Source organism: Onychostoma macrolepis, chromosome 03 (assembly GCF_012432095.1).
Source record: "Onychostoma macrolepis isolate SWU-2019 chromosome 03, ASM1243209v1, whole genome shotgun sequence".
NCBI lineage: Eukaryota > Metazoa > Chordata > Actinopteri > Cypriniformes > Cyprinidae > Onychostoma > Onychostoma macrolepis.
The window spans coordinates 50,647,583-50,791,761 of record NC_081157.1 but is presented as its reverse complement, the minus strand read 5'-3'; the positions used below and the strand labels follow the sequence as shown (position 1 = coordinate 50,791,761).

The following is a 144,179-nucleotide window of genomic DNA, read 5'->3' as shown; positions in this document are numbered from 1 at the left end:
TATGTAAGCATTAATAATCACTAACAGCCACCAATTCACTTCCGACTTCATCCACCATCTGGCGCGAGCAGACACAGACTGCAAACTTCCTACAACGCCTGTTTATGGGTTATTGTTTATTATTAATGACATTTATTAATACAATAAGTGTATTTCGACGCCCACCTCCACGTCGATGTCCAGATTTCCTCCCTCGGTGACCTCAAACATCAGGCCCATTTTGGTGCCCGAGTTCACGCGCTCATAGAAACACTCCTCCGCGTGAGCGTCGATGGTCACAAAATATCCGCTCGCGGTGTAAGACAGCGCACCGAGGAGCACCACGAGCTCCGAGAACCTGAACATGTTTGGTGCGCTGTATTAATGGAGGACAAAACCCATAAAAGAGACTTATTCTTCTGATGTTGTTTTATGGCGGATGGCAAACCAACTTTTAGGTGCATACCGCCACCTACGGTACAAGAGTGTGTAACATCATATCATTTTAAATGTACTCATATTCTGCTCATTAACCCTGTGTCATTAAGGAATTTAAATAACGCTTTCCTAGCTATCATTATCCCCCTCCCTCTCCTTCTGTTCCTAGTATTCCCATCATATTCCACTCTCGCCCTGCCTCCTGAACCCTATCCTGAAACACCCGTCTTTCCACCTCATACAATATACAGTTTAGTATGACATGATCAGCATTTTCTTTAATCCCAGTTATCACAATTCTCATTATTCCTTTTCCCCATTAAAAACAATGTGCTATTCAGTCCTGTGTGACCCACTCTCATTCTTGTCATTATAATTGCTTCTCGCCTGTTCCTTTCTTTATGGTTTTTAATACTAACAGACTTTTGTATTTTATAATATCCCCTTCCTTTCTTGTCTTCCTCAAACCAATTTTGCCAAATTACAATACCTTTCTTCTTAACTACAGCTTTTCCTTCACCTTTTCCAAGTGGTATTGGAACTGATATTTCTTTTCCCAAAGCCTCTTTTGCTAATTTGTCTGCACTTTCGTTCCCTCTCACTCCCTTTTTTATATTTTATCTAATAAAGTTTTTGTTGCTGCACCATAAACTATACAACCATAATCTATTACTGATCTCATGCAGGCTCTATATATGTCAATTAGTGAATGTTTTTCTGCACCCCAATCACATCCAGCCACAGCTTTTATTAGATGAATAACTTTTTTGCATTTAGTTTCTAAATGTTTTATGTGTGTTTTTCATGTATACTTACTATCAAACCATAAACCCAGTTACTTAAATTCGTTTACTTTCTCCATTGGCTGCTGATATAATGTTAACTTTTCTACACAACACTTACGCTTGTTTGTGAACATCATGTAACAGGATTTGCTTGTTGATATCTTGAACCCCACTCATATGACCATTTTTCTACTTTCCCTATTGCCTTCCTTATATTCTCTGACACGTATGCCACATTCCTTCCTCTCATCCATATGGCCCCATCATCCGCATATAATGCTGATTTAATGTGTTCACCTAAATCTGAAAACATGTCATTTATCATAATGTTGAATAAAACCGGGCTGATTTCACTCCCCTGAGGAATACCATTATTTACATGAAACTCCATGGAAATCTCTGATCCAACTTTCACTCTTATTCTCCTGTTTGTTAAAAAGTCCATAATCCAATTATATACATCCTTCCTCCAAAACCCATTCTGCTTAGTTTAATTAGCAATCCATCCCTCAACATACTATCATATGCTTTTTCTATATCAAAATATACTATTATCATCAGCTCTTTCATCTTCAATGCCTTCTCCACCTCATTACTTACTCGTACTAAAGCATCTGTTGTGGAATGTCCTTTTCGAAATCCACTTTGTATGTTAGTTAGTAGTCCTCTCTGTTCTAATACATGTGATATCCTACAAACTATTATCCTCTCCATCCATTTGCATAAGTGGGATGTCAGTGATATTGGCCTATAATTGCCTGGATTAGTTGGGTCTTTACCAGGTTTGTTGAATGGTAGAATGACTGCACTTTTCCAACAACTCGGTATCATTCCATCCTTCCAAATTTTATTAAAGAGTCTTAACACTAACTTAAATGAATCTTTTGGCAACTGTCGAAACATGACATATCATAATTGATCTTGTCCTGGACTTGTATATCCAGTGCCTAGCAAAGCTATGTTGAGTTCAGCCATTGTAAAATCCACATCTAATGTTGATATACCATCCTCCCTCTTCAGCTTCACATCCTTATTCTGTAAGATCTTTAAGCTGCTTGTGTATATCTGTAAGGTGGTCACATCAATTATTGTACACTGTCCATTATTAATGCATACCAATGATCTTTCTTCCATCATTTCTTCTATTATGTTCCCATTATTATCAGTGTGATTGCTACCCTATAAGCTGTTATGTGCATTGAAATCTCCACACCATATTTCTTTCCTGTATACAGTCCCCGCTACTTTATTTAATTGATTAATATCAAATTTTTTGCAAGGGTTATAAAAATTAATCAAGTTAATATTTCCCTCTTTTCTTGGACTATAGATCTCAACTATTACACACTCTATATCTTCTGGGCAAGGAACCTCCCTATATGCCAAACCCTCCTTGAGAAAGGTAATACACCCTCCACCATTATGATTGTTAGGTCTATCTTCCCTTATAAAATTAAACCCTGGGATCACAAAATCTAGTTGGGCTCGTAACCAGGTTTCTTGCACACATACTACATCAGGAACAACATCTAATTCATGAATGTACTTTTTAAATTCTTGACCATTAGCTATAAGGCTTCTGGCATTCCACTGTAGTATATGTAATACCATTATTATCACCCTAATCCTCAATTTGTGTATTTCCTCCATTTCCAGTTTCTGTCAACAATGCATGTATCTGATCTGCCTTAATGTTTCTCAAATCAAGGAATCTTTCTGCTGCCTCTACAATAGCCTTAATTCTGTCACTTTTCTTTTTGAGCTGTGTTGCAACATTGATAGTGTGACAAATGAAGCCCACAAAGTTCACTTTCTTCCCTACTAAAGTATCATCATCAACTTTACATTTATGCTCACAACCATTCTGCATATGACCTGGATTCTAGATTTGCATCTGATTAACTGATGTTATGTGTCTTTGGACCATTCCACTAGAGTTTTTGTCAGTTGATCCTATTTCTCTTACTTTCTTTAATGCTTATGCATGTGCTACTTTATTCAGAAACCTAACCTTCTGGACTTCTCTGGCTTCTCTCTGCACTTCACATCCTCCAAACGCTGCACTGTGTTCTCCTCCACATTTACAACATTTAACCTTTGCATCCTTTTCACAATTACCATACTCATGCTGACCCCCACATCTAGCACATCTTAGCTTTCCTTTGCACTGCTGTGCCGTATGCCCCATTCTTTGGCATTTGTAGCATCTGAGAGGTTTAGGGATGTACTCTCTCACGCTGTAATTCATATATCCCATTTGCACTGATTCGGGGAGGATTCTCTCAAATTGCACTACCACAGATAACGTTTCTTTTAATAATCCATCTCGTTTAGCTTTTAACCGTATAGCCTCAACTACTTTGCATCCCTGGATGTCTTGTTTGACATCTTCCATTGTCATACTCAATGGGACTCCTGAGATAACTCCTCTCACTTTTGTCATTGCTCCCGGGATGTGAGCCTTCATCCTTTCTCCTTGAAGTGAGGACATACTAAGAATTTTTCCTTGTTGTTGTTTACTGATTGCATGAATCAGTATTCTTTTATTGTTCATAAATCTTGCGAATTTAATTTGACCAATCTCTTTCTCAATTGCCCTGGTAAGTTTGATTGGGTGGTAATGTCCACCATCCTTGTTAAACTCAATTATAACTTTCCATTCATTTTCTTGTTCTTTTTCTATATTCTTAGATTTCTGTTTCTCGTACTGATTAGCTCTCTGTTTCTTGCTAGCATTTCTCTCACCAGACTCACTATGCTCCGACCAACTTACTCCTCTATTTCTTTCACTCAAAGCTCTTTTCATTCTTGTAGATTTGGCCATCATCCAATCCATTTCATCCCCATCTGAACTATTTGACATGATGTTACATTCACAGTACAGTTTATGCAGATCCGCCAAATACAAATAAAATAAAATGCTGTTACTTCCAATCAACCCGGAAATCGTCCCTCACTGTTCCGGCGGAGACTGTTAAGCGCTAGCTGCCTGCGCTACTGATGATGCCACGTCAAGATTTAGACGAGTCGCCTGAAGGGACAAAAAGGCCACAACGCCGGACGTAGTTCGCGTTTGCAAAAAAAACCGAGCGGAACAGTTGACATGTCAGACCGCTGACTATGGAAGCAGAATAATGACAATAGTTTTTGAAATATAAAGCATGCTGAATTCCACAAATAAAAAAACTAAGCAACCGAAAGCAATATATGTCTTCCTCAGATGTAATGTTAGTTCTGTACATCAGCGTTGGGTAAAAGAGAATTATAATCTCCTTTGTGGTAGAGAAAGCTGCTTATATGTAGGCTACGGGAAACAGCAAAAATGTTGAATTAAACATACACACAATCAGCGTTTCCACATGTTTATACTGGCCCTGATAATCAAAACTTCTAGCACTAGCTCCATTTCTGCAAATCAGTTTTTGTAAATGAGTGACTTGATCCACATATGGCCTTCATCAACAGCCGCTTGCGCCACCTGCTGGTGAGCGGCTGACAGCAGCTGGAGATCATGCATCGGTGCTCTACTGCTATCCCTGCGGTTCCCGGATGTGCAACGCTGAATTTTAACCACTAAATTTGTGGCAGCGAATTTGGAAAGTGAAATAAAATGACTGAAATTTGCCTGTCGAATATTATACATCGTATTTTTAAACGGATTGAATATTTTGGAAGTAAATTCTGGAAGGTGAATATGAATTATTGAATTTTTAATTACGAAAATGTGTGTGAAATATTTTGAATTGAAATATTCACAGCTTAAATAAACAACTGTGTTAAATTTCAGGACCTAAAAATGCAAGCCCTGGAAATACAAGGCATTAAAATGCAAGCACTGTTAATTGCAATGCATCTTTTTTTCGATTTGTGGAATTCAGCATGCTTTATATTTCAAAAACTATTGTCATTATTTTGCTTCCATAGCTGACTGATTGCTCACCGAATTCATCCTGCAAAACAGACAGATAAAGACAGATTGTGTATTTGTAAGCACATAAACTATTTATACAAATGATTTCGGAGCGATTTGGCTTTTTTGTTAAAAAGGACACAAAAAAAATGCAACTCAGAGGAAAAGTTTATTTCTCTTTGATAACGGTGGTTAAAATGTATTTATTCATATGAATTAAATATAATATATTAATTTAATATGATTACAAATGTAGCCTACGTATTATATAGAGAGAACTGTTTAAAAAAAGGAAATATATGACTACCTTCATTATTTAAGATAAGAAATAGCAAAACAAAAAGACTGTAAAATATTGCATATATTCTTTAATTGATTCATATACCCTATTTGTATATTTTTTGTTCACTTCTGTTAATATTATTGCAGTATGTTTATCTTAGTATTTGATTTGTTGTTTTTATGGTTGCATTTGATTATGTGTTCAAAATGTTGCAATAACAAATGTCAGGGGCAGCGATATGCTTTAGTGATATCCTTTTAGTTGATATGTTTAAAACTATTTTACAAAACATTTGTTATATTTATTCTGTTATATTCACTATACAGACCGTTTTATGGTCGGCACTTGTACTTTTATGTTTTTATGTCTTTTTAGGCTTTTTTATGGTTTGCCAGTAACAGCATTATCAGCCTAAAATAGCCTTCACATCTTACGCATTCATTACATTTACATTTAATCATTTAGCAGACGCTTTTATCCAAAGCGACTTCCAAAAGTCTTCAGAATATTTACAGTTACAAAATAAGTCTATAAGTGTTTCATTTTCTGAATTTACAAAATGAACATTTTGGTGAGACATCTTTCCTAAACTTGTTACTAAATGTGTTACAGGGATAGTACCTATGCAATATCTTAAAATATATTTCCTTTACCTAATTTGGCAGGAAAAATGTATTAGTTGCCGACCATATTTTTCTCAGTGGATCTCACAAAGCAAGGTCAGAGACAACAGGTAAGTGACAAACAGGGTGGTTTTTGACAGTCTACACAGTCTACTTATTTCTTGAATTTTCTGTAACTCCGACTACATGTGCTGAAAAATAATAGAGAAATAAATAATAAAAAAACGTTTAATATTGCTAAAGAAGGTAACACCAATGACAAAAAATAATACATGTGGTCTTGAAATAATTGCACAAATTTTTTTTTTTTTTTTTAAATGAAGCTGTCATTGTATTCATAAAGTCAAAAGATAATCTAATAATGTGGTCTAAGTTTAAATGTTAAAAAAGAAATACATTTTAAGACATCTTGCCATACCAAAAGTGGACGTTTCTGTGGAATGACCCATTTATCATTGTAGGGTGGTTTTGTTCTCACACACAGTCAACACACATGTATGTCCAAACACCATGTAAAAGTGGATGTTGCATACTAGGTGCCCTTAAAAAAAGAAAGAAAAAAAGATTCAAAGCGAAGAGTTTTGGAAGCAACAGCAACTATTCGGTGGAATGGCCCTTAACCATATTTTCACTGAAACATTTGATTTCTCTCTCCCATCCTCTCTCACGAAGACTGTAGGTGTTGATGAAATACCATGCGAGTCTATAATTTATTTATCATTTATTTGTGCAGATCGGCTTTTTCAAAGGAAAACAAATCAGCGCACCTTATAGAAGCATGTCATTTCGCCGTATTATTTCCCTCCTCTCGCCGCTTCACTCCAGTCCAGCAGGTGGCGCTAAAACACTTAGGTTTGTTTGCCAAACAACATTAAACCTCAGAGGAAGAAGCTCAGATTCACCACGCTCTCTGTTGTTTTGTTTGGTGATGCTGGCTCAATACAAACGGTTAGAAATTTTTCTGTAAACAGAGAAATATAGGGTTAGGATCAGGTCGGTAAATACAGGTCAAAAAAGGTTTTGAAGCAAGCGGGAATATCTGGAGGAGTATCATCTGAACTGAGATCTGCTGCTGTGAAGATGGTGTTTGTTAAAGAGGAGGACACGAGTGAACCAGAAACCTGGAGAATAAAACACGAGGAACCAGAAACATGGAGAATAAAACACGAGGAACCAGAAACCTGGAGAATAAAACACGAGGAACCAGAACCCTGGAGAATAAAACAAGAGGAACCAGAACCCTGGAGAATAAAACAAGAGGAACCAGAAACCTGGAGAATAAAACACGAGGAACCAGAACCCTGGAGAATAAAACACGAGGAACCAGAAACCTGGAGAATAAAACACGAGGAACCAGAACCCTGGAGAATAAAACAAGAGGAACCAGAACCCTGGAGAATAAAACAAGAGGAACCAGAACCCTGGAGAATAAAACAAGAGGAACCAGAACCCTGGAGAATAAAACAAGAGGAACCAGAACCCTGGAGAATAAAACAAGAGGAACAAGGAGGTTGGTGTTTATTCTTCATTCATCTTTAATGACTGTTTGTGGTACATCCACAGATCCTTTATGTAAAAATAAGACCTTAACTATCATTAAAATGTCTTAAATCCATGTTTCAAAGTTTTTTTATGGAAAGTGACTGAACTGACACCGAGGAGATTTAATTATTGCTTTATTTAGACTTTTTTTCGATTTTTATTTTTTGGAATCATAAAACTGTGTTGAACTCAGAGCGTGTGAGACTGAGTTTGTTTTTACGCTAGTACAATCCTCATTTTTAGTAAAGTCGCTATAGGACTGTGGCTATTTTAAATCATGTGAATGTCTGAGTAGAGTATTATTTGCTTGTTCATTACATTTCACTGTAAGTCAGTAACAGTTTTGCAGCAGGCTTTGCAAAAATGCAAATGGACTTTTACTGTAAGATATTTGTGACCCTGGAGCACAAAACCAGTCATAAGTAGCACAGGTATATTTGTAGCAATAGCCAAAAATACATTGTATGGGTCAAAATTATACATTTTTATACTACGGGGCCATTGAATGCTTGAATCTGATTGGCTGATGAACGTTCTGAGGTGTGCAATTATTTTCAGGGAAACGCACGGCGAACGTAGATCCAGGCAGCTCTTGACTGCATTACATGACCATATCACTTCACCAAATGATTTCTGTTATTTCAAAGGTCTTACAACAGCAAAATAACCAAAACGCACAACGACACTGGCCAAACAAATAAATATAGTAAGCAATATAATAAAAACGACAGATCTTTTCCTTGTTTTTGCCACAAAATTACATTTTATTATGTACAGAAAGCACATATCCTATCTCTCCCGCTCTCTCTCCCTCACAGACACACATACAGGCCCGGCGCTGGCTGGGGGGGCTTTGCCCCCCTCCACGGACATTCCTGTGCCCCCCCTCCGGACCGAGGGGGACGACCGGACTTTAGTTTAGCATGTATAATAGTCTAACTCCTAGTGTAAAATAGTCTTAACTGATTGCTTTGAGATGGAAAAACTGCCCATAACTCCTGGTCTAGGATCTGTTTTTTCGTAATAATAGCATAATGAAATAGATTTGGCAAACAGTGTATCTTCTGCTTTGGAAAGCGTTAAATGATTTTACAATGCATTTTCAGAGAGGGGAGCAAAGTAGCCAATCACAGACCTGTTTGTTGATTTCTACAACGCAATGGCCAATCAGAGGTGTTTCACTTTTCACTTAAACTACAATTTCACTTCACTTTCACTTCACTTATTTTTTTTATTATTTACTTAAAAATTTTAAAGCATCGGGTTTCCTCAATTTTTTTTAAGTTAAGTCAACTTATCGCTTTTTACGATGTGAGGTTCTGATTTCTAATCCACCCTCATGTAGATTTATTTTATTTTATTTTTCATTAAAACCAAAAGTGTTCATCAGTGATTGTATATCAAGAGCAGGGACACGTTTGTGTGCATTTTGTTTTGGTTTTGTGCTTTTACCAGAACGAAGCGCTCGATCGTCTGTGTGAAGATTGCGCGTTGTGCACGAGCGCCAAGAGAGAACTGATAACAGCAGCAACAAGCACTCGCCATGATTTCAAAAACAACACATTCCAGAGATAGATCGCCTGTTACTTAACACACACCAACAAATTTCTTATTCAATGGAGATGTTTCTTTCTTTAGGTACATCCGTGCATCACCGCCAAATGACGGAGTGGGCTATTTTAAGTTGTTTCCATTGTCATGAGCAAAAAAATCCATCAGAACGCACCGCATTCGTCGGCCAGAGGGTTAAAGAAAGCGTAGCCTATTTAGTTTCACAGGCCTATTTATGTTTAAATATTAGGTAATAATTATATATATATATTATTATTATTATTATTTTTTTTTTTTTTCCATCTATGTTGATTATGAAAAGTGAACAGCATGACCAAGATAGGCTCATAAGATGCACAATATGTCGGGAGACATGGAGTGGGTCACATGATTTTGACCACTTCGTTGAGTTTTTTGTAGAAAGCCTTTCTTTTGAAGTGCATTTAGTTTTGTATAAATCTTAATTTTAATCAATGTTTCATCAACCAATTGTCTGGATTTAATAGATAAAGAATTTAATAAAGAAGAAAACCAAGAACGTTGACTTTGAAACAGGATGAAACATTAATTTGAGTTGAAATTGTTATAGATTACATCTAGATGTCGCAGTGATACATGACATGGTGAAAATTGACTGAATGATTAATTACACTGTAAAAACTAAAGGTGCCTCAAATATCCTTTTGAGTACTCAAGGAACTTCAAAATGTATTTTAAGTGTCTCAAAGCTCTTTTTCTCATAATAGGGTTCCTGGAGGAACCATTTCAGTCTTTGCAGTTCTTGCAGGAACTTATGGGTTCCTTGAAGCACTTTGTTTCCAGTTCTGAGGTTCTGGAGTCACCCTTTCATTGCACTGAGACCTCAAAGTGCTCTGAAGGTTCCTGGAGGAACTCACATTTTAAAAATTAGTTGTTATAAGATCTGTTAGTCTTTTCAGCTGCACAAACCCACCAAGGCCTGGAAGATACCGTCCTATTTATTTATTTATTTCTATTTATCACGCTGTTAACAGTTCCTACTCGCATAAAATACTCGCACTGCATGTTGACTTTTAAACCTTAATTTAACTTTCAACAACATATGCACATTTTTGCGCTGAATAGCCTATTGTCTCCCTCTCTTTGTTCCGTCTGTCTGACGCGCGTGCATGCGCCCACCTGTCATGAGAAATCGAGTCCGCTTAGGACCCCGAGTGATCCCATTGCCTAAATAAATACATAAAGATATTAATGTAAAAACGTATGGCTTACTATATAGTGCATAATAGAACAAAATAGTGCATAATGAAACAAATTAAATGTAATTTCTTACACTTGATTAACTGCTAATTAATAAATAAAAGTAATAGTATCCTATTAAGTGAAAAAAAATGAAAATCATTGGTAACACTTTATTTTGATGGTCCCTTTTGAACATTCTGTTGACACTAAGTAATGTTGCAACTACATGTCAACAAACTCTCATAAGAGTATTAGTAGACTGTCTGCTTCATATCTACTAACTCCTTATTGTGTTGGTCTCCCAACAGATATTCTACTGACTATAAGTAAATTTGCAAGAACGTGTCAACTTAATCTAACCCTAACCCTACCAGTCAACTAATACACTACTAACACTCTAATGAGAGTCAGTAGAAATGTAGGTGCAACATTACTTATAGTCAATAGAATGTGTTTAAGGGACCATCAAAATAAAGTGAAACCAAATCATTAATTAGTTTTATTTATAAAATAAAACATTTGGCATTTAACACTTAATTTAACACATAATTAAAAAAATAATTGTGAATACATGTAGGATAAGAGCAAATTCCTGTATAAAATAAGCTATGCAGCTAATCAGGTATCTGTATGCTATGCTTGTACATAAGCTAATGAATACAGACGTTAATTATCATTGTAATGTAGTTTAAACAGCATTTATCATGACATGATTTTGTAGGAATTGTAATCAGGCACTAAAGAGAGTACCTATTAAAAGTCATTTGAGCCAATGGGATCGCTTGGGGTCCTAATGGGACCTTATTTCGAGGGGGGACTCGATTTGTCACCACACTCTCATTCGGTATTTTAAACTTAACACAGACTGTCAGGACGGACCTTTATACAAAAATGGAAATGCTCGCATGAATTTGTGACATTTATAAATAAGGATATGACCGTAAACTGAACGTTTTTGTGCTCAGGACAGCATCTGTCAAAGCGCCTGACAGGGCAATCCATTACGCTAATGCATTAACTTAAAGCTTAAAATAAAGAATTCTCATGTTTTGGTAGCTTGGATCACATAACTCTCCCGCAGCATCTCATTCTGTTTCCTCCACTATTTTTAGATGCATTTTGTCCATAGAAATTTCAATTTCAGACCCCTCCATGATTTCTAAGTGGGAGAACTTGCAAAATAGCAGGGTGTTCAAATACTTATTTTCCTCACTATATATATATATATATATATATATATATATTAGTGCTGTCAATTGATTAAAAAATGTAATCGCGTTAGTCATGGACTGTGATTAATCATGATTAATCAAAAATTTAAAATACTAGGATTTACCTGTAAATGTTTTGAAATAAAGAAATGCATGACAAACTAGTTTAAGGAAACAGAACCTTTCACACTTCCACCAGGTATGAGTCATAATCCTTATTCTTTTATCATTATTCTTTTGTTTTTATTCAGCCTTTATACTGGCAATAAATCGTTTACCAAGCCACATACCCAGTATACATTTAACGTTACCCAACTATTATCAAAAGTATTTCTAAATAAACACAACAAAACATTTTCTTGCGACCTTACATGAAGTATTATGACAAAATGCATTATGAAGAAGAATTGGACCTGTTCTGCATTAGAGCTAATATTAGCATCATGCCTCATAAGACATTTTTTGAGATTAATAGTACACTTTCACTCAGAACTCACTTCAAACCACCATCGAGTGTTTGTAATAACTTCCTTTTGCGATCACATGTGGAATTTGGTTGTTTACTGTTGTTAAAATATGCTATTTATAGCCTTTTATATAGCTGCACAAATTAGCATTTCAGATGTACACATTCAATCTCAAGAAAATCACATACAAATATCCTATCGTAATCGTGTGTTTATTATCTTATATAATCTATAGTGGCTGTTGTCATGTTTATTTGTAAAAGCCTTAACATGTGCTCTGCTGAAACTCATGTTGTTTGTGATGCCTTAAGTTGCCAGGTATATATTCCAAGTATAATACACATTAGTAAAAGGATCTATTTTAATTTTTATTTGACTATATACACCTTGGGCAGCCGCGGTACATTATAAAAGGAGCCCAAAAAAACTGCAACCCACGGCTCTGTAATTTTTCCCACGACTGTATTTTCAAAATAGCCCACTTGTGCCGTTACCTTGGCAACACTGGTGCTGTCCCCTCATCACACAACGATAGATAACCTTCCGCGCTTCGATGACGGGAAGAAGTTGGGGTCAAACCTTATCAAACGATTAATTTGCGTAAAAAAAATATTAACGCGTGAACATTTTTAGATTAATCGCATGCGTTACCGTTGACACCCCTAAAATATATGAATATATATATATATATGGTAAGTGGGTCGCAGCTTGATGACTATGGGTGGGTCCCAAGGTCAAACCAGTTGAGAAACACTGTTCTAGGTTATTACATGTGGGGCTTTTAGGTCCGATAATTAACACCTCTGTTTTTTCAGAATTTAGCAGTGAGAAATTACTCATCCAGTTTTTTTAAAACGACTATGCATTCCGTTTGTTTCTCAGTTTGGTGTGTTTCTCCGGGCTGCAAAGAAATATAGAACCGAGTATCATCAGCATAACAGTGAAAGCTAACACTGTGTTTCCTGATGATATCTCCCAAGGGTATTATGAAAAGTAATGGCCCTCGTACTGAGCCTTGACTTGTTCGTGAAGAAAATGAACTTAACTTTTCACTATTAGTAACGTTAGAGACATTAGCTGAACACTTTTGAGAGATGCACAGACTCACAGAGGTAATTCACACGCTCTTTCTCTCTCTAATAACTTGGTTATTAACTGCATTGATCTTTACTTTACTTTACTGATCTTGATTATTCCTTACTACTTTCATGCCAAAAATCATTAGGATATTAAGTAAAGATTATGTTCCATGAAGATATTTTGTAAATTTTCTATATCAAAACTTAATTTTTGATTAGTAATATGCAGTGCTAAGAACTTCCTTTGGACAACTTTAAAGTTGATTTTCTCAATATTTAGATGTTTTTGCACCCTCAGATTCCAGATACATTCCAAATAGATGTATTTCGGCCAAATATTGTCCTATCCTATCAAACCATACATCAATGGAAAGATTATTTATTCAGCTTTCAGAATATGCATGCATCTCAATAAAAAAATAAAAAAGACCCTTATGACTGGTTTTGTGCCCCAGGGTTATATATACCTGACAGCATTGTCACAACATCGAAGTAAACTTGTTTATTCTAATATCTGATCTGTAATCAGTGATTTCTGATGTGTAATTAATCAAGTTCAGCCAGATTTTATTTGTCTCAACAAGTTAAATTACAGAAAGCAATCAAAGAAGAAACCTTGTTTTCTGGAGCTGCCAATGTGTAGTGTTTCTTTACTAAATGAAATCGCCATCTACTGGCCTGGCAGCATAATGCAGTGTTTTTAGACATTTTCATGGATCTGTGTTAAAAAGGGACAGTTTGTAGTGTTCGTCTGTACACAAATATTTGATCCTTTTATTTTTCAAACGTACTATCGGTTTTCATCTTTATAATTATTTCATTTTAGGCCTGATGAAAATGAAAGAAGACAGACAAGATCTGAATGAGGTGGAGGAGAAGCATCAAGGTCAGAAAGATTGTGATGTCAATGGAGAAAAATCAGTGAGCTGCAGCATTCAAAAAACAGACGTCAAGAAGCCTTTCAGCTGCTCTCAGTGTGGAAACACTTTCAGACATAAAGTAAGCCTTACGAGGCACATGTTAATTCATGCTGGAATAAAGCCTTTCAGCTGCTCTCAGTGTGGAAAAACTTTTGTACAGAAAGGACAACTTAAGATTCATTTGGCAACTCACTCTTCAGAAAAGCCTTTCAGCTGCTCTCAGTGTGGAAACACTTTTACACAGAAAGGAAGCCTCAAGAAGCACATGCTAATTCATGCTGGAATAATACGTTTCAGCTGCGCTCAGTGTGGAAAGACTTTTACACAGAATGGAAGCCTTAAGAAGCACATGCTAATTCATGCTGGAATAAAGCCTTTCAGCTGCTCTCAGTGTGGAAAAAGTTTTACAGTGAAAGAACAACTTAAGATTCATTTGGTAATTCACTCTTCAGAAAAGCCTTTCAGCTGCGCTCAGTGTGGAAAGAGTTTCTCAACTAAAGGATACCTTAAGACTCACATGTTAATCCATACTGGAATGAAGTCTTTCAGCTGCTCTCAGTGTGGAAGGAGTTTTACACATAAATCTAGCTTTCAGAGGCACATGTTAATTCATACTGGGAAAAAGCCTTTCACCTGCTCTTAGTGTGGAAAGACGTTTACAAAGAGAGGAGACCTTAAGAATCATTTGGTAACTCACACTTCACAAATAATTTGAGTGAAGTTGATGTTGAATAGCTTAAAATTAGATTCACTCTACTTTTCTAAATTCACTATATATAATCTGTGCTTTTGTTGTAATGTTGGTGAGCTTGGTGAAAAAACCTTGCTGCGCTAGTTTAACCGAGACTTGTTACAGCACTTGCATATTGATTTTGTTTGCTTTTGTTGTCCTCATTTGTAAGTCACTTTGGATACAAGCAGCTGCTAAATGCTACATGTAAATGTAATGTAAATGTAATGTAACTTTATCTGACCATTGATCATGACTTTCTATTTGATTTAAATTGTGAAAGTTGCACGAGTGTAAACATAAACATGATTTTAAGTGGTCTCTCAAATTAATTTATCTTAATTTTATACCAATTTTTTGTTGTACTTAGTCAAGACTATAAACTATATTCAAATCTATGTTTTGAGTTTTGAGTATTCATTATAGCTGTGTAAGTAAAACACAATTTACAGAACTGTACAAGTCAGGGCCGCTGCTGGCCAAATGGGTGTCCTAAGCAGGATTGTACTGTTGTGCCCCCTCCCTCAAATATTATGGAAGTAAAAAAATGAAATAAAAATACTATAGGGGTCAAAACAGAACTTAAATAAATAATTATATTGTAATTAAATTGCATTATTTACAAATTGCAATTGTAGCTCTAGACAGTTATGACTATTATTTTATTAATACAATTGTCTGATTTATTTTATTGTCTCAAGCATTCAGAAATCACGCAAAAGAAAATTAAGCAGTTTTACTACGATAAAACCATGGTTAATTTTTGTAAGGGTTGTGAGGTCCACATGTTTGTGTTGAAGAAATTATAGAGGCTGTGTCATCTATAGCAAAAGGTGGGCAAAAATAAAAGATTAAGTGGATATTTGAATGAAATATTTGGTCAATAGCCTATTAAACAAGGATATGATCGTGTAACATTTATCAGCCCTTGGGGTCCAGCTGAACCAGTGGTGTCGGGCCATATGCCGTATGCTTACTTTTTTCCTCGGGCTGTTTGCGTATTACGACTTCTAAGGATCAATTTTTGCGTATACCCACTTGTTTTGTAGCTTCGCAAGTCCGTAATCTACTGTAGCTTCCCGTATAATGGTGTCCCATGCGGTTGTGTGAAACTCGTGATTCTTTGTTGTAATTGGTGCATTATCTTTGTTTTTCACCTACGAACAGGAGAGCCTACTGGACATCGGGAGCACCAGGACATTCCCGGTGGATCGGTCGAGTAGTGAGCCGATCGCCGAAGCGTGGAAGACCTCCGCCACATTAGGCACTGTTGTTAAACTGTTTTACAGCAAACTGAAAAAAACAAATACTCCAAAAGTGTGAATCGGTGCTATGCAATGCATCCGCAGCCGCGCACAATGTAAAGTGATAAACAGCGCAAGTCGCTTCATCCATTCAGATTCACACAGAATTGTTATAATCGTGTGATATGAGAACATTAAAGGTTCTGTAGTGATGCTGGCTGAAAACAGCCATGACAATGTAAACTGCATGAAGAGGTAAACTGGAAAACACCAATACGCTTGTCAATTCAGCATCCTAGTAATTTACCATGGTTTTACTTCTTGTGACCACCATCTTACTAATACTAATTATAAGCAAGAACTTCTCTCTTTAGATGTTTAGTTCTAATTAATTTTAATAGAAGTAAAATGTTGGTTCCGTAAGAGCACGATTAAAGATAAATATCAGTGTCTTATATAGGTGTGTATTATTTACAAATATTAAAGTTCTTAAAGAGATAGTTCACCCAAAAATAAAAATGATCCTTTACTCAACACCATGTCATTCCAAACGTGTATGAATTTCTTTCCACTGTGGAACATAAAAAAAGAAGATAATTTGAGAAATTCAAGACATTTTGTCAACCTGGTCTCAGGGGCGGATCTACCGGGGTGGCACGGGGTGGCAAATGCCACCCTAAGAAAAAGCTGTGCCACCCCAGAATTATCACAGAATAAAATATAAATGTAAGCAGTGTTTCATGTGCTACTTTTCAGCCGCGCGATGGTTGCACGTGCACGCAGCGCCCAGTGTAGTCGGCTTCATTAACAAATGACTCTTATGAACCGGTTCTTTTTGGGTCAAAAATATAAAGCGCAGCCCATTCACTAACAAATTGTATTTACATTTGTTCGTGAATCAGATACTGCTTCTCGGTTTATTCAGAAGTCCTCTGAGAAATCTAATCCCGTCCGGATGTGTTCTGAGATTCATCCCGTAATTGTTTGGTGATCGATTCTCCGACCGCTCGATCGCTCCACTTAACAATAACATGGGCCGATCACGAAAACTAATAGCAGAATACTAATAGGTAAGAATCTTGTATTGCAGTTTTCTCTATTGTTAATTTAATATAAGTGATTTTATTTGGCCCATTTTTCCAAACCATTAATTCAGTTCTCAAAACAAAGACACATTTCTCAAAAAGTTTAACAATGAGATTAGGTAGCAAAACTGATGACACCAATCAGAATCTCTGCATCCTAACAACGGAGAGAGGAGAGAGCTAAATGAATAATATACATGGGTTTTATACTTACACATTCAATATAATTACAGTACAGTACCAGTACATGATGGAAATTTCACTCTTCTATATGTACAGTAAACTGTAGCACGTGTTGTACACCTTCAAACATGTGACTGTCAAATTTGATCTGTAACCATCTTTTATGTGTAGCTACTGCATGTTTGCAGAGCTGAGAAATGACTGCCTAGAGATGTAGTCTTGTGTCAGGAGACCAGGAAACTGTTATAGTATTGTACACTGTAATGACATTTGACCAAATGTGCAGAGGATGCTGAATTTACTTTTTTTAATTTTATTTTGTACTGTACTGTATTGTGGTGCATACCAAGTTCATATACAATTCTTTGATATTTGAACTTTTCTAGTGTTTTTCATCTACTGCAAGATTACTTTCCAGTAGTAAAATGAAAATGATCTGTTCCCAAAAGTTAATTGCTGAATTATTATCTGTAATTTATGTTGTATACTGTAATAGACATGATTACAGTATACATGATTACAGATGAGTTTTTTGTTAAGTGTTATTGATCTCATGAGTGTTCACTGGGCAGGAAAGTCATCTGTGTATTTGAATTGTAAGTATTTAAGAATACCTGTAATAACTAGATTGAAAAGTTTGAGAGACAAAGTTATGCTGGCTTGTCTTAAAGTCTTATTTAAGAAACATAAATAGTTTGGTCAGTTAGATGTTCTAGATGTTTGCTAAAGTGTTGCTAGTTGGTTGCTAGGATATGCTGGATGGTTGCTAGGCTTTTGCTATGCAGTTGCTGGGGTGTTGCTAGACTATTGATAGTGTTCTGGGTTATTACAGACATCCCCACCTCTGGTAATAACAGAATGTCTTCCTGATACAAGCTCAGAAACATTTATAACCTCTTGAAGTTTTTCATATTGTGTATTGACTTGGTGCCATGATGGATATTGAAATGTTGTTATTTATTTTTCATTTTAAACAGTATAGATGATTACTTAATGGTAATGAAATATTTGTGAACATAACTGTGCACGTCAGACAATAAATCCCCAAAATCTATGCATGCTTGCTTTGGTGTTGCTACCCCTCATAGACCCCATGCCACCCCTTTGCCACCCTAAATATTATTTTCTAGATCCGCCCCTGCCTGGTCTCATAAAAATACGTACCTCTGCGCACTTTTTGTGCGACACCGTTTTTACGTACCTTGCTGCACGTTTCGCCGCAGTTTCAAATAGAAATGTCCACTGAGTGGCGCTAAAACACAGGTTCAATTTGTGAACCCTGGTACATATTGATGTTTTTTTTTATTACGTTGCTTCAGATACGTATTGCGGTGGTTCAGAATTCAAATATCCGGGGACTGTCGCTAAAGGTTAATACTATGCCCTACACCTAATCCCACCCTAAACCTACCAGATAGTGTTAACAAATGCAAAACTGATATAAAAACGTGTTAGTTGAAGCAACTGTGCCATCCCAGATAGCAAAATTTGTCTGGCCCACCTCTGGGCCACTACCTTGCTTAACTTCTGGCAAAATTCTGGCACAGATGCGGCCCAAGCCCTGTAAAATGACTCTTATTTATTGACGTGGCCCAGATCTGGCCCGCATTCTGTAGAGTGACTTCTATTATTTTATGTGGCCCAGAAACTGCTAAATGTAATTCAGCAGTGAAACACAAATACAACCATTTAAAAATATTAAAAATTATAAAATTACCAAATACTTTAATATAAATATATATTAACATTGTACAAATGCACTACAGTATAAACATTAACACACCTTTTAAACCACAAAATAACAAGTAAATTATATTTACTAATATATATATATATATATATATATATATATATATATATATAAAAACTAGTGCTGGGCATAGATTAATCTAGATTAATCTCATCCAAAATAAAAGTTTTAGTTTATATAATATATCTGTGTGTACTGTGAATATTTATTATGTGTATATAAAGACACACACATACAGTATGTATTTTGAAAATATTTACATGTATATATTTATATTAATATAATTTATATGATATATAAATATATTTAATATATAAACATAACACATTTTTCTTAAGTATATACATACATGGGTGTGTATTCATATATACATAATAAATATACACAATAAACACACATATATTATGTACATAAAAACTTTTATTTTGGATGAGATTAATCTAGATTAATCTATGCCCAGCACTAATATAAACATTATGTGTCATAATTCAGTTCAGTTCTTATCAAATGTTGTCAGTGCAGTCAAGTCAATAATACAAGCACAATAAAAGGCAACAGTGACAAGGAGCCCAAACCCAAACAAGACCCGGCTCAGTCAGGAAACAGTCTCGTCTGGCCAAACGAATGGACGTGGTATGATTATTTCAGGCTGAATCACAAGTCAGATTGTGGATTGATATCATTCAGAATATTTCATCCAACTTCCTCTGCATGAAGTAATATCACGCCAGCAGGTGAAGCTGGTAAAAAGGGTCTGTGCAGAGGGCTTGTCTGGTTCTCGTAGTCTTTGCTGAGGATCTGTGCTGGGGCCATCAGTGAGGTCTTCACAGGGATCTGTCATCTAGCTGACATGGTCTCCGCTGACAGTCAGGGATGTGTTGTGGTTGTTCCTGTTCCTCGTCTGGTCTGGATACTGACTGGATCAGCTGATTACTGTAACCTAGGCATAAGGGTGAGACAGTATATACAGTAAGTGACTAATATAAGCATTGATGTCATTCTTCTTACAAATTAACAAGTACATTAGATATTATGGGAAGTGTTGCTGCTTACCCTAATTAATGCAGCATAAATATCCTTTAAGACAAGGGTGCCCAATAGGTCGATCGCGATCTACCAGTTGATTGCGAAGGCAATACTGGTAGAGGGAGGGCACGAGATAAAACTAAAATATAATATATTGTCACGGGGTGAAGAATCACACAACAAGGACCGTTCCAATAAATGCCCCGGAGGGTGGATTTATTGTCTCAAACAGAGAAAAATAGCAAACAGGTGTAGAGGTGCGCTGGTGCAGTCGATCTCTTCCTCGGTCTTTGTGCAGGGTGCCCGTGCTTGTGCTCGTGCTCTATGGTGGCTGCTTGGTCACACGCTGCTATCTGGAGGTGTAAAGAGAGAGTGGTTAGCTGCAGTCTTTCTGGAGGTTGAACTCCCAGTGGCGAGGTCTGCTGGGCTTATAAGGCCAGCAGCTGACGAGCTGCAGCTGGGACTGATCAGCCGGTGATGAGGAAGTGCAGGTGTTCTGCCTCCGTTTCCAGGGCGACGCTGATGAGATATCGGGACGCTCGTCACAATATTCACTTATGTTATGACTAATTTGTTAAGTAATGTAAAAATATATAGTCTATAAATAAATAACAGTACCACCTTTCTACGTATTCTGTGATATCCTGTGTTTCGGACGGTTTCAAAGCAGCAAACCATTTCTCATCGCGCTGTGTGAAATACAGACTGAACGGCGGCTCAAAACCGCTGTATGAGCATATGATACACAAACTACACTAGTAGCCAAAAGTTTTGATTAGACCATGATTGTAATCAAGGTAAAGATGATTACAGTGACATACAGGATCGTGCATTAGGCACGCGTTGTGGAATTTCCGCCTGCTTTATTGTCAATGGACAGACGCCAGTTTTGTGAAGAAAATTAAACTAATTTAGTTTAGTTGAACATTGACGAAATAAACATCAATGTTAAAACTGCATATTCATACCGATTCCATACCATGTATCATGTTCACCTTCATTTTAATGTGTAACATGAGCCTATCTGAGCGACGCAACTTCAGATTAATGAAGAGCACGCAGCTCAAGTTACTGCCAGAGGAATACTTGGACGGATTTAATTTAATTTTTAATTGTTTATACAATATATTGTTTATTTTTGCATTATATTTATTGTGATTAACCTCCCGTTCTTGTTCACAGTCTAATGATATTCAATCCTTGCACGCAATCATGGAGAATAATTCGATTGAGATGATCAAACTTATTTTTAATTATCGTCTATGGGCTGGAAATCTTTCTTTATTTGAACAACTTCAATTTGATGCAATTATAGAGGATTGCATCAAAGTCAGCGCGTGAAAAAATGTGAGCATTATGTTTAATACAAGTTTGCTCTAAACCTTTAATTTAATCCTTCTATACAGCCTTAGTCATAATTAATGTTTTAAGCTTTGGCTAATTCTAATGCTTATTAATGTGATATGTTGTTTATATAGTTTTCTCGCTGTTGTGTGTTGAAATAAGGTGATCAGACTGTGAAGAATTGCCTGTACACATACAGTATGACTCGCGCGCTCCTGTTTTAAGTCACGAAATACGCATCTGGATATCGTGACAATATATTCTTTTCTTTCATAATACTCAATTAATTGTTGTAAACTGAGATTGGTGTCTTTAGAAGACGTATATGTGCTGAATTCTACATAAATAATCCACAACAAAGCCGTGCTATGGGCACAGCCATTGATAGAGCCTGCAGCGGAAGTTCTTTTACGCTACTATTTGAATCTTCCGCTTTTCGAACGCGGAAGTGTGATAAAGGCCTATTGATGTGAAAATTAACCATGTATGTGCGCTCTCGGTGCACTGATCACAATAACATCATATTTCTGCTTGAATACAGCTCATTGTATTCACGTAGTTGAATACAGCGAGTGTTTTATAACAGATGCTCACGTGTGTTGGAGAAGTTTGTGAGGATCAGTGGTGTTCATGTACATATGGACATCAGCCGCTCCAAACAGCTTGTTCTTACAGAGGAACTATTCACTGATGGCGTCGTAAATAGTGAATAATAATAAAACATTATTATTATTATTTTTTTTTTTATTAAATTAATGCAATATAAAGATACATCCCAACAAGCCATTTTAATTATTTAATATGCATTTTATCATTTATTTATTTTTCACTTGGTTGATCTCGGTGAGTTTCTCACTTGAATAGTAGCCAAAAAAAGTGTGGGAACCCCTGCTTTAAGAGATTTGAATTATAGAAATGTGATAGTGTGTCATGTGTATGGAAGGTTAAAGAGATGGGTCTTTTAAACTCACAGAGTGTGTCTACCTCCCGAAGTCCACCCTTTTGATCAACTGGAGCCACCTCTTAAGTCCCCTTGACCTGCATTTCAGCAGCATTAGCTTGAAAGTTTTTCAAAATTGCAGCCTTGAAATATATGTATAAATATATATTGTAAGGTAATTATTAAATCTTAAGCATTACAGTTTTTTACAATCATTAGTACCAGACCCAGATTTCGCACCTCATATGTTTGATGAATGTTCATGCAGCAGCTCAGAATTTCTGTAAAAAAATAAAAAAAATAAAGTCAGATTACATATAGTGTTCAGATTAAATTTTTAAGTTTGTTTGCTCATAATAATCTCCACCACAGTAAAATAAGTATGATTTTAATCACATCATACGGCATATATACGCTTCAAAAGTTTTCATTCACTCTAAAAACTGAACCTGCTCTACTGCAGCAGACAGATTAGACCTCCATTCAAGAACAAAAGATGATGCACTTACATTTTACAGCTTTCTCTTACGTATCTATAGTGTTTTTCTCTGTCAGAGCTTCCCACACGGCAGTGTTACCACAAAATAAATATTATTATTAAATTCAGATTGCACATATTGAATTATCTTAGCAGGTGTAATGCTACAACAGCGTGCTCAGTTTGATTCACAAACATTTTTTTTAACAAACATGGCAATACATAATTTCTTCAACTAACTATATGCAAACAACTAAGTCCAGCCTGCCAGGTGGTTTACGAACACACTCAGGATAACGTTTCACTTGAGGCCCTGCATTTTGAGGAAGAGACTGTGAGTGATTCAACAGTTTCTGGTCCTGTCACATCAGTGGCTGTCAAAGAAGTCTCAGGTGTCATGAGTGCATACTCGTCCGAGCATTGTGAAGTTTCTGCACTCTCTGCGATGTTTTGAGAAGAATTAACCTGTGTCGCTGTTGCATCCAAAAGCTGATCAATGTGTCTGCGCCAAACCATGCTGGTACCAACTTGTCTCTGTTGCACTTTACTCACGGCACGTTAGGCCTGAACTCCTCCATCCAGCAACTTTGCAGAACTTTTGAGGAAAGATAGACGTAAATCTTTGTGGGTTGCTGCACAACAGGTTCCTTTCAATTCTCGTCGCCAGTTCTGTTATGTTTTTCCACTTACACAACAGTAAGGAAGACAATCAGATCGGAGCTTATCTGGATCACGTCTTTACTGCACCCTTGTAATTATCACACTTAACACTAGAGTGAGCAAATGCAGAATACTCTTTTAGGTATTGACTCAATATGCAACAATTTATTTTGGAAACTGCAGTGATATGTACTTATTGGTACATATTTCATGTCATGCTAAAAAGTGCACCCAGGTAAGTAAATGCCATACAGCAGGGTAAGCAAAATGGTTTGGTAACATTCTACAAAATGTGTTCTTTTGTATTCCACAGAAGAAAGTAAGTCATACAGGTTTGGAAACACCTGTAAAACTGGTGAGGAAAGGATGACAGAATTTATTAGAAGTAGGCCTAAATTTTCTGCATTCTAGATCAAAATCATTGTTTTATCTATCTGACAAAAATGATAAACAGGTAAATCCTAGTATTTTAAATTTCATGACTGTGATTAACGCTATAAAATTTTTTGAATCGATTGACAGCACTAGTTTTATTTCACCTACTAACACTTGTGGTGTTCCTGGTCAAAAATGACCGGACTCCAATCAACTGCTTATAAATCTGTCATTATGCTATATTATCACTAAATATTGGATTCATTCTTTTTGTCAACTTGTTTTCTTTCATTTAGGACTGGTCTTGTGTTTCTATTTGCATCTGATTAATAAATTAGGCCTCATTTATCTGAGAGTAGGCTCCTCGTTTTTTTGAGTGAAAAAGTTTTTTTTATGAATAATTTTCACAATATTAAACAAAAAATTATAAAAAATTTGCACTGTTTCTCACACTAGTGTGCTTTAATGCTTAATCAGGAAGTTTGCTTTTAAATGTTTTTATTTTGTGCAAAATTGTACAAAGTCACACTTGTCAAAAATGGCCGGCCATTGAAAGTGAATGGGGAAGAATGAACATAAGAGAAACAACTAGTATTGGACCTATATATTGGATAAAGGCCTTGGACCTGTGCGTGTGTGTGGATGCACACACACACTCACACACACACACACACATCTATGCATACAAACAATTGTGAGTATTAGACCTATTTAATTTTACCCTGAACTGCATGCAATATGCTTTTATGAATCTGATATTATAACTCTCTCTCTCTCTCTCACACACACACACACACACACACACACACACACATATTCTAGACAAAACATAATGACAATAGGTTTTGAGGCTTTCGTGTTCTCACAGAGTAGACGAAAGTTTACAAATAAACGTCAGAGCATACAAATGCCTCACAGTGCCTTGCTTGACATTCACACGAGGAAGAGACAACTGAAGATGAACTGCAAGCTGAAAATCTTGCAACAACTGAAGAGGAGCAATCTTCTGATTTTGAGGGCCCAGCTGAAGTTGATGTAATGTTCTGGTCGAAGGATGGAAAAAAAATATTATTTTGAAGTCAATGCAGGCCAAAGACAAGGCAGTTTGAGCATGTGTGTGTGTGTGTGTGTGTGTGTGTGAGTGTGAGAGGAAGAGAGAGTTATAATATCAGATTCATAAAAGCATATTGCATGCAGTTCAGGGTAGGATGAAATAGGTGTAATACTCACAATAGTTTGTATGCATAGATGTGTGTGTGTGTGTGATAGCGTGAGTATACATGCATCCAAACACGCACTGGTCCAAGGCCTTTATGTTTGCAAGCACAAAATGCTCCTGAACACTAACAGAGGTGTAAAAAGTACTCAAAGATTTTACTCAAGTGAAAGTAAAGATACTCAGTGAAAATTTTACTCAATTAAAAGTATCTGGCCAAAAACATACTTGAGTAAAAGTAAAAAAGTACAACTTTAAATTGTACTCAAGTATTAAAAAAGTAGAAGTACTTTTTTTAAAAATATTTTAAACTTGACCGTCATGTTCACTTTGTGTGGTTTCTGAAGTGGTCCTGTCCCCTTGCATTATACGGACTAATAATCTTTGGTTGTGTTCATCTGAAGAAAGAAAGTCATCTGGGGTGACATGAGAATCTTAATTTTTGGGTGAAATATCACTTTTAATAACAATGTGATGCAGAGGTTAGAAACATATTCCAGACAGAATGCAAGAATGGGCTGAATTAATGAAGAGAGTCATAAAATTAAAACATACAATATTAACGTTTTGAAAGGCCACTTTTTTTTGTGTTGTCTACGTCACTGTCTAACAGGATAATTCATCTTTTAATTGTTTATTTGGGGAATCTTTCTCAGGAAATATTGCTACATAATTATTTGCGACTAATTATATGAATTAATGAGCAAATCGTGTAATTATTAAGATTAAGAAAATATACATTGAGAGTCCAAATTCCTACTAATGCATCATATAATACATCATATAAACTTATCCACCACCTGGTAAGAACATCACTAAACATGAATTACAATTAAGTAAACGTAAAATGTTCATTTAAACACTTTTTTGGAGATTTGTAACATTTAATTAAAAAAAAGAATTCCCACAAAAATATTAATTATGTTTTTAAAAAATGTATCACTGATTTTATTTGCACTCAGTATTGTGCATTCACCCAATGTATTACACAGCTAATGGCTCTATCAAAACAAAGAATAAAGAATAATCTTTTTGGGGGGAAAACGCAACTTTGCTACCTCAGATAAAAATCCCCCAAAATAATACTTAAGTACAGTAATCAAGTAAAATTACTCAAGTATTTTACACCTTAACTTGTTGTTTCTCTTAAGTTCATTCTTCCCCATTCACTTTCAATGGCCGGCCATTTTTGACAAATGTGACTTTGTGCAATTTTGTACAAAATAAAACCATTTAAAAGCAAATTTCCTGATTAAACATTAAAGCACACTAGTGTGAGAAACAAATTTTCATTTTTAAAAAATATCATATTGTGAAAATTATTCATAAAAAATGATTTTTTTTTTCACTCAAAAAATTAGGTGCCTACTCTCAGATAAATTTAAAAAAGTTTCCAGAAATTTTCCAGCCCTTTGCAACCCTAGTTTGTAATGCATCATCTTTATATGTCCTTGAATAAGAGAGTGGTTACATTGTCTCCTGATATTATCACTGTTAGCTTTCACTGTTATGCTGATGATACTCAGCTCTATATTTCTTCGCGGCCCGGTGAAACACACCAAATTGAGAAACTAACGGAATGCATAGTCAATATAAAAAACTGGTTGAGTAATTTCTCACTGCTAAATTCTGAAAAAACAGAGGTGTTAATTATCGGACCTAAAAACCCCACATGTAATAACCTAGAACATTATCTAACACTTGACGGCTGCTCTGTCAATTCTTCTTCATCAGTCAGATAAGCCTTTTACACAATCTGACATGGCTGCGTTTGAAATTGAACTGCGGGTTTCGTCTGGTCAGAGGAGAACTGGCCCCCCGACTGAGCCTGGTTTCTCCCAAGGTTTTTTCTCCATTCTGTCTCAGAGGGAGTTTTGGTTCCTTGCCGCTGTCACCTCTGGCTTGCTCAGTTGGGGACACTTAATTTCTAGCGATTATCGCTGATTTGATTGCACAGATACTATTTAAACTAAACTGAGCTAGACAATGACATCTCTGAATTCAATAATGAAATGCCTTTAACTGAAAATTGAGTGTTTAATCTTATCGTTATTCATTACTGACACTCTATCCTCCAATTTGATACTGTTAAGTGCTTTGACACAATCTGTATTGTAAAAGCGCTATATAAATAAAGATGACTTGACTTGTCCGTTAATGTACAGCAGATGCTATATGACAGCTGTTTGTGATATAGCTGCTGGACCTCTGGTTTGTAACGCGACATCTGTTTAAATTGGACTGATGGGGCAGCATGTGCTCTTATCTGGTGCCACGCCATCTCATAGGTTTCGGTCAGCCTGCATGAATATGAGAAAGAGATTTTGGTTTAAGGACAATTCGAAAATAAGGAACCAGGGGTCCTCGCTCTCTCACTCTCTCTCTCTCTCTCTCTCCCACACGCACACACACACACACACATTCTACTGGTTGTATTCTCAGCATTATAATGAAATAAAGAATTAAAAACTTAGCATAAGGAATGAAAACTTCCCCATCGCTCAGTGAAATGAGAGGCAGGGGAGGGGGAGGTGGACTAGCCATCACACACACACACACACACACACAGGCAGACTATGCCTGACTATAGGAACCAATGGTCAAATATGGAAAATATCGAGTAATGTCTGGGATGTCGCATAAGGATAAAAAATATTTGAAAAACATCACCAGTCATCTGGCAGCTGCTTGGCTTACTCATTAATTACTTATTAATTATAGAGGTTCAAACACGTACACTAGTTTTAGGCGTTGCTAAAAATATAAAAATGTCAATTTTTCCAGGAGCGGGAAAAGAGATTGTCGTATTAGGTTTAGGGTTAGGATCAATTATAAATGTATAGATTATAAATGCCAAATGTCAAAATAAAAATAAATATATTAACAGGCCAAACGATAAGGGCTATTGTCCCGGACATGTCTGGACTTGCCATAGACGTAGTGATTTTAATACTCTATCAACAGTAAACGTTCTACATTTATTTTTAGTATAATTTATCATTTAAAAAGTTGTTATGCTCATGGAGACAAATTTTGCACAAGTCAATCATTTGGACTATTACTACGCATATGGTTTGTGGGACACGCCATATAGACGTAATTATTATTTTTTTACTTTACAAACTCTAGACCTACCCATCACACAAATATTTCTGCATATGATTCCATTTTTTATTAAATTTTGTTTGTAATTATGAGGACTCAAGAAATGTCATCATAAACCACATTTACATTGTTATATCAGTGTAATACCCATGTTATTATACAAATTTGTGTTCTGAGAAATCATATAAACAAGTACACACATACATAAACATTTCAAGCTAAAAAGAGACTTATCTCTATTTTAAAGAATTTGGAAATATAATAAAAATATAGATTTATATATGGCATCATTGCAACAAACATGTTACTCAAGCAAATCAAGCCATTTATCATACATTTTAAACCAGCATTTTAAACAAAAATGTCAGTTTTTCACTAACCACGCATAAACGTGGCTTTCTCAAAAAAACAACAACAACAACAAAAACATGTACATTCATGCTGCTCACATATTAATGTAGCCCAGTTTGTGCCGAATACAGTAAAATCAGGCTTTTGCCATTAATATATTTTTAAGATACTGAAAAACACAAATGTCAGGGCATGTCAAAACTTCTCCAGTTGCCCAAAGACCCCCATTTTAAATAAAACATTGTTTAGTATGTTTGTAAATATTTAAATTATAATGACTCAAGAAATATCCTCATAAACTCCATTTATGTAATTATAGCAGTGTAAAACACATGTAATCATACAAATGTGTGTCATGATAAATCATATAAACAAGCACACACACACACGCACGCACACGTTTGTTTTTGTGAAAAGTGGGGACTCTCCATAGGCGTAATGGTTTTTATACTTTACAACCTGTATGTGCTATTGTCCTACACCAACCCTACACCTAAACCTACCCCTTACAGGAAACTTGGTGCTATTTCAGATTTTCAATACACTCCATTCTGTGTGATTTATAAGCGTTTTGAAAAGTGGGGACATGGGGTAATGTCCTGAAAAGTCACCTTCTCCTTGTAATACCTGTCATTATACAAATCTATGTCCTGATTTGTCACAAAAACGCGCACACACTGACACCATTCAGAAAGGTCAACAGTCTAGGTCTGCTCTGATGGCCATGGGTGAAAACGCTAAAAGCTAGTTTTCCAACTTTATCTCCCCAAAATCATACATTGTCCATTTTATACTTTTTAATGTAGCTTGAACATTTGAATAAAAGATTAACAAATGTATCTTCATACCCGTTGTGTTAAATTTAAAATGTTGTTTTAAATTACTTTTTCCTTACAGCGCTAGATTTAGACATCTTGTTCAGATAGCTGACGACAATGTTCACATTGTATTTGTCGTACTCGTTTTCTTTCAACATTTCTGCTTGACATTAAAGCGTGGGCCTATGTATACACCTAGGGCTGGGCAATAGCTAAAAAATGCATCAACGATATAACGTTTTACATCGTTTGGTATCGATAATTATTGACATTTTTATAACCTTTTTTAAAACAAAGAGCAATAAAAAAAAAAAAAATTTATTCAACCCCTGTATTTTTAATTTACCAAATTTAAGACAAACAACAAATATTTTTTTTGTTTGTTTTAACAGTCAAACACAAAATAAAATGTAAACAAATATCTAATTTCTTATGTTTCATATGCAGATTAAATAGACACAGGAGGGTGCAATGAGAAAAATAATGCAGCGCATTAAATTGTTTATATAATGCAAAATGTAAATGTAAAAATTAAAATGTAAAATAACAGTCCATAAAAAATGTGCACAACGTCTAAATTAACATATATAAATCAAATATAATTTCGTAAATTGCATAATCAAATATGAACAAAACAGCATCATGTATTTATACATAGCTTAATTAAAATAGCCGAAGAGCCGATCACACAGATTGCATTTAAAAACATGAGACGCAATGAAATGGAATAAACCTCCACAAATTAGCAAAGTGTTTTCTAAAAGTTTAAACTCTTTTAACTTTGCATGGTGAATAACGCAGCACCGGCGCGTCTTGTGAGTTCAACTAAACAGACTAACAAAAAACAATAAAGTACGACAAAGACACTTACATCATCATCACCGCATCTCATGTGCTCACGCACACCTAACATTCGACTGCACCGTGTTTGCATTTACTTTTAATTTGACTAATATTCATTTTTTTTATTCATAATCTCCTCATCACAGGCAGACACAGCACTCAGCATGTGTTCATGAGCTGTCTGCGTCACTCGTAGCACGCGCCTATGGTGCGCTATATCGAACATTTTTTATATCGTTATCGATGTAGGAGTACCGTGTCTATACCGATACCGTTTTATCGCCCAGGTACATCCCATCGGTCATAACCATAAGCATCTACTGAGTGCTAAAAATTCTTCTGTTTGTACACTTTTGGCGGATTTGCTAGCGGGACTATGTCATCTAGTTTTAATGCGATCTCAATTAAGAACCATAACATTACACTACATGCCCTTGAAAAGGATATAGACATAGTCTTTTATACAGGAAATATTTTTGTACAAGTTACAACAGAAATATGTTACAGCGTAAGAAAGGAGACACTCTTCTAAACTATTTTTATTTTTTTAATGTTGATTTTGATGGTCTGCCTCCACTAGCTGATGACGTTGTATCCCTTTTTCATTGTTTTTGTACAGTTTTTAGGTGAAGACTACGAGTGTTCGCAGGAAAACATGAACAAATAAAATATAAGAGAATTAAATGAAAGTACTTCTACATGAGAGTGTTTAAACTAAAACTGTGATGTACTTTTAGAGCATCTTCCTGGTCTGTCTACGAAGCGACCGCAAGACACAAGGCCGCAACATGAAAAGCAAGTCGTATATATACGTAACTATTACGTATAAAATGACGCATTACAGTGCGCTATTTTCTTTGTACTCATCTCTAAACAACACTTCAATAAATAAACCACTGCTGATAAGTAGTTAATTTAAGCGAGAGGTGGGATGATTTTGACCATTTTAGTTGGTCATTGTGTTTTAGGTCTGATCCAGGAAACTGCAGTACAACTGCAACTGCGCGTTGTCATGCTTGTATTAAGAACCTGTTCTTCTTTAAGAAAACATGCGGAGCAATTTCTAAAATCTCTTAATTTTTCTCAATAGCTTGCCTATGCCTAGAAACAGTACTGCCTATCGTAACCAACCGTACATCAAAGGAAAGCTTATTTATTCCACTTTCAGATGATGTAGAAATCTCAGTTTCGAAAAATTTACACTTAAGACTGGTTTTGTGGCCCAGGGTCACATATGGTTTTTTTTTTCATCAGCTGTTAAGATTGAATTCATTTCTCAATACAGTGATGATTATATTTAAAAATAACTGTATTTCAGTGAATGGTGTTTGTGTGATGGTAGATCTTAGATTCACTGTCTTTCCTTCTGAATGTTTATTTGCTATATTGGTGCTGATTTCTGTATTCTTTCAATCCCGTAAGTAATTGTTTCTATTATAACCCATTAGATCACATTTACATCAAATGAGCTGGTCTTCATGTGTTTTCTTGTCTCTCACATTTTTTCACATTACTCAGTTATTTGTCTGAAGGTTGATATAAATGATTATTCCTTCAGTGTTGTGTGTCTCTGTTTGTGTTGATTTGCTGTGAAGCTGGTGTTTGAGTGTTTAATAACTGAGAGATTCAGAAACACACTACAGTAGCTGGACCTTATTTATCTCACACTCTAATAATCGAATAATAATAACCTGCTATTTACTGTGTCATAACACTTAAAAATGCCCCAGAGACCCTTAAGACTGAAATCGTAGAAGTCTCGCATCTGCTGAGATTCACTCACTGTCACCGTTAAAATCATTCAGAGAGATTCAAGTGTGAGCATGTAACCATGTCCAGTATGGTACTATGGCCCGACAAGGTTTACAAAAAGTAAGTAATTCCAGAACTTTTTTTTGAGTCTTTACATCTACACAAAAATAACTGCTTGAAGTTCTGTCCTTTTATGATACAGGTCAACTTTGAGAAGTACGATAGGGTGATTGACTTTGTAAATATAAACAATTGTCACAATTGACGTTTGTGGTAAGTTAAGTCAAATAAGACATCTAGTTACATTATAGTGTGTATTGATGCATCCAGATACTAATGGAAGGACATTTTATAATTATTATTACAAGTATTTTGTATTCTTCTTCTTCTTCTTCTTCTTCTTCTTATTATTAATTAAGATTTATTGTTTATCCTAATTCCTAAACGCCAAATCTGAAACAATCTTTTTGCTTGACCCTCAACGAGGGCATGTCACAGATTCAGGTACATTATACTCTAATATATAGATTATATATATATATCACAAAAGTGAATACACCCCTCACATGTCAGCAAAACATTTTTTTATAATTTCTTAGCGAAAGGCATACAAATTACCCATCATTCTTCTCCTTAACGACATATCAGGGCTTTTTCACCATTACATTCTTATTTCTTTACCATCAATGATGGTTCTGGCACCAACGAAAAAAGCTTTTTTTCCCTTGCTTTCATGCTTCAATCAATTTGTGGCCACAGTTTAATAGGTGTCTCTTTGTTTTTTGTGGTCAGGTCTTTGCCGAACTTTAACTTCTTTGATTTGAGGAATTCCGAGTTCTTTGCGCATTTCCAAACTTTTTCTTTGGTCGACCTGGACGCAAATCTTGTTATCACCGGTCGAGTTTTACCGTCCTCTCTCCGTCCAATCCTGTGGCTTACATAAATTTGGGAGCGCAGATCCTCTCCGGAGTCTTGAATGACTGTCTTGCAGATGTCAATCACACGCTGTTGAATTATGAAATGTGGCTCTTACAGTGGTTTAATGATTTCATTAAATATCATGCTGTGTGCTTACACAAATAGTATGTCGTAAACATACTTTGTTGAAATCTTCCTGAAGATGCAGCCATGACGAAAGTCATTTGAAAGGAAACCTCTGATGACCAACTAAATTGAAATTCCCCAAACATTAAATAAGCCCGGATCAATCTGAGTTCACTGTGAACAGTTTAGAGAACCATGCTGATAGCTGAAAGCAAACAATGCTCAGACCACCTCCCAAGATGGACTTGATTTACAAAGGTCTGCAATAGCTCAGATTCCTTAAAAATGACCACATGTGAAAATACCCAGACAGGTGGAGGTTTCACAGCGGCGTTGTGGGTTGGGTTTGTTATGTAGGTGGCTGTAGAGAGGGTGCAAGGTGATGTAGCTGATATAGGTGGTGGATAGCTAGCAAAGGGAGAGAAAAGGCAGGCACTTTGCGGAGGCAGCCTCACGCTAGGGCACTTCTGGAAGAGAGGTCATAGGAAGAAAGAGAGATATGCAAAGGAGCAGCCAGAGCAGTTCCTTGTTGCTGAGCTAGCCTCACACTAGGGGCCGCTTCGGAGAAAACTAAGGAGGGGGAAAATGGGTGTGTTTTGGCCGAGGCCCAAAGGGCGGGCCCAAAATGCCGAACAAACTAACAACTGAAGTGGTAAGAGGCTGTTTATGTACTCTGATATTAATTGGAAGATTAGATGGGCATACTCCTCCTGAAATTACATTAATAACTTCACTTGCTGAAACAATTCAGATTTCTGTTCAAATTACAAACCAAACTTCTAAACCACTGTCATTTTACTACATCAAAATGTATGAAGTTTAATGCTCACTTTACTCTGCTTGCTCAATTTGTAATATTATGACTCAGTCACTTTTGTGTACTTTTATATACAAACAGTATACAGTCTATAGTTTCATGTTTTGTCTGTGGTCTGTGGTTCATGTTTGTTTTCTAACAGCAGTTAGGAACAGTGCTCCTAATTTCACTGTATGCAAAAAAATACAATGACGATAAAGGAAAGAAATCACAATTATATATTGTATCATGAGGCAAACTGATATACAAGTGTGACAAGGTTCAGGGTAAGGAAGGAAGAGGACGAGGCTGGTGTAAGGAGACTCGTGAGGCTTTATTCAATAACTCAAAATCACAAAACAAAGGTTGCCGTGTGGCGTGGTTCACAAAAGCTCAGCTTTTCAAAATATGCAGGTTGCTGGACTTCTCCAGTTTACAAGCAGTCAGTGTCCACGAGTCTCCATCCCGTCCCTCTCTCTCTCTCTGACCTCCATGACTGTCAGAGGCTCTTTATCTGGTCTCTCCACGCCAATTACTGCAATCAGACACAGGTGTTCATCATTTTGACCTACTTACTCCCCGCTCATCTCCCGATGCTCTCTCCTGCTGCAGACTTCGCTGAACCACGCCCCCCTCGCCAGTGGATCACCTTGAATTTAAAGGGCTGTAAAGCCAGATACCAATAGGTGATCCGCGTGTTGTTATCCTTCATGCGGTGGAGCCACTGCAAGGGCGCATGGTCCGAGCAGGACAGGCGTCAAACTTTGACACCGCATTCACCTTCCGATAATCCACACAGAACCGAACGGAGCCGTCTGTTTTAGGTACCAAAACTATCGGGCTCGCCCAATCACTGCGGGATTCTTCTACTACTCCCATCTCTAGCATCGCTTCTAATTCAGACTGAACCACTTTTTTTTTGTGTTCAGGTAACCTGTATGGCCGGCTACGCACTACCACGCCCGGCTCCGTCTCAATATGGTGCTGAATGAGATTGGTTTGACCAGGCAGTGCGAGAACACATCTGTAAACTTGGCTTGCAATCTTGCCACATCAGTGAGCTGGTAGGGCGAGAGGTGATCGCCCCCTGGGGCCAGAGTGAGCAAATGCATTTTAGTGTTCACTTCTGGCCCGAGATCGTCCTCTCCGCTCACTGCCGTCGCCAGCATCACGGTTCCACCTCGCTCCACTTTTTTAGGAGGTTGAGGTGAGAGATTTGACGTGCCCCGTTCCTGTCTGTTCGAATTACCTCATAATTGAGATCTCCCACTCGCCGTGTGACCTCAAAGGGTCCTTGCCACTTGGCGAGTAATTTAGAGAAAGAAGTTGGGAGTAATACAAGCACTTTATCTCCTGGTGCAAAGTTGCGTAATCTGGTTCCCCGATTGTACAGCTGGCTCTGCCTGCCCTGGGCCTGTAACAAATTCTCCGTAGAGAGCTGCCCCAAATTGTGGAGTTTTGTTCTTAGGTCCAGCACATGCTGAATTTCGTTTTTGCTATCTGAAGGTCCCTCCTCCCAAGTCTCCCTCAGGACGTCCAAAACCCCACGGGGCTGTCGTCCGTACAGGAGCTCGAAGGGGGAAAACCCTGTGGAGGCTTGCGGGACCTCACACACAGCGAACAAGAGGGGTTCCAGCCATTTGTCCCAATTTTTGGCATCGTCGTGAACGAATTTACGAATCATGGTTTTCAAAGTGCGATTAAATCTTTCTACCAGGCCATCAGTTTGTGGGTGATAGAAGCTGGTGCGAACGGATTTAATGCCCAATAATTCGTAAAGCTCGCGTATCATACTTGATCCGTGAGAATCTCTTTCGGGATTCCCACTCGGGAGATTATACAAAACAGGGCATCCGCTACACTTTTCGCAGAAATGCTGCAGAGCGCCACCGCCTCCGGGTATCGTGTTGCATAATCCACTAGGACCAATGCAAAGCGATACCCCCATGCTGACCATCCTAATGGCCCGATGAAGTCCATACCGATTCTATCGAAGGGGACCTGCAAAAGAGGAAGAGGGTGCAACGGTGCTTTTGGGGAGGCCGGGGATTCGGGGTCAAAAGAATCGGGTCATTAGACGGTTTAATGTTGCTGCCTGTCCCAAATGTCCTGCCATGGGATTACAATGAGCCACCTGGAAAAGCATTTCCCGGCGGCTTTTAGGTACCAACAGCTGAGTTGTATCTTGCTTTGTTTGAGTGTCTTGGGTCACTCGATACAACCGATCTTTTAAAAGAGCAAAATAGGGATAAGAAAGGGGTCGTGCTGATTGGAGAGGCTGTCCGTCGATGGAATAGACCTGTTCAAAAGCATTTTTCAGCGTTTCATCCCGAGACTGCTTCAGGGGAAAATCATCACGCTCCATGAGTATTAGCCTCTCGACAGCGTTCAGTTCCCCTGGCACAGGCTCGGTTGGTCTCGGTTCATCCTCCCCCGCCTGCACGGCCACCTCCCCTCCCGGTTTTCCTTTTTTCCAAGAGACGCCCGCACACAAACTGGATTAGCTGAGGAGGTTGGGCTGGCCGATCCCGCCCCCCTAACGAGTGGTCTTAGCCCAGCTGATTCCGGCGCCTGACTACCCCTCCATCGGGGCTGCTCTCTAGCAGGGAGATTCACTCGGGACCTAGTAAGAGGGACAGGCTTGGAGATAGCAGAAGGGGGGGGAAGAGAGACAGTGAGAGAGACAGCAGGCAAGGTTTCGCCAACCCCGTGGCATGCCACCATCTGGTCCTCCGCCAGCTGAATGGCCAGGTCCAACGAAGTCGGGCGGTAGCACTGGACCCACTGTGTGGTTTTCTTCGGTAATCGCGCGATGAACTGTTCTAGCACCACGTGGTCTATGATCTGGTCGACGTCATCTCCCCCGGCCAACAGCCATCTGCGGCACACGTCCCGGAGCTGCTGAGCAATCACGAAGGGTCGGCCATTTTCTCCCAGCTCCAGCGATCTGAAGCACTGACGATGTTGTTCGGGGTTCAGGCCAACCCGCTGGAGGATGGCTCTTTTGAGGTCGACGTAGACCAGGAGGTTCTGAACTGGCAGCTGCTTGGCTGTCATCTGCGCTTCCCCCGAAAGCAGCGGAATGAGGCGCACTGGCCAGTTCGTCTGGGGCCAGCCACATGCCTCCGCGGTCCTCTCAAGAGGTCGATGAAGGCCTCCGGATCATCCTGCAGGCCCATCTTGTTCAACGGCATGTGGGTGGGCAGGGCTGGGGCCAGTGGTATTCCCCCAGACCGAACCTCCCGGTCCATCCAGCTTCGGAACAGTTCGCGGTCCTCCTGCTGAGTCTGGACGATGGCCCGGAAGCGATGCTCCTGATCCTCCCTCATGTCCAGCAGTGCTTGATGGTGCTCCTGATGGAGTCCCGCGAGCGATTGGATGACCTCTGCAAACGGCGAACTTGACGGAGATGACATGATGGCAGTGGCATTCCTTCTTCCTTCCTGGGTTTCGGCACCAGTGTGACAAGGTTCAGGGTAAGGAAGGAAGAGGACGAGGCTGGCGTAAGGAGACTCGCGAGGCTTTATTCAATAAATTAAAAATCACAAAACAAAGGTCGCCGTCTAGCGTGGTTCATAAAAGCTCAGCTTTTCAAAATATGCAGGTTCCTAGACTTTTCCAGTTTACAAGCAGTCAGTGTCCACGAGTCTCCATCCCGTCCCTCTCTCTCTCTGACCTCCATGACCGTCAGAGGCTCTTTATCTGGTCTCTCCACGCCAATTACTGCAATCAGACACAGGTGTTCATCATTTTGCACTTGACCTACTTACTGAAGCACGCCCCCCCCTCGCCACAACAAGACGTTTTGACATTGTTCTCTGAGGAGGAACTCCATCTTTGAGTTGATCTGAATCTCACAGTTGAATCTGCTGGTTTTGAAGATGAAGATGAACTTTATTTGCTGTGAAAACTTTAGATAATGTTTCTTTGTCATGTCACTTGTAATGACAGATTTATCCAGATGATATTTTGTTGTTTGATGCATTATTGTGTCACATTTGGCAAGGACACAGCATTAGACCTGAAAGTGCTGGATCTGAAGATGATCTACTAGCTGTGATAGTTTTTTGTATGTCTGTGTAGAGCAGATGAATGAGTGAAACACTTATCACATGCAGTGCAGTAATACGGTTTCTCTCCAGTGTGGATCCTCTCATGTATTTTCAGAGCTCCTGACTGAATGAAGCTCTTGTCACAGTGTGAACACTTGTACGGTTTTTCTCCAGTGTGGATGTACATGTGTACCTTAAGCTGTCCTTTTTGTGCAAAACTCTTCCCGCACTGATCACACTTGTAAGGTTTCTCTCCAGTGTGAATCCTCTGGTGCTGTTTTAAACAGCTCGCTGAAGTAAAAGTCTTTTCACACTCAAAGCACATGTAATCTCTCACACCAGTATGTATTTTCTGATGTTCTTTCAAATTATGAAGATGTGAAAAACTCTTTCCACACAAATGACATGAATATGGCTTCTCCTTTGTATGAACTCTCAGGTGATTCTTCAGGTTTGAAGCCCACAAAAATGTTTTGGAGCATTGATCACATGTGTACAGTTTCTCTCTAGTGTGGATGTTCATGTGTCTCTTACGTTTTGCTGATTGTGTGAAACTCTTCCCGCACTGATCACAAGTGAACGGTTTCTCTCCAGTATGAACTCTCATGTGAAGCTTAAGATCACATTTGTATGTGAAACTCTTTCCACACTGAGTGCAGGTGAAAGATTTCATGGCCCTTCTTTTCTTTAAAACTTTCTGTTTACTCAAAGGTTTTTCTCCAGTTTTCACATGATTTTTCTCCTCAACTTCACTCAATTCATTCTCATTTTCCTCAATCAACTCTGAAATTAAAGTAAAAACAGTTCATTTGTCAGTAACAGAAGTGTGAAAAACATAAAAGTGTATGTAACAGTAACAGTGTAAAGCAGATCATTTATATACAGAATTTTGTTCATTGTATGTTTTTAAGCAATTTTATGTCCCTGAAACTTTCCATGAATGAGGTACATTGATCTTGATTGATTTTTAAAGCATTATAGGCACAAATCCCAAGTTTCTATAGGGAGAACTATTAAATATGCATTTTCAACTGTTTGGAAAACTTTTATTGTGTGTGCCTTTCCAAATCATACCTATTCAATAGAATTTGCCACAGGTTAACTCAGCTCGAAGTGTAGTAACATCTACAAGCAGTATGATTGCTTCAGGGCTAAATTTCAGCTGTCCCAGATAAGGGCTTGAATACAATGGAATCATTTAAGTTAGATTATGTGATTATGTCATCCTGTTGAGCTCTAAAGATTTTACCTATTACAACAAATCTAAAATTAAAACCACTTGAAACTTTATAATCTGCAGCATTATTGATGAAGAATCAAGAATAAATACAAACCTGTGTGTTCTTCAGTATCTTCAGTGTGTTTCATTCTGCAGGGTTTGTGGGAGGAGCTTCAATGAACATGAATTTAAGTCTGGAAGAAGCAGATTTGCTAAAATCAACAAATCTTTCCGTTTTTTTTTTTTTTTATTTTTTACTTTTTTACACATGCAAGCATTTGTTTAATTGAAGCAGAAGAGACCAGAGCCTTGTAAATACAAAGTGTTGTCTCTTTGTAAATCGTTATATTACTATATTAATAGTAATAGCGTTGAGACAATGAGCACATCAATTTAAAATACTCATTCAGTAACACTGCACTCACATATGTGCTAATTCACTCATTCAATGCATTTCTGTTTTGTCTTTCTATTGTGAAAATTTCTACCCATATTTTTTTCATTCTGCCCATCTTTATAATCCTGTACAGGCAAATAACTACAACACAATAATATGTCCACATAAATATAGTTTGATTTTCTAACAACTACATTCACTGCAGTAAAGTAATTGGATTATTAACGTTACAGGTTTGTATGTACAGAAACTGATTATATTCCTAAAATGTTTAATAATAAAGACCACCACAAAACAATATTTAATGTGTCATGTCAAGTATTTTTTATCAGTCTCTGTTCCAACATAACTAACAAATTTGATTCAAAGATGTCAAAAGAATAGAAATAAAATCACACTCCCCTCACAGATCTCCAACTTTGTCTTGACATTCAGTAACAGCTCTCACTCCAAACATCGAAACAATCTCACTAACGAATGCACAAAAGCATTTTACTCACATGCTCATGCTTGTGTAGTAGATTTCTTCTGGCTCTGTGAAAAACCACTCTTAAAGTCTTGAGGTGCTGAGTCGGTCTGCAGAACAACTGTTGAGTCTGGCCTCATGTTCCTATATTTATACATACCATCCACTGCAACAGCATTCCTTACATATGTCACGGTTTACGTTTTTTTTATTTTAAGAAGTGGACAGGTGATGAGGGGCTTCCCACATCCATTCCCTTACAGTCCTCTGCATTCAGACTGATACATTAATTAAAATAGCAAAGTAACTTGTTCACATGAAAGGCTATAATCCTCTTGATTATACTTGTATTATATACTTGTAATAATTATAATTTATATTCTGATTAATAAAAATATTCCATACCTGCTCCACTAAATGTTTATTTCAGTAGGAAGAAGCCAGAAAAGACGCACAAGTAGCTGAACCCAATGAAAACAATACAGAAATGAGCCTGTAAAATGTTGCTTAAACAAACTGTATAAAGTGTGTTTGATGGTTGTGTAAATATGAGAAATACTATGAACTTTGCCTCTCCTCAGAAGACTCGACGCTGACTGAATGAAGGAAAGGGATGTGCAATATAATTTATTAGGCATTTAAGCTCTATTAAGAAACACATAGAAAGCACCAAAAGTAAACATTATATTTCATGGCTTTAAGAACTAAAACTAAGAAATTATTCCTGATGCAAGCAGAATCTGCAGAAAATAGAAATGGACAATAACTATAAGAAGTTGATAAAATGAGTAACTGTAGCATAATTAAATTGCCATAAACTAATCTGTTCGTCCATCGAACATTCAGTTTAATTTAATATCAACTCTAAGAAAGGACATTTTCATGGCCACATAAATTAACTTTCTTACAGTACTAATGCATTAGAGCATGTAGCTACATCGGATCATAAAAGGGACATTATTCACAAGCAGTGACAGAATCAGAAACTCATGTAATTTGTGCACAAGAGTTTTATTACCTAAACACTAACACAAACTAGTCAAACAAACACAAAATCACTCATACATGAGGGAAGGGCAAGTGAGACTGGATGAATGAAACCATTAGAGAAATCAGAAAATGCTGCTATGGAAAAGGAGTCAGTTAACCATGCCTGAGAAGAAACCATCAGCGCCGTTTTACAACGGGGTCTACAGCTTATACTGAACCTCTGTTTTGTTTTGTTAAATGCACGATACTTGCATCGCCTTCCTCGTTGACCGAGTGTCTGGATGCAGTCTTGGATGAATGTCTTGATGGTTTGAAGGTTTGGTGGCGTTGGAATTGCAATCTCGTTCTTCCAGGTTTGAAGGCTGATGGACTCCAACGATGTTATTTTGACGCTGTGTTGACTGGGAGTTTCTTCCCAGGTGAAAAGAGAAGAAAAGCGAAGAGCTGAGTGAAAGAGACCCAACTGAAATCTGGGGATCTTGGATGGAAAGACAAGGCCGCAGCCTGGCACAAACTTAGAAGAGTTCTAGCTCATCGTCCTCATCGTCTTCGGATCTAAAAGAAGCTGGACTAAAGGTGGTTCACTGATGTGAGGCCTTTTAATTCCTGTGGGGTCACACCTCTGGGAGGGGTCGAAGAACCAATGGAGATCTACACTTTCAGAGGGAAAGTTTACGGCTCTTTGTCTTTACAGCATGGCATTTTGCAGATGTAATGGGATTGGGTGTTGATGCAAAACTACTAAAGATTCTTAGAACATTAACATGTTGCGTAGGCGTCAACATATAATGTACATTCCCCGTAAAGGTTTCCTGGTTGCCATGGTAACCAGGGGCCTGGGGGTGTATTACGAGGATGCGGCATCAGATCTGAAAGTGCTGGATCTGAAGATGATCTACTTACTGTGATATTTTTGTATATCTGTGTAGAGAAGATAATTGAATGAAACACTTCCCACATGCAGTGCAGTGATACGGTTTCTCTCCAGTGCGGATCCTCTCATGTGTTTTCAGATGTGATAACTTACTGAATCTCTTGTCACAGTGTGAACACATATAAGGTTTTTCTCCAGTGCAGTTTTAAACAGTTTGCAGAATTAAAAGTCTACACTCAAAAGCACATGTACTCTCACACCAGTATGTATTTTCTGATGTATTTTTAAATATTGTAAACATGAAAAACTCTTTCCACACAAATAACATGAATGTGGCTTCACCTTTGTATGAACTCTCAGGTGTTTCTTCAGGACTGAAGCCCTTTGTCACATTGATCACATGCATACAGTTTCTCTCTAGTGTGGATGTTCATGTGTTCATTAAGTTTTGCTGATTGTGTGAAACTCTTCCGCACTGATCACAAATAAATGGCTTCTCTCCAGTATGAACTCTCATGTGTAACATAAGGGTTCCGTTTTGTGAGAAACTCTTCCCGCACTGACCACATGCGTATGGTTTCTCTCCAGTGTGAATCCTCTCATGCTGTTTTAAACAGGTTGCAGATGTAAAAGTCTTTTCACACTCAAAGCACATGTACTCTCTCACACCAGTATGTATTTTCTGATGTACTTTCAAACTTTGTAGTAATGAAAAGCTCTTTCCACACAAATGACATGAATGTGGCTTCTCCTTTGCATGACGTTTCAGGTGTGTTGTCAGGTTTGATAACCACAAAAACGTTTTGCCGCACTGATCACATGAGTACAGTTTCTCTTCAGTGTGGATGTTCATGTGCTCCTTAAGGGTTGATGATCGTGTAAAACTCTTTCCACACTGATCACAAGTGAACGGTTTCTCTCCAGTGTGAACTGTCATGTGTCGCCCAAGAAGACATCCGCGTGTGAAACTCTTTCCACACTGAGTGCAGGTGAAAGATTTCTTGGCTCTTCTTTTCTTTGAAACTTTCTGTTTTGTTTGAGAAAATCTCAAATGTTTTTCTCCAGTTTTGAAATGATTTTTCTCCTCAGCTTCACTCAATTCTTCATTCTCATTTTCCTCAATCAACTCTGAAATAGCAGTAAAAACATTACATTTTCAGTAACTTCATAAAAAACAGAAAAGTGAAAAGACATAAAATGAAAGGATATAAAAAATGAACAGCACAAAGTAGACAACTGAATTACAAAATTTAGATAATTTTTATGCAATTTCATAAATTATCCATCCCTGAATATTTTCATGAATGAGGTAAAAATTGTGAGGTTCCATTAACTGTTTAGTCGATATGAAGAAGAGATAAGAGGGAATGTTTATGTAAATTCAAGGTTTATGGAATGTTGTGAATCAGTTTGGTAAAACACAACTTGTTGGACTTGTGCTGGTCAGACAAAGTCATAGGACGTGTCCCTTATTATTTGATACTTCAGCAAAATTATTCAACAGCTCTAAAGATTGTTCATGTCACAACAAACACAATATAAAACTGCCTGAAACTTTATAGCCGTCAGCAGTATTAATGAAGAATGAAGAATGAAGAATAAACACCAACCTGTTTGTTGTTCAGTATCTTCAGTGTGTTCTGGATCTTTCATCTTCTCTCTGTCCTCTTTAATAAACTCAGTCTTTGCAGATTTCAGCTCTTCCTGATGCTCTGATGCTGGTCTTCACTTGTAAACTGATGGGAATATTCCAGCATTTATTGGTGAATTGCTGAATTTGTGATTGCTGTGGGAGGAGCTTCACCGATGATGTAATTGTTGTGGGAGGAGCTTCACTGAACATGAATTTCTGTGTGGAAAAGCAGATTTGCCAAAATAAACAATGAATTAAAGAGGCATTGAGTGTTATCTCTTTGTGAATCATTAGATTACTATATTTGACGTAAAGTTACACTAAGCAATTTTTGAAAAACACTTTTGACTTCAGTGTTGGACCCAGTCCTAAAACATACATGTAGCCAATCAGAAGTAAGGGGCATGTCTTGTGATGATAGGAAGAAGAGAGCGCTTAATTTGAATGCACAGACGGATATTAGCAGATCGACTAATAGATAGAGAGAACTGGAAGATAAAAAGGGAAAATATTGGAGAAACAAAACATTAAAAAGAAAGGTTACGATCAGGCAAGAGGTAGGACCCGTGTAAATATCGGAGCAGTTTTCCAGCGGTGGAGAGAAACTCAAGGAGCAGGAAGGGCTCGAATCGATTGATAGGTGAGTAACGTTGATTTTGCATTGTTTCACACAACTTATCTGTGTTGGCATTTGTTTGAATATGCTTGTGTGTCATCTTCACTTGTTCCCGGTCTATATGCCAGGGTTGTGTCCGTGCATGTGGGGCGGAGATTTCAAAATAAGGGCAAGGTCCTGTTGGGGTATGGGTATGCTTGTTTTGGTCCTTTCAAAAATCGACATTGTTTGGCAAAAATCACTTAGTGCACCTTTAAAGGTCACATATTGTACACCTTTCTGGAGTTTTATTTTAGGTTTTGATGTCCTTAAGAATAATAAGTACCAAAAACCTCAATATATTTTTACAGCTCTTCTCTCAGGAGCTCTGCTAAGAACAGGTCAATTTTGGCCTGTCTAATTAATATTCATGAGCCTTTCTTCTGACTGGCCTGTTGTTTTCTGAGTGACGCACGACTATGCCAACCACAGGTAACTAGGGTCATGTAGGGTCGACGTCACAATTACGTCACAGCGGTAGCTGGAGGCGAAACAATCTGGGGGTGGCCCATTCAAACCAGCGCAGAATCGGCTACATAATGAGCTTAAAATATCATCTTGTTGCGATGCTGGGTGCCAGAATCGACGTAATACAGCCTCGAATTAGAAATTTAATCGCATACCTGCTACCATTGCCAGACAAAAAACCGACGGCAGCTGTGGTTAAACACGATAAAACAAGCAGACTGGACAGAAATGATTGTCAAAAATGCTCGCGTTTGCAGTGCACACTTCTTATCAGAAAAGGTTCAATAAAGTATTGTCTTTTGTTGTTATGGGCGCGTCTAAATATTTCTTGCATCTCACGACCATGTCGTGTATGAAATAATATCTGTGTTCATGTGTGCAAAACAAACTGACGATTTATATGCTTAATCATTTGTAAATGTATATACATTGTTGTGATTAATTGTGGCTGGAATAATAATGTAGCTGTAAAAATAGTTGCCTGATGAAATTGAAATGTATTTACATCTTCATCAATGGAGATAGACACGGTGAGTTTGTCTTTACTATACACGCTAGATGTGATCCACCTCATAGTAACAATCCTGTCAGATCGTCCATCCTTTGAGTGAGAGTGTAACGTTACAGGTCGACCGAACTGGTTTCGTCCTTTAAAGTTAACCTTTTCGACATGTTTCCGTGTTGTTGTTGTTCAGTAACAAAACAGTGCTCCACTTTAACAAGGATCGGGAAGTAAGGAGCCAAACGTAACTATCAATAAACACAACTCAGTTTTCACTTAATTCAAGGAATAACAACAAATGTCTTGCTTAGCGATCCTTTCGCAAACACTCGTTACACAGTAACAACAGAGGAAGCCAGGAGAGCGGGGAACCACAGATTCTATCATCCTGTGGCTTAAATACTGTGGCAATCCCTCCTGTCACCAACCCGATCTGTCCTTGTGAGTGACTGAACGCAATTAAAGTCAAAGAGGAGGAAAACAGAAAAAAAAAAAAACACAGGAAAGAAAACTACTAAAGAACTAGGAAAGACTAGCTCTAACTTCTCATAGTCTTCCCCTGTTAGAGGAATGCTGACAGAAGATTTAGCCACACACAGTGAAAACACTGAGGGCCAACACCTGTGCAAATACAACACATGGAAAATAGAGAAAATACAACATGGAAAATAAGATATAGAACTGTCCATCACACTACAACAGGCTACTAATTTATCACTGGAAATTATAAAAAATGGAAAGTGGAAAAAGTTGGTCAAAAACCTACATTGTGATTGCATCTGCAACGTTTTTTCGGTTGCAAAATGAGAGATTTGCACCCTTAAAGGTGCCATAGAATGAAAAACTGTCTTTACCTTGGCATAGTTAAATAATAACAGTTCTGTACATGGAAATGACATACAGTGAGCCTCAAACACCATAGTTTCCTCCTTCTTATGTAAATCTCGTGAATAAAAAAGACCACTGAAAAATAGGCGAATCAGAACATAACACCGACTGTTACGCAACAGTTGGATCACTAATAGTTACGCCCCCAACATTTGCATAAACCCGCCCATGTTCTAGGCCAGCCACCAGCCGAACCATCAGAAGTTCTGCAGGTATTGTAAAGAAACAAGTGAGGACAACAGTGAAAATGGCAGATCATGGAAATGAATGTTATGTTCCAGGCTGTGCAGCGGATGTGAAGTGCAGGGATGGGTTGGTGTCTGTATTCAGAAAGGCACGGAAAGCAAATAATGCGTTCTGCTAAAATAACGCGAGCCACTAAAGGGACATAGTTAGCTCCTTGCTAGCGGTAGCCTGTTCACTTACCACATAAACAGAGTAAGGAGAGATGCCTGAGGATGATGGAGAATGATTAACAGATCCTGAGCACCACTGACAAGCATCTGATCTTGTAAAATGTGCGGTAAGTACTGCCGCTCCATAGTATAAACAGAGTACGTGCGATCGCGAATCTTGAAAGTGAAACTATAACGCGATCGACCGATTGTTCAAAAGCAGTTTCAATGCCTCGCATATTAATAACGGCTCCCTGATGCCCGCATTTTATATACAGTATAATTACCCAACAATATGACTGCGAGAGAAAGTATTTAAATATATTTTCCTCCCTGTGTTTCCTTCTTGCTGTGAGTTATTGAAATGAGCCGCACTGTGAAACAGCCAATCAGAGCAGAGCTCATTATTATTCATGACCCTGCCAAATAAGCCAATAACAGACCATTTCATTCTAGGGAGAAATCCTAGGGTTGTAAATGGACATTTAAAACCGTTTCTGGAGATTTGTTGCCCTCACCTAAGCCACATCTATGTAGATATCAGAGAACAATTTAAAATACTGTATCAATGCATTCTATGGCACCTTTAGCACACTGCATTGCAAAGCAAAACATACAAGCAACTTCTCTAACGTTCTGCTTATCGCAGCTGAAACACCTGTTTCCTTTTCGGCTCACAGGATGAGAAGGCTGCTTAAGCCTTTCTAAGTTTAAAGAAAGCCTGTTCTAGCCTGTTACTGTTTCTGATACACTAAATACAAACATTTCTTTTACCAATCTGATTAATCTCTACTTTATATAATTAATCGTATCATCTATTTATTGTAATCCTGAATTTATTTATTACTACTTTTTTCATTCATGTATTTACTTTTATTCTTTTTTTTTTTTTTTAAGTTTTATTTACTTATTCTTTCATTTATTTTTAATATCTATATAATTTATTCATTTATTTACAGTGCCCTCCACTAATATTGGCACCCCTGGTAAAAATGAGCATTTCATTTAAACAATTATATGCCCCGCCCCTATACTTCTATTTCTGTATAAAGTGCATTATTTAATTTTCTGGTTTTCTTATATTAGTGTTATATTCCATCACTACAGTGTAATTCTAGGTAATTCCTTGTGAGTGTAAACATATTTGGTAATAAAGCTCTTTCTGAGTTCTACATGTTCACACGCAGGAGGAATGGCTTGATCTTCACAGTTAAACGCTCAAATGTTTTAAATACCTATCTGCAATGTGATTCATGCACAAATGACAATGCTCCTTATATTTGCACTAATCTAATATTGTTTTAAAAAACTATTTACAGTGTGCAGCCTAACACAGGCGGTGACTTAAAATAAACACTTTTTTTCACATTTAGTCTAGAAACACAGTAAGTCTGAGGATCTGCGGGCTTTCTGAAGTGTACAGAGAGTGATCCAAACATATTTACAAACCATACAACAAAAAATCATACAAACTAACAAAACAATACCAACAACACGGATATGAGAAACACTTATTTAATACCTTAAACAGATCCTTGGCCAAAATAAATGATGAGAACTGAAGGCTTTTCTGCAGCATTTTGAATCAGAGGAACAATTAACTTACAGAGAAGATTTACACGCCATATTACAAACCATATCAGCATCTGAAAATGAAATATCATATTCAAACTGCGGGATATTTGCAGAACAATAAACAACTAATAAAACTGATAGTTAACTCTAAAATAAATACAAAAACAGAACGCACTACTTTTAAGAGTTTTTTAACCTAATCTAAACTCAGCAAAATACTTCAGAAAGGTTTTAAAGTAGAGTACACAAGTTCACAAAGCTCAGGTTTTATATGGGTTCACAATCTGACAGACTCAAAGTGACAGCATTAAGTATTATTTCATTAATACTGTTTTTAAATCATCTGTATCTGAATATTAGCACGTGCACTCACGTTACTGTGTCCAAACTCCTCATATCGCGCAGGTCAATCACAATGGTCCAGCTCTGTGAATTAAACTGTGCACTGGAAGCTCACGAGGCTATAAATACAAATAACTCAGTTTCTGTTGATGTGAATTGTGTTCCGTTCCTCCAGAAGCGTCATCAGTGAGAGTTTGAGCAGCTCTGGTGCCTCTGCCACATTTCTCCGTCTCTAAATTTAACTTCTCATTTACACTTTATTATTTACACCGGATACAGAAACTAGTGAAGCACAACCTTGTCTAGATGAAGTCAAAAATCGGAGTATTTTCACCCTGTATAAATAATTATTTGAATAAACAGTGAAGGTATGAAGAGATTTCTTCAAGTCATGTATTTATTAGTTTTTACATTGCATATAATTTCACAGCAGCTTTGAAGTGATCAATGGCTATCAATTGTCAGCAATGATTCTTTAATGATTTAGTAATTAATAAAAACTCTACATAGGGTTACACTTTATTTCGATAGTTCACTTTAGACATTCTACTAACTATAAGTAACTTTGTAACTACATGTCAACTAATTCTCATTAATTTGCAACAACATGTCTACTAACTCTCAGTCGGGTAGGTTCAGGGTTAATAGAATAAGTTGACATATACTTGTAAAGTTTCTCATAGTCAGTATGTTGTATGTTGTGGACCCATCAAAATAAAGTGTTAGAAGATGTTAAGCAGAGAGTCTACTAATACTCTAATGACTGCTAGTTGACGTGTAGTTGCAAAGTTACTTACTGTTAGTAGAATGTCTAAAGTGGAGTATCGAAATAAAGTGTTACCCTACAGGCTAGAGACCTAATACGTTTCTCTTTATCATTTTCACCCCAAGTTAGTAACTCAATATGTTTCATATGTGAAATAATACAAAGTTGGGTTTTCCTTTAGCCCAGTTCTGTTTTTGTATATAGTATTTTCTCCATAATGATTGACAAAAAAATAAATATATGTATTGTTGTGTTTTATATTGTATTTATGTACCAATTCCAAATCAGAAGATTTGTCCTTAGCTCCTAGGTTCAGAGATGTCGTCAGTGATTTCAGAATTCCTTCACGATATCCTGATCAGCTCAACCAGGTCCGGACTACTGAGGGCTCGACAGAAGTCTTCTTCAGGTTCAGAAGGTTATTAATAATTAAATAACTGAGTCTTGTTTTAAGACAGGTTTAAACACATCACCATTAAAATGGTTTCGCTTTATTAAAATCAAAAACTCATAAGTAATAAATGAAAAAAAAAAAACCCGAGATGCAGCATGAATGTGCTCCAAACATCACATTATATAGTTCTGCATAAAATTTGCATTAATGCCATAAGTCTCCTCCTTTAGAACTTCCATATTTGTCATGCTTTATGAACACATAACTCTCTGTGTAAGCAGGGGCCTGCAGTCGCCTGGTTGCTATGGCTACCCATGTATAGGATGTGTGACCTTTAACACAGTTACTAAGGTCATATTAACAGAAGTCCAAACGTCTAACAGATGTCTAGCTCTACTTTATTCTAAACAACTGCAATATTTTAAAGGCATAGGCCAGGCAGATACAGTTTCATATAGCAGAAATGTAAAAAAGTTTGTTGATTGTTGAGATGTGTGTACTTAGTTATTCAGGCGGAATATAAATACAAAAATATCAATTTGAGTGGAAATGTGCATGGAAAATATCACATAACAAATAAGATATGAGCCGTAGGTTTTAATCTGGTGTATCCTGTTAAAATGCTCTTTCTTAGGTTTAGTATTGATGTGATTTCTGTGGGAAAATATTTTATTTATAAAATATATATTTTTTATATTTATTTTTTATATTTTTTGAATGTTTTGGATCAAGGCTTCCTCTGTAAATGTGTGAAAGTTTATTCTTGGTAAAAGAATGGTAAAACAAAACATATTAGATCTCTAGAGCTTTTAATTGCTAAAGTCATTAAAGCATCATTTCTGAGAATTGATACCCACTGATCACTGCAAAGCTGCTTTGAAATGATATGCAATTTAAATGCATGACTTGAAGAACGCTGTCTCATGATCTCGTCATACTTTCACTGTTTATGCAAATAATTTATTCATACAGGGTGAAACTATTCTGGTGAAACTATTTTACCGTATTTCACTAGTTTCTGTATTCGGTGTAAATACAGTGTAGTTGAAATAATAAAGTGTAAATGATAAGTTACAGTGAGAGACGGAGAAACGGCAGAGCTGCTCAAACTCTCATTGATGAGGCTTCTGCTTAAACATTGTAATGTTAATTCCTAATTCATCTGATATGCGATTCCCTGATCAATCCTCTAGCAGACACGTGAGGAAGAGGTCGGATAAAATAGAAGTTGATTTTGATGATTTTTTAGTTCAAGGGATACAAAGAGACTGGAGTAGGGAGGTCAAGAAACAGGAGAAGAAGGAACGCCGCAGACGAGCCCAAGAGAGAGCGAGAGGACAAGAAGATCATCTTCACAATGAAGGCAATATTGAGACTGATGAGAAAACAGGAAACGACGAATAAGAGAATAATAAAACTGATAAGAGAGATGATTAAATTATGTGATTTTTCAGCTGAACTGCAAAAGTTAACAAATGAATTGGAGACAGTGAAACTTTAAACTTCTGTTATATAAATATACTGATTAAAATACTGATTAAAAAAATGTGTAGCCTAAATATACTTGTAAGTCGCTTTGGATAAAAGCGTCTGCTAAATGCATAAATGTAAATGTAAATGTAAATATGAGTGTTGAAAGCTGTGTATAAATATATCCTATGTTGAAACCATAGATGATGATAACTGTATGTCTTACGGTTATATAGTTGCTGTGCTTATTTTGTAACTTAATTTTGTTAAAAGCAAGAAGATGCATCTTGCAATGGTATGCGAGATGGAATTTCTAGCTAACCGTGGCATAAAATGCTCATAACACCTGCTAGAGGTGTTATATTGCGGTTTAGGTATATGGGCTTATGTATGGCTTATGTTATAGAAAGGTGTCACAATTTTTCCTATAGTTAAAATAGAACTAGACACCTGCGCTATCTAAAAGATATAGTAATAGTTCCTTTTGAACTTTTGACATTGCTTTGTGCAGACTCTGACTTAAAAGGTCATGTTTCCTGCCTGAGATGGAGGAGGCAGTTACAAGCGGTAACGGAGAGAACTATATAAATGCTTGTTAGACTATATGTCAGGGCCGACATTTCGTGGTGAAGACTACTCGCTGTTATTTTGTTATTATTTGCTTATGAGTTATTTGTTTTTTAATAAAACGAAACCAATGCTTTGGTGATTCGTTAACCCTTTTAAACAAGTCTCTGAGTGATTAATTAATAATAATAACTTGTTATCTGAACTTGAATACAACCTAAACGAGCTCCAAGAGGTACGAATTTGACTGAGCCAGGACGGTCACCAGCGGGGAAGCATCCGGAATCATTAACAGCATCCATCCAGATAAGAGGTAAATATGCATTCGCTATTTATGAAGTACTTATGGATGATGAAGATGTGAATTATGAATTTTTGGATCTTCTAACCTGTATAGAAGCACAACAACATAAATGTAAAAAGTTATTCATTTAATAAGAGCTATATGCTGGATGTGATTGGGGGGCAGATAAATATTCACTAATTGACATATATAGAGTCTGCATGAGATCAGCAATAGATTATGGTTGAATAGTTTATGGTGCAGCAGCAAAAACATCACTTGAAAAAAAATAATAGATTACAATATAGAGCACTACGCGTATGCATTGGAGCTATTAAGTCAACCCCCATTAATTTAATACTTGTAGAAACAGGTGAATTACCCCTGAGGTTAAGAAGAGAAAAGCTTGCACTAGCATATTGGATAAGACTGAAGGGAAGTGGAAAAGAAAACACTACAAAGGAGACAATAAAGAATTGCTGGGAGTATTCAGAGTTTCAGGGGAATGGGTTTGGAAGGAAACGGGGAAAAGAGAGCGAGGGAATACGGAATGGAAGACTTAGATTTCACTGCGCTCACCCCAGTTAGTAACATTCCACCATGGTTTTATCCAGAGGCAAAGACAGATTTTAGTATTATGGAAAAGATAAAAAGAATGGAGGAAGTGGGAGTTAAAACAAGCATTTATCTAAGAAACAGTTATTATAATTATCAAGAACAAACAGGGATGTGTGGTAATTGGAATACATATTCCAGAATTTAAGATTAATATTTTCAAAAGAATTTCAGATCAGTTATCGATATATATGGCAGAAATTGTGTCAGTCATCATTGCACTACAGTGGGTTGAAGAGGTCAGAGCAGACAGGGTGATACTATGCACAGACTCCTTAGCTGTCATTAAAAGCATACAATCAATGACATCTGTGAGAGAAGACTTATTAATTGAACTTTATCACAGTTTGTTAAGGATTCATAGAGGTGGAATAGATGTTCGGTTCTGTGGGGTATCAGCACATGAGGGTGTAAAAGGGAATGAAAATGCAGACACATTAGCAAAAGAGGCATTGCTAAAAGAAATATCAGTTCCCATTCCACTTGGAAAAGGTGAGGGAAAAGCTGTAGTTAAGAAGAAAGATATTAAAATATAGCAGAAATGGTGGGAGGAAGACAAGAATGGGATATTATTAAATACAAAAGTCTGTTAGCATTAAATTATATTATAAACGGGTTAAATTGGGATTTTTATGTGTGGGGGCTCTATGGTATCGAGCATATATATATATATATATATATATATATACATTTAGTAATTTAGCAGACACTTTTATCCAAAGCGACTTACAAATGAGGACAATGGAAATATACATGTATTATGTGTGTTTGTGTTTTGTTTTTTTGCAAAGATGATTTATTCTAATGCAATATTGTCATCGGTTTTCTATCAGCTGTGACATAGGCTAAAAATCTGCATGTTTTTTTACATTTTATCCAAGGTATTTTTTTTCTTTACCTTTATAGAGGGCATTTTCCCACTAATCTCAGTAACTTTCATTTCAAATTCTTACATTTGATCTATAAATTCAATTATAATAATGTGATTGTTATTATCTATACGTTATCAAATTAAATCATTTACACTGAAAAATACAAGTAAATTATGAGATTCTTAAAAAAAAAATTTTTTTTGAATATACAAACAAGAAATGGTGGAAATTATACTTTTAAACTAAATTAAAACGCCAGTAGGTGCCAGTAGTGAGCGTTTAATGAGTGAGTCGTTCATTCAAACGATTCGTTCAAACGGCAGATTCATCAGATGTTTATGCATGAGCTAATGAAACTTTGACTCAACCGATTCGTTCAAAACACGGAATCATTCAGCAATGAATCGGATGGTTGCTTTGAGATGCGCTGTGGTTCCGCCAAAAATGTTAGTGACCTAATATTATTGTATTTGCTCATTGAACAGTTTATAGAACTATTAAACAGTCGTAAAGGTGAGTGATGTTGCCTAACTAACTGTATTTTAAATATAAATGTAGAATTGTTACCTCAGTATGCTGAGTTTCTTAGTGTTGTGTTTTGATTTCTCCTCGAGAGCTGCATGAACCTCGCCTCAGCAGCGCAACCTTCTACTGTTAATAGATGCATTATACACTATATCCACTATTCGCCACTTACTCTAAATGTAATAAAATCAGAATAATACTTGCGTTTTGGTGTGTACCTAGTTATTTTTGGTTATTGATGTTTTAATCATGTTACTTGTCTGGCATTAATGAAGCGTTAATGTCAAGCCCTGGAGTCTATGTGCCGGGGCTTAGCCCAGTTTAAACCCCGATTATAAATTATAGAGAAAGGAACAGGTGAGAATACATTTTAATGACAAGCTTGAGAGTGGGTCACACAGGACTGAATAGCACCTTGTTTTTAATGGGGAAAATTAATAATGAGAATTGTGATAACCGTGGGGTTAAAGAAAATGTTGAGCATGTTATATTTGAGTGTATACGAGGTGGAAAGATGGGTGTTGCAAAATAGGGTTCAGGAGGCAGGGCGGGAGTGGAACCCGATGGGGATATTAGGGTCAGAAGGAGAGGGAGAGGGGATAAGGATCACCATTATTTCAATTTCTTTAATGACACCGGGTTAATGAGAAGAATATGAGCACAGTTAAATTACATGATGTTACACACTCTTGTACAGTAGGTGGCGGTATGCACCTAAAAGTTGTTTGCAATCCGCCATTAGCCAAGAGAAGAAGAGACTTCCGCTTCCGGAGGAACGGAACACAATTCAAATCAACAGAAACTGAGTTTCTGAATATTTGTATTTATAGCCTCGTGGGCTTCTAGTTCACAGAGCTGGACCGTTTGTGATTGCCTCGCGCGACGTGAGGAGTTTAGACACAGTAACGTGAGTGCACGTGCTAATATTCAGATACAGATGATGTAAAAAAAAAAAAAATTATGAACTAAAATAATATTACTTAATATTGTCACGTTCAGTCTGTCAGATTGTGACCCCATATAAAACCAGAGCTTTGTGAAGTTGTGCATGTTACTCAAACTTTCTTAAGTATTTTGCTGAGTGTAGTTTAGAAATCTCTTGAAAGTAGTGTGTTCTCTTTTTGAATGAATATTTTAGATATCGTTTTTTTTTTTTTTTTAACATGAATATCCTGTGGTTTGAATATGATATCCCTGCTAAAATAAAAAAAAAAAAATACAGAAATTACAATGCTTTCCATTAAAATACCATTATGAACCATTAGCTTTTTCCAGTAAAACCATTACAAAATTCCTTTTTGTAGTGTGTTTTGGGCATTTTTCCAATAGGATTTAACATCCCACCAATAGAATCCATCACATACCAGTAGGCACTATTATAAATCTTCTCTGTAAGTTAATTGTTCCTCTGATTCAAAATGCTGCAGAAAAACCTTCAGCTCTCATCATTTATTTTGGCCAAGGATCTGTTTAAGGTATTAAATAAGTGTTTCTCATATCCGTGTTGTTGGTATTGATTTGTTAGTTTGTATGATTTTTTGTTGTATGGTTTGTAATTATGTTTGGATCAATCTCTGTACACTTCAGAAAGCCCGCAGATCCTCAGACTTACTGTGTTTCTAGACTAAATGTGAAAAAAAGAGTTCACTTTATTTCAAGTCACCGCCTGCGTTAGGCTGCACACTGTAGATAGTTTGTAAAAAAGCAATACTAGATTACTGCAAATATAAGGAGCATGGTCGATTGTGCATGAATCACATTGCAAGTACATAATATTTAAAATATTGTTGAATGTTTAACTCTGAAGATCAAGCCATTCCGCATAAGCAGGGGCGTCGCTAGTGGGGGGGAAAAGGGTGACAGAGTGCATATAGGGCCCAGAGGTTTGTGGGGCCCCAGCGATTGCCCCCCACCCCCCCGACCTTTTATCCCAATTGGTGCAACAGTCAGACGGTCACCTAAGCATGATGTTGTCGTTATTTTCTTAATTCGTGATGTAAGGCAGTGGTTTTTAGACCAATATAGTAACATAATATCGTAGTATAATGATTCACAACGAGACCACAATTAATGCCTTTGATTTATTGTCAAATCTGCTTCTCCAAACAGACATTCATGTTCAGTGAAGCTCCTCCCACAACAATCACACATTCAGCAATTCAGCAATAAATGCTGGGGTGTTCCCATCAGTTCACAAGTGCAGACGAGCATCAGAGCATCAGGAAGAGCTGAAATCTGCAGAGACTGAGTTTATTAAAGAGGACAGAGAGAAGATGAGAGATCCAGAACCCTGCAGAATCAAACACACTGAAGATACTGAACAACAAACAGGTTGGTGTTTACTAGTGAAAGAGCCTAACTAATGAAGCGATGAGAGACGCTGTTGATGGAGGGTTGAATGCAATGCTGTCAGATTACCTCAAGTATAATTCACTCGCAAGAAAATGTTACAGTACAAAGCGCATACAATTATCATAATAACGCCTTCCATTGTAACTCGGTCTGCAGTAGCATAATGAACATGCTGAAGACGTATCACGTCTGCGTAAACAGGGTGCACAGAGGTATGCAAATACATACATTGACAGGTAGGTATGAGTCATTTCTGGTATCTAGCAGCATTTTGGCTTTATAATTTTTGAAAAAAGAAAGTACATGTCTTTTATGTTTTTAATCATTCTACCAAAATAGTGACATGTTTAACTATTAGGAATACATATTGGTCAAGCTCAGGGAAAAATAATAATTATGGGTAGATTGTACTGGCTGTGGAAGTAATCCACCCTGTTAGGAACATATTAATAGTTATCACAAAATATTAATAATGTAAATTAAAACACGAACAAACATTAAATAAACGAGCGCTGCACGTTTGCTTTGTGTACAGTCGTTACCAAGGAAACCGCCTTGTATCTGCAGTTAATGTAATAATTGATTAATAATAATTGTTTAAATTAATAATTGATACAAATCATCCATTTTCCTAAATTATATAAAACTTTTTGTTTTGTGAAAACTTTTAAGTCATGTGTAACCCGTCTTGTCTTTCTGCGTTGTGTTCTGGGTTGCTCTCAAGTAGACACAGAGGCACGGGCTGTCACAATGCAGTTTATTATCTGCGGTCATAAACAATAAGGCAATGAGTGCTGCGTGACATCAGGTTAGCATCTCAGTCAAATCCAGCATTGCTCTGACTGAGGTTAACCTTGCGCGACGTAAGTCCCGGTCTGATGACGTCACACGCACGCACTGCACTAACCCGACGCGCAGGCAGAATGAACCCAAAACGAAACTCCCAGTAATACAAAAAGAAATATTTTGTTTGGTGGAATTCATAAGTATACAAATAAACCTGCTACATTCACCCCCCCTGAATTCCACCAAAATAACAACACCCCTGAATTCTATAATAGCACCAAAGATGCATTAATGTAAACACACTCGTACCCGGACCAAATAACAATGAGATCTAATCCCAAAGTTCAGTAAAAACTATCCGTAAAACAGATCAAGAGAAAAAAGAAGGTTGATCAGGCCCTCATCCTCTCAGGAACATAAAGGTGCAGCCTACACCCCTAAACATCTGGTCCCCTGGCTTGGAAAACCCCACAGTATGGTTTCACATTCAAGGATGGAAAAGAAACCAGTTGAAAAGAGAAAAACTTAACGATGTGCACTCTAAATCAAACTTTCTGAGGCAAAGAGAGGCCCCATATAACAGGTCTCTGAACCATACTCTCAATAAGCCTATTGACAGACCTAACCACCCTCCCAGCTCTAGTTACAACCCTGCCTTGAACTCTGTTATTAACTACAGCAGTCTGAGTCACAGTAGAGTCAGCAGGTGAGCAGGCTTGAGTGGGGGTAGAGTCAGTCGGACTCGTATCAACGTCAGTAGGTTAATTTGACTGAACAGGGTCTGGGTCAGACAGAGTCACTCCAGGTGGACTGGCCATGTCTTCGTGAGACTCATGCTCAAGTTCTGTAATAGAAGCTTCTTCGGCTGCTGAAGCCTCAGCAGCTCGATCTGGGTCTGACAGAACCCATGTGGACGTCCGTGCCAAGGAAGACTCTTGTTCCAGATTGCTCAGGTTATCCGCATCTCCACAGACACTTGAGCCTTCAACTTCCAACGAGCTGACCAGAGACCAATTCTCCAGGGTGTCTTGGATAGGAAGGAAGCTCACGTCAAGCAAAAGGTTCCTGTGCACTACCTTGCTCTGGCCAGAGGCATCGCTGATCTTGTAGATGTGAGTCTTGGGGTTCCGCTCCACTACCGTATACACTGCAGGTTCCCACTTGTCGGCTAACTTCTTTTTACCTTTCTCTCCCTTGTTCGCGAGTAGCACTCGGGCTCCAACATGTAAGGAAACCCCTCTGACCTTTTTATTGTACTGATGAGCCTGCTGTTCCTGCTCTTTAGTGGCATGCTGCTGGGCGATGTTGGCTGCCTCAGACAGGTAAGATAGCAGGGTCCTTGAGTAGCTGCTGAAGTCTGTCACAGTGAGGTCGTGCAGAACAGACTGAAAGACAACATCAACTGGGAGCCTTGGAACGCGGCCAAACATCAAGTGGAAGGGCGCATAGCCGGTTGTTTCGTGAGCAGTCGCTTTGTATGCAAATGTCAGCGTCTGGATCTGCTGTGGCCATTCTCGCTTGGCTCTCAGAGGAAGACTCCGTATCATGTTGCCCAGTGTGCGGTTAAAGCGCTCTGTGCCCCCGTTGCCCATTGGGTGATAAGCCGTTGTATGAGACTTTGCCACCCCCGACAGCTGCAGCAACTCAGACACCAGCTCACTCTCAAAATTAGCGCCCTGGTCAGAGTGGATGCGCTCAGGAACCCGTAGACACAAAAGACACAATCCCATAACTTTCTGGCCACTTGCTTGGCAGTCTGGTTCCTGCAAGGAAAGGCAAAAGCCATTTTCGTAAAGTGGTCAGTCGCCACCAGCACATCAACAGAGTTCTTGTTCTTATCCTCTGCTGACCAAAAATCAATGCAGACCAATTCCATGGCAGCGGAAGTTTTAATACTTTTCAAGGGGGCTCGTGCTGAAGGCTCTGGAGATTTTGCAAGTACACACCTCTCACAGCATCGCACATGCTCTCTCGTGTCTCTCTCCATACTGGGCCAGAAGAAGCGCTGTCTCGCCAGATGGAGCGTCCTCGCCTGTCCTTGATGTCCTGCCAAGTCATGAACTCCCTTCAAGGCCTCACCCTTCAAACTGGCTGGCAGTAGCAACTGGAATCTTCTCATCCTACTCACAGGGTCCTTCGTTTCTCGGTACAAGACACCATTCCGAATGACTAGCCTCTCCCAGTGTTTCAGTAATGCCAACGAACTGGGGCCCATATTGTGCCTTTCTTGTCTGGATGGGCGACGCTCATGCGGACCACAAACGGGAGTACCGAAGATATCGTGGGATCCTGAAGCTGCTTATCTTCCAATTCGCGCAGAGTGAGTGAGGGCAGGGTACACTGGCCTGCAGGTTGCAGCTGTTGTACATGTTGGCTAAGACAAAGAGCCCTGTTCTCCACACCACTCCTCCAGGAGCTGTGAGAGGCTAGAGCAGCTTTGACTTCAGCTGCACTGTAGGAGCCTGCAGTGTAATGTGGTGGCTCGTGCTGTTGAACCGCTTGAAGGTGTTGGACGCCCAGTCTGAATGTCTGTTGCACCTCCTCAGCCTCCGCACCCTCAGCCTCCTGCACTAGGCTACCATATGGCTCTTGGATCAGACGCCTGCTAACTGAAGTGGTAAAGGGATCTCGACTGAGTGCGTCCGCTACAACATTTTTTGGGCCTGGGATGTATTTCAGGTCGAAGTTGTATGAAGACAGTTTGGCTACCCACCTCTGTTCGTATGCATCGAGTTTGGGCTTGGTCATGATGTGGGTCAGCGGGTTGTTGTCCGTCCACACAGTAAAGTCATGCCCTTTCAGCCAATGACTGAACTTCTCAGAGACGCTCCACTTCAGTGCCATAAACTCAAGACGATGAGCAGGATATCTTTGCTGTGACTTGCTGAGGGTCTTACTGGCAAAAGCAATGGGGCGAGCCTTGTCCTCCCCTACTGGCAATTGTGACAACACAGCCCCAAGCCCGTCCAGGGATGCATCAACGGACAGGATGAATGGTCTTGAGAAATCAGGATGGGCCAATACAGCACAGTTGAGCAGATCTGTCTTGAGCTTCCGGAAAGCCCTCTCGCATTCAGGAGTCCAATCCGCTGCAGTCAGTTTCCTGTACATACCCGCACCTCCACCACTCCTCCAGTCTGGCCTCTCCTCTTCTGGCCTGCCGTCAAAGCAAACAGGGGCTTGGCAATGGCTGAGCAGCCAGGAATGAAAGACTGGTAGAAGAACACCATGCCCAGAAATGACTTCAGCCTCTTTACAGACGGGGTACAACCATCCTCCTCCATCAGAGCCTCCTTTGGCATCCTGCAGATGACATCAACTTTGTTGGGATCCACCGCAACGCCACTTTGGTCAATGACGTGACCAAGGAACCTCATTGACCTCATCAGAAGGTGGCATTTCTTGGGGCTCAGCTTGAGGTTGTTGTCTCGGAGCTTACCGAAGACCACTTGGAGCCTGTTTAGCGCTTCCTCTTCAGTGGGCGCAAAGACAAGTAGGTCGTCTAAGTAGCAGAGCAGGCTGGTGAAGTTAAGGCTGCCGAAGATGCTCAGCATCATACGCATGAATGATGCAGGGCTGTTACAAAGCCCTTGCGGCATCCTGTTGTACTCATACAAACCAACAGGTGTCGTGAAGGCTGTATACTTCTTGTGGTCTTCACACATCGGAACATTATAGAAGCCCGAGGTCAGATCCATTGTACTGAAAACAGCATTACCTCCCAGTGCTGCTAGACAGTCGGCCTGATGAGGCAGTGGGTGAGCATCTTTTAAAGTCCGTGCATTCAGCCACCTGAAGTCTGTGCAGATTCTGAGCCCACCATCTTTCTTCCACACCATGACGAGAGGGGATGCATACTCACTGATGGACTTGCGGATGATCCCCCTCTCCTCCATGTCTGAAAGCACGCGTCGTAGCTGTTGGTAATGTGCAGGAGGGACTCTCCTATATGGCATGCGAAATGGGCGGTCGTCTGTCAGGCGAATGCTGTGCACAAACTCTCTCACCTCGCCACAATCAAGTGAGTGTCTGGAGAAGATGTCTTCATACTCTTGAACCAGTTCGACAAGACGTTTCTTCGCCCAAAAGCTGGCTTGGCATGAGTCAATGTCCAAATCGCTCAACCCCAGGTTGGACAGTCGTTCTTTGAGGTCAGCATCTGTGACAGCTGAAACTATATCACTCTCTGGCTTCAAGCCCTCCATCTCACACAGACCTTGCTGAACGTTGAAGTCCTCCACAGCAAGACACGGGAACACATCAGCGATGATGGCATTACGTCTCAATGTGATTGGATTCGGCGAAAGATTCATCATCTTCAAGGGCACCCACCTGTCAGCCCACATCGCAGTGATGACACGACCCACAAGGACATCCCGAGGACCTGACCTGGAACCACATGGCTCCACGATGACTGTGCTGCCTGGAGACATCGGCACCTTGCTGGACAGCCTACCCCACACTAGGTGTTCGTGCTGCGGTTCCAGTGTGACAGCATGAGGCAGCTTCAAAGGGCCGATCTTGTCTGGGACATCCTTGCTCTTCCATCTTGTGGTGCAGGACAGCATATCAAGGAACTGGTCACAGTCTGACGGTACTTTCTTGCCTCCAGCTGATATGAGTCTCCAGTAGTTTTCATCGCTCTTCATGGTACGTGCGAGGTGCTTGAGGACGTTTGAACCGATGATAAGCTCATCACGCTGGCCCGGCACAAGCAAAACAGGAACAGTGCACTTCACTCCATACACAGACAGCATCAAGTCATAAACCCCTCTGGGACGTGTCTGCTTTCCCCCACAACCCACAAGCACAATTCTTTCGGCTGATTCAGGCTCTTTAATAAGGACTCCCGCCACTTTGAGTAATGCTTCAGCCCCCTCACTCATCGTACAAGCCATGGATCCTGAATCAATCATACCCTTCAGCTCCACCTTGTCATTAACCACAACCTGGACGTAGAATAATTCACTGAAAGCTGGAACCTCTCCAGACCCTTGTACCACGACCTGAAGACCTTCTGGTACGGCCGAACAGGCATTAACGTAAAGTAGCTCCAAGTCCTCGTCTCCAATGAGGGTTTCGTGTTGATCCCCCACACTGCCCCTCTCCAAGTGTGGGCTCTCTAGTTTCCCGCCGGCGGCCCTCGTCTGGCATCGGCCTGGCCCACCCGCTTCCGTCCATACTTGTCACAGTCCTTCTTCCAGTGACCAGGAGCAAAACATGCGAGACACAGGTTTTCTCTCCTGCAATGTGCGAGCATGGAATGTCTGACATCGTCACAGACTCTACAACTCCTCCTCTGAAAGGGCATCGGAGCATATGATGGTTCTTGTGCAGGGGCTTGGACGTTCTGACGCACCACCAAGTGATCTAGAAGACTGATCAGTGCATTCATGCTATTCACACCAACAGCTGCGGCAGTGGCTGGAGTGGCGTGACTGGACTGGAGAGCCTGAAAGCATGCTGGTGACTGTTCATGTTGTGGAACAGACTGTGCATGGGATGGTTGAGACAAATGAACAGCTGGGGAATTGGGCACAAACTGTTCTGCTAAAGGTGAAAGCTGTGATGTTGGCGTCTGGACTGATGCGTTAGCAAACATAGTGGCTTGAGGCAGAACGAAGCCCTGGGAAAAAGGCAGCTGAAACTGGGGCTCTGGTTGAGACAGCTCTGGCTCTCGTGACATGGCTGACTGGGTGTGAGTGACTATGTGTCTCTGTGGAGCATGAGAACTGGTCAGCGTGCGCATCCTGAGTTCCCTCTGGTAGGCGTCAATGCGTTCCTGGACCTCGCTCGTGGTCCACTCCTCAGCCGCCTTGAAGCTAAGTCTGTTAGAGAGTATGGGGTCTGGGCAAAACTTGATGAACATCATGCATACCTCCCGTCCCGGATCTTCAACACTTCGTTTCTGTCTCTTTAGGCACTCGTCAGCGATATCAATGGCGTTATTCAACCTGATCCAGTAGTCCATCACCCCTTCGCCTCGCAGTGGCCTGGTGTTGTAAAGTCAGCCATTGGCATGGATGAGTAGGTCAACTCACTAAAGTGTTGTTTCAGTATGTCATAGACAAAGTCGGGAGTCGGCGTCAGTAGAGTTATGTCGTAGAGTAACCGCACTACATCTCTAGCCTTTCCCTTAGCTTAGCTAATATCTCCTGTAGCTGCTGGTGTACTGGAACATTATTCTTACGAAAATATGTCCCTACCATTTCCACCCACTCCCGGACAGAACACTTATCACTGCTATCACCCCTATAAATAGGCAGCTCCTTAGCATCAGATTGCATTACTAGCTTCACACCGGACAAATTAAACTCCGTCGGTTGCTGTTCAGGCTGTGAACCCCTTTTTACAGATGTGTCGTGTGCTGTTACATCGCTATTACGTTGCAGCTGGTCTGCAATAGACTGGCCAATTTGGCTGGCTAACTCTGTAATAAGGGCTCTTACATCATCACTAGAGGCTGATGTGGTACGCTGCTCACTTGGAGAAAGACTGCGGGAAACTGGACATGACTGGAACACGCCTGGGCGTTCTCAACCCTCCCACATCAGGCGACTGAACCTCGTCCTTGAATAACCTCCCCCTCCCAAACCCCACAGTATCATACACATCTCGATCAAAAACCCCCGTACCCACTGGTGTATTTACTGAGTCCATTGTGAAACAATGCAGTGCCCACGGCGATCGAAGTGGCGTCGATACTCAAAGAATCCAAAAGGTCACGGCACCAATGTAACCCGTCTTGTCTTTCTGCGTTGTGTTCTGGGTTGCTCTCAAGTAGACACAGAGGCAATGCAGTTTATTATCTGCGGTCATAAACAATAAGGCAATGAGTGCTGCGTGACATCAGGTTAGCATCTCAGTCAAATCCAGCATTGCTCTGACTGAGGTTAACCTTGCGCGACGTAAGTCCCGGTCTGATGACGTCACACGCACGCACTGCACTAACCCGACGCGCAGGCAGAATGAACCCAAAACGAAACTCCCAGTAATACAAAAAGAAATATTTTGTTTGGTGGAATTCATAAGTATACAAATAAACCTGCTACACATGCTTTTTACACTTATTTTACAGTTTAATATGTTACAATAGTCAGTGCTGTACTAGGCTGATATGATATTTTATTTCTGCAGGTCTTAAGTCTTACATTTGAGCTTAAAAATTCTGCAGATACCGAGTTGACTTAAGGGAGTTGTTTTGGTCCCTTAAATTTATCAAGATGAAATAGTTACTTAGGACTTTGTAGCATTGCTTAAGGAACACTTAGATAATTAAGGGAAATACTTAATGACAGCCTTAAGGTTCCTTAAGTTGACCCTTAGGATTTCTCTTGCAACCCAAGTTTCACTAAGGGTTCCCTTATAACTAAGGGATTTCTTAGCTTAAGGGCTTTCATGCAACCGGGCCCAGAAACATAGCAAGGAGATCGGTAAAATAATCCATGTGACATCAGAGGTTCAACCGTAATTTTACAAAGCTATAAGAATCCTTTTTTTGCGCAAAAGAACAACTTTATTGAACAATTTGTCTCCTCCGTGTCACCCTAGTGTCATTTTGGAGAATATCCACTGGACACAAGCAGCTGTGGGATTACAAATTTAAGAATCTGTTTAAGATATTCTGATTTTATGTCCTTACATACAATCACCTGAAAAACTAAAGTGAAATACATTGTATTTAGCATTTATAAGTAAAGATGATGACATCAGATGGACGATTCTGTTAAACAAAGAGGTTCCTGTTCTCTTATTGTAAGTCAAATGAGCCAGATGGCGGAGACTCTCACCTTTTGTTTGTAATGGCTCTTGGTACCCCTGCCCCAGACTTTGGGTAGTTATGTTGATTGGATTAGGAGTGGTTAAATGGGGCAGGTTGCTATACCTGAATACTTAATTTGCATGCTTGGTTTAAGGTCGTCACCCAGGTGCTTTGACTCCATTTCTAAGTACTGCCCCCTAAATGTATGTAAACTACAATGTAACACTGGCTTAGTTAGGCTTTTGATGACTGCAGCACCACGCAGCGCGTTCTCATTAAAGAACTCTGCTGAAGATACCCAAGAGTCTCCTGGTTTTCGCTTCTGGGTTTACAACACAGCGTATGCTATTCTGTGTCAGCTGCGTCACACGGGCATGCTTTAAGGCCGGGACACACCAAGCCGATTTCAAAGAACTACCCTGCAAACATGCCTCTGCGGGGCCCATGCTGGCTTTTTGCGGGCACACTGAACTAGGGCCAGCCCACACCAAACCTAAACAGGCCCAGTGTGGGCTCGCCCAGGCGAGGCCCACAGATTTGGGCTCACCGCAAGCTCTCTGTGAGCAGCCCACACTATGGGACGGCCCACATTAATCCAATGATGGCTCAGTGTGGGCCAGCCCGTTCGGGCCCAGAGCAACTTTTGTACCTTTGGGCACATGCAGGTTTGGTGTAGGCAGCCCTGTAATGCAACTAGGAGAATCCTAACATTGATTGGCCATTCTTTAGCCACTCAATTGAACTGGAATAGCTCAAACCAAAAGTGACCTTTCCAGAACCTGTTGTTTCATATAGGCCAGGGGTCCTCAAATCTGGCTCACGAGATTCACATTCCTGCAGAGTTTAGTTCTAACCCTAATCAAACAAACCCAAGCATGCTAATCAATGTCTTCAGGATCATTAGAAAATCACAGTTGGGTAAGTTTGATCAAGTTGTAGCTAAACTCTGCTGGAAAGTGGGTCTCACGAGCCAGATTTGAGGTGTTACAGACATGAGCCTGTTAACAAGAATTTTGTGGGCAGTTTTCTTCCTTACCGCTAGGGGTGCTAGCGTGGTTTAGGTTTCCTTAAGTAAAGCCATGTGGGTAGAGGGAGTAGCAATAACAAGCAGCAGTACCCACCCACATGAAAAAATACTATAAATTACTAAATTAATTTAAACTGTATATTATAGTATTTACTACACTTTAACTTATACTACAGCATACTGTAGTACTGACAATAGTAAGTTTATAAACTAGTAAATACTGTAGTAAACTAGAGTAAATTGTATTGTGCATTGTGATATTGTTTTAGGGAGCAAACGTTCCAGTGCACTGGAAGGATTTTGCAATTGAGACAGCCCTTAAAATGGCTGACTTCCTGATCAGTGCCCTGACTACTGAACTAGGGAGCTGATTGAGAGACCCCCCATGTCAGATATTGGTGTATCTGGATTCAGATGTAGTTGTTTTCTCATTTTTCATATTCATTCATACAGTATATTCATTGAGTTATCTCTTAGGACATTAATATAACTGTAATAAAACCATAAAATAGTCATATGTTACTCATATACTTAGATACTTAAATATTATCCATTTATGTTCATTGTTATGGTTAATACCAATGTTATTCATATTCGATTGACATAATATATACTTCTCTTCCATTTGACTTATAAAGATACATTTTGTTATGCTGAATTGATGTTTGAACAGTTTGTGTGTGTGTGTGTATATATATATATATATATATATATATATATATATATATATATATATTAGGGATGGGCATTTCAAGCAAAAGTAATATTTGAAAATCGCTGGGAATTATTCGCTTATTCGAAAATAGCACCCCTTTCCTGTATGCACGCACGTCATGTTATTAGGCTAGTGTTACACACCCATAAACCATTCACGCTTTTAATCTGTATGATAACAACCTGTTTAATTTACTTAAAGATGGGCTATCTTAACTCAAGCCATATAATGATTGTAACATGCTGAAACATATTAATATAATAAACATAACAGAATGACGGCACTTATTAACATAGCAGTCCATCCATTAGCGTAAATCAACTGCTCATAAGGTATTAAACTGCTCAAAATATATTCCAATACTTTCTCTCGCAATTATATCATTGGGTAATTATACTGTTAACTTCGGGCATCAGTGAACCGTTATTAATATGAGGGGCATTGAAAACGCTTTTGAATGTGCATGCGCGCGACCGTTTTACTTTCACTTTGGAGATTCGCGATCACATGTTTATACTATGGAGCGGCAGTACTTACCACACATTTTACAAGATTAGATGTTTGTCAGTGGTGCTCAGGATCTGTAAATCATTCGCCATCATCCTACTCTGTTGCTGGTAAGTGAAACTGCATGAACCGTAATATAAGGCTATCGCTAGCATGTGGCTAACCATATGTCCCTTTAGTGGCTCCATAGAACACGTTCTTCATTTTCCGTGTCTTTCCCAGTACGGATTCAGCACACCTCTAACCCAGTCAGGGATATCTGTGGTCCACACAGAACTCTTATTTGACATCGTTCTTGGTTGCAAGTCTACAGCGTTCACGTGAGAGAGTGTGTTCTTCTGTTGTCTTTGACAGCTTTTAGGTGCGTTATTGGCAACGCTTACCCTCTGCTTACGCGTCACCACCGCATCAGCACCGAAAACATGGGGATTTTTTTAGACAAATATAATAGCACAACCTATTCGATATTCTATGAATAAATCGACTAATCGAATATTCGAAAATCGTGTCCCATCCCTAATATATATGTATATATGTGTATATATTCATGTCACATTCAAACTAAGCAAGACGCAACCCATAGCAACACGGCAACAACATCTCAGATAAGTGGGTGGGCAATATGCTAATGGTTCATGTTGATGTCAACTGATGGCTTGGGATTAGTTTTAAAAACGACTTGTTTCAATGATTCAGAGTTGACTTTCTTTTAAAAGACAATAACTTTATAAACGGTGCACTTTCGGATTTAAAACTTTGCAGGATGTTTTCATTCACTTAGAGCTGTGTTACACAAAAGGTCATTTTCAAAAATCCATAATAGGGGTACTTTAATGAGTAAATACTTGAATGCAAGTATATCATGAGGATTAATATAAGAAGCACAAAATGAATAAATCATAACTGAATACATGGATATGAAAATCAAGGAAAATATAACAACAGTGATTTATTTGGATACATCACTGGTGGTTATAAAGCATATTTAATAGTTAATATAGAGACATAAGATTTGTGCCTATAATGTTTTAAAATAATCATTTGAAGATCAATGTACCTCATTCATGGGACGTTTCAGTAACATATAATTTATAAAAATACATCAGAATTATCAACCTTTTTATATAGCAATCACCTACTTTCTGCTGTTATATCAAGGTTCATTTTTGTGTCCTTGCACAGTTCTCTTTTTTTTAGTTATTTTAATGAATTTCTGGAAATGATCTGTTTGTACTTTTATTTCAGAGTTGATTGAAGAAAACGAGGAGAATGAAGAATTGAGTGAAGTTCAGGAGAAAAATCATGCTAAAGCTGAAGAAAAACAAACCAAACAGAAAGATTTAAAGAAAAGAAGAGCCAAGAAAACTTTTACCTGCACTCAGTGTGGAAAGAGTTTGACAAACAAATGTGGTTTTGATGTTCACATAAGATTTCATTCTGGAGAGAAACCGTTCACTTGTGATCAGTGCGGGAAGAGTTTCTCACAATCATCAAAACTTAAGAGACACATGAACATCCACACTAGAGAGAAACTGTACTCATGTGATCAATGCGGCAAAACATTTTTGAGGGCTTCGAACCTGAAGAAACACTTGAGAGTTCATACAAAGGAGAAGCCACATTCATGTCATTTGTGTGGAAAGAGTTTTTCATGTCAACAAAATCTGAAAGAACATCAGAAAACACATACTGGTGTGAGAGAGTACATGTGCTTTGAGTGTGAGAAGACTTTTACCTCAGCAAGCAATTTCAAACGGCATGAGAAGATTCACACTGGAGAAACACCTTATATGTGTTCACACTGTGACAAGACATTCAATCGATCAGAACACCTAAAAAAACATGAGAGGATCCACACTGGAGAGAAACCGTACACCTGTGATCAGTGTGGGAAGAGTTTCAGACTAAAAGAAAATCTTACAGAGCATATGAAAGTTCATACTGGAGAGAAACCGTTCACTTGTGATCAGTGCGGGAAGAGTTTCTCACAATCATCAAACCTTAAGGATCACGTTAACATCCACACTAGAGAGAATCTGTACACATGTGATCAATGCGGGAAAACATTTTTGTGGTCTTCAGCCTTGAGGACACACCTGAGAGTTCATACAAAGGAGAAGCCACATTCATGTCATTTGTGTGGAAAGAGATTTTCATTACTACAAAATTTAAAAGTACATCAGAGAATACATACTGGTGTGAGAGAGTACATGTGCTTTGAGTGTGACAAGACTTTTACTACAAAAAAATGGTTTAAAACTGCACCAGTGGATTCACACTGGAGAAAAACCTTACAAGTGTTCACACTGTGACAAGAGATTCAGTGTGTCAGTACGTCTGAAGTCACATGAGAGGATTCACACTGGAGAGAAACCGTACAAGTGTTCACACTGTGACGAGAGATTCAGAGATTCAGAACATCTGAAGTCACACGAGAGGAACCACACTGGAGAGAAACCTTATAAGTGTTCACACTGTGACAAGAGATTCAGTGATTCAGGACATCTGAAGTCACACGAGAGGAACCACACTGGAGAAACCTTATAAGTGTTCACACTGTGACAAGAGATTCATTCAGTCAGCAGACCTGAAAATACATGTGAGGATCCACACTGGAGAAACCTTATAAGTGTTCACACTGTGACAAGAGATTCAATCAGTCATCAAATCTGAAAACACACGAGAGGATTCACACTGGAGAGAAACCGTATCACTGCACTGCATGTGGGAAGCGTTTCAATAATTCATCTGCTCTACACAGTCATACAAAAAACATTTACATTTACATTTACATTTATGCATTTAGCAGACGCTTTTATCCAAAGCGACTTACATTGCATTCAAGTTACAGTTTTTACATTTTTTTTTTTATCAGCTCTTGCTTTCCCTGGGAATCGAACCCATGATCTTGGCGTTGCTAGCGCCATGCTCTACTATTTGAGCTACAGAAAAACAATCATAGTAAGTAGATCATCTTCAGATCCAGCTCTTTCAGGTCTGATGCCACGTCCTCATTAAATGCAACACAATAATGCATCAATCAATACAATATCATCTGGATAAATCTGATCTAACCAGTCATAACAAGTGACATGACAAAGAAACATTATCTAAAGTTTTCAGAGTGAATAAAGTTCATCTTCATCTTCATCTTCAAAACCAGCAGATTCAACTGCGAGATTCAGGTCAACTCAAAGATGGAGTTCCTCCCCAAAGAACAATGTCAAAACGTTTTATTCTTGTATACAATTTTGCTTCATGATATAAATGATATCATTGTGTTTCTTATGAGTTTCATATTATGTTAAATTTCCTTATGTCCTATTTTAATAATTGTCACTTGTTGTCTGCTTATGAAGGCAAACAACGTTTTTGTTGTTTGCCTTTATGAAGGAAAGGCATACTTATGCTTTCATGAAGGAAAGCAGAAGCTTTTTACAAACCATGCTTGTTCAGGAAGCTGAAGAAGAGGCTGTAACGCTTTTAAGAGAGATCGATAATTGTTTTTAATTTGTTCTTCATTGTTGTTTTTTAAACTAAATAGTTCTTCCACTTACGATATATTTAGAAAACATAAATGCAAAATATATTGTCATGTAGCTTTATAACTGTTCATTATTTGCTTCTCTTGTAAATTGGAATGATAACCTGAACCCAGTATTAAATGAGCCCTGGGGCTAAATTACAAAAGAACATACACTGTTAAAATTATGTTCAGTTTAGTTGAGTTCCTGTCATGTCTGCTATGAGCTCTCATTACTTACCATGGTTTCTGATTAGTTAATCCTTGTCCAGCTGTTACTGTTTAGTTCCCTCATTTACCATGTGTGTATGTATTCTCTTTATTCGGGTCTCTCCATTGCCGGTGATTATCTTATGTTATGTGTTGTACCAATTTCAGTATTCTCAGTAAAGTTTATTTGCAAGTATGAATCTTCATTTGCTGTCCTCATTCTTTGACAACCCGTGACAGAATCACTGACTGCATAAATACAAACAGAAAGAATGGACTCGCCAGCATTGCGTCTCCTCCTCAGACCAGAAAGCCGAAGGTTGTTGGGGTATTTGGGTGGCCTCTCCCTCATAGTCAGCGAGCCCGAGACACTACCAGGACTCGTCCAAGAACCAGAGCCGGATAGTACCGCCAAAGCCGCGAATCCAGTTCCCACCCAAGTACCCACCCTCAAACCTTTCTCTTCTTCTCCGGTCCCGTCCGGATTGTTAGAAGCTCCAGTTCCATATGGAGATCTTCCTCCTCCGATGTCCCTGTCAGATTTCCTGGTCCCATCTCCTCCGCTGGTTTTAGGCAGTCCCCTGGATTCATCTGCCCCACTGGTGTCGTCCAGCTCCTCGGCTCTGCCTCCACAGCTTGCTCCGTGCCTTTCATCAGCCTCACCTCAGGCTTCCACTCCACCAGCTCGGTATTGCGCTGAGTCCCTGGCTGCACTTCTGCCCTCCAGGCCCATGTCTACACCTCGGCCTATCAGCCCGCTGACTCCGCTTCGGTTCTGCGTTCCTTCATCTCCATCGAGGCCCATCTGCCCTAGGACTCCCTCATACATCCGGACAAAAATTCAGTAAAATTTTCAAAATGGATTACAGTATAATACTGCGAAGCAATTTACAGTTAATTGCTGTATGTGAAATACAGTAATTTGTAGTATTTTTTTTAGTGCTGGGCATAATTAATCTAGATTAATCTCATCCAAAATAAAAGTTTTCGTTTATATAATATATCTGTGTGTACTGTGAATATTTATTATGTGTATATAAAGACACACACATACAGTATATATTTTGAAAATATTTAGATGTATTTACATGTATATATTTATATTAATATAATTTTATATGATATATAAATATATTTAATATATAAACATAACACATTTTTCTTAAATATATACATACATGGGTGTGTATTCATATATACATAATAAATATACACAATACACACACATATATTATGTACACAAAAACTTTTATTTTGGATGAGATTAATCTAGATTAATCTATGCCCAGCACTAGTATTTTACAGTTAGACTGAATTAAACTTTACAGCAATATTTTTAACCTCACTAAAGTTCGGTATTTACCTGGCAACAAAAGTTTCCAATAAAATCCGATAAATACTCCAAAATCAAGATGATGTTGCAATAGTTTAACAATAAAAATGCTGTAAAGAACAATTTTAACAGTAAGCTGTAAACTGTTGATTTAAATGCGTTATCATGAGCACTATCTTAATACGTTTAGAAATGAATAAAAACCAAGTCAAAGATGTTACAAATAAATATTTATTCAAATTGGCAGAAATACATTTCAAGGCTTTTACTGGTAAAAAATAAAACAATTCAGTCAACAGTTAAAATCTTGTAAAAATCACATAGCATCACAAAATAATTACAAATACTAAAAACAGTTAAGCCATATTCTGAGTCGAACATTAATTTTCTATAAAAAGTATCTGGAAAAGATCTACTCTATGATCAATTACATTAAATAAAGACAACAATAAATAAAACAAGCAAATTAAATAACTCACATGTATCGGGTCCACTGATGAAGCCATGTCTCAAGTCAAGCGAATTATGAATCGTCTTATAATAGGCATCCAATACTGACTTCCGGAAAAGAGGAAAAACCAATGACATTTGAGGTAACAATTGACCATATGCACAGAGCGCTATTTAGAACTTCCGGATAAAGATAAGCCAGCTCGTAATCTTCCGGTGAAGCTCATTTTATATGTGCTATATATAGGTAGAGACTCTCACAGAAACATCTCCTGCCTCATTCTTATCAGAAACTGAGAAACAAAATAATTGCAACATCGTAAATAATGATTGCGGATTGATTAATTAATATACAGTTTCATGTTATTAAAGAACATATAATTTTATATGCAGAGTCTGGTAATCCCAGGAAAATACCCACGTAAGTATAACTGTGCATTTAAATGCTGACAAATAAACACTATCGTAACTGTTTAGGCAGTTAGGCTAATCTCTTAAATGACGTCTTAATGGTATTCTCGATAATCAATATCTTACCTTCAAAGCCATGAACACATTTTTAAAATCTTATAAAATTTTAAGGCACACTGTTAGACATTTCAAAGGGTTTTTACAGTAACAGTGTTGCCAGTAGGCTACTGTAATTAAGACTTACAGTAGCAAACTGTATTTGATTTATCAGTATACTACTGTAATTCATTCATTTTAATATAGATTTCATTAGATTTTATAATTTTTTATATAGAATTCATTTTATTTTTACTCTACATAGGTACTACTGGCATTCAATTAAAACAGACACAATAATTACAAAATATCAAATTCTTTATTTAAAACATTGCATGTATAACACATAAAAATACAGTCTTCCAATGCTGGAACAGTGCATCTTCACCATTTCCTGTCTTAGGACGGTTTGCAGTGCATTATGTTGTGTCCTCTGGATTCATCCTCAAAGAATCTTTAGGCAACAGAAACATAATGGAGAAAAAAGACAAACAGCCAAAGAATACATAGCGGCCTGCAAAACCCAGGTGCTGCTCCAAAACGTGGCCACCATCTTTGCTCACCATCCACTTTGACAGAAATGTCTTCTCTGAAAAACAAGTAGAAGAAATACACCCACATCCGAAGCGGGTGCGAAATAGCACACTTTTAAAAGGCAAACCTCATATAGAATACACAAATCTCTCAAAACCATAGCTGTTCTCTTACCATGAATTATCAGTCTCAGGGTGGCTGGCCTGCTCATGTCTTTATTGATGCTTCATTGCAGTTGCCTTTAAAACACAAATACAAAAAAAATGCATTAAATCTTAAATTCCATTAAAAACTATAACAAACTAATTCTTAAACTAGAAAGGCAACTAGCCATGAAACTAGTTAAACTAGCTTAACATACGATTTTATTTTCTCAGGCTACTGGCAAACATTAACTACTAACACCTGAACTAAATTTCACATTAGTTAACTTAATGTTAATATAAGATGAGCGTTGCTCATTAAAAACAATTTTAATTCGGTAACTTAATTCAATAAGCTGACAAAAGTCGTTTGAAATGACAGAGCAGTTTACCATGGTAAAGTTCTGTAACCGCCATGTTGACGAGTAAATGTTACTAATGTTAGGTAAACTGGTGTGCAAAAATCTGACACAAACACACAGACAAACGTACATATATTTTTACCTTGCTTGCTGGTCTTATTATCTCGTAAGGTGCATCGATGTTCTCCGGAGCTCTTCACTCTCGCGGGTTCATCCCCGGGAAAAACCTGCGGCGCTGCCCCGCTGCTTCCGTGTCTTCCTCGGACGCGAGTGCCGCGGCAAGGCGCGACTCGATAAAAAAACAATATAGAACCCATTATATATATATTATCTACAGTGGATGCGGACAGTAATGTGATGCCCCGGTATATTTCTAATGCACAGATGTACTCCAAGCGCTCGCGCTGTTTCTGACACGAAGTACAAACGGATTTTCCAATCATTACAAGCCATGTAACACGTCCAGTGTAGTCAGTCCCAAGCTGTTGTGGCGTTATAGACACGGTGCGCGGCAAATTGTGTCAGTCCAAATGTAAGAAATGAGGAAAATAAAACGACCTCAGTATAATGGCACCAAAGAGACAGTTCCAGTAGTATACAGCAATTTTAAAAAATACAGTAAGTCAATGTATGTGGGGTCTGACGTCACAGAAAATTCCCATGATGCAAAGGGTATTACAGTTATTTACTGTAAAGGGAATTTGCAGTATTATATTGGGTGATATACAGTAAATAACTGGAAATTACAGAAATGTCTAACAGTGCATTTATTATTTCTCAACTCTGTGTGGTAAAATTCCCATTATTAAAGGTTCAGTTTTCATTCATGAAGACGGCATGAAGAAATATGCTAAAACGTGTCTCGGCGAAAAAATAGACTTTTTAAGATGAAAATGAAATTACCGTTATAACCAAGAGATGGCAGTATAGGATCACTCATTAGCTGCAGCTGTCATTTCAACTTAGATTTTCACATCTTTTGATTTATTATAAAATAAATATTATAACAAATTTAGTACTTTGTCGCACTAAAGTATAAATAATAGCAAGTGCAGGCCTATAATGCTGAATTATTTAAATACCTATATAATCAAATACAAATTGAATAAGTTGGTATAACAAATAAATAATGCATTCAGTATTTTGAAATGTTTAGATTTAATTTAAATAACTAGGCTACATCGTTTAAGTTTTATCCAACACAGACCTGTAGTTTTGTTAGTCTGAATTTAGTCTGAATCACTTAATGCGCAGCTTTATTTTAACATCGGCTCGTCAGGTGATTCATTCTGTTGCCGCTGTCATTCATAGCAATGACTCGCGGCATGATTTAACGGATTCCCTCGCGTAAGTTTAATATTCGCATTTTGTCATTCCTGAAACGGAATATGTGGACGTTTGGTCATCTTAGACAAACAAAACTTTTCTCCTAATTGTGAATGGATTATGTAGAGAAACCGAGTAAAGGACGCTCGTCTTACGGCACAGTACACTTGACCGGAAATGAATGAGCTGGCTTATCTACAACCAGGAAGTAACCGTGCATAAGGTCAATTAAACCAATAAGCCCTGCCCCACGACTGACAAAAATAAAAGTGTTTGCGCGAGCAGGTGGTGAATGATCATGTGCGGGACTTATATTGCGCGCAGAGGACATGTCACCCACGCGCGAGGGTTTGAAATGAGCTCGTGGGCTCCCATTTCCTCGCTTCTAGATCTGTTTTCCTCTCGCGGAAGGGATTTACCACACGCGCCAGCATCAGTGGTGCGCTCGCTTATTAATGGCATTGATTTGCCGCCATAGTTTTCTTACTTAAAGGTGCAGTGTGTAGATTTTAGCGGCATCTAGCGGTTGAGTTTGCGAATTGCATCCAGTGGCTCAGTACCCCGCTCACCCCTCCCTTTAGAGAAGCTACGGTGGCCGATAGGGGGGTGCGATACTGCAAATTTTGGTATCGATCCGATACCGAGTAAATACAGGGCCAATATCGCCGATACCAATACTTGTCATTTAAAAAACATACATTTAAATGACCAACAACAATTAAAAAATTAACAATACTAATGTTGATGTGACTAATATTATATTCACCTTAAAGCTACCTGGATATTATTTGCCTTTCTAAAAGGACTTTGCAGGCAGAGGAGCCCAGAACATGAAAGCAATGCACAGTTTCATGTTAAGTATTTTCCTCCCATAGAAAAGAGTTATAAAAATAATTAACGTGGCTTAATAAATTAAGAACGTAATATTAAAAGACAAAACTCAGTATACACCTTATTAATGTTGCAAACTAGATATAGGCCTACAAGTTAGCATGTGCCCAGAATATGAAAGCAACTCTCAAAGTTTTCACATTATGCATTTTCCTCCCATAGAAAACCATTATAAAGAAAAGTTTAGCGTAAGTGGCTTATTGAATGAAGACAGTGATATGAAAAAGAACTAGGCCTATTAAACAATAACTCGTTTAGTATTGAAAGGATTTCCGTATGTTATGTACGTACTGTATTTTCTCTTTGTTTTATAGGCTACATACTGTAATATTTGTTATTATTGCAATAAAAACTGTGATATGAAAAGGTCAAATTCGTTATAGTTTATAAAAATATATAGGCCTACTATGTATGTAAAGGTAAGCAGATGAACCCAGAACATGAATGCAACACGCAGAATTTCATTTTCTCTCATTGCAATATAAAAACATTTAATATGGTGCAATGGAGGAAGACAGTCCTAAAGACCAAATAAATAAATAGACTAAATTCGGTATACAGTTTGTTAATAAAATATAATATGTGGCAAGGAGCTGAGCCCAGAATATATATGCAAACATGCTAAATTACATGTTAAGCATTTTACTCCCATAGAAACTGTTATAATGAAAACATTTAAAGTGGCTAAATGCATTAAGAAATAATATTAAAAGGCCAAACTCAGTACACACCTTACAGTGATACTGATATTGCAATATGTCTTGAATATTTACATTTGAGTTTCAATAAATGACATCCCTACAGTATAAATTCTGGGTATCTCTTGTTCTTTGAAACCATAATAATGGAGAAGACTGCTGACTTGACAATGATCCAGAAGATGAACATTGACGCCCTCCACGAACAGGGTAAGTCACAGAGGGTCATTACTGAAAGGTGTGGCTGTTTACAGAGTGCTATATCGAAGCATATTAAATGCAAAGTTGACTGGAAGGAATAATTTGGGTAGGAAAAGGTGCACAAGCAACAGGGATGACCGCAAGCTTGAGAATACAGTCAAGCAAAGCCGATTCAAACACTTGGGAGAGCTTCACAAGGAGTGGACTGAAGCTGGAGTCAGTGCATCAAGAGTCACCACGCTCAGACTTCTTCAGGAAAAGGGCTACCAAGCCACTTCTGAACCAGAGACAACGTCAGAAGCATCTTAACTGGGCTGTGGAGAAAAAGAACTGGACTGTTGCTCAGTGGTCCAAAGTCCTCTTTTCAGATGAAAGTAAATTTTACATTTCATTTGGAAATCAAGGTCCCAGAGTCTGGAGGAAGAGTGGAGAGGCACAGAATCCATGTTGCTTGAAGTCCAGTGTGAAGTTTCCACAGTCTGTGATGATTTGGGCTGCCATGTCATCTGCTGGTGTTGGTCCACTGTGTTTTCTGAAGTCCACAGTCAACGCAGCCATCTACCAGGAAATTTTAGAGCACTTCATGCTTCCTTCTGTTGACAAGCTTTATGGAGATGCTGATTTCATTTTCCAGCAGGACTTGGCACCTGCCCACACTGCCAAAGGTACCAAAAGCTGGTTCAATGACCATAGTGTTACTGTGCTTGATTGGCCAGCAAACTCGCCTGACCTGAACCCCACAGATAATCTATGGGGTATTGTCAAGAGGAAGATGAGAGACACCAGACCCAACAATGCAGATGAGCTGAAGGCCACTATCAGAGCAACCTGGGCTCTCATAACACCTGAGCAGTGCCACAGACTGATCGACTCCATGCCACGCCGCATTGCTGCAGTAATTCAGGCAAAAGGAGCCCCAACTAAGTATTGAGTGCTGTACATGCTCATACTTTTCATTTTCATACTTTTCAGTTGGCCAAGATTTCTAAAAATCCTTTCTTAAATTAACCATAAATGCAGATCTGCTTGATATATATCTAATGTAAATGTCATAAGTTTTTATACAGTAAGACAATTTGTGATTGTGATTATTTTTTATTGATTGTCAACAAAATGGCGCCATTCTAAACCTTTATAAAGTCCTCCTTACTCTGTAAACTGTCTTCTAATTAGTGATGGGAAGTTCGGATCATTTTACTGACTCGGACCTTTGAGTCTCGTTCAGCAAAATGAACGAATCTTTTTTCGAGTCATTTCGTTAATTTTAGGAAAATATCATTCAAATGTTACGCGCTACTTCCCTAACACATCTACTACTTATGCAAACATTGATCACACTACACACAATACAAAACTAATGCTATAAAGAAACAGAAAAGATTTATTCATTGTTTACCTGGGTCTTCTATTATTAGCTCAACTCACCTCTTATCTGACAAATCTTCGGGTTTGAGTCATTCGTTCATCACATGACAGCCTCATAAGCTAAACCTACACAGTGAGAGCCGGAAAGAGAATTGATTAGTTCATCTCGAGTCTTTCAGGACACCACAGGCCCAGCGGACAACTCGTCTGTATGCTGTCAATACTGATTGTCTTATACCAATGGCATCAAAAAGTGACTTACAGGTAGTTGTGACCTACCTAAATATAGGCAACTTGTAATTGAAAAAAAAACGTTATTCAGATGGTTTTCAAATATTTAATAGTGTAAGTGTAAATAAACATTTAAAATTTCCTCAGCGTCCGAACTGTCATTGCGATCCATTGTTTTCTTATGGTTAAAATAGACCACTCTCCCTCTCGTTACGTCACTTCTGGTTTTGGCGGTTTTCAGTGTTTATGGGGTGCAATATAACATGTCTTCGTGTTTCGTTTGTTAAAAAACGCCTTATTTTTCATATATTTCACCTTTATTGTAAGCCGCTTTCTCCTCTGTCATTTGAACGACCGGTTGACTTCCTGATTCTATGAAACCACTCCCTCAGAAACAGGCAATGGGCTCAGATTGGTTAGTTGAGCCGGTGTGCTGTGATTGGCTAAACGGCGTACTGCACGTTGTCCGGAAACTTCACACCCATTACCTTCACGGGCGACAGTTGCGTGTGTTGCGGTCAAATGTAAATAATGGTGTCAATATTGCCGTATCAGTTTGAGCCAGAATCAGACCCAGAAAGCGGTAATGAAGAGAGTCAAGCAGAACTTCCGCAAGCACGGCTCTTACAAACGTTTCTGAATGGAAGTTTGCTGTTGTGATTACATATCATTATTTGAAGTTCCTACACATTTGTCTTATACACACAAAATAGCATCGAACTAACTGGCCACTAAAACCAAACAGCGTTGGCTTGTGTTTACGTTCTTGATCAAATCGAAAAATTATGTCATAAAGTATACATGGAAAATACATTTACAAAATTAGTACATAATTACAAATTCGGGTCGAAAATGTTTGTACGCGTTTGTCAAAGACACACGAAACATCATTTAACTAACTGGCTACTAAAGCCAGCGTTGGCATTTGTTTACGTCCTTGATAAAACTAAAACATTACGTCTGAAATTATACATGCAAATACATTTAAAATGATGAAATCTTACTTACAGGTTGTGGCCCAACAACTGCTGCCTCTGGTTTTAAAGTTGTAACTGCTCCATGTTTTAGTAATAGTTTCTGTGTGAATCCGGCATTGAACTCGTGTAGATTCTGGAAGCTGTCTTCCGTAAAATGCGCAGCACAGAGAGCTAAATTAGGATTATAATTGTCAGGAACATAATCAAACATAAATTTTAACCATTGTTGACGAACTACAGCATCCGTAGTAAGCCTGAACACAGAAGACCTGACAGCTGGGTGAAAATAACACCGTTTCGACGGCATGGCTACAACTCTCCACTATAACTCTTCCTCTTCGACACAGCCGCAGAACATGGCCTTGCCCCCTCTTTGGCATGTTCCGGAGGGAGGGGTTGATGCAAATGTATGGGTTTTTTACGTATGCAACCCGGGAAGCATCTCGTTGTAGTCCCGTATGAGTTGTTTTGTAGGCATTAAACTTCCTGATTTTTAAAGGCGATATCTCCGCCACGTTGAACTTTCAGCGCAGCAACTTTGCAGATACTGTTCATGCACCAACAACAACATTACACACTATTTAAAATGAAAAAAGTGAAATCGCAGTAAACCACCCCTTTAAAGTATATTTTAAAGAAAATCTAGTTCCTACATTATTTTTCTATACATCGACTCACTGGAGTCTCTAACCTGGAATATGCCCTTTAAGAAATTATATTTACTTAATTGTTCAATTTTATTGTGGATATTAATGTACTTGTTCATCATTCGCAAAAACAACATAGTGACGAAATGTGCTCTGTAGAGCAGTTTGTCCATTAAGGGCTACTGTAGAAACATGATGGAGACTTCCATGTAAGGGGACCCGCGGTGCATGTAGATATATATTGCTCAATCTAAGGTAATAAAAACATAACGGTTTACTAAGTGAGGTCTTTATACACCTCTGAAAACAGTTATGTATATTGCATTTCTGTAAATAGATCATTGTAAATATTACACAGTGCACCTCTAAAGTGTCGATAAAAAAAACTAAAAATGGCGCAAAATCATTAGCCGATTTTAGCTTCAAGGCTAACATGCAGGAATACTTATAAACCAGCTAATAAAGCAAACATTTTGCTTTATCATCGCATATTTGGTGATATTTAAAGCATTCACAAATTAATCTGCTCATATGTGATTTATTTCTTACCTTTTCAATGTCCTTTGGGTTGATAGCGATGGAGAAAAATGCAGTCCTGTCACCCATTGAACCGAAAATTCAAAACTTCAACTTCACAGAATGTCACCAAGCATAATTAAAGATACACATTTTAAATTTAACAAAACTGTGATGTTTTATACAATAATATTTTCAGTAGGCACTGTGTAATCACAGAAAGATAAAATAAGAAGTACAATTTGGCCCAAGTTGGCTGAACTTAAAAATTGATTGCCTTTAATTTTCAATAATGCAAAATGTAAAAATGGACAACTCTACAATAGATTCATTACAGCTCAAAATCAGCCTAAAATCTGACACAGCAATATTTCTATTCGTCCAGGTCGCCCTCTCATTATGGCTGCTTGGTAGTTTGCCCTTTTGAGGTGTTGGTACAGGCAGGGCCGCATTAACACTGTAAGGGGCCCCTGGGTTTTACCTCTTATGGGGCCCTTCATCCACCAGAATTACAGCCTACATTCACACAATCTTAATAATCACAAAGTGCAAGTATTTTGCTGGAATAAATGCCATAACAAAATATCGAAACCAATTCATCAAGATACAAGTACAATATACACAAATATCATTGCATGAACTATACACATAGTCCTATATATTTTGCACAGGTTATTTAGAACTTATGTCTACATCGGCTCCATCTTGCAAACAAATTGGCCTTTTGTTTTCAGAAATAAATGCAATAAAATATCTAAACTTTCATATATATATATATATATATAAAATATATATATATTTCACTTATAACTTCATATAAACAATATACAAAAATGTTACTGTCTGAACATGTTTCTATTAATTATATAAATTAATCAGATCATGGGCACAGGCTGTTTAGAAATGCATTCTACATTGGCTCCATCTTTCAAACAAATCGGCCTTTTGTTTTCAGAAATAAATGCAATAAAATATCTAAACTTTCATATATAAAATTTCACTCTTTCATTTATAATTTCATATAAACAATATACAAAAATGTTACTGTGCACTGTAAAAACATACTGTAGAATTTACAATAATTTACTGGCAAAAAGTTAACAATAAAATCCTATAAAATAGCTGTTAATTGTTGTAAAATGGATTACAGTATAATACTGCTTAGCAATTTACAGTTAATTGTTGTTTGCAGAATACGGTATTTGTTTGTTTTATTACAGGATTATAAAATTAACCTTGTAAAAACGCATTGCAGGTTTTTTTTTAATTACACTAATTTACAGTACTTACCTGGCAACAAAAGTTGCCAATAAAATCCTGTAAATGCAACAAGAGCCAAGATGTTGCTGTAACATTTTTACTTTGAAAATCCTGTAAATAATGATTTCAACTGTGATCTGTACTGTGCTCTTTACCATTATACTGATGTAAATGCATTAAAATAAAGATTTTTAAAAAATAAACTCAAATTCAAAGAGGTTGTAAGAAAAATATTTATTAAAACTGATAACACATCACTTCAACACTGTCGCTGGTAACAGCATTTTACTTTTTCAACTAAAGAAAAACTTACCAAAAATCACTGTTACGAAACAGTAAGCATTAAGCAATAGTTCAATAAAAGTTTTAGGGTATGAGTCAAAACACGCTGTATTTGATTATGTTGCTTTAATGAAAATGAGCTGTTGCTCCCGGTGAAGAGGGCAGAGCTTCAAGATCTCAAGCTCAAGCATCACTAGTGCTAGCCTTTGCAAATAAACATTCCCCTTTACATACAGACATGAAGCGGTCGACTCACATTGCTTTCACATGGAATTTTTAACTACCACATTCCTATTCACGTTCATTCATGAAGACAGCACCAGTGAAAACAGACAGAGACAATGGTAGCTTTAGCATCATAGAGTGCCAAGAAGCTCTTTCAGAAGGGCAATTTGGAAAACAAACACGTGATACTTACTTTGGAGCTGCAATCACAATGCACTGGGACAGCTAACACACTTTTCACAACACATTTCATTTTTCAGAAGGTGGGTCTTCATCAAACCCGGAACTAATCGAGCCATTTGTGCCAGGCTGGAGAGAAATGTATTGTAATAATGTAAATTATGTAAAAAATAATGCAATTTTCGAACCACCAAGCATGAGAGCATGTTCTAGTAGACCCCAAAAATAAAATCAAGACTTTGTAAAAGAGCATAATAGGACCCCTTTAATGATTGCTATCGGGATGTGAAGAGTCTTTCAACCAGCATAACAATCACCTATCAGATAATCGACCACAGATGGATGAAGAGGAGACTCCTTAACTTCTTCTAAGGAATGTGCTGTTCTGGAGTTATCTGTGTCCGTCTCAATGAGATCCTACAACCCCTTACAGATTTGTTTGATGTATTGCTCATAACTGTACGATAAAAAATGACAGAGTAATTTAAGCTCTTTTCGGAGTTATCAGGAAAATCTGCCACAAAACGCGCCGGCGTTTTAAATGCTGAAAGTAAAATACTATGTTAAAATGTGTGCTCTTATCATTCTGTGGACAAAATCCCTTGAACTTCACCCCGATCGGGAGCTGAATATGTGTATGTGCACTCATCTGTTTTCAATGCAGCTATAACATTGCGTCGCTTCATGTCATCTTCCCACTCATTAAACTATGACAGGTCCTTTACTGCAAAAAGACCATCACTGCGACACTCTAAAGCAGGGGTGTCAAACTCAGTTCCTAGAGGGCCGCAGCCCTGCAGAGTTTAGTTTCAACCCTGCTCCAACACACAAACCATGTAGTTTTCAACTGAGCTTGAAGGACTTGATTAGTTAGATCAGGTGTGTTTAATTAGGGATGGTGCTAAATTCTGCAGGGCTAAGGCCTTCCAGGAATTGAGTTTGACACCCCTGCTCTAAAGTAATGAAACTACGGCACCATGCAGGGGCGGTTTCTCCATTAGGGCGATCGGGCAACGCACCACCAAAGCGCAAAAGGGAGTGATTTTTTTTCTTTCACATTCAATCACAGTGTTACGCTAGCTTTCACTCCTCTATACTGTTTGTTCTGCCTCAGGACATATAGTCCAATCAACATCGAGTCACGTTCTGTGTAGCACCTCCCCTTTTTGGGCAATTTCGGTCAGGCTGAGAATTGCCCCGAGTGTTCCCATTGACTTTCATACAATTTTATTTTATTTTTTAAACTACAGGCCCTGCAATGCAATCTCTATGGGTTCCTCCGTATAAATTGTAGCTTTTTTATTTTTACAATTTATACGTTTGTGAATTTCTGTCATGATGGTTTTTCATTGAATGTGGTATTTAAGAGTTGGTTGTTTCTTTACATTTTATCTGTATTATGAGGAAAAATTACCTTGATAGAGCAAATATACCTACAAATAATAACAGCATACAGTTAATAATATGTGATGTTTGTGTTTGTTGTAAGATATTGAGCCGTGAAGCGGGCACGCCTTGGATGCATTATTTCTTTTTCTTTTTTTTTCTTTTCATATTTGTAAGTAGATATGTTGTGGAATTTGGCTATTAGAATACATTTTTAATTGATTAGATCTTCTGCAGTAGTTCTTGGAATTGTTTGTCTGATTTTCTCTTGTTATTGAAACTTTCCTCCACATTCAGTCACCAGCCTCCATGAAATTGGCACCCCATAAAAGAAATAATCACCAAAACGATGCCATTCATTTGTGCTACGGTTGTGCTGATTTGTGCCACAAAAACTAATGTCTGTGCTGGTTTGGTGTTTGAGATTGCACAATACCAGTGTCATTTGTTTGTGCTGATTTGTGCCATTGAAATGAACATAAAATATATTTCCCCTTCTTAGAAATAAGAAATTAACCAAGAAATGTCATGTGAAAAATAACTAAATTTTAGTTTTTGTGTAGGGCTGAAAAAATCAGAAAGTGTCTCTACTGTACCCAGTCTACCCTAATAGTTAGTCGGAGCTCTAAAACATTTTAGTCTGTTAAACCTGAGCACAGATTTGCGGTGTTATAGATTTACTATAATATACTAGAGTTAACAACACAAAGACTAGTTAGAATAAATCAAGTATGACAATTTATTAATCAGGTAAGCAAACAATCAGGGCTGGCGCTGGCCAATTTGCTAGATTTTACCTGGTGCCCCTTGCCTCACAGCCCATTCCACCAATAATCTTTTTTTCCCCAGTGAAACTATAAAAATATAGGGGAAATTGAAGTGGTGCGTGGCCAAGCATGGTGACCCATACTCAGAATTTGTGCTCTGCATTTAACCCATCCAAGTGCACACACACAGCAGTGGGCAGCCAATGCTGTGGCACCCAGGGAGCAGTTGTGGGTTTGGTGGCGTGCTCAAGGATCTCACCTCAGTCGTGGTATTGAGGATGGAGAGAGTGCTGGTTATTCACTCCCCTCACCTACAATCCCTGCTGGACATGAGACTCGAGCTCACGACCTTCAGGTTACAAATCTAACTCTCTATGCATTAGGCCACGACTGCCCCAGAGTATAGGTGCTGCCTAAGTCGCATTATAAAATAGACACAAGCAGCAAGAATAATTGCATCTGGTATTCCTGCACAAAACTAATACAGTTTTGTTTGAACACTTCTCTATAGCATAATAAATGCATTGGCAGCAATGTCCTACTAAACTGTAGCCTTTTCTAACGTTATCACCACAAAAAATTAAACTGAGAAACGTATATCTAAGTAATTTTACATAAAATGTTGCTATTTTTAATAAGCCTAGTTATATACAAACATTACTAAATTAGTCAATTCAAATAAAAAATACCATAAAATACCCAAATTGGCCATTACACAACTAGCATAAAAAATATTAATAAAACGTGTTATCATGTGACACGAAAATCCTGGGATCTCTGGAACTCCAGACATTGTTTCCCTTTTTTAAACTTTTAGACTAGGCTTTCTAGACTACATGAAGTTTGTTCACAAACTTTCACCTTATCTAGTTTATTTATATGATCATCATTTATTACATCACATGACCTCTGTCTTTGTCCTGTTTTTTTCTTCTTCTTCCTTTTTTTTTTTTTTTCTTCCCTCGCAGCAGAGGGCTTTGGTCTTTTTGATATAGTGATAGTAAGCCTAGGTAAATATATAGTAAACATCTATCACAATCAGGTAACTCCTACACTATAGTGTAATCATGTGCAATACACCCATTTTTGCACTACAGATGTATAGTAATGTATATGATGTTATTTGTTTGTCGTGATGTATGTTTATTTAATGTTGGTTTTGTTAATTATGTTAGCACTAGGAAGCACATTGAGCACTGGGCTCGGAAAAACGAAATTTAATTCTGCTGGACACTTGTTAAGGCTAGAATGACAATAAAGTATTTGAACTGAACTGAACTGAACTGATGTATGTGGAGGTGTAGATGTGTGGGGGAGATATTGATCATGCATCAAACCGGGGTGAGTCAGGAGAGCAATAAAATAATTATGTTTTTGTGGGACGATCACGTTTTGTAATATATTAAATTCATAATATTGAAGTAGTATTGGTAATAAATAAATACATAAATAAAAACTCAACATATTTTGGCGGTTGTATGCGAGTAACTTTGATGAGGGGAGAGTGATTAAAGGAAGTGGACGTAGAGAATCATATAGAGATGTGAAACTTTTGTCTTGAATGAGCATGTTAGGCTTCTGAGGCAGAGTTCAGGTTGTTGATTCTCGTAAGAGTTATTTGTCTTTTCAGACTGTGACCCTCCTTCAGTCCAGATAAATGGCACCAGCCTTACACCACAAATCTTTTAATGTTTTTTATTTTTAAGTTTTTTTAATTTCTAATTTACTCATCGGAACATTAAACTCTATGTCTGGATGTTTTAATATATATATTTTTTTAAATCCTTATTTGATCCACCACTTCATTTCCTTCTATTGCTATATGTGCAGGTATCCATACAAAAGAGATAACTGTTTTTGTTTGCATTCTGAGCAAACTTTGTAAAATGTCAGATAAAATGTATTGTCTAGTCAAAGATTTACCCCTCTTTAAACTTGATAATGCTGAAAAAAGAGTATAAATGACCACTTCAGGTATATTAATCTCTTCAACCCACTGAAGAGCCAATAATATTACAATCATTTCTGTAGTATACACTGACAGATGATTAGATGCTCTTTTTGTTATTCTGTACCTGAACCTTGGAACATATATTGCTGCTGATGTGTGTCCTGTTTCAGGATCTTTAGATCCATCTGTAGTGTATATATATAACAAACTTGTATAAATATGAGTTACTGATATATAGATTATTTCTGATAAAAATGTTTATGTGCTATTGTGTGTTTTCTTGTATGTTTTTCTATCATATATACCCACTAGAACCTGAAAATCAACTACAGGCATAGCGAATAACCACGGCGGTGTTACAGGCAACACTACAGTATTGCAAACAGCACATTTAATTATTCCAGTTTGATGAGCCTCATTATTTGCTTTCCATCCAAAACTATTTAGATTTACATATTCATGTTCCCAGCAGTTTTTCTATAATCTTTTAACTATGAAAAAAATAAATAAAAATAAAATAAAAACTACAAACCATGTCAAAACCCATCTTTCAAAAAAACAAACAAACAAAAAAAAAACATTTGAAGTGTAAATACATTGTTTAGTTTGTCTCTCGTCAAGAGATTAGATTAGATGGAGGGGGCGGGGCTTGTGACTATACTGAGTCCAGCCGCCTGGAGGCGCTCGAGACGCTCTGCTTCACTCTGCAGCGCTCGTGAGGATGACTCGGTGTGCGCATGCGCGAGAGACTGAGAGCTGTACGGTGAGGGTGAGTCCTCTTTTTCTTCTCTTCTTTCTTATCTATTATTTGCTTTTTGGTGTCATGCATGGATTATTTTGCGTAATTAGGTTTGAGGACAGCAGGAATGTGAGGTAAATGTCAGTTTCTAGTATGGATATGAATGAAAACGATCATATTGTGTCTAATGTTCCTCCGTTCATAAAAGATGAGTTGAATACGGAGTTGTTCAGGACAAATAGTTTCACAAATGAGGAAAGTCCCGTTAGGCTGTAAATCTCAGTTAGACACTGCCTTGTCTTCATCGGATACCGAGTGTTAATTTGATTAAAATCAGAGCGATAGTGTTTGTATGTTCGTGTGAATGGTTGTTTCGATGTTTGGAGTGAAGATATGAATGAGGAAGAGAACCGATAGAAGTTTTGCTGCTGCGATATTATTTATACCATTATTTCTCATTATTTCAAATTTGTTATAGTCACATTTATAACACGATAAGTTAGTTTTAATTCCGATATTCGGTGGATCATCGCAATTGTTGTTTAAGGGACCGTCAGCAAATTCCAGCCACAGTGCAAAAAACAAAACAAAAAAACAATCGTTCATTCAAATGAATGATTTTTACAATATTGTAGTAAAAGCTAGTGGCCAGACTGATTTACTGAATGTGAGCTACAACATTTTGGATTGTGAGAAAGAAAAAAAAAAAAAAAAAACTTGTGTGTGCTGGATGCGGGAGAATAAAATTATTCGCGGGACTCCCGCAAAATATAAATTATCTAAACATAAAATGTCTAAAACATATACATTTTTATTTATCTGTTGCACAAAAGCAAAAGGAACAACATTTTAAAGGAGAATAACTGACTGTAGCATTGTTTTTCAGATAAACAAGTATGTTAACTTAGCATGTTTCTTAAATATCTGCAAACATATTATGGTATTTTTATGCTTTAGTAGAGTCAAAATCCTACATACAGCACCTTTAAATCAGTCTGGACACTCGGGATGTACTACAAACTTCAGAATGGGAAAACATTTTGGTGAATTCTAATCATTTTTTTAAGTCTCACCTGTAGTAAGTCATTCTCGTCACTAGGAACCTACTACAAACTTGTGTTTTAAAATTATTTTTGTAAGTTAAAAGTTATGAAGGCTAATTCTTAGGCAGATTTGACCTTTAACAAAATTGGTGGAACTGTCAGATGGTCCCTTAAGCATGATGTTGCTGTTATTCACTGAAGTAGTGATGTTAAATGTAGTAATGTAATGATTCACAAAGAGACAACAATTATTGCCTCTTTTGATTTATTGTTGATTTTGTAAAATCTGCTTTTCCACACAGAAATTCATGTTCAGTGAGGCTCCTCCCACAATAATCACACATTCAGCAATTCACCAATAAATGCGGGATTATTCCTATCAGTTTACAAGTGAAGACGAGCATCAGAGCATCAGGAAGAGCTGAAATCTGCAGAGACTGAGTTTATTAAAGAGGACAGAGAGAAGATGAGAGATCCAGAACCCTGCAGAATCAAACACACTGAAGATACTGAACAACAAACAGGTTGGTGTTTATTCTTCATTCTTCATTAATAATGCTGACCGTTATAAAACTTCACACAGTTTATATTTTGGTTTGTTGTGTTGGGAAAACAGTTAAAACCCAAGGACCAGGTGTGTTGAATGTGTACAATCCTTCAGTTGTAACAGAACAAAGCCAGAGAAGAGCAGAAGCAGGAGACGAAGTGATGATGATAAAAAGGAGAAAAGTTTACTTGGTTGCATATCAGGGCTCCAGACTAACATTTGATAGCATTGGCACTAGCGCCACTAAGTTCTACAGATGGTGGCGCCAGGAGCAGATTTGGTAGCTCTGGGGTGGTGGTTTGGGGGGTATTAAAAATAAAGATAATTAAATAATAAAATACTGTTGTTTTGTATTAATAATTGCAGTTACTAAAAATATTACACGTTTATTTCTTGTTAATACACATTTGACAGAAATGCATCGAGCTTGCGTTGGGAAGCATACAAAATGTATTTTTATTAGCAACAGTAACATTTAAAATTTTATATAGAAAATTAATATATTTTACTCTTATTAAAATTACTGTTATTCTTCTATAGTACCAGCTTATATGTAACTGACCGATAACTTCAGTGATTATAAAAGGAGCACTCTTTATGTGAGATTCACTCACAAATTGAAGAAAACTTTTTCAAGGCTCTTTGTGACTTTAATTTATTGGTGACTTGATATTTTTCAGTGATTTTATCATTTCAAAATATAAAGCAAAAAGTATAAATTAATGACTAATAAGCGCTCCTCTGCTGCCATTGTAGTGTCTCCCACAGCTCGTTCGAAGAATCACGATCAGTCTTGGTGTTTGATGCCAGAAGTTAGACTTTATTATCTATTTAACAAGAATAAAGCTGAGGCCCCTTCTGCAGAAGAGTCTCTCGAATGTATCTCGGCTCTGGTACATATACAAGTTAAGTCGGGTTCCTATACATTTGGAGTTTCTCTTATGTATACAATTCTACATTTCACTTATGTATGTAATTCTATCTCTCCCTCAGGAGAAGAGACTTCCTAGACTTGTTATGGTAAAGGAAAAGGCCCCCTTTATTTTTTCCAGATGTTTTCTCGTCTGCACATTTTTGCCACGTAGGCACTTTTTACACAGTGGCCTTCGAACATAATGGAAGATTAAATAGATATATAAATGGCAAGATTCACCTTGATTATACTTGATTAATTCAGATATTTAACCATAAAAATCTTTTTCACCATCTACTGGTTATAGTGGTATATATATATATTGTGACGGGAGGAGCCAACGACAGACACAGTGGGTGTGGCGTCAGGCCTTGGAGAGGCTTTTATTAAACAAAAAAATCAATAAAATAAAGTGTCCAGGGGGAAAAGTGTCCAACGAAACAGGGGGATCTGGTGTCCTCGTTGTGCTGCGGGGCTCGTGAAGGAGGGCAGTGTTCAGGAAAGGAGGGGTCCAGGGAAGGGGCGGAGTCTGGTGGCCGCACGCGCTCCCGCTCTGGTCCAGGGCACAAGGGGCGGCGGCTTCTCTTGAGCGGCGGCTCTTCCTCTTCTTCCTCGGGCGTTAGCGGGACTGGAACGGCCCAGCATCCTAGCCTGTCGGCCGTAATACGGGTGCGGTTCTCATCCTGACTCTGGGTTCTGCAACTTACATCCTCGGTGGCGCGACATCCCTCTATGCACCCTTCCTGGACCCAAGAGGACACCAGCGTGCATGCATAGGGGAAGAGACCGTTCTCTCGAAGGGAGAGGCGCTCGGCATTTAAACAGCGGCGGTGATGAGGCTTCATTCAGTCCAGCTGTGCCTCATCACACGCCGCCAGCCCTCGCTGTTCCCACGCCCCTCCTCTCTCTCACACCCACTCCCGTCAGGAGCCTGGTGAAGGGCGGCGAATAAGGGATGGGGTGGTGATGAAGAAAAGGGGGAGGGCAACCGACTCGTCACAATATATATATGTTTTTTTAAATAAGTGTTATTTACCACAAAGTATATTTTGGTCATCCAATTAAAAATACTGTTTAAATTGAATAATTATTAGATCTTTAAAGTGCTGGAAATAGTTGTGAAATACTTGAAAGTCATTGAAAAGTGCTTGAATTTCTCTTTCTGAAGGTCGTATAAACCCTGAAATGAATGATGTAATAACATTCGACTATTTCTGCCACAACACTATGGTTATAGTCAGCGTTGCTACTTTTGGATTTCTACTTCAGTGTTGTTTGATCTATTTATCACAGAGAATTCTGTGCAGAATCTGAATGCATCTCACTAGGTCTCGCAACAACCTTATTCATTCTGCGGCGAGTTCAAACGCTTCTCACTGAATCTCGGCTTTGTTGGTACCATGAAGCTGATCATCAACTTTCTCTGTCAACTCAGGCTAGATCCTGAGTTAATGGAGCACATGCACATGAATGAGTGACATCAGTAATGAGCATCCAATCACATGTCTTGAAACTGTGATTCACTTCTCATGAGAGAGTCAGTGCGATTCACTAGCAAAGATTAAAAGATTGAACAATATGAAGAATTTAAACATTTACACAGCAAGATGAAACGATCTATCCATGAAAGAGGAAAACTTACAGAGAACATCTTACTATAAGTGCAATTAAAAGTTGTAAAGTTAGTTTGTAGAGTTTATAATATATATATATATATAGTTATAAAAACACTTAAAAATCTAAACTCAGTCAGGTTTGCTATTGATTCTAAAACTTATTTATATTGCATATCTACATTTTTATATTAATTTAAAATAAAAGCTTAATAATTACTATTAAACTATGCTGGTTTGTGTAATGGCTTAAGGGTATAATAATTATATAAATAATATAAAATAATTATAAAAAATAATCATCTCTGAAAATCTGATGATTTTGTTTAAATATGTTTTACTATGTAGCGTCCTTTAATTTGAAGTAAGAGAAATTGGAGGAGTGGCTTTATTGCGTCAGAGACATGTCACTTTGCTTAAAGCGGATTGGTCAAATTTCGGTTTGAGATATCTAAAACCAGAACATAACCTGTCCCGGAGCAGGTTAGCTGTGGAGCATAAGTTACAATGACAATGAACCCTGCTAAAAGCCAAACCACTTTCATGGTACCTAAAACCCAAAGTTGACGCAAACTAAACTGAAACTTGCCTGGCTAGCCAGCTAAACTGGCTTCATGGTACAGGCCCCTGTTCTGAGCTCGGAGCGGTTTGCTTGAGCTGCGCTCAGTTATTGATCCAAGCTGATACACGTCCACGCTGTGCAGCTCAAACATGTATTGCGGTTTCGTTGCGCTTTTGTTTCTTTTGCCGTTTGATGTTTCTCGTATGCAGCGCTTATGAGTTCGGCAACGCGGTGGTCGCACCAGTGCGACCGCTCACAAAATTTAGCCCGACAGAAAAAATTGTTGCAAAATGCAACCATTTGGTCACAGTCTGGAGCCCTGCATATGTTTCAATACTCAGACTTTGTCTGACCAGCACAAATCCATGAAGTAGTGTTTTACCAAACTGATTCACAACTTGCCATAAACCTTGAGTTTCCATAAACATTCCCTATTCATATAGACAACACAGTTAGAGGTAGGATTTGTAGTGTCTTCTGTCTCTTTCTGAAGAATTACGCACAGTCTTGAAGTTTGATTCCAGAAGAAAAGACTTTATTATCTACATAGCGAGAATAAAGCCGAGATCCTTTCTGCAGAAAAGTCTCTCGATTGTCTCTGGGCTTTGGTATATATACACCAGTTTAAGGCGGGTTTCCTATACATTAGAAGCCCCTCTCATGTATACCCTTCTACATTTCGCTTGCGTTTGCAAACCTATCTCTTCCTTGGGAGCTGAGACTTCCTAGACTTGTTATGGTAAAGGAAAAAGCTCCCCTATATTTTTCCAGATGTTTCCTGTTTATACATTTTAGCCACATAGGCACTTTTAACACAGAGGCCTTTAGAACATAATAGTGGATTAAAAAGGATATATAAATGGCAAGATTCACCTTGATTATACTTGATTAATACAGATCATTAACAATAAAAATCTTCTTCAGATTTATGTAGGATTTTGACTCTACTAAAGCATAAAAATACCATAATATGTTTGCAGATATTTAAGAAACATGCTAAGTTAACATATTTGTTTATCTGAAAAACAATGCTACAGTCAGTTATTCTCCTTTGAAAATGTGCATTCTGGCCTGGAGTGTCTGTGTTTGTTATGGTTTGTGAAACCCGCCCACTGGAATTGTATTTCGGCACCCCGGGTTGCCAGTTGCCGGAAAACACTGCATATTTAATTTCATTTATCGTCATGTGCACTCGTTTCTGTTGGTGTCGTTAATCTGGCAACCTGCGTGTGCATCAAGTCTGAGGAGGAGGACGTCTCCAATATTTTGAATTTGGACTGCAACACCTAGTTCAACCGCTACATACAGCACCTTTTATGAAATCTCACAATCATAAAATTAAACAATGCAAATTGTTTAAGATAATTGTTTAAGGTGTCTGAGGGAAATGTGAGCCATTCAGTTTCACAATACCAAGTCTACATTTCGCAATAGCAAGTCTATTGGTTTATCTGCTTTTCCTAATGATCTTGCCATGTTCTCTAGCAAAGTTTATTTATCTACTGTGGATGACATGGTTGTTGTTTATAATGATGGGCTTAATTTGTAAATTGTGAGGTCCCGGAACAAAGCGGGGTGACGGATCCAGCATGTGATTAGAGGAGGGAGAGTTAACAGAGGACCAGCTTAAGTGATTTACAGCATGTATCAATTGCTTTTATTAGGGTTTGTGGTCATGAAAAACCTGGAAAAGCCATGAAATTTTAAAACAGCAATTTCCAGGACTGGAAAAGTTTTAGAAAAGGTCATTTGTTTCACTAATCTCTGTATAATAGAGTTATAGGCTATTTAATCGGGTCCTGAATTTCGGTGGGGGATACTGTGTATATCGCATAATTTTACTCATTCCCACAGCTTTCAAATTTATAATGAGGGAAATTCATGCACACATTTATTCAATGTAACATGTCAGTTATATGAGTAAATAAATCCACAGAAATTATCAGTTTAAATCAAACGGTGGGAGTGATTCAGCTGTACCGTGTCTATTCTGTATTTCTCTCTGTCAAAGTGGCTTCGCATCGACGCATCTTGTCTGCACTACAAGAGCTGATGCACGCTGCAATACAAGAGTTTCGCTCACATTGCGGGACAGTTGACAGAACAGATTTCGGAGGTGGCTTGTTCTGGCACAAATTAAGCCGTGGGGCCCATTCTTCGTACGTTGCTTATTTGATGATTTGAAAGATTGACGACACTTGATGAAAAAAATTGACAAATTTCTGGACCTTTATAAGGAAACAGCCAAGCGAACAAAACTACATAAATGTTATAATAGATAAATGATTTGTGCACTGTTTTTAGTTTATTTTTATTTATTTTTACATGATTCCCAATTATTTATATTTCAATGATTTCTAGTATTTGTACAGGCTTTACATTTTTATTTTACTGTAGTAATTAGCAATTCATTTAATTTAATGTTTGAAGAAGATTTGTTATGTGACAGAATTAATGAAAGTGTCTTAAGGGTTAAGATCATGATATCTGCATCTTCTGCGCTCCATCAAGCCACTCCCATAATATCTGTCATCACTTAAATTAATGCACAGCTCAGATTAACTGTAGCCTATAGCATGTGTGTAAGACTCCAATACAATTATAAACTAATTATTTCATCACTAATAAATCTTTCAAAGAGTAAAACTGGCTGTATCTATAGTATTATTGACTACACAACATTATGATGTTATTTTCAAATTATTTTTTAAATCATTATAATTTGTAATTATTGTCCCTGGACCAGTAGTGTACCCTTGTAATAAAGTAGTGGTGGCTGGGACACATTTTTAGTATCAATTCTGCTTAAAAAGATGTGATCTAATCCTGTTTACAGGAAATAAGCTGCTCCCGAGCAGGTTTAAGCTTACGGACCTGTTGCTATGACAGCAACTCCAGGATGAGCTTCGAAGAACCAAATGATCCAAGATCAAGCGGAATCGTCAACAATCAAATCCAGCTAACTGAGTTAGCGACATATGAAGAACGGGCCCCTGGGCTCCGTGAGATCTTAGATGTTTATGCACCTTTGAAAACTCGAACTGTCTCGAAAACTCAGACACCAATGACTTGTACATACACTATATGGACAAAAGTATCGGGACACCCCCTTCTTTAGAACAAAAAAAGGCGCTTCCAAAACTGTGGCAACGAAGATGGAAACACAATTAATTTATTTAAAAATTGTATTTACATCTCTGCTGCAACAGTTTTGAAAGTGTCTAAAATGACTGAACCCATGTGTACAAGTCATTGGTGTTTGGTGATCAGTTTTAGGCTCAAAATCTGCATTTAAAGTCACACCAGAGGTGTTCATCTTGGATTAGGACTTGGCTTTCTGCAGACCAGTCAAGTTCTTCCACACTGACTCAATCAATCATGTCTTTTTGAACCTTGCCGTATACACAGAGACATTGTCATGTTAGAATAGAAAAGGGTCCTGTCCAAACTCTTGCTTTAAAATTAGAAGCACATATCATTATATGCTTAAACATTAAGATTTGGGGTCATTGATGTGGGTCATCTGACATTTCATACAGTTGATTGGTGACAAATATGATGCAGGGCAACAACTCACTGCGTGATGGAGCCCAGAGAACGTAGATAGAATGTCCCTAAAATTCAAGATATGTTTGAGTTTTTGTCTCATATATAAATCATACAGTTAAGCAATATCACACGAGCAATAGACTAAGTGCAATATTACACGAGTGAAAATGGATACTGATCTTATACAACAGTTCAGTAAGTAAGAAGTTAATATTGTGTTATTTTAGTCACAGTGTTGTCTGTTTTGCTTAAATTTGCCAATGAAAATATAAAGACAAAGCAGAACTGTTTGTCTCCGAGTAACACACAGCAGCATTTCATTTCTTAATGCACGTTTTGAATGAACGGTGAATTATTTGGCGCGTTGAACCGTTGGCCATAGGCGCGTTGTATTTGAAGCGGCGCTGCTCAGATCGATCGGTGTATAACATCAAAGTACCGCGAGAGCGATTCAAAAGCATCGCAGAGTCGTCTGCTCTCTATAGCTCTCGCGGTACTTTGATGTCACACACTGATTTGTCTGATGGTAATTATATGCTTCAAGTCAAACAAGCCTAATGATTCAATGGACCATTCATAAAGAACCATTTAATTCCCTCCTGAACGAATCAGCCATTTCAACCAATCAAATGATGACTTAATCATTAATTTACCACCACCTGCTGGCAGTTTTAGTTTATTATTTAGAGTATCGTTTCATTAAAGAAATAATTTCATATTTCCATAGTAATAATAATAATAAAATGAATCAAATAAATTATTAAAGGTTATAGTTCACCCACCCAAAAATGGTCCAAAAGAGTATATGTAATAAATTTTATCAAACAAAATATTTCTTGCTGAAGCTACTTTTGTAATGTCTGTTTGAAGCTTTACACAACAATGACTTTTGGGACAACACTTATCTTTTGGGAGTAATTTCTCAACCAAATTTGATGTGCGATTACTTTGTGATCAATTAATCGCGACACATGTAATAAATTAGATTTAAAATTTTAATCGCTTACCAGCCCTAAGTCGTGGCTTGATGACCATGAGAATATGTGGGTACCAAGGCCAAACCAGTTGAGAACCACTGTGCTAAGCTAAATCTGGATTTTAAATTAATTAATTTAGCACAAGTGAAGGGAATACTAGATTTCTTTTCTCTACTGTTAATAAGCTCTTACAGTCTACTGAATCTCTAACATCTTGTATTCTACTACTGTATGTAATACTTGTATGTATTATTTTAATACAGAAATTATAAGTATTTATAAGCAAATACCTGCACTGTATAATGTTGGCTGTGGCTGTTTAGATCCCTTCTCAAGTTTCTCTGTCCGCTTTCTTTTACTACCTATAAACTGAATCCTCTTCCAACACACTTAGTTAAAGTCCGTTTATCCTCTCTGTCTTCTTTAAAGGGATAGTTCAACCAAAAATGAAAATTCTGTCATTAATTGCCCTCATGTCGTTCCAAACCCGTAAGACCTTAATTTTCGGAACACAAATTCCGTAGCAGTGCCGGCGCTGACCCAGATCTGGCGTGATGACTTTCAACACATGTGCCTTGTGTCATGGTACTGTCGTGAACGTGTGTCCACAAGTGACTCAGTAGAGATGAAAATGTGGAATAAAGCTGTTGTAAATAAATAAAAATGAATTAAATAAAAGCACATAAGCAAGGAAAATGAGAAATATAAGATATGAAAACTTCATAAAATAATGAGTAAATTATTAGGTAATAAAATTATATAAATGGTAAATAATAATAAAAAAATCAAACAATACATAAATATAAATTATAAATTAATAAAAACAAGAGGGTAAAAACAGAATACAACACAGTTTGTATATGAGGATCCTCAGATCCTTAATTTACTCTGAAAAAAAATGATTGATTGAATTTACAAAAAAAGAATAATAATACGGTAAGAGCTGGTAATCAATTTATTGTAGCTACATTTAAATAAATTAAGCTGACTAACTTTCAACATTTTTTATTTAAATGTAGCTAAAATAAATTGTTTGCTACCAGTACTTTTTTTTTTCAGTGTACTTGAAGTGTGCATGAGATTTGTGCCTATAATATTTTAAAAATAATAATTTGAGGATCAGTGTACCTCATTCATGGAACACTCTTAAAAGTGCTGGGTTATTTCTGTAAACACATTATTGAGTTAATTGTGCTGGGTCATAATTCTGGGTTGTTTGCGGTACTGTAAACACATAGTTGGGTTATTAGTGCTGGGTCAAATGACTGCAAGGGGTTCTTTCACCACTGAACACCTGGGTTGGGTTATTTTGACCCAACCGGTTTGTTTATTTTTCCTCTTCATCGAACTTTCTGGGTTCTTCACTCGTCTCGTCGTCAGATGGTCAAGCAACTCGCAGCAAGCAGGATTATAAGGTAAACTAATATGATGATATGATTATTTGCCTATTTACCTATTGTGGTGAGAGCACACTGATTTCATGGTTAATGTGATATTTGATCTGTCGATGCGTGGGTTGACGTTAGCATTATTCTATGAATGAAGTAGCCGCTTTCCTTTTTTTTTTTGTTGACAAAAAAGGCCTCAGCAATCTCTGTATCGTTATATAAAAGTTATATATATATATATATATATATATATATATAGGCTATATATTAGCAGTGTTGGGCACGTTACTTTAAAAAAGTAATTAGTTATAGTTACTAGTTACTTCTCACAAATAGTAACTTAGTTAGTAACTGAGTTACATCATTATAAAAGTAACTAATTACCAGGGAAAGTTACTATTGCGTTACTTTTTAAAAAAATGTTCAAATGTCAAATAACTTTGGATGCCCCCAATATTAAATATGTTAAATTAATGAAATGGACACTAAAAAAGAATAAATTATTATTATAAAACATTGTACATTAATCTACACTATTTATCTACTGACACTTAGTATCAGTCAGTCAGTCATTATAATATAATATTTCCACAGCTTGCGTTGTATTATTCTTATGGTTTAGATGCTAAAAGGGCAGTGGCGGCGCCAGGGCGGGGCTTGACGGGGCTATAGCCCCATCAGAAACTTGCTTAGCCCCACCAAGGATTTCCAAAAGATTTTCCTGTTTTTTAACTGTGGTGCCACTCTCATTAACATTGAAAAATAAATATTAAAAACCTAAAAAAAAAAAAAGTGCCTAATATGTGGCCTATAAACAATTAATAATATGAGGGAGGGGTCAAGCAACTCAAGCAAGCAACGGGCAAAGTTTGCTCAAGACGGTGAACGTCACTTCACTATAGAGAAAGTGAAAGTAAAAAAAAACAACTGACGGTTAACGCTGCATTAACGGCGCATATTCTCTCTGAGACAATGAGAGACGAATCTAATTTAACATATGCTGATAACGGTATATGACTGTCTTAAATTATTCCCTTAATATTTCTCTTGTGGCTCGTCAAGTGAAAAAAATGAGACGAAACGTATTTCGCGTTAAACGGGTTGTTTTTGAAAATCAGTGCATGAAATAAAGCTGCTCTGAATTTTCATTGATGACTGCAGTGTTAATAATAATAATTATAGTCCTATAATTAATTGTATAAATCAGTTGACCTGTTTTAAAAAAAAAAAAAAAGAAAACTTTTTCAATGAGGAGTAAACTAATAGCCTAACACAGCGCATGTGATACGCTATGAAATTATTGCGGGCCAATACTTAATATTGCCAATTTAATAATAAAAGTAATCTAATAATAATAATAATAATAGGCCTATGACGGAGGCCTATGATGGAAGTATATAAATGCTAAATCCTCTTAATATTGCCAATTTTTTATGCTTTTGACAATATCTCAATATCTACACATGCATGATACGATGCAAATCAGCACGGGGAGGTTATCACTCGCAATGTGTGCGGAAATTACTAGATATGTGTAAAATGAAAAAAATAAAAATAAAGATAACTTAAATAAATAAATTATTATATAAATAAATAAAACAAAAAAATCCCAACTTTCTTTCTTTTCTATATTCATTCATAAATTATATTACTTTGTAAGTGTCATATTTGGCAGTTGGCATTAGAAGTTAATAACTTCTAATGCCAACTGCCAAATATGACACTTACAAAATATGCCTTTTTCGAAGCTGCTGTATATAAAAAACTGATAGCTAAAGTTAGGAGTTCATTACTTTCTCTCAATTTAATTAGTTTTTTTAGCACCCCCTCTGAACTGTTAAGCCCCCTTTTAGCACCCCCAACAAAAAAATCCTGGAGCCACCACTGTAAAAGGGAGCGTGTTTTCAAAGTCCTGCCCACTCTGCTTCCCCAATCAATATTCAAGAACGGAGGAAAGGTCTTCAGACCCGCAAACACAGAATCCTGGAAGTCATTCATTTGATGTACAACCTGTAAGTTTCTTTTACTTCTTCTACTCTATACACAGTAGGGTACAACAGGGCTAAAGGCCCACCTTGAGAAAAAATGTGGTATTCACTGCGCCTAAAATGTATAATTGCCGAAAAAATATATACGTTGTATTGAACATTAACGGAGCAACAGATTTTGTGTGAAAATAAATCATTCAAGTTGTTTATTTTGTTTAAAAATATTTTGTTTAAAAACTCTCGCACACTTTTCAAAACTTTCTCTTCTCTTCTCTGCCACCCCCCCCCCCATCCTTCATCAACTCTTACAGCTGATGACTTTGCAATTTTCTTTACAAATAAAACAAGAACAATCAGTGACCAATTCTTCTCACCACAAACTGATAACTTCTTACCGACAAATACATACTCTCTCACCTCCTTCTCTCCTCTCTCGGAGGCGGAGGTCTCCAAACTCATCCTTTCCAATCATCCCACTACCTGTCCGCTAGATCCTATCCCCACTCACCTCCTTCAGGCCATTTCTTCTTCAGTCATACCTGTGCTTACTCACATAATCAACACCTCTCTTCAGACTGGTACATTTCCCACAGCATTTAAGCAGGCTCGGGTAACCCCACTGCTTAAAAAACCCTCTCTAAATCCAGCACTTTTAGAACACTACAGACCAGTATCCCTTCTTCCATTCATTGCAAAGACTCTTGAGCGAGTTGTTCAACGAACTCTCTTTGTTTCTTGCACAGAACAATCTTCTGGACAACAACCAATCTGGCTTCAGAAGCGGCCACTCTACTGAGACTGCCCTACTCTCGGTTACAGAAGCCCTGAGAATGGCAAGAGCGGCTTCCCAATCCTCTGTACTCATCTTACTGGACCTGTCTGCTGCTTTTGACACAGTTAACCATCAGATCCTCCTGTCCACTCTCAGAAAGATGGCCATCTCAGGAACTGCGCTTCTGTGGTTTGAGTCTTACCTCTCAGATAGGTCCTTCAGGGTTGTCTTGGAGGGGTAAGGTTTCAAAGTCACAACTTCTGGCTACTGGGGTTCCTCAAGGCTCAGTGCTTGGACCACTTCTCTTCTCCATCTACATGTCGTCATTAGGATCGGTCATTCAGAAACATGGCTTTTCTTATCACTGCTATGCTGATGATACTCAACTTTACCTCTCATTCCTACCAGATGATCCGACGGTAGCGGCTCGCATTACAGCTTGTCTGAGTGACATCTCTAGCTGGATGAAAGACCATCACCTTCAGCTCAACCTTGCCAAGACAGAACTGCTCGTGGTTTCATCCAACCCATCATTCCACCACAACTTCTCTATCCAGCTGGGTTCGTCAACCATAACTCCTTCCAGGACAGACAGGAACCTTGGAGTTGTGATAGATGATCAGTTAAGCTTCACAGACCAAATTGCTATAACGGCCCGGTCCTGCAGATTTGCCTTATACAACATTAGGAAGATTAGACCCTTCCTGTCTGAGCAAGCTGCACAACTCCTTGTCCAAGCTCTTGTTCTATCCAGACTGGACTATTGTAACGCGCTCTTGGCAGGCCTTCCCACAAGTAGCATCAAGCCTCTACAACTGATCCAGAATGCAGCAGCCAGAGTAGTCTTTAATGAACCGAGGAAAGCTCACGTTACCCCTCTCTTCATCAGGTTGCACTGGCTACCAATAGCCACCCGCATCAAATTCAAGGTACTGATGTTTGCCTACAAGACGACAACTAGCACTGCACCAATATATCTAAACTCACTAGTTCAAACTTATGCACCCTCCAGAAGCTTGCGTTCTGCAAGTGAACGACTCCTTGTGGTGCCATAACAAAGAGGTACCAAATCTCTCTCACGGACCTTTTTCTGGATTGTGCCCATCTGGTGGAATGACCTCCCGATCTCAATACGAACAGCTGAGTCTTTAGCCATCTTCAATAATCATCTAAAGACACATCTTTTTCGCCTGCACCTGACCAACTAATACTAACACTTACCTATTATGTCTGTCTAAAAAAAAAAAAAAAAAAAACAAACCCTAGCTACGTCTACTGTGCTGGACTAACTGAGACTTGTCATGGCACTTGTATACTGCTGCACTCTCGATGGTCTGATTGCTTTTATTGTTCTCATTTGTACGTCGCATTGGATAAAAGCGTCTGCTAAATGATTAAATGTAAATGTAAATGAGGTGACAAAAGGGGCATTTACCCCCCACATGGGGCACACAGTATTGATACAAATACTTCAGCTAAAATAATGTTTTTTTTTTAAATAATGTCTAAGTTAATACTTGTTAAAAACAATCACTTTAGCCAATTTTGTTCTGTTTTCTGCTTAATTAAAAAGAAAAAAAGTGTTCAATAAATATAGGCCTACTGTCATTAAAATATGTTAATATAAAAAATATATTTTAAAATACAGAAATAAAGTCATTTTAATAAGTAAAGATTCTGAAGGTATTGAAGGAGATTCAATAATAATTTAAAATATATTTACAGTAGTAGGCTAACAATAAATGATATTTTATTATATGATAAATATCATGTTTTTAAATGTGATGGTTTAATTTTAAACATTGTGATTATCTTTAATATGGAAACATACATAATATATATGATATTTATAACAACATAATATGATATTTACCATCTGAATCTAACCATGTCATGTGAACAAATGGAAAAGTCAGCGATCTATTAATTATCATGTTAATTACTGTGTGCCTTTAGTCCCAACAGCAGGGGCGCTTTTTACCCCAAATACATACTTTTACATGTTCTTTCTTTATTTAAAAACTGTTGCTTTAATTATCTTAAGCAAAACTGAAAATCTTAAAGAAGGCCTTTGTCTCAAAATATATGCATTATTTTTAGCGATTCTCATTTGCTACTTAAATCTACAACATTTTAAATAATATAAGATGAAGTAAGCAGAGAATCAACTTTGCACTGCTGCGCGCGATCGCGTAAAAGATCAAACAAAATAAAATTGTGCATGTTGAAAAGCGAATGTTTTGCTACGCCACATTTTTGTGCCATCTAGTTTTAGGCCACTAGTATTTTCAACAGTTAAAAATGGTTTTAAGTCAGTTATTTATATCTATTGCTGTAGTGTGTCAGTAAGAAATATCAGTCTACATTTCCAAACATTAATTTTGTCATTAATTGTAATAATCCAGTGAATGTCTGACAACAGCCAGTGCTCCACACAGATCTGATCTGATCATCATCGAAGTCTGTCTGGAATGACATGAAGAAACTGAGACAGACTAAATCCAAAAGAACTGTGGCAACATCTCCAAGACGCTTCAAGAACCTACCTGCAAACCTACAGTACTGTTAAAAGTTTTAGACACTTGTGAAAAAATGCTGTAAAATGGGAATGCTGTCAAAAATAATGTCATAAATAGATTTTCTTTATCAATTAACTTCTATTAACTAAATTAAATCAACATTTGGTGTTATCATCCTTTAAATGTAAAGCAACTTTTGCCCTCGGTGCACTTGAGCAGAGTTTCTCATGAGCTTTGCAGGAGGTTTCTTGAAGCATTTTGGAGACGTTGCCACAGTTCTTCATTTATTCTGTCTCTGTTTGATCTGTTTCTTCAAGTCATTCCAGACAGACTGATGCTGATCAGATCAGATCAAACAAAAATCTCACTGGATTATTACAATTAATTGCAAAATGAATGTTTGGAAATGTAAACTGATATTTCCTACAGACACATTACAGCAAAAGATAGAAATAACTGACTTAAAACCAGTCTAGCACAGTACTATATATATATATATATATTATATATATATATATATATATATATATTGGGGGCTTTAAATACCCCATAATTTATGCCATGTTGGTTGGATGAAATTTAGGTAGGCAACCAAGAAGTGCCAGTAAGCAGAAAGAAACCTAAATCAGTAACATGATAAATATTTAGTTTGAGCAACCTTTACCAGACCCAGTTCACATGAAAACACTGATGTGGCTGATTTCCATAAAATACACTTAAACTTTATTTATTTAAGTCAACTTAAATGTTACAACTTCTAAAAATGTAAGTTATGTTGCAAGACTTAGTGTTGTGTAATTAACAGGTGGGGACCAACACGGTGATGCATTCCTGTACATTTTGTACCTTGGTGACGAGACAACGATATCCCATATCTTCGCCGTTGAAACGGACTTGTTGCTTGAGGCTGTTTATCTTTTTCAAGTCTTTTTTGTGCTTGATGTTAGCTACACTAACATCTTCCTTCCTGGGAATTTCTCCAGCATGCAGTATATCATATTGATGGACATGATTCTTCATGTGTGAAGTATTTGAGGGCAACAGTTTTTTCTGGCCACTTGTAACGTTTAAATTTTTTGTCACATGTATTGTCTGTTGTAGGTCTCTTTGTTTGGCTTAGGTTTAATGGCACAATGTTTGGACTGATTCTCCTGTGGCAATAATCAATTTCATAGTGTTATGATGCTGCAATGTTGACAAAGAATAGGAATCTACAGTACCTAGTTTACAAAGTTTTGTTTTTTTAAGAAACTGATCTACAAAAAAACGTTTTATTTGTGTATGTAGGGATTGGATGTAATGTGTAACAGTATAGCACCCATTCAAAAATTGTTTTAAAAAGAAATGTGAAAACTCATTAAATTGATATTTACAGTTGCATTTTTTGTGTTGTGTAATTGTATTACAGAAAAATAATAATTTTACATTCCTTTGTGATTGTTATTTATTATTATTACTAAAGTAGCAAGGCAATGAGACAACAAATAACTCAATGTTTGGGTAATGTTTAACCCAGAAACACAGTAAACCTGACCCACTGGTTGGGTCAAATAAACAACCCAGCATTCTGGGTCAAATGGTTAAACCAGCACTTGGGTCAAAACAACCCAGCGCGTGTTCTGTCCCATAGTTACCCAGCGGCTGGGTTAAGGTTGGGTTATTTTTTAACCCAGCATTTTTAGAGTGAAGGTTTCAGGAAAGTATAATTTATGAAATTGCATCAAAATCATCAAAATTTTGTAATGCAGTTGTCTACATTCTGCTGTTATATCAGGGTTCATCTTTATGTCCTTTCAATTTCTTATGCCCTTTCACTTTTGCGTTTTTTTTAACAAGTTCCTCAAAATACACTGTTTTACTTTTATTTCAGAGTTGATTGAAGACAATGAGGTGAAAGAGGAATTGAGTGAAGTTGAGGAGAAAAATCATGTCAAAAGTGGAGAAAAACCCAAACTGAAAGATTTAAAGAAAATAAGAGCCAAGAAATCTTTCACCTGCACTCAGTGTGGAAAGAGTGTCTCAAGCAAACGTAGTCTTAAGCATCATATGAGAGTTCATACTGGAGAGAAACCGTTCACTTGTGATCAGTGCGGGAAGAGTTTCAGACAATCATCACATCTTAAGGGTCACATTTACATCCACACTAGAGAGAAACTGCACACATGTGATCAATGCGGGAAAACATTTTTGTGGTCTTCAGCCTTGAGGACACACCTGACAATTCATACAAAGGAGAAGCCACATTCGTGTCATTTGTGTGGAAAGAGTTTTTCATTACTACAAAGTTTGAAAGTACATCAGAAAATACATACTGGTGTGAGAGAGTACATGTGCTTTGAGTGTGAAAAGACTTTTACTACAGCGAGCCATTTAAAACTGCATGAGAGGATTCACACTGGAGAGAAACCTTACAAGTGTTCACACTGCGACAAGAGATTCAGTCGGTCATCACATCTGAAAACACATGAGAGGATCCACACTAGAGTAAAACCTTATATGTGTTCACACTGTGACAAGGGATTCAGTCAGTCAGGACACCTGAAAATACATGAGAGGATGCACACTGGAGACAAACAGTACAAGTGTTCACACTGTGACAAGAGATTCGTTCATGCAGGACATCTGAAGACACACGAGAGGATTCACTCTGGAGAGAAACCGTATCACTGCACTGCATGTGGGAAGCATTTCAACCAATCATCTAATCTATACACACATACACAAAAATATCACAGTAATTAGATCATCTTCAGATCCAGCACTTTCAGGTGTGATTCCGCATCCACAAAATACAACACAATGCATCAAGCAATAAAATATAATCTAGATAAAAGTAAAGAAACATTATCTAAAGTTTTCACAGTGAATAAAGTTCATTTTCATCTTCAAAACCAGCAGATTCAGATCAACTCAAAGACGTCCAAAAGTTATATTCTTGTATGTCATTTTGCTTCATGATAAATCATATCATTGTGCTTTCTTATGAGTTTCATATGTTTAATAAGCAGGATTGTAAGAATAGTAATATCATTAAAACTAGATACCATTCCTACTTGTAAGTCAGTAGGAGAGAGATCCAGCTCATTAGTTTTCACTTTTACTTTAGCTCGTTTCTGTATTTGCTGATTAGATTCTGATTAAATGTAATTATTGATTAAATGAAACCTTTTTTATTAATGCATTATTTTAAAATTTTATCAACAGTTTTTATTGTCTGCTGGTTGTATTTGAATCAGGAAAAAGTAATTTTATAAATTTAGTTTTAATATCTAAATGCCATGAAGTATTGTAATTGTTTTTTGGGCTTTTAAATTTCTCAATGAAGCTTTTATTTGCCTAATAAACTATATTTTACTCCACACATGTCTTGAATGAGTTTGTCTACATTAGCAACCCTTCTTCTTCTGCTTCTTCTAGCAGCGGGCATCTCTAGTGAAGGAGAGGATGGAGTGGAAGCTGATCTGACCATATCCTTCTGATATTAATTATTTTATTAATATTTCTTGTGTGATTATCATTCAAGTTATTGATCAGTATTTAACCTCCCAGATTGTTTGATGATTGATTTAAGAAGTAAAGCCATCTATATTACAGTCTCAGAAATAAAGGTACAAAAGCTATCACTGGGGTGGTACCTTTTCAAAAGGTACACTTTTGTACCTATTAGGTTCAAATATGTACACTTTAAGCACTAATATGTACCTTTAAGGTACCAAAATGGACCCTTTAACATTTAGATGTTGAATAACAGTTATTAAAAATCCTGTTCTATCCTGTATTTCTATTCTCCAAGATTGATGGCTGCATAGTATGTGTGTAACCAACCGATAAGATGCTCGCTAGTAGCCAGAAAACCTAGAGATGCAGATAAGGGTTTTGTGTGTATGTGTGTGTGTCGGAATCTATTCTCTGTGTTAGATGAAAAGACTGTCTCCTGCTGAGACTGAGCTGAGGTGTCGTCTTCTTCATTTGCTGATGCCTACAATAATCAAGATCTAAACCCTTATATACTTTACTATATTACCGAGCACAGTGTAGGCCTTTTTTTATTGTTTTTTTGTCGCTGTGGTTGCCTGTTTGTTTAAAAACCTCTTCTGTGGGTCTGGGCAATATGTGTTAACAAATTAATAGATGATTCACCCAAAAATAAAAATAAAGCTGTCATTATACTCACCTTTATGTCGTTGTAAACTCATATGGCTTGCTTTCTTCATTGGCATACAGAAATGTTGTATTCAGTCAGCAATTTAGATATTTTTCCCCACAGAAGAAATGGCTTAGAATGACATGAGGGAGAATAAGCTAAAACCCCAACTAAAATATATTTTTTTCATAAGAGTACTTGCATGTCAATAACCTTCAGGTTCAGTGTAGGCAAACTAACTGGCATTGTTGCATCGTGTGGTGTGTATTTTCTGAAAACATGTCTCATCCAATCTAGATTTGAGATGTAGAACCATTTAATGGCCTTTTGGAGAGTTATTGAACCTGCATCCCACAGCATGGTACGTGTGACCAGAGCAAGGACAGATACAACGAGGAGTGAAGTTGGAGTAACAAGTAATGCAATGGTAAATATTGATATTATATTGTTTGTGACAGAGAAAGAAAATGTTATATATATTATTTGTATTATTAAAAATATATATATATATTTTTTACAATTACCCTTACAATTTTGGGGTCATATTGAAAGGAATTTATTGCAGTTAAAAGTGAATGTGTTCCCTATTCTAAAGTGTTAGCACATTGTTATAATAGTGTTTTATAATTAATACATATTGATAACTATTATATATGACAATAGAATAAATATAATAACATATTATAATAATATAATATTACCTTATTATTTTTACCCTATACATTTGATTGCTATATTGTAATCATATATCTGTCATGGCCACTGGAGTCTGGTCAGTAGATCACGTGTGCTCTGATGGCGCTGAAGTGAACTAACCCTGAAACAGAAGCTGCTCCGGAGCAGGTTATGTTCAGAGAGTAATTAGCTATGGCTGCTTACATACCCTGAAACTTACCTCCGTTTTTGGAACCGAAAACATATCTGCTCACTTACAGTTATATAAATATTGTTATTTAAACATAATTTTGGTATGCTTCTTGAACAAATTCAGAAGGATCTTTCTAAATGGTCCCCTTTAAAGATTTCTCTCATTGGACGCATTAATTCCATTAAGATGGTGGAGCTCCATTCATTTCTTTAAATATTTTTCAGTGATTTCCTCTGGTGTTATTTACATCCGTGGACTCTGTTACCTCTACTTTTATTTGGAATGGAAAACTAACATCCTTGTTTAAGTAAAGTATACCTTCAGCGGTCCAGAAGAGATGGTGGTATGTCCCTGTCTAATTTTAGTTTTACTGGGCGGCTAACAAACGACATATAATCTACTGGTGGCATTATCACCTTTTACCTAATAAACCAAAATGAAAACGAAATTACATTTCACATTGCATTACATTTCAGAGTATTTTATTGGCAGGATTGTTTTATTACCTGAAGATTTAGGGTGAATCCCATTTCTCTGTCTTACCCCTTCCTCTTAGTTTTGCGCCTTCACGTGAGAGTAAGGGCTATCCCAATTCTCGTTTTGATCGAGGGGTAGGGCTAAGGGGAAGGGGTAGATACCCCTTAAAACCAAGCATTTTCGCGAGCTTACTTGAAACCAAGGGGTACCCAGAACACACTGCGCAACCGGCAACAATGGCGGCCAGATCATCAAGTATTAAAGTATTTTCGGCTCGAATAATTTATTTAAAAATTACGACAGTCTTGTTTTGTGCTCTAGACAGTCCTGTACATATATATTTGCAACCATGTTCTTAATTGAAACGTTTTAAAAAAATCGCTAGTTTGCTACACTAACGTTACATTGCTGATTTGCACAACAGTCCCGCAGACTAGCCTTGAATGGACTTCATGCATGTCTACAGTTTTAACAAGTTTGTAAAATGATCCAAAGTTTGTGATTAACACTTGTCGGCTCTGGTGACGTAGCAGCCAGCTAGCGACGGTGTATGATGACGTAACCGTAACCAAGTGGTGTCTCATTTCATAGGGGTATGTTTTCACCCCTAGCGCTTACCACTCGGTTTCGAGGGACAAGGGCTAGGCCTAAGACGAAGGGGAAGGGGAAGGGGTAAGACAGAGAAATGGGATTCACCCTTAAGCTCAGTCTGGTGTTTGATTGACCAGCAGATGGCGCCAAATCTCCCTCAAACTGATGAAGTCAATCTGCTTCGAATAAACAACATTAAAAACAGTTTTAACTGGGAGAAAGAAACAAAACAAAAACACAAAATAGCTTCATATTTCTTTTTATTAAACAGTGGTTTACTGAACAAACTATGGTTCTGTCTTTATTAAAGTCTGTCAGTAATGCTGCAAGGCTAATAAATAAAGTAAAATTTACTGCAATAAAATGTATATTCTCCCAAATGAATACGTTTTGTTGTCATGACAGATTTATTCAAACATATGTTAAATAGTAATATGACAACTGAATTTACCAGTATTTCTGAGAAGGTGTGAAAGGGGCTAATGACTGGGGATTTCAGATGTGGTCTGGGGTGTGTTTCCTGAAAGCATCGTCAGCCAGTTATGGTCATTTTCATTATTACCAACACAGCTGCAAACGGTGTCTGAACTACAAGTAGAAGAAATATTACACATATATACACTACTAGTCAAAGGTTTTTGAACAGTAAGAGTGTTAATGTTTTTGTAAAGAAGTCTCTTCTGCTCACAAAGCCTGCATTTATTTGATACAAAATACAGCAAAAACAGTAAACTTTTGAAATATTTTTACTATTTAAAATAATTGTTTTCTACATGAATATCTGTTAAACTGTAATTGTTTCTGTGATGCGCAGCTGAATTTTCAGCATCATTACTCCAGTCTTCAGTGTCACATGATCCTTCAGAAATCATTCTAATATACTGATCTGCTGCTCAAGAAACATTTATTATTATTATCAGTAGTAGTAGTAGTGTTATTATTATTACTATATTAATATAATGTTGAAAACAGCTGAGTATAATTTTTTCAGGTTTCATTGATGAATAGAAAGTTCAGAAGAACAGCATTTCAGCTGCTGTTCAATACAGCAGCACCTCGAACATCTCCAGTCCATTCATTAGCAGATTAATTAGCTTGTGATATAATAAACAACAGTGATGTGGTTCAAATGAAGGAATCAGAATCAGAATTAGCTTTATTCACCAAGTGTGTGCAAACACACAAGGAATTTGTTGTTTGTGTGTGTGTGTGTGTGTGTGTTAGGAGCTGTTAAATATATGACATGAGAACAGAGAGAATTAAAGAAAAAACAATAAATAATAATCCCTAATAATAATAATAATGTGGTAAAATCTGGAACAGAAGATTTATGTACAGATTTGTGCATTATTTACTGTACAGCTGTATAAAAATATGCATATGTATTTACATAATACATAACAGTTCCTCTTCTTGGGAGATTTCCTAAATGCAGTCAACCTGTAAATGAACAAACACAATTAGTTATATTAAAACAACAAAATTAATAAAAATACATTACATTTAAGGTAGAAAATTACATGAGAAATAATTAATAAACAGAAGCTGAAATACAAGCAGGAGTTGTATTCTGATGTGATGCTTGTTAACAATCATAATGTCTAGGTATCAATGAAATAAGTTCATTTAAACACGTCAGAGCTTTTCAGACACTTTCTGGACTGAACAAATTTATCAACTTATTTCAATAGTTTATGATCAAGTACAAAAAAAGTTAAATCTCCAGTTATGTAGATTCTAAATCTTAGATGGCTTATTATGATTTAAATGATGCTGCTAAATTTCGAAGTATTTGTTCTACACTATTACTATTTGTAATGATTTGTATTTGTACAAACACTATTACTATTTGTAATGATAATGTTTTAACATTGTTTAACCAAATATTTTGTTTTTTTTATTCTCAGTTTTGTAATATATCTGAGAAAAAACGCTTGTGTAATCCACAAAGATTAACTGTAAACTGTATAAAGTATAAAGGTTATTGTGCTTTTCATCCAGAAAGCTCCTTGTAACATTATGCGTTTAGGGCAATTTTGGTTGGTCCAATAATCTCAAGGCAAATCATGCTATAGACCCAAAATGTATAGTTTGATTCGTTTTCACACTTTTTTTTTTCTTTCTCCGTGTCACTCAGCACAATTTATTTCATGTAATGTTTTGAAAGTCATGGTAAGTGTAACCTGATCGCACTTAAATGAGGGGGGTGGCAAATTATGTCCTTTTATGTACTTTTCCTAATGCAAATTTCGAATCAGCGTGTTTTAACATAATTCACTGACTAACACAAATTTCTTTGGTTTTAAACTGACTTCTGTATGAGACTAGTGATTCATGGACTGCAGTGGAAAATGCAGGCCTAGGTTAATGTAACCTCGAGTTAACATTGCTAGAGTTACACAACAAAGTCAATCAGACTTTTAAAATTCTCATGGACCTATACATTGTCTCATTAATTTTTTAGGTTTATGTGCAATGACTTTAAAACAGTTAAATAATATCAGAAAATGTATAATACCATTTACTATTCCCACACAGTTCATTTTATACATGAATTAATTGTGTATTTATTTAAAATTTTACTTAGAATTCTAGTTCTCTATGAATTGTAATATTACAATGTAAAAAAATATGACAGGAAATCTAGTATATTTTACTATACCTCAAAGTTTGTTTTCTTAGTGTAAATGACAGCAGAGAAATAAACAAAACAGTCTGTTTAATCTGATGTAAGAGAAGACAAAAAGCCTTATTAAATGTCTTGCACGTTCTTTGCTGTATGACTCATCTGTCTCTTTCTTGAGATGAAAAGAAAGAGTTTATTTTTTAATAACACAGGGTTTGCCATCACAGGCTTCACGCACCTCCTTCACGTGCAGCTCCTGATATCATGAAGCTCAGCAAACACTGAAACAATAAACATTACAAATGCATTTACTCTGATACAATCAAGCAGCTCTAGAAACTAAAAATCTTGAAACAGGTTCAGAGTGACTTACACAAAGCATCCTGGTGTCCAAATTGGGAAGATAAACCTGTCACTGTGTTTGGGTCCAGCTTGAAAACGAATAATACTGGCCGTCACTAAAATATGAAAACAGACTGGGTTTGATCTGTTAAACAGAACTGACTGTAACACACGCAGGCCCAGAGTAAAGATGCTCTCCAAGTGTCTCTCCAGTCTGACATGAGCTGAAGAAACACAGTTTAATCTGACCTGAAACACTTCGACTGAAGCACTCGTGAGATTCAGGACATTCAGCTCTGCTTTTACTGCATTACAGTCAACAGGACTGCTGTTGAATTCAAGACAGAAATCACTAGAGTTTCTGTAAATTCAGTCATGAATGTTACCGTGAGAATCATCAGACAGGACGCTCCTCTCGTGAAGGTCAGGGACACAGGATTGATTAACAATATAATGTTATTTATATAAATCTGTTATAAACAAAGCACTGTTCTAAACTGCTATCAAATTATTCATATTTTTAAAATGTGTGGTAACACTTTAGTATAGGGAACAATTCTCACTATTAATTAGTTGTTTATTAGCATGACTGTTTTTTAACATATTGGCTGTTTATTAGTTTTAGGCCTGGTTTCACAGACAGGGCTTAGACTAAACCAGGATTAGGCCATAGGTCAATTAGGACATTTAAGTATTTTTTTTTATATAAACATGCCTTAGACAAAAACATTACTAGTGTGCATCTTGAGACAAAAAAAAAAAAGTCACTAATATATTTTAAGATCAATCAGTGCAAGTTTATTTCAGTTGAAACAGCTCAGATTTACATTTTAATCTGTGACTAGGCTTAAACCTTGTCTGTGAAATGATAAAGCTGCATCACGAATCCTACCCAATACCTAAACTTAGCGACTACCTACTAAGAATAACATGCTGATACATGAAGACTGATTTTCATAGGCTTCATGGACAGATAAGTTGAGAGTGACTCTTGAAGGACCAGCATCACATCCTCTTGTACCACTGTTTGAAGAATTTAACTTCAAGAATCTGGCAGTAAGTTTTAGGAGCTCATTTTTAGTCAATCTCTGCAAGACAGACCTTCCAGGAGATAAACTAAAATGAGCTCCTAAAACTTACTGCCAGAGGATGTGGTGCAGGTCCTTCAAGAGTCACTCTCAACTTATCTGTCAATAAAGCCTATAAAAATCAGCCTTCATGTATTTCACAACACTTCAGCATGTTATTCTTATTAAGTGAGGGTCATTTTTTAGGATTTTTTACCCGAGCAACGTCTCTGAGAACCAGTAATTCTGGAGACTCCAGGAAGGTTGCAGTTCTGGAAAATGGTGGCGCTGGAGACTAAATGTTTCCTGATGGTTTTACACATAATTCTTCTCCTTAATTCTTCATTCTTTTACAGTTAACATGTCTTTTCTTCTCCACCTGTTTTTATTTATTTTTATTTTTTTTGTTTGTTGTTGTTTGACCCCACTGACCCAATAAGCATTTCAATTCTGTACAATGGTCATGCCTTAACTTTGCAATTTCTGTATTACATTAGTTTTGAATATTTCTCATGGGGATTTAATAATTTTTGACATTCAGTCTGAGTTAAACCTGTTTTTGGCTCATTGTATCTGTAAAAGAAAACATGCCTAATAATTCTGCACACCTGATTATAAGGAGTTTTTCACTTCCAGCTTTCATGGACAATTATATATCTCTTATAAATGATTAAATACAAAATTAATAGTAGTTACTAAGATCGATGTGGTTTGGAATTGGTGGAATTGAATTGGAATTGAAATGTGCTTGGAAAAAAAAACACACACATTTACACAACATCAGCTGTCTCATCCAGCTCTTAAATGATCATGTGATTCAGGAAATCAGTTCAGTCATGAGTTTGATTCACTCACTTGTTGTCTGGAGCATCGCACTGACGAATAAACTGCTCTTCCTTCTGAAAACACCTGAAAACACAATCTGATTACATTTGATATTTAATACATTATATTACATTTTATTATTACATTCATATTCAAAGGATTCGCTGTTTATTTTAAAGTTGAGGTATAAAATCAATTTAAAAAATCTGTTAGAGACGATTAAATGAATGAAAATGTGATTAGTGATGACATTGTGAAATATAGTATAATATGTAATGACCGAAGACTCATGTTAGGATCAGCCTCGACTCACCGGAAGATCCTTTTACGCAGCAGGAAACAGATCAAAACCAGGAGAACAATGACAATAAGAGCAGAAATCCACCACCACTGATCTGTACATGTGAGAGACAATAAATTCAGCTGAATGACTGAAAACATAAACTGATGAAAACAGCTGATCAATAAAAATTATACATATTGAAACACAGAAGCACAGAGGTTTACCTGAGAGCTGGAGATCTGGAGTCACTTCATTCAGAACATCTTTAAAAACACATGAAGATCACAAATATGAGTCAATATGAGAGAGAAGACTGAAAGTGGATTGAGTGTGAATCAGATCTGCAGTGTTTTATTAGTGAATAATCAGACGTTTATCAGCTGAAACTCACCTGAGTTTGGAGTCGCTGCAGTTTGATTCCTCGCTGAAAAACACATTCACAATCATCATGATTCACTTGAAGATTCAGTTCAACACAGAGTTTGATCTCAATCAGGACACACTGATGTGTTTCACTGTTTCTCTCACCTCTGAAGATGGTCTCACGTCTGGAATGAGACTGGAATAAGAGAAATATTTGTTAGAGCAGCATTTATAATGTTCATGAAGGATTAAATATGAAAACAGATGAATGTTGAGAGAGATTGAGTTGATTTACTCGATCAGAAGAATCACAGGTGTTCTCATAAATCAGATCCACACAGTGAGACGTGACGAGACGATCAGATGAGACAGAAATAACAGGATCAATCAGTGTTTGTGGCTCTGATGGATCTGCTATCTTAAGTCCATCCTGATCAAATGAAACAGACGAGGATCATATAATGTGTGTGTGAATAAAGGTGTAGTTTGAGGACAGAAACACACTCACCTGTAGATACCAGCTCTGATCACTGTCAACACAGAGAGTTTGATTCAGTATCACAGACTGAATCACATACAGAAACCCCACAGGAGTCTGAATCTCTCCACACGTCACATTGATGATGTCCATGATTTCAACGCTGAAAAGAGAGGGACAATACTGAAAAGTTTCATAGACAGGGTTTAGTCTAAACCAGGATTAGGCCGTAGTTCAATTAGGAAATGTAAGTAATTTTTATAAAACATGCCTTAGAAAAAAACATTACTGGTGTCCATCTTAAGACAAAACAAATGCACTGATATATTAGATTAAGATCAGTCAGTGCACTGTAAAAAATGATTGCGCCAATTAGTTATCATAACTTAACATTTTGAGTTAAGTTAACTTATCTGGATTGAACTTGTTGAGATAACTCAAATATCAACGTTTTTCTTGGCTGAACTAATCAGACTTAAAAGAATGAGTCAACTGAACTCAGAAAAATCAGTTAACATAACTGCTTCAAACATTTGAGCTTTAAATAGCCTAGTACAAATATGTGCAAATGGAAACTAATAAATATTTTATGATATCAATACATTTTAAAATTGTATTTGCATGCAATCATTTTTTTATGTATTTTATATATTTTTATGCATGCCATTTATAAAGTAATGTACATGAACTGCAAAAATGTAAATATCAGTGTAATGTTAAAGCTATATTATGATATGTTGTAGGAATTTCTATAATTTCCGGATGACGTCAGAGGATGAACGTCCTTCTGCAGCACCACCATTTTCTCACTTTAATGATGCGGTGTTCTCGCCTGAGGTTCTCCTCTAAAACCTGCCTCTTTATGAGTTACAATTGTGTAGATGGGTAATGCTCAATTGGTGATTGCAAGCCGCCAATAAAAAATGAATGAGAAGTTTTTGCAGACAGCTGCAACCTGTTTTGTTTAGTTTTTTTGTTGTTGTTTTAATTAAACTAAGGAGGGTCATCTTGATTAATTTAAGGTAGGAATGCCATCTGTCAATTTATGTAAAATGTTTAACCGAATAGATTTGAATCTCATATTGATCCACAACATTAATATTCAGAATGTTTGTGTACCCACTCCTAATATATAATTTTAACAACCACTGCCTTAATTCAGTTTCGCGCGCAAAAATCATGTGACCATTGTAAGCCAAATATTGCAAGTTTCATATTTAAAATGTTATAAAATGAAATACTGTATGGGCAAATTAGATAAAATTGATTGTACTATTGATTAGATAAAAAAAAAGAAAATATTTTTTTCTCTTAATGACGCCAGAAGAGTCTTTCTGTAGCACCGCCATTTTCTCACTTTAACGTTGTGATGTTCTTGCTGGAGTTTCTCCTCAAATACCTGCGTCGGTTATCTTTCAAATTTGTTTTGGCAGACAGTACAAACCAGCTCTTCATCGTGTTAATTGAGCCGTGGACCTTCATCTTAGTCAGTTTAAGGTGAGTAATGCAAAATCTGTTTAATATCTATCATCTCTGATAATGCCATTGTGAATATCAGAAACGCTACGTGAAATTAACTTTACTTAAAAGATAGATTTTAATCTCTCATTGAGTCACGACATTTATTATTTGGAGTGCTTCTGTACTCACTTCTAAGATATTGTTTTAATACATTCAATTTTGTCAACTAATTGTAGTATAAACTAGGCCAACGCCTTAAACCAGTTTCGCGTTCAAAAATTACTTGAACTTTGTAAGCAAAGTCATGTAATGCTTTTCATATTGAAAACTGAATACTCAGTGGGAAAATAATTCGCTTTAAAAAATTCAATCCCATCATTAGAAATTTAATTTACTGATTTTTTTTTTTCTTTCTACATGACTTCAGACGATGAACGTCTGTTTGCAACCACCGCCATTTTCTCACTTTTACGCTGCCATGTGCTTGCTCCAGTCTTGAGTTTTTCCTCAAATGTCAGTGTCGTTTATCTGTTAAATGAGTCTTTTAGGGTTAGCAGAAACCTGTTTTTAAATGTGTTAACTGAGCCTTCGAGCTTCATCCTGGTCAGTTTTGGGTGAGTAGGCCAACTATAGTCCTAACGTTACACATTTGAATGAAAATTATTTGTAAGCCATTTAACGCCTTTCATATTGCAATCGGTACTTTGGGGGAACGATTTTTTTTCCCCGCTTAAATAAGTTGTATTGATTAGAGACAAATGATGTAACGTTAGATAATGTATTTTTTATAGACGATGAACTGAAAATACACCTGCAACCTCTGATATTTTCTCAATTTAACGCTGCAACCTCGCCATGTTTGTTAGTAATTCATGTGTGCTTGTTTTGGCTCTGAGGATTGTTTATCTGTTAAATGTAATAGATTTCTGCAATCTGCCTTGCTCTTATTTTTATTAATATGCGAGTTCTGTAATTCTTATCTTTTTGTTATTTGCAGAATTACACCTGATCTTCCTGTTTCTGTCCAGACTAAGAGGATCCAGTAGACTCGATAGGTAAGGTTTGTTTATGTATAACTGTAGTTTGTTGAGCAGTATTTTTATTAACGTGTGTTCTGTAATTCTTTTGTTATTTGCAGAATTACACCCGATCTTCCTGTTTCTGTCCAGACTAAGAGGATCCAGTATACTCGATAGGTAAGGTTTGTTTATGTATAACTGTAGTTTGTTGAGAATATTTTCATAGAATCTTACATTATGAATGATGATTTAATGTAGAAAACGGTAAAATACAAACAAGACTTAAGCATTTTGCAAGCAGGGTCTCAGAATTAAGATACTTTCACTACATATATTTCTGCTAAAAATTGGGTTATACACTTTCAATAAAATAACTGACATTGAGTAAATATTTTGATAATACACTTACTGTAGGAAACCGACATTGAAGACCATGTGACGGCAGGAATGGATGTGGGCATTCTCATAATTCCTGATGGAGATGATGCCCTTGACTACTACGTGGTGCTGGAGGAACAGATTGCCCCGAGAGAAGCCATAGACCTCCCTCATGCTGCGGCTCTACTAGTCGGGCTGATTTTTGCGCTTAATATTGATTATCCCAAAAAACTACGCTACACATTTGAGGTCATTCAAAAGATTTTCATTGACCTTGGAGGTGATCAGTGTTCTGTGAAGGTGCATGGACTGAAAAATAGACTACTTCGCAAAACTGTGTAGTGTCCTAACTGAAAGGTATATGATGTGTGCCTTTTTGTTCATGATTTAGCCTGGTGAATTTCTGCTTGTTTTAAAACGATGAATGTTCAATTCTTGACGTGGTACTTTATGCAGTGCTAATATATGTAACTCAATATAAAAATATCTTGTTTGATTTTTAGACACTTGTTTTCTGTTTATACAGTGTTATTGTTAATGTACATTAAGTCAAGTCACCTTTATTTATATAGCGCTTTTAACAATACAGATTGTGTCAAAGCACTTAACAGCATCAAATTGGAGGACAGAGTGTCAGTAATGTATAATAAGATTAAACACTCAATTTTCAGTTAAAGGCATTTCATTATTGAATTCAGAGATGTCATTGTTAGCTCAGTTTAGTTTAAATAGTATCTGTGCAATCAAATCGGCAATAATCGCTAGAAATTAAGTGTCCCCAACTGAGCAAGCCAGAGGCGTTACTTTATGTTTGTACAGTATTGTTCATGCAGTACATTTGTTTTATGCAGTACAGCACTGTATGCTTTATTCAGTATTGTTCATGCAGAACATTACTCTGTATTTTATGCTGTTTTGTTTATGCAGTACATTACTGTATGTTTAAAGTATCAGTTAATGAACTGGTTTTAGTGGAAAAAATAAAATCCAGATGATTTATGCGCAGTTAAGACAAGTTGTCATTTTAAATTTGTTAAACTGATATTGTTCATTGCACTTTAGTTTATTCAGCTTTATTCTTAGTTAAGACAACTTAACAATTTAAGTTCACAAAACTTAAATTATGTTTATTGCACTTGTTTTATAAAGTCCTATCAACTTCATTCTTAGTTGAGACAACTTCACAATTTAAGTTCACAAAACTTAAATGATGTTTATTGCACTTGTTTTTGTAAGTCCTGTCAACTTTATTGTCAGTTAAGACAACTTCACAATTTAAGTTCACATAACTTGACATTTTAAGGCAGCACGAACACTTACTTTTTTAAGTTGAAACAACAACAACAACATTTTTTACAGTGTGCAAGTTTCTTTCAGTTGAAACAGCTCAGACTTACATTTTAGTCTAGGACTAGGCTTAAGCCTTGTCTGTGAAACCGGGGGAGAATCAAATTATTTACTTATATTATTAGATGACAAGTGGTTTCTTGAGAGAAATGTTTAAACATTTGTGAAAAAGGTCAAGTCAAGTCAAGTCACCTTTATTTATATAGCGCTTTTAACAATACAGATTGTGTCAAAGCACTTAACAGTATCAAATTGGAGGATAGAGTGTCAGTAATGTATAATGATAAGATTAAACACTCAATTTTCAGTTAAAGGCATTTCATTATTGAATTCAGAGATGTCATTGTCTAGCTCAGTTTAGTTTAAATAGAATCTTTGCAATCAAATTGGCGATAATCGCTAGAAATTAAGTGTCCTTAAGGTCATTTAAAGCAGTGAAAATGTCAAAAGCCTTAATTTTTTCATCCTAAAACAAATGATGTCTTGAAAAAGAAAATAAAAAAACCTAACTAAAATGTCACAGGAAAATTCTAGACTATGGAGGACCAAACCTGCCATATTTAGAAATAAATAAATAAATGTACAAAGAAATGTAAAAAAGCAAAAATAAATGATTATTTATAATTTTATTTCCTTATTTATGTATTTTTTCATTTTTTTCCACATTTATTTATACATTTATTTATTTCCACTTTTATTTATTTTCACATTTATATATTTATTTACGTATTTATTTATTTCCACATTTATATATTTCCACATTTATTTATTTATACATTTATTTATTTTCACATTTATATATTTATTTACGTATTTATTTATTTATTTATTTCCACATTTATATATTTCCACATTTATTTATTTTCACATTTATTTATTTATACATTTCTTTGTCTGTAGGGTAATGAGGAGGGCGTGTTTTACGTCAGGAAAAGCAATCGAGGCAGAGTAGTCGAGGGGTAAAGCTTGAGGCCACAGTGACACCTTGTGGTGCCCAAACGAAGTACAAGAAGTGTAGCCTATATGACGCGCCTGTTGATAGTGTGGGATGAATGACTTAGATGGGCGATATGACCAAAATCTTATATCAGCGTTATTGTTTCAGTTTCACGTGGGGGGTTGTTTCGGCTGGGAAGCCTGCTATCTGTGATCGCGTGCATTTGCTGAAGCTCGCGAAAGCGTGCAGTCGCTCTCTTATGCGCGCTGATTTTTTAGGTTTCACTTTCAAAGCATACAAGACATGTTTCCAATATTCAGAATAGAAGGAGGTTACTGTAGAAGATTGGTCGCCTCGCACCTCTTCCCGTGTGGACAGTCACCGCATCAACTGATTATAATGGGTTGGTGTAGTACAATCTTGGTGTAGACACGGCTTTAGATACGGATTAATCACACGTTTTAGGATGGAAACATCCAGAATTGGGTCAAACAAGAGGTGTCCACGGGAACGGAGCTAGTGAAACACACACGATATGCATTGAACATACAGGCATCATGCTCATCCAAACAGCGCCTGTCGTGTACCCTCAGCTTTTTGACCTAACTGCAGTTTTTTAATGTAACCAAAAACCAAAAACAACATTGACAGCATCAGAAACAAACCTGTAAACTGATGTCCAGGGCATTTAAAAAAAAAAAAAAAAAAAAATATATATATATATATATATATATATATATATATATATATATATATATATATATATATATATATATATAATTCCAATCGATGAACTCAGTTAAAATAATAAAGGGCTGTACTAGTAAAAATCCAATCAGTGTCAACAAAAGCCATCAGAGACATCATTACTGAATGCATTTACACTGCAATAAGCCTACAAATGAATGTTTTAAAGTTTAAAGGCAGCAATATGTCAATCTATTAAATGATACGTTTAATATGAAACTAAAACAGACACTAGGTGGCGCCAAGTCACTGTTTTAACGAGTGAGTTCAATCCATTCAACTAATTCCTTCAAATTACGCTGATTACGAAAACAGCACTACTGCCGCGGTTCAGCTGTGGATTTGTTTCTGTGATCATTATATGTAGGCCTAAGGTCACGTGTTTTTTTTTAAAGAAATAAAACATATTTTCATGATAAAATGATCAAAAAGATGGCAGGTAGGGTAGGGGACATGTTCGGCGAAACAACGACTTCTTATGTTGAGAGAACATTTCACGAACCTGCGTGACCATGGCAACCTTGTATATTCAGACATTAATATTATGAATAAATTAATAAAATGTTTTGAATTTAAAAACCTGGATGGATGGGAAAGATAGTAATGTTTTTTTTTTTTCTAGGCATGTTACATGTCTTATTTTTAAGTGTATTGATTATAACAAGGTTCATAAATGTTGTCCGTGGACTGTAACCTATATATCTGCAACATATCACGCACTAATACAGTTAGGTTAATATAATATTTTCTTAATTCTTCGCTTTATTAAATTCAAAACATTTTATTAATTTATTCATAATATTAATGTCTGAATATACAAGGTTGCCATGGTCACGCAGGTTCGTGCATTAAACGCATGGCCACGAGAAATGTTCTCTCAACATAAGAAGTCGTTGTTTCGCCGAACATGTCCCCTACCCTACCTGCCATCATTTAACCCATCCAAGTGCACACACACAGCAGTGGGCAGCCAATGCTGTGGCACCCAGGGAGCAGTTTTGGTTTGGTGGCTTGCTCATTTGTGGTATTGAGGATGGAGAGAGTGCTGGTTATTCACTCCCCTCACCTACAATCCCTGCTGGACATGAGACTCGAGCTCACGACCTTCAGGTTACAAATCTAACTCTCTATGCATTAGGCCACGACTGCCCCAGAGTATAGGTGCTGCCCAAGTCGCATTATAAAATAGACACAAACAGCAAGAATAGTTGCATCTGGTATTCCTGCACAAAACTAATACAGTTTTGTTTGAACACTTCTCTATAGCATAATAAATGCATTGGCAGCAATGTCCTACTAAACTGTAGCCTTTTCTAACGTTATCACCACAAAAATTAAACTGAGAAACGTATATATCTAAGTAATTTTACATAAAATGTTGCTATTTTTAATAAGCCTAGTTATATACAAACATTACTAAATTAGTCAATTCAAATAAAAAATACCATAAAATACCCAAATTGGCCATTACACAACTAGCATAAAAAATATTAATAAAACGTTTTATCATGTGACACGAAAATCCTCGGATCTCTGGAACTCCAGACATTGTTTCCCTTTTTTAAACTTTTAGACTAGGCTTTCTAGACTACATGAAGTTTGTTCACAAACTTTCACCTTATCTGGTTTATTTATATGATCATCATTTATTACATCACATGACCTCTGTCTTTGTCCTGTTTTTTTTCTTCTTCTTCCTTTTTTTTTCTTCCCTCGCAGCAGAGGGCTTTGGTCTTTTTGATATAGTGATAGTAAGCCTAGGTAAATATATAGTAAACATCTATCACAATCAGGTAACTCCTACACTATAGTGTAATCATGTGCAATACACCCATTTTTGCACTACAGATGTATAGTAATGTATATGATGTTATTTGTTTGTCGTGATGTATGTTTATTTAATGTTGGTTTTGTTAATTATGTTTGCACTATAGGAAGCACATTGAGCACCGGGCTCAGAAAAACGAAATTTCATTCTGCTGGACACTTGTTAAGGCTAGAATGACAATAAAGTATTTGAACTGAACTGAACTGAACTGAACTGATGTATGTGGAGGTGTGGATGATAAAATAGTTATGTTTTTGTGGGAATATCGTGTTTTGTAATATATTAAATTCATAATATTGAAGTAGTATTGGTAATAAATAAATACATAAATAAAAACTCAACACATTTTGGCGGTTGTATGCGAGTAACTTTGATGAGGGGAGAGTGATTAAAGGAAGTGGACGTAGAGAATCATATAGAGATGTGAAACTTTTGTCTTGAATGAGCATGTTAGGCTTCTGAGGCAGAGTTCAGGTTGTTGATTCTCGTAAGAGTTCTTTGTCTTTTCAGACTGTGACCCTCCTTCGGTCCAGATAAATGGCACCAGCCTTACACCACAAATCTTTTAATGTTTTTTATTTTTAAGTTTTTTTAATTAGTCCTTTTATTTCTAATTTACTCATCGGAACATTAAACTCTATGCCTGGATGTTTTAATATATATATATATATATATATTTTAAATCCCTATTTGATCCACCACTTCATTTCCTTCTATTGCTATATGTGCAGGTATCCATACAAAAGAGATAACTATTTGTTTGCATTCTGAGCAAACTTTGTAAAATGTCAGATAAAATGACTTGTCTAGTCAAAGATTTACCCCTCTTTAAACTTGATAATGCTGAACAAAAGAGTCTAAACATATGACCACTTCAGGTATATTAATCTCTTCAACCCACTGAAGAGCCAATAATATTACAATCATTTCTGTAGTATACACTGACAGATGATTAGATGCTCTTTTTTCTATTCTGTACCTGAACCTTGGAACATATATTGCTGCTGATGTGTGTCCCGTTTCAGGATCTTTAGATCCATCTGTAGTGTATATATATAACAAACTTGTATAAATATGAGTTACTGATATATAGATTATTTCTGATAAAAATGTTTATGTGCTATTGTGTGTTTTCTTGTATGTTTTTCTATCATATATACCCACTAGAACCTGAAAATCAACTACAGGCATAGCGAATAACCACGGCGGTGTTACAGGCAACACTACAGTATTGCAAACAGCACATTTAATTATTCCAGTTTGATGAGCCTCATTATTTGCTTTCCATCCAAAACTATTTAGATTTACATATTCATGTTCCCAGCAGTTTTTCTATAATCTTTTAACTATGAAAAAAAGAAGAAGAAGAAAAAAACTTATTTAAAAAAACACTTTAACTTTTTAGCGGCGTGATTAAAAAATAAATAAAAATAAATAAATAAATACAAACAATGTCAAAACCCATCTTTAAAAAAAAAAAACAACAACAACAACAACAAAAAAACATTTGAAGTGTAAATAAATTATTTAGTTTGTCTCATTAGATTAGATGGAGGGGGCGGGGCTTGTGACTATACTGAGTCCAGCCGCCTGGAGGCGCTCGAGACGCTCTGCTTCACTCTGCAGCGCTCGTGAGGATCACTCGGAGTCTCTTTTTCTTCTCTTTCTTATCTATTATTTGCTTTTTGGTGTCGTGCATGGATTATTTTGCGTAATTAAGTTTGAGGGCAGCAGGAATGTGAGGTAAATGTCAGCTTCTCGTATGAATTACTCTAGAAATGCCCTTCGTTCAACCGTTAAAAACGATCATATTGTGTCTAATGTTCCTCCGTTCATAAAAGATGAGTTGAATACGGAGTTGTTCAGGACAAATAGTTTCACAAATGAGGGAAGTCCCGTTAGGCTGTAAATCTCAGTTAGACACTGCCTTGTTTTCATCGGATACCGATGTTTGCTGAATAAACTTAAAATAAAGAACAGACAGCAAACATGAGGAAAACGTGTTAATTTAATTAAAATCAGAGCGATAGTGTGTTTGTATGTTCATGTGAATGGTTGTTTCGATGTTTGGAGTGAAAATATGAATGAGGAAGAGAACCGATATCAAGTTTTGCTGCTGCAATATTATTTATACCATTATTTCTCTTTTGAAATTTATTTTTGGCTGATCAAATTTGTTATAGTCACTTTTATAACACGATAAGTTAGTTTTAATTCCGATATTCGGTGGATCATCGCAATTGTTGTTTAAGGGACCGTCAGCAAATTCCAGCCACAGTGCAAAAAACAAAACAAAAAAACTGTCCAATCGTTCATTCAAATGAATGATTTTTACAATATTGTAGTAAAAGCTAGTGGCCAGACTGATTTACTGAATGTGAGCTACAACATTTTGGATTGTGAGAAAGGGAAAAAAAAAAAAACCTTTTGATGAATTAAAAGCATGTATTTATTTATTTAATTTTTAAAATCTGAGTAATTGCATAATGAGTGTTTTAACATTGCATTTGTATACTGTGTACATATGAAGAGAGGTATTGGCAAAATGTCATCTGCATTAAAAGTGCTGTATGTAGGATTGACCTAGAGGTTGAACTAGGTATTGCAGTCCAAATTCAAAATATTGGAGATGGTTTTTTTCACCCGGCCCCTACTCCAAGAGACCTGGGGCACGTTTAGGGTCACACGGGTGCCCAACGTTTTTCTACTGTTTCAGGGTTGAACAAGATGTTTCCTGGAAACAGTGTGCAACAGGGTTTGAGATACGTTTTCTAAACCACGCGGTATTAAAGAGACAGCTCGCACACAATGGGTCCAAGTGAAGTCATTTAATACATTGGTCTCAAACTCAATTCCTGGAGGGCCATAACTCTGCACAGTTTAGCTCCAACCTTAATCAAACACACCCGATCCAGCTAATCAAGGTCTTCAGGATTACTAGAAACTTCCAAGCAGGTGTGAGCTGGAGCTGGTTGGAGCTAAACTCTGCAGAGCTGTGGCCCTCCAGGAATTGAGTTTGAGACCACTGATTTAATATGTGTCCGCTGCAGCTCGGTATACAACAATTGAAGATATTAGAAGACATGTTTGTCGTAAGAGTTTTATAGTAACATAGCATATGTTACATGATGATGATTAATTTGTAAGTAAATGTAATTAACATCAAAATAAATTCACAAGAGCAAGTATATTGTTTGCACATGTTTATTTACATTAAAGGCAAAATAACTGAAATAATAAGAGAACAAGTATAGATCTGGAACTTCTTTAAGTCTGTCTAAATATCATGCAGTAATTGCAATGCCTTCTGGTCTATATCCTTTCCTTAGGAAGGTGTGCTAGACACTGATTAATGTAACATAAAAATGCTATACAAATATATTTTGCTATTGTATTGTGGAGTGACATGCTTGCTTTTCTGTTAAAAATAACAGTGGTTTGTGAATGTTGATGCTTAGCCTAAATAACAAATATTTTAACGGGAGCGTTTATGCTGGCATGTTGTGCAGTTTAGGAGATGATAAAGAATCAGGGTGGCCGCGGGTCCTTAAAAAGTCTTAAAATGTATTAAATAAAGTTTTGCTTAAAAAAGGCCTTAAAATGTCTTAAATTCAGATTCAGTGGGTCTTAAATATCTTCGGTCTCATTACCGCAAAAGTTTCACCAGTCTGACGGACCCAGTGACTGTTCACAATCATTGGACAGACGGAAGATTCCCCGCGCTGTAGTTACTGCGAATACCACCAGCTCGCTGACATGCCTCCTAGCTGCTTTAAATGGGTTAATACAAGTTTACTGAAAAATCGCTCAAGGATTTTACTTGTCCGACGGGACAAATAGCTTGATTAAAACTTAAGTGACATTTTATTACATTCAGCGTAAACAGCGATTGATAATGGATAGTGTATTTCTGGTATCAATGTTGCGCTGTTGAGGCTCATGCTGCCTGTCTCTGTGAGAGACATACAGAGAAATCAAATCAGATGAGCATAACGACAAACATAAAGAAACTCACAGAACAAACATACTGAGGCAAAAATTCAAAATGTTTAGTTTATTTATAACATGATGATGATGATGATGATAACATACCATGACAAGGGGACTATTTTGCTAAATATGTTACATTGATTTTGGCTCAAGAAACAAGTAGTTACTTACATTTTAGACAGAATATTGACTGTTTTGTTCTATTTCACCAACGAAAATAGTTCCAAACAAAGATCAGAAGTATTGCACATTCTCCAAGCAGCACTTGCATTTTTGTTCCTGAATGATTCAGTGTTTTGAATAGTGCTGGGCAACGATTAATCGCGATTAATCGCATCCAAAATAAAAGTTTTTGTGTACATAATATATGTGTGTGTATTGTGTGTATTTATTATGTGTATATGAATACACACCCATGTATGTGTATGTATTTAAGAAAAATGTGTTATGTTTATATATTAAATATATTTATATATCATATAAATTATATTCATAAATATATACATGTAAATACATGTAAATCTTTTCAAAATATATACTGTATGTGTGTGTCTTTATATACACATAATAAATATACACAGTACACACAGATATATTATATAAACAAAAACTTTGATTTTGGATGCGATTAATCGCGATTAATCGTTGCCCAGCACTAGTTTTGAATGAATCGGTTGAATGAATAAGTGACTTACCGCCACCTACTGGTGCTTTAGTTAGTTTAAAAGTATGCATTTTTCCACCAACATTTCTTATTTGTATATTCAAAAAAAAAAAAATTTGAAAATTAATCTCATAACATTATTTATTGCGGTCGTAAATTTGTAGTGCAAATTATTTAATTTGATTTGCTAACAGCCCTGTTGTGTATATCAGTTGTAAGAATTTGACATGAAAGATGACGCATACATTTAATAAGGTTAAAAAATATTGGACTTTATGGAGGTAAATAACAACCTGGGGTAAATATTAAAAACATGCAGATTTAAATATGTAAATGCTGAATAGAAAACTGAAGAAAATATTGCTTCATTTACACCACCAAAAATATTGCTGATTTGGAGCTTTTGAGGGGATATTTTATATGGAATATTGTCTTCAGATATGAAAAGTTCTCTGTATATCGTAATAATAAATAGCATTTTTGACAGCGATGATATTTTGTTTTCTTTTTAAATTTAAAAACACATTAAATATTACATTTACGTATGTAATATAATGTGTATTTCCTTCACAGGTTTGGTCTTAAATTTTACATATGGTGGTATTAAAAAGGTCTTAAAAAGTCTTAAATCTAACTTGTTCATATCTGTAGACACCCTGTAGATTACTTTTACGGGAGCGGGAGCGGGACCAGATAAGATATATTTCTGCGAGAGCGGGCGGGCACAGGACAGAATCTTGCGGGAGCGGGACTGAAAAATCTGCTTGACGCACACGCAGGTTGCCTGATTAACGACACCAACAGAAACGAGCGCGCATGACGATGAATGAAGTTAAATACGCTGTGTTTTCCGCCAACTGGCAACCCGGGGTGCTGAAATACAATTGGGTAAACTGGCAGTGGGCGGTTTCACAAACCATAACAAACACAGACATTCTGGGCCGGAATACACATTTTCAAAGGAGAATAACTGACTGTAGCATTGTTTTTCAGATAAACAAGTATGTTAACTTAGCATGTTTTGTAAATATCTGCAAACATATTATGGTATTTTTATGCTTTAGTAGAGTCAAAATCCTACATACAGCACCTTTAAATCAGTCTGGACACTAGGAATGTACTACAAAAATATTTTGGTGAAGTAATTCTTGTCACTAGGAACCTACCACAAACTTGTGTGTTTTTAAATTATTTTTGTAAATTAAAAATTATGAAGGCTAATTCTTAGGGAGATTTGACCTTTAACACAATTGGTGGGATTGTCAGCCCTTAAGCATGATGTCGCTGTTAAGTTGTTATGTTAAATGTAGTAATGTAATGATTCACAAATAGACAACAATTACCGCCTCTTCTGATTTATTGTTGATTTTGGAAAATCTGCTTTTCCACACAGAAATTCATGAAGCTCCTCCCACAATAATCACACATTCAACAATTCACCAATAAATGCTGGAATATTCCCATCAGTTTGCAAGTGAAGACGAGCATCAGAGCATCAGGAAGAGCTGAAATCTGCAGAGACTGAGTTTATTAAAGAGGACAGAGAGAAGATGAGAGATCCAGAACACACTGAAGATACTGAACAACAAACAGGTTGCTGTTTATTATTCATTCTTCATTAATAATGCTGACAGTTATAAAACTTCACACAGTTTTAGATTTCGGTTTGTTGTGTTGGGGAAAACCGTTAAAACCCAAGGACCAGGTGTGTTAAATGAAGATGAGGAGTCAAGAGATGCAATTCAATTGAAGAAGTTTACTGAAGAAATAATTTGCAGTTTCAGGCAGAAGTCAGCTTTAACACTCGCACAGAGTTCATAGGCTGCTCTGCTTACAATTCAAAATCCTCAACAATTATACCCTAACAAAGGTTGCTAATTGCGTCAATGCATAAGTCAGCAAAATTCTGATTAGTTCTAAAACCTAGATAAACTTAGACCATTTCCACATATGGACGCAAGCTTGAAGCATATCTTCTGACGACTATGTTGGTGACAAGTGATCAGAGGTCAGACGCAATACGTCTCTCCAAAGATGTATATCTGATACGCTGGACATTGACAGCTGAACGTTTGTCCTGGGACTGTCTGAGCTTCTCCCTGTACAGACAGATACTAACACACACACGCAGAGAAACACTTATCTTACTTCAAGTTTGCCTCAGGCATGGTCACATACACAATGAGAGCAGCTTCTTAGAGAGTAGAAAGGCAGACTAAAGCCATATTCAACTTAGTTAACATGCATAAATGTAACTTTGATTAACAATCATTCAAGAAATATTATAATTAAGATTATTATGAAGGCCATTGTAGATCTGTGATCCACTCCTTCAGTTGTAACAGAAAAAATCTTTATAGAGTTGTTAAATAATTTCATCAAATAATAAGACACTTCCTATGAACTGGGTACTTGTTTACTTATTTATTTATTTTTTTTAAGTAAAATGCATGTTAGATGGAGTCTTCATTCCAGATAATTAAGATCCAGATGGTGGCGCCAGGAGCAGATTTGGTAGCTCTGGAGTGGTGGTGTGGGGGGTATTAAAAATAAAAATCATTTAATCATAAAATTACTATTGTTTTGTATTAATAATTGCAGTTACTAAAAATATTACACGTTTATTTCTTGTTAATACACATTTGACAGAAATGCACCGAGCTTGCGTTGGGAAGCATACAAAATGTACTTTTATTAGCAACAGTAACATTCTAAATTTTATATAGAAAATTTATATATTTTATATATTTTACTCTTATTAAAATTACTGTTATTCTTCTATAGTACCAGCTTATATGTAACTGACCGATAACTTCAGTGATTATAAAAGGAGCACTCTTTATGTGAGATTCACTCACAAATTGAAGAAAACTTTTTCAAGGCATTTTGTGACTTGTCTTCATATACAAAAAAACAGCAAAATTAAAATTTATTGGGTGACTTGATGTTTGTTCAGTGATTTTTATAATTTCAAAATATAAAGCAAAAAGTAGAAATTAACAACTAATAAGTGCAATCTACTCCTCTGCTGCAATCTACTGGTTATAGTGTTTTTTTTTTTTAACTACATAAGTGTTTGTTTACCACAAAGTATATTTTGGTCATCCAATTAAAAATACTGTTTAAATTGAATAATTTTTAGATCTTTAAAGTGCTGGAAATAGTTGTGAAATACTTGAAAGTCATTGAAAAGTGCTCGAATTTCTCTTTCTGAAGGTTGTATAAACCCTGAAATGAATGATGTAATAACATTCGACTATTTCTGCCACAACACTATGGTTATAGTCAGCGTTGCTACTTTTGGATTTCTACTTCAGTGTTGTTTGATCTATTTATCACAGAGAATTCTGTGCAGAATCTGAATGCATCTCACTAGGTCTCGCAACAACCTTATTCATTCTGCGGCGAGTTCAAACGCTTCTCACTGAATAGTGTTGCGAGATCAACATTGGTTCCCGAGTAAACCTGTTCTGAGCTCGGAGCGGTTTGCTTGAGCTGCGCTCAGTTATTGATCCAAGCTGATAAACGTCCGTGCTGAAATCAAACAATACATAAACTGATGCGAAAAAATCCAATCCAAGTCAGACGGCTGAGTTAAAAGTATGCAAATTTATTTTAAAGTTTCAAAAATAATAACTGTCAAACATAACTCGAAAATGAAACATGAAATTGTAATAATCATATGCAAAATGGCATATGCACCTGTTAGTACAGTTTAGTAAAATCACTCAGATTGCAAACCAAACATATTTAGATCCATTAGACAGAATAATGATTAATCTTGAATTAATAACAAGGATTAATAATGAATAATATCTTCTTAAAAATACCACCTCTAATTTAAAAAGGAATAAAATTCTAATAAAAGAGCAAACCAATTTACAATGAATAAAAATCATAAAAAGTTAAAAAGGTGCACCCCAAGTATTAAAGAGTGAAGCCTTAAGTATCAAAAGGAGAGGAAAGAAGAAGCGAGTGAGAGAGAAAGCCGTAAAGGAGGGGTACACAAATCTTATATACCCTTACCAAAGTCTAAATATAACAATTAACATAAAGCTGTTGCTAAGCATAAAAGATCAGAAATCTATCACAGTCCAAAGTCTAACTGCTGACTCAGGCCAAATATACATTCAAGTGGTTTCATATCCTCTTTCTATTGTTAATTGCCTACTTGAGGTTAGACAGAAATATCAGCTTGGCTTCAATTCCAGACAGTGGTTAATAAAAAGCATAAAGGTCTTCTGTACAGGCCATCTTACAGAGCCAAAACTCCAACCTTCTTAAAAACATACATATATGGTTACAGGTGGATGGAAACATAGAATATGCATGAAGTCTCACTACCTTGATTATGCAGACTAAAAATCATACGCATAAGCACATAGCATATTTGAATATGTCAAACACACATATTTTAAGATAAAAATCATAAACCATAATTGTATACGTCATTTTTCCTTATCCAACACTCCAATAAATATAAATGATTATAAATTAATAAAAACAAGAGGGTAAAAACAGAACAGATCTAAGAGGATCCTTAGATCATCAAAAAAAAATATTCATTGAATTTACTAAAAAGAAATAAGGGAAGTGCTGGCAATCAATTTATTGTAGCTACATTTAAATAACATTTTAATCAACATTTTATTTAAATGTAGTTAAAATAAATTGTTTGCTACCAGTACTATTTTTTTTTTTCAGTGTACTTGAAGTGTGCATGAGGTTTGTGCCTATAATATTTTAAAACAAATAATTCAGTGTACCTCATTCATGGAAGGTTTCAGGAAAGTATAATTTATGAAATTGCATCAAAATGATCAATTTTGTAATGCAGTTGTCTACTTTCTGCTGTTATATCAGGGTTCATCTTTATGTCCTTTCAATTTCTTATGCCCTTTCTTGTGTTTTTTTAACAAGTTCCTGAAAATACACTGTTTTACTTTTATTTCAGAGTTGATTGAAGACAATGAGGTGAAAGAGGAATTGAGTGAAGTTGAGGAGAAAAATCATGTCAAAAGTGGAGAAAAACCCAAACTGAAAGATTTAAAGAAAATAAGAGCCAAGAAATCTTTCACCTGCACTCAGTGTGGAAAGAGTGTCTCAAGAAAACGTAGTCTTAAGCATCATATGAGAGTTCATACTGGAGAGAAACCGTTCACTTGTGATCAGTGCGGGAAGAGTTTCTCACAATCAGCAAAACTTAAGGGTCACATGAACATCCACACTAGAGAGAAACTGCACAAATGTGATCAATGCGGGAAAACATTTTTGTGGGCTTCAACCTTGAGGACACACCTGACAATTCATACAAAGGAGAAGCCACATTCGTGTCATTTGTGTGGAAAGAGTTTTTCATTACAACAAAGTTTGAAAGTACATCAGAAAATACACACTGGTGTGAGAGAGTACATGTGCTTTGAGTGTGAGAAGACTTTTACTTCAGCAAGCTGTTTAAAACTGCATGAGAGGATCCACACTAGAGTAAAACCTTATATGTGTTCACACTGTGACAAGAGATTCAGTCAGTCAGGACACCTGAAAATACATGAGAGGATGCACACTGGAGACAAACAGTACAAGTGTTCACACTGTGACAAGAGATTCGTTCATGCAGGACATCTGAAGACACACGAGAGGATCCACACCGGAGAGAAACCGTATCACTGCACTGCATGTGGGAAGCATTTCAACCAATCTTCTGCTCTACGCACACATACAAAAAGATATCACAGTAATTAGATCATCTTCAGATCCAGCACTTTCAGGTGTGATTCCGCATCCACAAAATACAACACAATGCGTCAAGCAATAAAATATCATCTAGATAAAAATAAAGAAACATTATCTAAAGTTTTCACAGTGAATAAAGTTCATTTTCATCTTCAAAACCAGCAGATTCAGATCAACTCAAAGACGTCCAAAAGTTATATTCTTGTATGTCATTTTGCTTCATGATAAATCATATCATTGTGCTTTCTTATGAGTTTCATATGTTTAATAAGCAGGATTGTAAGAATAGTAATATCATTAAAACTTTACAGATACCATTCCTACTTGTAAGTCAGTAGGAGAGAGATCCAGCTCATTAGTTTTCACTTTTACTTTAGCTCGTTTCTGTATTTGCTGATTAGATTCTGATTAAATGTAATTATTGATTAAATGAAACCTTTTTTATTAATACATTATTTTGAAATTTTATCAACAGTTTTTATTGTCTGCTGGTTGTATTTGAATCAGGAAAAAGTAATTTTATAAATTTAGTTTTAATATCTAAATGCCATGAAGTATTGTAATTGTTTTTGGGCTTTTAAATTTCTCAATGAAGCTTTTATTTGCCTAATAAACTATATTTTACTCCACACATGTCTTGAATGAGTTTGTCTACATTAGCAACCCTTCTTATTCTGCTTCTTCTAGCAGCGGGCATCTCTAGTGAAGGAGAGGATGGAGTGGAAGCTGATCTGACCATATCCTTCTGATATTAATTATTTTATTAATATTTCTTGTGTGATTATTAATCAAGTTATTGATCAGTATTTAACCTCCCAGATTGTTTGATGATTGATTTAAGAAGTAAAGCCATCTATGTTAGTATAGATTGAAAAGTGCAGTGCATGTATTCTTTTTTAAGTCTTAAGAGTAAAAAGTGTGAACACGTGCTGAGGGTATTCCTTCCCTAGGGTCACAAGGCCAGGCTAAGGGGTCAGGATGACCTACCATCTACGTGAGCTACGAGTGACGAAGAGAACTGGGACATTTAGATGTTGAATAACAGTTATTAAAAATCCTGTTATATCCTGTATTTCTATTCTCCAAGATTGATGGCTGCATAGTATGTGTGTAGTCAATGAAGAATATTTTTATTGTTAAAGATTTTATTTTATTTTGTTTATTTTTACAGGGACAATGTACAATTAGAAGTAATTGAACCAGAGTTAGCTAATAGCTAGTTTACATCTGCTGTCCCTGGGCAGGTAAACAAATAAAATAACATACAATATTACATATACACCACATAAACATCACAATACATATATCCAAAAAATAAATAAAAACAGTATATGAAAGATCTGAATTAATCAAGTATAGTCAAGGTGAATCTTGCCATTAATATATCTATTTAATCTTCCGTTATGTTCTAAGGCATCTGTGTTAGAAATGCCTACATGGCAAAAATGTACAGACAGAAAACATCTGGAGAAATAGGGGGGCTTTTCCCTTCACCATAACAAGTCTAGGAGGTCTCCTCTCCTAAGGGAGAGATAGAATTACATACATAAGTGAAATGTAGAATTTTATACATGAGATATTCCTAATGTATAGGAGCCCGCCCTAAAAACTTGTATATATACCAGAGCCGAGAGACATTGAACAGACTTTTCTGCAGAAGGGCCTCGGCTTTGTTCTTGTTGAATAAAGTCTATTCGTCTGGTATTGTTGTAAACCTATATCTTCTAAAGTTTAGGCAACTCAGAAGTGAAGACCAGGAGACTTCGGGTTGTATCTTCAGCAGGATTCTTTTATTGAGAACACAAGCTGTCGGTAGCTGTAGTCATCGAAAATCTAACTAAAGCAGTGATACATTGTAGTTTATATACATTTAGGGGGCAGTGCTTAGGAATGGAACCCAAGCACCTGGGTGACAACCTTAAGACATGCAAATGAAGTATTCAGGTATAGCATACTGCCCCATTTAACGACTCCTAATCTAATCAGCCTAACTGCCCAAAGACGGGGGCAGGGGCAGCAAGAGCAATTACAAACAAAAGGCAAGAGTCTCCGTCGTCTGGCTCATTTCACTTACAATAAGAGAAACAGGAACTGGCAGGGACCTCTTGAATCGTTCATCTGATGTCATCATCTTCACCATAAATGCTAAATACAATGTATATAACTTCTTCAGTTTGTACACTATTACATAGGAATCTAAATTAAACATTTAAATAAATTTGTAATCCCACAGTATCAAACTCCGAGACTGTGCTTGGTTCTTTGAGCAGCGGCGGAAGACACTACACCAACCACACTGATAAGATGCTCGCTAGAAGCCAGAAAACCTTGAGATGCAGATAAGGGTTTTGTGTGTGTGTGTGTGTCGGAATCTATTCTCTGTGTTAGATGAAAAGACTGTCTCCTGCCGCCATCCTGATCCGAGCTGCGGTGTTGTCTTCTTCATTTTTGTGTTAGGGATCCCTGGAAAACTGCTATATTAAATGCAAGCAATTCGAGCTTCAGGTTACAGATAATAAAAGATAATGAAAATATAACAATAACTGTCAGACTTAAGGTTTATTACGATACATGGCAATCTAAAAATTTCAGAGGTATGAAAGTCGCCTAGAGCGCCACCAGCTGAAGGGGCGCCAATGAGCGCACGTACTGCCACTACATTTTAACAGGGTTGATATCAAGAGTGGCACGGACACTGAAATATGACTGCCGCCCCCACTGGATCCCCCAACATCATTGGGCTAGAGCAGTGGTTCTCAATTCCAGTCCTGGGGGCCCCCTGCTCTGCACATTTTGCATGTCTCCCTTGCTTAACACACCTGATTGAGATCATCAGCTCGTTAGTTCAATTCATGGATCTGTTTCCTAACAAGCTGATGATCTCAATCAGGTGTGTTCAATAAGGGAGACATGCAAAATGTGCAGAGCAGGGGGCCCCCAGGACTGGAAGTGAGAACCACTGGGCTAGAGGACTGTCATTCTGAGATGCCTGTATGCCACTGGATCAGAGCGCTGTCAATTGCTGCCTCTGATTGTTGCATGCAAAGTTTGCATTTGGATTTGGAGCGCTCAACAATGCCATTAGTTCTGTCAGTGTTTCGGCAAGGTAAGGTAAGCAGACAGGTTTTTATGCATAGTTAATAGATTATAATATTGGGGACGGACACACACACACACACACATAAAAGTGTGAAAAGTGGGGACATCTCGACATCTCATAGGCGTAATGGTTTTTATAGTGTACTTACTGTATGTGCTATTGCCCTACACCTAAACCTACCCCTTACAGGAGACATGCATTTCAAAAAAAAAAAAAAAAAATCACTCTGTGTGATTTATAAGCGTTTTGAAAAGTGGGGACATGGGTCAATGTCCTGAGATGTCACCTTCACCTTGTAATACCTGTCATACCTTTGTCATTATACAAATATATGTCCTGACTTTTCACAAAAACGCGCGCGCACACACACACACACACACACTCGTGCCAAATAAAATCAATAAATCTGAAAATGTCCTCACGAAAAAATGAAAGCCTGATACTAGAGCACAAATGCAATGTGGAACGAGCATACTCACTCTTGCACGTACACACACACAGACACACACACACTTAAACACACCCCACTATTCATATCTGCTTATTGCAGTTGTTGTTTTTTAGTTTAGTTTAGTTTTTTAGATTTTTATTTATTTATTTATTTATTGGTATTGGTTTTATTTACGTTTAAGCAAAATAAAATTGTTTTTATTTTACTTCTTAGATCGAAATAAATATGTACCTGCAATCAAGTTTTAGTGACAACTTGTGTGGCATTTCTGCAAATTGATGTGGTATTATTGCAAAAGTGTGCACTTTAAAATACATCAGACAACAAAAACAAATTCTAACCTTTGAGAAAAATACTATTTTTAACGTATTTTATAATGTTTCAATATATACTTACAAAATATATATCAGAAAAGTTGTGAGAGGAGCAGTTGACTGCTTCCAGAAAGATGAATGGCTCTCTATGGGCCTCTGCTGGATATATATGGTCATTACACTATTCTTTCAAAAACTGTGATTTCTACAAGTTTTTCTCTAACCACCAGATGGCAGAATTTCACACCTAACACCTAGATCAATATCCAGAGACAATTTAAATTAAATTTAGATCATCATTTAAGTGATTTTTTCATAAAAATGTAATATTTCACACACAGCATTAATGCATAGATGAGAAGTAAACAACAACAACAACAACAAAAAAGATATATTATTTGTATTATTAAAAATGTATATATTTTTTTACAATTACCCTTACAATTTTGGGGTCATATTGAAAGGAATTTATTGCAGTTAAAAGTGAATGTGTTCCCTATTCTAAAGTGTTAGCACATTGTTATAATAGTGTTTTATAATTAATAAATATTGATAACTATTATATATGACAATAGAATAAATATAATAACATATTATAATAATATAATATTACCTTATTATTTTTACCCTATACATTTGATTGCTATATTGTAATCATATATCTGTCATGGCCACTGGAGTCTGGTCAGTAGATCACGTGTGCTCTGATGGCGCTGAAGTGAACTAACACTGAAACAGAAGCTGCTCCGGAGCAGGTTATGTTCAGAGAGTAATTAGCTATGGCTGCTTACATACCCTGAAACTTACCTCCGTTTTTGGAACCGAAAGCTTATCCGCTCACTTACCCTTAAACACACCCGGGTGTGTCACATAACACCCCCCTGGCAGCCTACAGACAGCATCCATGTTTCGACCCCAGTGGCTTGACAACACCGGCCCTTGCAGCCAAAAAAAACTGACCGGCCCACCGGGATTCTCCCAGTGTTCCCAATTAGCCAATCCGGGCCTGGGCTACAGATTAATAAGGTTGATATGCAATTACAGTATTCCAACATACCATTGAAGATAGTTAAAAATATTTATTGTTACATTATTATATAAATATTATTATTTAAACTTTTGGTATGCTTCTTGAACAAATTCAGAAGGATCTTTCTAAATGGTCCCCTTTAAAGATTTCTCTCATTGGACGCATTAATTCCATTAAGATGGTGGAGCTCCATTCATTTCTTTAAATCTTTTTCAGTGATTTCCTGTTGTTTTTTTACATCCGTGGACTCCATTAAGATGGTGGTATGTCCCTGTCTAATTTTAGTTTTACTGGGCAGCTAACATAGGACATATAATCTATTGGTGGCATTATCACCTTTTACCTAATAAACCAAAATGAAAATGAAATCACATTTCACATTGCATTACACTTCAGAGTATTTAATTGGCAGGATTGTTTTATTACCTGAAGTTTTAAGCTCAGTCTGGTGTTTGATTGACCAGCAGATGGCGCCAAATCTCCCTCAAACTGATGAAGTCAATCCGCTTCGAATAAACAACATTAAAAACAGTTTTAACTGGGAAAAAGAAACTAAACAAAAAAAAACACAAAATAGATTAATTTTTCTTTTTATTAAACAGTGGTTTACTGAACAAACTATGGTCTGTCTTTATTAAAGTCTGTCAGTAATGCTGCAAGCTAGTAGGCTAATATATAAAGTAAAATTTAATGCAATAAAATGTATATTCTCCCAAATGAAGTTTTGTTGTCATGACAGATTTATTCAAACATATGTTAAATAGTAATATGACAACTGAATTTACCAGTATTTCTGAGAAGGTGTGAAAGGGGCTAATGACTGGGGATTTCAGATGTGGTCTGGGGTGTGTTTCCTGAAAGCATCGTCAGCCAGTTATGGTCATTTTCATTATTACCAACACAGCTGCAAACGGTGTCTGAACTACAACTAGAGGCAGAGATTCCTGCTATGAGATGAAGAAATATTACACATATATACACTACTAGTCAAAGGTTTTTGAACAGTAAGAGTGTTAATGTTTTTGTAAAGAAGTCTCTTCTGCTCACCAAGCCTGCATTTATTTGATACAAAATACAGCAAAAACAGTAAACTTTTGAAATATTTTTACTATTTAAAAGAATTGTTTTCTACACGAATATCTGTTAAACTGTAATTGTTTCTGTGATGCGCAGCTGAATTTTCAGCATCATTACTCCAGTCTTCAGTGTCACATGATCCTTCAGAAATCATTCTAATATGCTGATTTTCTGCTCAAAAACATTTATTATTATTATTGAAAACAGCTGAGTATATTTTTTCAGGTTTCATTGATGAATAGAAAGTTCAGAAGAACAGCATTTCAGCTGCTGTTCAATACAGCAGCACCTCGAACATCTCCAGTCCATTCATTAGCAGATTAATTAGCTTGTGATATAATAAACAACAGTGATGTGGTTCAAATGAAGGAATCAGAATCAGAATTAGCTTTATTCACCAAGTGTTTGCAAACACACAAGGAATGTGTTGTGTGTGTTTGTTAGGAGCTGATAAATATATGACATGAGAACAGAGAAAATTAAAGAATAAGCAAGATTAAAGAAAAAAACAATAAATAATAATCCCTAATAATAATAATAATGTGGTAAAATCTGGAACAGAAGATTTATGTACAGATTTGTGCATTATTTACTGTACAGCTGTTTAAAATATGCATATGTATTTACATAATACTTGAGAGACAGGCAATAGCTATAAATGGAGAAATGAATGACAGATTTCTGTGATAGCTGTTTAAGCTGGAGATGGTGTGTGTGTGTGTGGGGGGGGGGGGGACTGTTTTTATGTCTAGATGTAGCGTGCAGACAGCTTGTGTCCGATGATCTTACCTGACCGAGGTGTGAAAACGGTTGACCTAGTTTGTTGTTAACTGCGTAATGTAAACCACTGAGACCACAGACAGTTGCTGCATGTTTTCATAGACAAATAATGATGATATTGTTACAATTACTGCTTTGATTATCAAGTTACTTCATAAATTAATCATTTCCATAACATCTTAAGACTTGGCATTCTTGCTGAAAATATTATATTCCAGTTTAATTTGAATGTTAAGGGTTTACTCGTGTCACTGTAAAGCATATGTTAATGCCACAGTAAACAGGACATGCGGTTGGAAACAATACTTATGACTCAAATATAACTCCTTTCTAGGAGTAAATATACTACAAAGTATTCATAATAGGATTAATCTTTCGTTTGCTTGAGTCAAAAACACCAGCATCTTATTCCAGCACTTCTGTAAGAAAACAAGACCCTTCCATCAAACGCTGCATCTCAGGAGTCATGTGTGCATTTTAAAGTACAGCAGAGAAATAAACAAACCAGTCTGTTTAAAATGTAAGAGAAGACAAAAAAACCTTATTAAATGTCTTGCACGTTCTTTGCTGTATGACTCATCTGTCTCTTTCTTGAGATGAAAAGAAAGAGTTTATTTTTTAATAACACAGGGTTTGCCATCACAGGCTTCACGCACCTCCTTCACGTGCAGCTCCTGATATCATGAAGCTCAGCAAACACTGAAACAATAAACATTACAAATGCATTTACTCTGAAACAATCAAGCAGCTCTAGAAACTAAAAATCTTGAAACAGGTTCAGAGTGACTTACACAAAGCATCCTGGTGTCCAAATTGGGAAGATAAACCTGTCACTGTGTTTGGGTCCAGCTTGAAAACTAATAATACTGGCCGTCACTAAAATATGAAAACAGACTGGGTTTGATCTGTTAAACAGAACTGACTGTAACACACGCAGGACATTCAGCTCTGCTTTTACTGCGTTACAGTCAACAGGACTGCTGTTGAATTCAAGACAGAAATCACTAGAGTTTCTGTAAATTCAGTCATGAATGTGGCCGTGAGAATCATCAGACAGGACGCTCCTCTCGTGAAGGTCAGGGACACAGGATTAATTAACAAAATAATGTTATTTATATAAATCTGTTATAAACAAAACACTGTTCTAAACTGCTATCAAATTATTCATATTTTTAAAATGTGTGGTAACACTTTAGTATAGGGAACAATTCTCACTATTAATTCTCACTATTTTTTAAACTATTGGCTGTTTATTAGTTTTAGGCCTGGTTTCACAGACAGGGCTTAGACTAAACCAGGATTAGGCCATAGGTCAATTAGGACATTTAAGTATTTTTTTTTTTTTTTATAAACGTGCCTTAGACAAAAACATTACTGGTGTGCATCTTGAGACAGAACAAAGGCAATGATATATTTTAAGATCAATCAGTGCAAGTTTATTTCAGTTGAAACAGCTCAGATTTACATTTTAATCTGTGACTAGGCTTAAACCTTGTCTGTGAAATGATAAAGCTGCATCACGAATCCTACCCAATACCTAAACTTAGCGACTACCTACTAAGAATAACATGCTGATACATGAAGACTGATTTTCATAGGCTTCATGGACAGATAAGTTGAGAGTGACTCTTGAAGGACCAGCATCACATCCTCTTGTACCACTGTTTGAAGAATTTAACTTCAAGAATCTGGCAGTAAGTTTTAGGAGCTCATTTTTAGTCAATCTCTGCAAGACAGACCTTTCAGGAGATAAACTAAAATGAGCTCCTAAAACTTACTGCCAGAGGATGTGGTGCAGGTCCTTCAAGAGTCACTCTCAACTTATCTGTCAATAAAGCCTATAAAAATCAGCCTTCATGTATTTCACAACACTTCAGCATGTTATTCTTATTAAGTGAGGGTCATTTTTTAGGATTTTTTACCGAAGCAAAGTCTCTGAGAACCTGACATCTTGTAATTCTGGAGACTCCAGGAAGGTTGCAGTTCTGGAAAATGGTGGCGCTGGAGACTAAATGTTTCCTGATGGTTTTACACCTAATTCTTCTCCTTAATTCTTCATTCTTTTGCAGTTAACGTTTCTTTTCTTCTTCACCTGATTTTATTTATTTATTTATTTTGTTTGTTGTTGTTTGACCCCACTGACCCAATAAGCATTTCAATTCTGTACAATGGTCATGCCTTAACTTTGCAATTTCTGTATTACATTAGTTTTGAATATTTCTCATGGGGATTTAATAATTTTTGACATTCAGTCTGAGTTAAACCTGTTTTTGACTCATTTAATCTGTAAAAGAAAACATGCCTAATAATTCCGCACACCTGATTATAAGGAGTTTTTCACTTCCAGCTTTCATGGACAATTATATATCTCTTATAAATGATTAAATACAAAATTAATAGTAGCTACTAAGATCGATGTGGTTTGGAATTGGTGGAATTGAATTGGAATTGAAATGTGCTTGGAAAAAAAAAAATATGATCAGAATATCAATGTGCCTAATAATTATAAATGTGCTGTATGTGCCGTTTCCTCTTTGAATACAATATCTGAAAAATGTCTTCTGATTTAATAAGGAAATATCTTGGGGATTTCATAGTAATATAGGTGTTTGATTTATTGTTTTGGTTTCATATGGAAATTTTGCAAAAAGTGTCCAACATTACCCCAATCCACCCTAAGTGTATTTCAGCTGAGGAGCTGCTTAAAGGGACAGTTCACCCAGAAAGTAAGACTCTGTCATTATTTACTCTTCTTCCACTCGTTCCAATCACAAATGAGTTTATTTTTTCTGCTGAATACAAAATAAGATATTTTGAAGAATGTTATTAACCGAACAGTTGACGGTAGCCATTGACTTCCACACTATTTTTCCCTGCTGTTGTAGGAGCTAAATCTAATACCTTAAGCTACTGCGTTGTTTGATCCTGGAAGAATTAGGTTGACATGCTTTCTTACTTTGATGTTACGTTGTTTACTTCATAAGAAACAAGAATACCATTCTTCTGTTGCATCACCATACACAGTTTATTGGCTCCACAAAACACCAGTGTGCATAATGTCCAAATTAGTATCCAATACATACACTAAAAGGAAGTCTTACAAGCGTCCATCACATTCACGCTGTTGCTATCGCCATCCTGACCAAAAATAGGTGTCCGGAAGACACCTATCTTGTATGATCCCTGATCGCTGACATCTACCCAATCTGATGGAGATATGTTTGAAGAGTTTACGTCCATATGTGGAGATTGTCTAAGTTTATCTAGGTTTTAGAACCTATCAGAATTTTGATGACTTATGTATTGACGCAATTAGCAACCACTGTTAGGTATAATTGCTGGTGTTTATTAATTGTACGCAGAGCGGCCTACGAACTCGATTGTGAGTCTTGAAGCTGACTTCTGCTGATGAAAATGCAAACTATCTTCAGTAAATTTTCTTCATTTTTGATCGAATCTCTTGACTTCTGGCCTTCATTCAACACACCTGGTCCGAGGGTCTTTACTGTAAATTCCCCTTACAGTAATGGTGGAGAATGCGGGCAATCGTTTTTCGGTGACATCCCTGATCAATCAATGAAAGAAAGAAAGGTAGGAAAGAAAGATTTTATCTTTAAAAATGATTCTTGGTTAGGGACTGTCTGTGGCGGAGGGAGTGTGGGAGAAGCGATACTCACTCAGACGTGAGTGAGGGACACCAGACTTTTGTATGAATTTGTTTTGGGTAAACTGGTGTCATAAGAATGAGGTACACCTGTAACGCTAAGTTACCTTGTGTATGTAGAAAAGGTGTACGGGTGCACACTTATAGGTCTTAGAAGTAGACTTGGAGTTGAGA

The 144,179-nt window shown here is 37.0% G+C and overlaps 6 protein-coding genes, 2 long non-coding RNA genes and 1 pseudogene across 12 annotated transcripts in view; 5 read left to right on the top strand and 4 right to left on the bottom strand.

The window, feature by feature from the left end:
• Positions 1–461, bottom strand: part of LOC131536117 (transmembrane emp24 domain-containing protein 2-like) — a 3,499-nt gene extending 3,038 nt beyond the window's left edge. Inside the window, exon 1 of one of the 2 annotated variants that reach the window (XM_058768860.1) lies at positions 166–461. In XM_058768860.1, the coding sequence (XP_058624843.1) occupies positions 166–345 (180 nt within the window). In that variant the 5' untranslated portion in view covers positions 346–461. The remainder of the gene's footprint in view (positions 1–165) is intronic. The other variant, XM_058768859.1, reaches the window with a different exon arrangement.
• Positions 462–6,794: 6,333 nt separating this feature from the next.
• Positions 6,795–18,291, top strand: LOC131536100 (gastrula zinc finger protein XlCGF8.2DB-like). Of its 2 annotated transcripts, XM_058768826.1 has the most exons (3): positions 6,795–7,528; positions 13,916–14,697; positions 15,907–18,291. In XM_058768826.1, exons 1-2 carry the CDS (start codon positions 7,099–7,101, stop codon positions 14,650–14,652), a joined length of 1,167 nt encoding a protein of 388 aa, XP_058624809.1. In that variant the 5' UTR covers positions 6,795–7,098; the 3' UTR covers positions 14,653–14,697; positions 15,907–18,291. The 2 variants fall into 2 exon arrangements, with proteins under 2 accessions (XP_058624809.1, XP_058624808.1); XM_058768825.1 differs by lacking the exon at positions 15,907–18,291 and having other exon boundaries at positions 6,799–7,528; positions 13,916–15,255.
• Positions 18,292–37,578: 19,287 nt separating this feature from the next.
• On the bottom strand, positions 37,579–39,083 carry LOC131536111 (gastrula zinc finger protein XlCGF7.1-like). Its single transcript, XM_058768848.1, has one exon. It carries the CDS (start codon positions 38,472–38,474, stop codon positions 37,800–37,802), a length of 675 nt encoding a protein of 224 aa, XP_058624831.1. The 5' UTR covers positions 38,475–39,083; the 3' UTR covers positions 37,579–37,799.
• Positions 39,084–42,069: 2,986 nt separating this feature from the next.
• LOC131536110 (gastrula zinc finger protein XlCGF49.1-like) lies at positions 42,070–48,377 on the bottom strand. Its single transcript, XM_058768847.1, has 3 exons — positions 48,237–48,377; positions 43,358–43,596; positions 42,070–42,875 (listed from the first exon to the last, which is right to left on the bottom strand). Exons 2-3 carry the CDS (start codon positions 43,398–43,400, stop codon positions 42,178–42,180), a joined length of 741 nt encoding a protein of 246 aa, XP_058624830.1. The 5' UTR covers positions 43,401–43,596; positions 48,237–48,377; the 3' UTR covers positions 42,070–42,177.
• Positions 48,378–54,463: 6,086 nt separating this feature from the next.
• Positions 54,464–70,554, top strand: LOC131536097 (zinc finger protein 184-like; annotated as a pseudogene).
• A 16,917-nt stretch (positions 70,555–87,471) lies between these two features.
• On the top strand, positions 87,472–106,764 carry LOC131536105 (zinc finger protein 239-like). 2 transcript variants are annotated; one of them, XM_058768838.1, is made up of 3 exons: positions 87,472–87,580; positions 88,896–89,117; positions 105,292–106,764. In XM_058768838.1, the coding sequence occupies exons 2-3, from the start codon at positions 89,060–89,062 to the stop codon at positions 106,161–106,163; spliced, it is 930 nt and encodes a 309-aa protein (XP_058624821.1). In that variant the 5' UTR covers positions 87,472–87,580; positions 88,896–89,059; the 3' UTR covers positions 106,164–106,764. The 2 variants fall into 2 exon arrangements, with proteins under 2 accessions (XP_058624821.1, XP_058624822.1); XM_058768839.1 differs by lacking the exon at positions 87,472–87,580 and adding an exon at positions 87,615–87,684.
• Positions 106,765–112,535: 5,771 nt separating this feature from the next.
• On the bottom strand, positions 112,536–114,759 carry LOC131536144 (uncharacterized). The gene is made up of 3 exons (XR_009269867.1): positions 114,675–114,759; positions 114,392–114,445; positions 112,536–112,585 (listed from the first exon to the last, which is right to left on the bottom strand). It is a non-coding gene; the product is annotated as an uncharacterized LOC131536144 (long non-coding RNA).
• A 2,064-nt stretch (positions 114,760–116,823) lies between these two features.
• LOC131536135 (uncharacterized) lies at positions 116,824–119,343 on the top strand. Of its 2 annotated transcripts, XR_009269859.1 has the most exons (4): positions 116,824–116,982; positions 117,944–118,001; positions 118,085–118,142; positions 118,380–119,343. It is a non-coding gene; the product is annotated as an uncharacterized LOC131536135 (long non-coding RNA). The 2 variants fall into 2 exon arrangements; XR_009269858.1 differs by lacking the exon at positions 118,085–118,142.
• A 5,487-nt stretch (positions 119,344–124,830) lies between these two features.
• LOC131535819 (gastrula zinc finger protein XlCGF57.1-like) overlaps positions 124,831–144,179 on the top strand; it is a 509,738-nt gene continuing 490,389 nt past the window's right edge. Inside the window, exons 1-3 of the mRNA XM_058768325.1 lie at positions 124,831–124,945; positions 129,250–129,449; positions 132,811–133,524. Of these exons, the coding sequence (XP_058624308.1) occupies positions 129,407–129,449; positions 132,811–133,524 (757 nt within the window). The 5' untranslated portion in view covers positions 124,831–124,945; positions 129,250–129,406. The remainder of the gene's footprint in view (positions 124,946–129,249; positions 129,450–132,810; positions 133,525–144,179) is intronic.

What these genes read in the sequence shown, in the direction of transcription:
- LOC131536100 (XM_058768826.1), top strand. Translation starts at nt 7,099, where the DNA reads ATGGTGTTTGTTAAAGAGGAGGACACGAGTGAACCAGAAACCTGGAGA. An exon ending in AAAACAAGAGGAACAAGGAG is followed by an intron (nt 7,529 to 13,915) that starts GTTGGTGTTTAT and finishes ATTTCATTTTAG; the next exon opens with GCCTGATGAAAATGAAAGAA.
- LOC131536111 (XM_058768848.1), bottom strand. Translation starts at nt 38,474, where the DNA reads ATGAAATCTTTCACCTGCACTCAGTGTGGAAAGAGTTTCACATACAAA.
- LOC131536110 (XM_058768847.1), bottom strand. Translation starts at nt 43,400, where the DNA reads ATGAAAGATCCAGAACACACTGAAGATACTGAACAACAAACAG. An exon ending in AGATACTGAACAACAAACAG is followed by an intron (nt 42,876 to 43,357) that starts GTTGGTGTTTAT and finishes CTGCTATTTCAG; the next exon opens with AGTTGATTGAGGAAAATGAG.
- LOC131536105 (XM_058768838.1), top strand. Translation starts at nt 89,060, where the DNA reads ATGAGAGATCCAGAACCCTGCAGAATCAAACACACTGAAGATACTGAA. An exon ending in AGATACTGAACAACAAACAG is followed by an intron (nt 89,118 to 105,291) that starts GTTGGTGTTTAT and finishes CTTTTATTTCAG; the next exon opens with AGTTGATTGAAGACAATGAG.